The 122,755-nt window shown below is 46.3% G+C and overlaps 3 protein-coding genes and 3 long non-coding RNA genes across 8 annotated transcripts; 2 read left to right on the top strand and 4 right to left on the bottom strand.

Moving 5' to 3' along the window:
- Nucleotides 1–16,200: 16,200 nt before the first annotated feature.
- LOC125964263 (uncharacterized) lies at nucleotides 16,201–32,429 on the bottom strand. 2 transcript variants are annotated; one of them, XR_007477116.1, is made up of 3 exons: nucleotides 31,799–32,429; nucleotides 30,700–30,809; nucleotides 16,201–18,407 (listed from the first exon to the last, which is right to left on the bottom strand). It is a non-coding gene; the product is annotated as an uncharacterized LOC125964263 (long non-coding RNA). The 2 variants fall into 2 exon arrangements; XR_007477115.1 differs by lacking the exons at nucleotides 30,700–30,809; nucleotides 31,799–32,429 and adding an exon at nucleotides 19,748–20,648.
- LOC117199567 (uncharacterized) lies at nucleotides 22,123–27,183 on the top strand. Its single transcript, XR_007477113.1, has 2 exons — nucleotides 22,123–22,970; nucleotides 25,883–27,183. It is a non-coding gene; the product is annotated as an uncharacterized LOC117199567 (long non-coding RNA).
- A 9,462-nt stretch (nucleotides 32,430–41,891) lies between the features above and the next one.
- BLOC1S4 (biogenesis of lysosomal organelles complex 1 subunit 4) lies at nucleotides 41,892–44,307 on the bottom strand. The gene has a single exon (XM_033419461.2). It carries the CDS (start codon nucleotides 43,817–43,819, stop codon nucleotides 43,016–43,018), a length of 804 nt encoding a protein of 267 aa, XP_033275352.1. The 5' UTR covers nucleotides 43,820–44,307; the 3' UTR covers nucleotides 41,892–43,015.
- A 32,173-nt stretch (nucleotides 44,308–76,480) lies between these two features.
- LOC101285146 (MORF4 family-associated protein 1) lies at nucleotides 76,481–78,637 on the bottom strand. 2 transcript variants are annotated; one of them, XM_012531347.3, is made up of 3 exons: nucleotides 78,527–78,637; nucleotides 77,974–78,408; nucleotides 76,481–77,481 (listed from the first exon to the last, which is right to left on the bottom strand). In XM_012531347.3, the coding sequence occupies exon 2, from the start codon at nucleotides 78,368–78,370 to the stop codon at nucleotides 77,987–77,989; it is 384 nt and encodes a 127-aa protein (XP_012386801.1). In that variant the 5' UTR covers nucleotides 78,371–78,408; nucleotides 78,527–78,637; the 3' UTR covers nucleotides 76,481–77,481; nucleotides 77,974–77,986. The 2 variants fall into 2 exon arrangements, with proteins under 2 accessions (XP_012386801.1, XP_033275351.1); XM_033419460.2 differs by having other exon boundaries at nucleotides 77,974–78,546.
- Nucleotides 78,638–90,815: 12,178 nt separating this feature from the next.
- Nucleotides 90,816–109,324, bottom strand: RAB33B (RAB33B, member RAS oncogene family). Its single transcript, XM_004265145.3, has 3 exons — nucleotides 109,101–109,324; nucleotides 108,586–108,883; nucleotides 90,816–93,618 (listed from the first exon to the last, which is right to left on the bottom strand). The coding sequence occupies exons 2-3, from the start codon at nucleotides 108,832–108,834 to the stop codon at nucleotides 93,178–93,180; spliced, it is 690 nt and encodes a 229-aa protein (XP_004265193.1). The 5' UTR covers nucleotides 108,835–108,883; nucleotides 109,101–109,324; the 3' UTR covers nucleotides 90,816–93,177.
- Nucleotides 109,325–109,456: 132 nt separating this feature from the next.
- LOC117199565 (uncharacterized) lies at nucleotides 109,457–111,588 on the top strand. The gene is made up of 2 exons (XR_004480817.2): nucleotides 109,457–111,188; nucleotides 111,517–111,588. It is a non-coding gene; the product is annotated as an uncharacterized LOC117199565 (long non-coding RNA).
- The last annotated feature ends 11,167 nt before the right edge of the window (nucleotides 111,589–122,755 follow it).

The raw sequence follows: 122,755 nt of genomic DNA, 5'->3' as shown, positions 1-122,755 counted from the left end.
TGTATGTTCGATTGTCAAAGAGCTTGTTCACAAGTTTTTAAGTGGAGGGTAAGTGGGGGTCAAATTTCTACAGAATTTAGATTACATTGATTATATTTATTTTTATTTATACAAATTTATTTGTTTATTTTTGGCTGTGTTGTGTCTTCGTTAATGCGTGCAGGTTTTCTCTAGTTGTGGCGAGCATGGGCTACTCTTCGTTGTGGTGCACGGGCTTCTCATTGCGGTGGTTTCTCTTGTTGCAGAGCACGGGCTCTAGGTGCTCGGGCTTCAGTACTTGTGGCACACGGACTCAGTAGCTGTGGCGCAAGGGCTTAGTTGCTCCACAGCATGTGGGATCTTCCCGGACCAGGGCTCGAACCTGTGTCCCCTGCATTGGCAGGCGGATTCTTAACCACTGCGCCACCAGGGAAGTCCCCACTGATTATATTTAAAAGAGGGAAGTAACAATTTTATTTTAAAATGTGAATATTTTCAATACTTTGGAAGTTACGTTATTTGCAACTGTGTAAATTTAGGGTAAAAAACTGAGAACCAACTTATACAAAGTTGAGAGAGTCAAAATACACAAGGGAGTACAACGGGGGTCCCTCTCCCAAATTTTTTAAAGCTTAGATGAGCAAAAAAGTTTTGAGATCACGACTTGAAGGATAGCTCTTCAACAGCGGACCACACTCCCATCTCCTCTCAAATGTTGGTGTGTTTTTTTCTCCTGAGCCATTTATTACCCAACCTGAGCTTTTTGAAAGGAGCCTGCACATGACATGCTGTGGAGGAGGGTCTGATCTTTTCAGGTAGAAAGTTGCAGAGTTGATCTTAACATGTTTCAGAGGATTTGTCTCTTTCCCAACCCTATTCCCTTGAAGAACAGAAAACCTCTGGGGTAATCTTATTTGAATCCCCAGGACCAACATCAAGTCTCCTGGGACAGGGAGATCAAAGAGAGGCTGGCATCTCTGTGCAGGGAGCCTGCAGTGAGCTTCAGGGGATGCTGTGCTCCCAGGATTGGTGTGTTGGAGACGACAAGTGTCTTGTCTTGGCCTCCTGAGCCCTCCCTCTTGGAGTCTTCTCTGGGTCTTCGTGCAGACCAGTGGTCGGTATAATAGTTGGGCTGGACCTGAGGCCAGCTCTTCAGTGTTCCTGGCAGGGTTGCTACGATGGCCACTCAAGAGAGACCCTAGGGAGCCACTGTTACTGGCTTCTTTTTTTTTTTTTTATAAATGTATTTATTTTATTTGTTTATTTTTGGCTGTGTTGGGTCTTCGTTGCTGCGCACGGGCTTTCTCTAGTTGCGGAAAGCGGGGGCTACTCTTCATTGCGGTGCGCAGGCTTCTCATTGTGGTGGCTTCTCTTGTTGCGGAGCACGGGCTCTAGGCGCACAGGCTTCAGTAGTTGTGGCGCATGGGCTCAGTAGTTGTGGCTCGCAGGCTCTAGAGCACAGGCTCAGTAGTTGTGGTGCACGGGCTTAGTTGCTCCGCGGCACGTGGGATCTTCCCAGACCAGGGCTCGAACCTGTGTCCCCTGCATTGGCAGGCGGATTCTTAACCCCTGCACCACCAGGGAAGCCCTTTTAATGATTTTTTAATATACACTAATATATATAGACTAAGATGTATAGCTAATATGTATAGCTAATGGATAGCTAATAAGAACCTGCTGTATAAAAATAAAATTAAATTAAAAAAATTTTTTAAATAGTTTTTTTTTTTAATTAATTAATTAATTTATTTTTGGCTGCGTTGGGTCTTCGTTGCTGTGCACGGGCTTTCTCTAGTTGCGGAAAGCGGGGGCTACTCTTCATTGCGGTGCGCGGGCTTCTCATTGTGGTGGCTTCTTTTGTTGCGGAGCACCGGCTCTAGGTGCGCGGGCTTCAGCAGTTGTGACTTGCAGGCTCTAGAGCGCAGGCTCAGTAGTTGTGGCGCACGGGCTTAGTTGCTCCACGGCATGTGGGATCTTCCCGGACCAGGGCTCGAACCCATGTCCCCTGCATTGGCAGGCGGATTCTTAACCACTGCGCTACCAGGGAAGTCCAGTACTGTTGTTTTTAAGACCATTCTCTTAGTAGTTTTTAAAAACTTAAGTCAGCATTGTCTTCCAGTGTTAAAGGCATCCCTCACCTCTGCATTGAACTTAAGGTGTCAATCAATACAAAGGAGTGGAACATACATCCTGAGACAATTCCATTGTGTGTAAATTCATACTATTTTAATTTTTAATGCAATCTGATGAGGAGATGAGCTCAGATTTAAAATTCTTCAAAGCACATTTACTGTAACAAGAACTGTTATATATTAATACTGCAGTTTTCAATAAAGATTGACTTATGTTACAAGAAAAAAAAAGCAAAAAAAAAGCAGACCACAGAAGGATGAGCTCGTTTTCCTGAAGTCCGTTCAGTCAGGACTGTGATTTGTGCTTCACGCTTCTTTGTTTTAAAGCACGCAGGTGACGCTTGCCAATGGGATCGTCAGCTGAGAATGCATCTGCTAAGCGCAGGGAGGTTGGAGTCAGCCTGTTCTGGACAGGCCTGGCTCTCCTGCAGCGCTGGTGGGCCACAGGCTGGCTGTTGGCCTTTGGACAGGCAGGCTGGTCAGCCAGCAGGGAGAAGGGCCACAGCCAGGCCAGGTGCTGCTCCTGAGACAGGCAGAGCTCCTGGAAGCCTCCTGATCTTCTAGGCAGGATTGGAGTCTAGTCCCTACTCGTGTTGTGATGGAGGGTGAGATGTTGATTTTCCCAAAGGGCAGCTGGGCAGATGTTGGGAAGATCACCCGTAAAGGACATACGGACCCCAAACTTCTGCCTCTGCAAGAGCCACTGGCTTCCTCTGTGCCAGGGACTGACCTAAGCGCTTGTACCTAACCCTCAAACAGCCTGTGACGGCAGAGTGATCGGAAACCCAGGCAGCCTGATTCTGCGCCGCATCGTGTATGAGGCGCCACCGTGAACACAGACACGTTCTAGCCTCCGAAGGGGCGATTTAACTCTTACCTCTTCTACTTAAAACTCTGTGATCTGGAGTGAGGCATTAACCCTCTCCGATCCTCAGTTTTCTCATCAGCAAAATGGTCCAGGCAGTGGCAGCTGCTCTGCCTGGGAAGGACTCTGCCCTATCAGAAAAGTTGGTGCCTAAAATTAGAAGGCTGAAATCTCAATTTTGGCGTGTCGGATAAGATAACAGCGGAGGACAAACCACACTTACTTTTGTGGCTTTCGTAGTTGGCTTTGCTCGGAACACTGTCTGGCATTTTCTATGCCTGGGGCATCCCCAGCTGCCTCTTGGGGCCTGAGAACCTTCCCTCCCCAATCCCAAATACCGTAGCAGCTGCACCAGGGCTGCCAGCCATTGGGATGATTCCCAGGTGGCCTCTTTTGGAAATTTATGGTGACTGGGCAGGAACTGCGTTCCTGCAATGGAGAGGAGGAGGCCTGTCCTAGAGAGGCAGGGGCATGGTGAGGGCCGTGGAATCCAAGTGCAGAGACCTGGGTCTCGCCCTACAAAACCACGTACTGTGTCATCTCAGGTGGGTCGCTTCACCTTTCCGAGGCTTATTCCTTCACTCAGCTGTACTCAAGGCTGAGCCCTGGGGACTCAGGAATGAGTCAAACAGGCCCTTCCCTACAGGCCCTACCAGTTTCATGGGAGAGGCAGCCAAGGAAGCAGTGACAGGCAGTGGGATCCTTCTGCAGCTGAGAGGCAGTGTGCCTAGACATCAGGAGGACTTCTTGGAGGAAGTGGGGTCGGGGCACCATTTTCCTCTTCTGTTAATTGAGAGGGCTAAAATAACTAACATTTTTTTTACTTTGGAGTAGAATTGTGTTTTAAACTATTTTATCATAAATGTAATACATGCTCCTGATGAAAAATTTCAAGAGAACAGAAAGGTATTAGGTGAAATGTCTCTTTCCCTGCTCATCTCTGGAAGGAACTAAGTGGCGTCCACAGTCTCTTGTGTAGCCTTCCAGAAATGTTCTATGTGCGTGGAAACCTATGTGGGCAAAACATGAAAAGCCCAAATAAATAATAATGGCGGCTCCTAGCTGTTGAGTGTTTCCTAGGTACCAGCCTCAACGATGATGCTTGCTCTCTTCAATTAATATCTCTCTGACATATTTCTTCATCCATAATCAGCGTTTCAAGATGCTGCAAAAGTAGCCTGGGAGGCAAGTGAATAAACATTTCCCAAATTCTGCCTTTGTCAGAATTGCCTGGATCCCACTGAAACCTCCCTATGGTTGAGTTACTGTTAGCTCAATTTTCAGATGGGGAAACTGAGGCCCAGAAAAGCACAGTGGGGTTCTGAGTCCACACGGCAACCAGAGGCAATTCCATGCCCTGATTAACCAAGTGGGGCTCTGGGGCCAGAGGGAAGCCACAGTGTCCTCAAGTCCTGGTTTCTGGAAGAGAGCAGGACAACAGATAGCAGGACAACAGATAACCCAGGCAGGCGGGAGGTGAGTGTCAAAAGCCCCAGCTTCGCTAGAAAGTGCAGGCCGGAGGGCAGGCCGTCCTCCACCCGCAGGGGTCTGGGATCAATGCACAGGCCAGGCTCTCTGGATTCAGGCCAGTGTCCCTGTTCCCGCCCACCCAGGTGCCCACACATCCCCAAATTCGTCATTGTGGCTGCTTTGATTGTCACTGGCTGGGTGACCCTGAGCTGGGCAAGTCACTGGCCTTTCTTTTTCCTTTCGTTTTTTTTTTTCCCTTTGTTTTTAAAAATTGAGGTGAGATTCATATAACACCAAATTAACTCTTTCAACGTGTCCATTTCAGTGGCCTTTAGTGCATTCATGTGCAGCTGCCCCCTCTATCCCCTTCCAGAACAGTTTCATCACCACCAAGGAAGACTTGAAGTAGTCACTCCCCAACACCCTCCCCGCCAGCCCCTGGCGGCCACCTGTCTGCTTCCTGTGTCTATGGATTTGGCTCTCCTGGACGTTTCATATAAATGGAAGCGTACAATATGTGGTCTTTTATGACTGGTTTCTTTCACTGAGCGTCATGTTCTCAAAGTTCATCCATGTTACAGCGTGTATGTCAGGGTTTCATTCCTTGAAACAGATAAATAACATGCCACCGTATGAATAGAACACGCATTTTGTTTATCCATCGTTGTCTGCAGACATTAGGGCTGTTTCCACCTTTTGGCTACTGTGAATAGTGCTGCTATGACATTGCCCTTTCTCAGCCTCTGTTCTCACATCCGGAAAATTCAGATACTAAAAGTACCCCCCCTTCCCTTTCCCCGCTGGGGGCAGGGAGGGGCAGTATAGGGGTAGGGGATTAAGAGGTACAAACTATTAGGTATGAAATAAGCTACAAGGATATATTGCACAACATGGGGAATATAGCCAATATTTTATAATAACTATAAATGGAGTTTAACATTTAAAAATTGTGAATCACTACATTGTACACCTGAAACTTATAGAATATTGTACAGCAACTATACTTCAATTTTTGAAAAGTTTTTAAAAAAGTACCTACTTTGTGGGGTTCTGGGGAGGATGAAATTACTTATGGATGTAAAGCCATTACCTGGCACACCACGACACTCCACTACAGCTTCGGTTGGGTGTTCACTAAACAACCTAACATTGATTGAGCACCTGCTGTGTACTGTTCTCAGCGCTTACCTGTTTTCAGTCATTTATGGAAATGTCTTCCATTCATTAATTCCTCCGGCAACTTTATGAGGTAGGTCTCAGTGATCAATTCCACGTTATAAAAAACTAGGCCCAGGGGAATTCCCTGGCCGTCCAGTGGTTAGGGCTCGGCACTCTCACTGCCGAGGGCCCGGGTTCAATCCCTGGTCAGGGAGCTAAGATCTCACAAGTTGCGCGGTGCGGCCAAAAATAAAATAAAAAATAAAAACAAACTTTAAAAAACAAAACAAAAACTAGGCCCAGAGAGGTTAGTGAATGAGCTGCCTGTGGAGGCAGGATCTGAACCCAGACCACGTGATCCTGATGCCTCTGCTGGTGTACACTCGCGGGGGGCTGACACAGCTATCCTTAGGGACATCGCCTCCCGGCTGGGGACTGTGAAACTTTCCCTTTCCTTTTTCTCTTGGGCTTTCTCTGTTCCACATCTCTGTAAGTGCTCGATTTTTTTTTGTTTTGTTTTAAATTTTATTTATTTATTTTTTGGCTGTGTTGGGTCTTTTGTTGCTGCGCGTGGGCTTTCTCTAGTTGCGGCAAGCGAGGGCTACTCTTCGTTGCGGTGCGTGGGCTTCTCATTGCGGTGGCTTCTCTTGTTGCGGAGCACGAGCTCTAGGTGCGTGGGCTTCAGTAGTTGTGGCACGTGGACTCAGTAGTTGTGGCTCTAAGGCTCTAGAGCACAGGCTCAGTAGTTGTGGCACACGGGCTTCGTTGTTCCGCGGCATGTGGGATCTTCCCGAACCAGGGCTCGAACCCGTGTCCCCTGCATTGGCAGGTGGATTCTTAACCACTGCGCCACCAGGGAAGTCCCACTTGATTTGTTTTTGCAATGAGAAGATCATAATTTTGTAATTGGAAAGAATCAGGAATGATTTTAGATGCTGACGTGTTATATGTTATATGAGAAGAGCTGAACCCAAAATTCCAGGTACAGCTTGATTTCAACTGTCTTGAAAAGTGTACAGGAGACACCCGGTGTGGGGTGGGGAGGGCCTGTTTGCCAACATATTAATAAGGTTTGTCTCTGGGGGTCTGGATGGGGTGATCACGTGATTTTTCATATGAGTTTGGCCTCCTTCTAGCTTTTCCAACTTTATTTTGACGACAAACAATTATTGCTTTTATATTCAGAGAGAAAGTGATTCTGAAAACAAAAGACAGATTTTCTCAGCTGGGACCCATGGGTGTTTCTGCTTTGGGCCCGGCCAGGCAGGTGGGTTTGATCTGCTGGGAACAGTCCAGGGAACACATGGGGAAGCTATCAGACGGGGGTTCCAGCACCGAGGGACATGCCCAGGGACTGCCAGCCTGACGCTGCCATTTGTCACCTCACCCCCAACCCAGGGATGCAGAGAGGACACTGCAACCCCAGGGCCTCACGTTCAGTACCTAGAGCAGGGGCACCTCACCCTGGGCTGCCCACCCATCCCGGCCACCTTGCCTTTACTTATGCACTGCTCCCACCTGGCATCCCCTCCCCCCTGCATCTTCCAAATCCTCACTCTCCTCAGGCACAATCAGCAAGACCCGGTGGAGCGTTAAACAGAGCCGCCCACCTCTGAAGGTGTTTGTCCTGGCTGCGGTGGACGAGGTATGGCCACAGCTCTGTCCTTCCTACCTCCTGGGGAGACAGTATTGCCTGTCCTGATCACGCCTGTGTTCCTGGGTTCTGGAACTGGGTCCGGCACACAGGAGGTGCTCACTGCATGCTGAATGGATGGTATTGTCCTATCCTTATTCTAGAATGGAGACATCTGAGGCCCAGAGAGGTTAAGCAACTTGCTTAAAGCCACACAGGCAGAAGGATGCTTGCCGATGGAGGCTGGACTGTCACATTTGACACCAGTACTCCTGGCCCCCACGCCTGCCCTCCCTGCCCTGGGTTCTGATTGCCAGGGGGAGCTGGTCCTCGGTGATGAACAAAGGGCTTTCGTGAAGGAGACGGGCAGCAGCACCACAGGGCCAGAGCTTCAATCCCAGTTCTGCCACATACTAGCAATGTGACCTCGAGCAAGCTTCCTGACGTCTCTGTGCCCCCAGTTTCCGCATCTGTAAAATGGGTACAATGGTGCTACCCACCTTGCATGACTGCCAAGGGGAGCAAGTGAACCATGCGTGGTCCAGAGTATGTCTGATGTCTGCTTATTCAAGGAAATTGAGCTTCTTAAGGGGTCAGCTGAGCTGCCGGGCAGAGCAGGGCACCCTGACCCATCGCAGCAGAGGCTGTTGGATTTTGGGCCGTGTGGTGGCAGCCAGGCCTCCTCCCATCGTGAAGTGGCCGTTGAGCCTCTCAATCTGACTGGACATCTCCGTAGCTCTCTCTCTCTGCGTGACCCACACTTGAGTCTGGAACCCCCATACCCTCACATGCCCTGATTTAAAGTGACCCCCCCCCCAGGAAAAACAGTGAGTCAAGCCGCCCGACAGGGTTGGGGACCTCTGCTGTAACCACGACGGCCAGAGAGATGGCTAAACCTGAAATGGCAATAACAGCAGGGACAGAGCTGCCAGGATAATTCCACCTGGGGGAGTCCAGAAGCTTCCTGGAGACGGTGTCATTCCGGCAGTGTTGCGACAGCTGCGTCAGAGTTTGACAAGAGAGCTGAGAGGAGAAAGACTTCTCGGCCGTGGACGGGATGGGGTGTGCAACGGCAGGGAGGGCAGAGGACGCTGCACCTGACACCACGGCCACCTCTGCTTTGGCAGGACACCCAGAGCTGGCCTGACCTAACCCCGACAGCAGCTGACAGGAAAACAGGTCAGAGTGGGATGGACCCTGGCGGCTTTGCACGCGAGCTTGGCTGGGACACGCAGCCCGAGCGGAGGAGGGGGTGTGCTGGGCAGGAGTGTGTGACCGGGCTGCTCCCCCGCCTCCCAGGGGCTGCTACTCCCACCCTGATGTCCAGGCCTCCCAGTGAGTTTGCAGGCAGTCGTGGCCGGCTGGCCTCTGAGGGGAGCCGGAGGGCTGCTCCCCCTTCCTTGCCCAGCGGTCCTGACGCAGCTCCGCCCAGGAACCAGGCCGGCCTCACGTGCTCTGGATCTGCCGCTTCCTGCCAAGGGAATGGGCCAAGAGTGCGGCCGCTCTGAGGCTGTTTCCCTACAGCTCTGCAGTGAGCTTCCAGGGAGATAAAGTTTGAGAAGGCGCCTGTGTTTATTTCTCTTTTTAAACTTTAACTTCTTGCCCACACCATGCGGCGTGCAGGAGCTTAGTTCCCCGACCAGGGATCGAACCGGGGCCCCCTTCAGTGGGAGAGCGGAGTCCTAACCACTGGACGGCCGGGAAGTCCCGGAGAAAGTGCGTTTAAACACGGGAAGCTCATCTGCAGAGGACCGTTGTTGCTGTTGCTCCTATTATTCTTACTTTGTTAGGCCTGACCCACGGGAGGCTGTTTCGTTCAGTGGGAGAAGTCAGACACATCTGGATTTGAATTCCAGTTCTGCTTCTGGGCAGCTGTGCATCTGGACGGATCACGTCTTTGAACCTCAGCTTCCCCGTCTGCGAACATCTAGCACGAGTGCATCCCTAGGCTCTGGAGTGTGGGGTGGCCGGCCTCCGGGAAAGGCCAAGGTCAGCCCAGGAGGGCAGGACCCGTCTGGGGCGGCTCCAGGTCAGAAGCAGCGTCCTCGCGGTCCAAGGCCAGGCCACTGCCCTGGCCTCTGACGCCACCCCTGCCCCTGCTTCCCCGCCCTCCCCCCACCAGTCTGAAGCGCTCTCATAACCTCTCACCAGTGCATGAACCCTCGCATTTCACCTAGAAAATGCTGTCAGCACCCCTTATACAAACAGCACAGTTGAGCTGCTGCCATGGGCAGGCCCCATGCTGGGCCCACGAGGCCACAGGCCAGGGGACACAGATGGACAGCCGCAGCCAGCGCCTTCCACCGAAAGGCAGGTGGGAGGGCCGGGGCTTGGGGAGGGGTCAGGCAAGGCTTTCCTGAGGCAGCGGCCTTAGGCCGGGCCTTGGAGGGCCCCATGGCCCCCCCATCACCACTTCTCAAGTCCAGGTTCATTGTGGGTCCCCAGGGCCCAACGCACGCCTGGGGTTTGGGAGGGCCCAGTGCGTGTTCATGGAATAAATGAATGAGTGAGTGAATGAGACAGGGTGGAGAACTTTTCAGTATCTTTATATCCGACTCAGAATTCTTCCCAGGGAGAGAACTCAGCTCTGGGAGGTTACTTAGTCAGGCCTCTTAGGTGGTGATGGAAGCGTCAGGGGACGTTTGGTGACTGAAGGGTGGACAGTCCCCCTTGGCTACCAGGCCTTCCTCTCACTCAGGAGGTGAGTGGGGCTCTCCCCAGTCTCAACGGCCCTCACTGTGCTGTGTGGCCTCAGTCTTCCCACCCATGAGATGGGGTTGTGACCGCAGTGTGCCCGGGGGCGCGCACAGGGCTCTGTGGCTGGGTGAGCAGACACAAGGCTGCCCTCCTGCAGCTTCTCGGTCTGGGCTCTCTGGAGCCCCCAGGCTCCGTGGGCGGGCTTGTGGGGCATCCGGAGCAGACAGCTCCCTTTCATTCGCTCTCCCGGGCACCCCGGTGCCAGCTGTGCTGGCTGCCGGCACCGTCTTTAATGATCGTGTCTGTCCCCACATCCAGAGTGGCCCATCCGCCTGAATGCAGTCATTGGGGCCCCCTAAAACCTGCGAACAGCCGGATTGTTGCCGCCAGAGAGCCTGGCAGGGCCTGGGTCAGCCCTTCCTTCCAGGGGAGGTGAATGAGAGAGACAGACAGACACAGAGAGGCAGACGGAGGGGGAGAGAGATGGAGGTCTGAAGGCCCACAGACAGGGCGGGAGACAGAGAGAGAGACTACGGGGGCGCCCGGGGGTGGAGGTGGGGTGTAGGCGGGGAAGGGAAGAGGGAGGGGCGGCCTGGAGAGAACAGCCCCACCAGAGCACACAGAAGCCTAGGCGGCTGCCGGAGGTGGGGAGACCCCCTGCAGCCCCCCAGCAGCCCCCTCCTCCCTGTTCCCAGCCCTGTCCCCAGCCGTGGAAAACCCTCACACTCTCTCTTGCTCCCCAGCAAACACACACGTGCTCACCAACACCCTTCATGCACACGCGGCATTCACACACTCACACACGCTCACCATCACTCACAACTGCACGTGTGCCCGTGCTCCACTCAGCCCCGCGTACACGTGGCTGGCATGACCTGGGGCTCCCGTCTGCCGGGGAGGCGAGACCAGACCAGGCAGGCGCATGCCTGGGACTCCGTCCCCTGAGGCTGCTGGTGCCATGGCCCACAAGTACCCGTGAATCGCCCGGAGGGGTCCTGGGACCTCCTAGAGCTTCAGCAGGGTGGATGCTTGCCTGCAGGGGCTGCACAACCTCTGCTTCAGAGCTGATTCTGCCTCCCCCCACCACCACCCCCGCATTCATTCCGCAACCCAGACGGGCAGCCAGGGCCCCAGCCTTCAGAAAGCCTCCACCCAGGGTTTCTGCGAGGTGGGCCCACTGCCTTGTGCGACCCTGCTGCTCCCTGTTGGTCCCCGTGTGACATGCAGCTCCCGGTTTACGCTGGACACCAAAAATCCACTCCCAACAGGATCGTGGACGGAGGATCCGTGGACAGCCTCAGGGGATCCGGGGAGGGGTGGGCAGAAGGGGCCACAGGAGCAGGGCCCACCACCCACGCTGAAGACGTCCAGACGTAGACGTCCGAGTACACCGCTGCCGTGGTCTGTACCTGGCCACCCCTCTCTGCCCTCTGCCAAGTTCAGGGCGGACCAGAATTGCCGGGTTGACCCCACGCCACCAGCCCGCGACCACTGACAGCTCAGAATATTCTGCCTTGAGTGGACAAGTGAGCTCTCTCACTTCTATTCCGATGAATCATATCTGTGAAAGTGGATCTGTAACAGTTACAAAATCCGTGCAGCAGAACAACTCAAGATGAACAGTCAGTGAAGAGGGTTCCCAGTGCCCTGTGCCTCGAGGATCACAGGATAACTCGAGACCGTCGTTTTGGTACATTCACAACTGTTTTCCTACATTTACTGTTTTAAACCGTACTTTTAATTTAGGGATAATTCACAAAACATAAACTTTGTCATTTTACAGTACTGTACACAGTTCGGTGGGTTTTGACATATTCACAAGGCTGTGCCGCCATCACCACTGTCTAATTCTAGAACATTCTCATCACCCCCAAAAGAAACCTGGTACCCACGAACAGTCACTCGCCATTCCTCCCTGCCCCAGGCCCTGGCAACCACCAATCTCCTCCCTGTTTCTATCGATGTGCCTATGTTGGACATTTCTGATGAATGAATGGGATCATACAGTGATGAATGGGAGCACACAGTGATGAATGGGATCATACAGTGACGAATGGGATCATACAGTGACGAATGGGATCATACGGTGACGGATGGGATCATACGGTGATGGATGGGATCACACGGTGATGGATGGGATCACACAGTGATGGATGGGAGCACACAGTGATGGATGGGAGCACACAGTGATGGATGGGGGCACACAGTGATGGATGGGAGCACACAGTGATGGATGGGGTCACACAGTGATGGATGGGGTCACACAGTGATGGATGGGAGCACACAGTGATGGATGGGATCACACAGTGATGGATAGGAGCACACAGTGATGGATGGGGTCACACAGTGATGGATGGGAGCACACAGTGATGGATGGGAGCACACAGTGATGGATGGGGGCACACAGTGATGGATGGGGTCACACAGTGATGGATGGGAGCACACAGTGATGGATGGGAGCACACAGTGATGGATGGGGGCACACAGTGATGGATGGGAGCACACAGTGATGGATGGGGTCACACAGTGATGGATGGGAGCACACAGTGATGGATGGGAGCACACAGTGATGGATGGGAGCACACAGTGATGGATGGGAGCACACAGTGATGGATGGGAGCACACAGTGATGGATGGGAGCACACAGTGATGGATGGGGGCACACAGTGATGGATGGGAGCACACAGTGATGGATGGGAGCACACAGTGATGGATGGGAGCACACAGTGATGGATGGGGTCACACAGTGATGGATGGGGTCACACAGTGATGGATGGGGGCACACAGTGATGGATGGGGGCACACAGTGATGGATGGGAGCACACAGTGATGGATGGGGTCACACAGTGATGGATGGGGTCACACAGTGATGGATGGGGGCACACAGTGATGGATGGGAGCACACAGTGATGGATGGGGGCACACAGTGATGGATGGGGGCACACAGTGATGGATGGGGGCACACAGTGATGGATGGGAGCACACAGTGATGGATGGGGGCACACAGTGATGGATGGGGGCACACAGTGATGGATGGGAGCACACAGTGATGGATGGGGTCACACAGTGATGGATGGGGTCACACAGTGATGGATGGGAGCACACAGTGATGGATGGGAGCACACAGTGATGGATGGGAGCACACAGTGATGGATGGGGGCACACAGTGATGGATGGGGTCACACAGTGATGGATGGGAGCACACAGTGATGGATGGGGTCACACAGTGATGGATGGGGTCACACAGTGATGGATGGGGTCACACAGTGATGGATGGGGGCACACAGTGATGGATGGGGTCACACAGTGATGGATGGGGTCACACAGTGATGGATGGGAGTACACAGTGATGGATGGGAGCACACAGTGATGGATGGGGTCACACAGTGATGGATGGGAGCACACAGTGATGGATGGGAGCACACAGTGATGGATGGGAGCACACAGTGATGGATGGGGTCACACAGTACGTGGCCCTTTGTGTCTAGCTTCGTTCACTGAGCACCAGGTGTCTGAGGTTCACGCGCACCTTCGTACGTATCAGGACCCTGAGGGAATCATATTCCATTGTATGGCTGTCCCACATTTTGTTTACCTATTCATCTGGCAATGACTACTTGGGTTGTTTCAAACAAACTCTTTGTTTTTTGCGGTACGCGGGCCTCTCACTGCTGTGGCCTCTCCCGTTGCGGAGCACAGGCTCCGGACGCGCAGGCCCAGCGGCCATGGCTCACGGGCCCAGCCGCTCTGCGGCATGTGGGATCCTCCCGGGGCACGAACCCGTGTCCCCTGCATCGACAGGCGGACTCTCAACCCCCGCGCCACCAGGGAAGCCCCCAAACAAACTTTTAAGATACATTGTTCCAAAATTATTTTGGAAACAGTGTGCAGTTGACAACTCTCCTTTCTTATTTTCCCTCTTCTGAGGTTAAGTCCTTCCTATGTTTAAATGTTTTTTCTTTTAGGAAATAATGGTGACTCTAGAGGAAAGTCTTTATGTATTTATTTATTTTTTGGCCTCGCCGCATGGCAAGGCGGCAGGTGGGATCTTAGCTCCCCGGCCAGGGATCGAACCTGTGCCCCCTGCCATGGAAGTGCGGAGTCTTAACCACTGGACCGTCAGGGAAGCCACTAGATGAAAGTCTTAAACAGAATGTCCTTGGTGGGGAGGAAAAGAGTCAGCAGCCCTAAATGGACTCCCAAACCTTTTCTCCTCCTGTGATCGGGAAGCCACGGGGCTGATGAGCCTGCAGATCTTGTTCTGTGGTGGCATCACTGATAGCTGACACAGGGTGCCTTCCCGTTTCATTAGAGCTTCCGTGCCACGGCGTTTTCAGGAATCCTGATCTGGGTGGAGAAGGCCGTTCCCGGCCTGTGGGGAAACAGACATTCTTTGTGCTCATCCTCTCCAGCCTGGAGGCTGATCTGTGCAGGGCAGGGGCTGGGAGGAGGAGAGACGCTTACAGCCACTGAGTCACCAAGATGTGGGGAGGTCAGGCCTGCGCTTTCACCTGGGTGCCTTGTTCCCTGCCTGAATCTTGCTGACTCAGAATAACAAGAAAGGACAGTTGTCAACTGCATACCGTGCTCCCCGGATAAGCTCAGGTCCCGGGTATCCGGGGTCGGGCTGGAAGGGTGGGAAGGTGATAAGGAAAGTACCTCCATTGGATGTGTTGACAATTACATGTACATAGAGTTGATCATAAAAGCAATACAATAAAGCACATCGACATTTTTTAAATAGGAAAAGAAAGGGAATTCCCTGGCAGTCCAGTGGTTAGGACTGCGCACTTCCACGGCACGGGGCACAGGTTCAATCCCCGGTCGGGGAACTAAGACCCCACAAGCCAGGTGGCACGTCCAAAAAATAAAAAATAAAAAATAAAATAAAATAGGGAAGGAAAGAAAAAATTCACCTCTAATCTCATCCCAGCAGAGCACACTTATTTGCATTTTGATGAACTTTTAATTTGCCTAAGAGAAAAACAAGAGTTAAAAAAAAAAATTAAAAAATTATAATAGCCTGATGTTGTGTAACCATCACCATTATTTGTTTCCGCAACTGTTTTCATCATCCCAAACAAAAACTCTGACACACTGAGTAATAACTCCCCACTCCTCCCTGCCCTCCACCCCACATAACCTCTATTCTACTTTCTGCCTCTGTGAATTTGTCTACTCTAGGTATCTCACATAAGTAGAATCATACAGTATTTGCTCTTTTGTGTCTGGTTTATTTCACTTAGCATGGTGTTTTCAAGGTACATCCATTGTGTAGCATGTGTCAGCACTTCATTCCTTTTTATGGCCGAATAATATTCCATCATATGGATTGACCATGTTTTGTTTATTCATCCGCTGATGGACGCTTTGGCTGCTTCCATCTTTTTGGCTGCTGTGCATAATGCTGAACACTGGTGTATAGTATCTGTTGGATTCCTGCTTTCAGCTCTTTTGGGTACATACCTAGGAGTGGAATTGCTGGGTCATCTGGTAATTCTGTTTCACTTTCTGGGGAACTGTCAAACTGTTTTCCACAGCAGCTGCATGACTAAAGGCCTTTTAAGAAAATTTATCTTTAATATTGTTAAGACATCAATACTACCCAAAGTGATCTACAGAGTCAGTGCAATTCCCACAAAAATCCCGATAACATTTATTATAGAAATAGAAAAATCCATCCTAAAATTCATATAGAATCTCACAGACCCTGAATAGTGAAAACAATCTTGAAAAAGAATAATGTTAGGAGTCTCACACTTCCTGACTTCAAAACTTATTATAAAACTCCAGTTATCAAAACAGCGTGGTAATGGCTTAAAGACAGACATGTAGACCAATGGAATAGAATAGAGAGCCGAGAAATAAAACCTCGAATACATGGGCAAATGATTTTCAATAAGAGTGTCAAGAGCATCCAATGGGGAAAGGACAGTCTTTTTAACAAACGGTGCTGGGAAAACTGAATATCCACATACAAACAAAAAAGTCGGACCCTTATTTAACACCATTGCCGGTACAATGCCGGTACAAAGCATCGCCGGTACAAAGTTATCACTTTAAAGCTATAGAGAAGATTATTTTTCAAACGGAAGCCTGACTGCAACACGGCACAGCTTGCAAAATGGATCTAAACATAGGCCTATAAGTATAAAACGCTTAGACGAGAACATTGGGGAAAAGCTTTATGACATTGGATTTGGCAATGATTTCTTGGATATGACACCAAAAGCACAGACAACAAAAGAAAAAATAGGTACATTGGACTTTATCAAGATTAAAAACTTTTATGCATCAAAGGATACCATCAACAGAGTGAAAAGACAACGCATGGAAGAAAATATTTGCAGATCATACATCTGATAAGAAATTAAAATCCAGACTATATAAAGAACTATTACAACTCAACAACCAAAAGTTCCCGAACAACTTGATGTAAAAATAGGGAAAGGCCTTGGTAGGTTTGATCTCCCACCGGGCTCTGAGCACCCTGGCTTTTCCAGTCACGGAGGCTTCTCCAAGAAGGAGGCAGCTGGCAAGAAGGAAGCCTGGACTTTTCCAGCAGGCTGAGTGCACCTTGCCCCCCCACCCCGCCACCCCGGGCAATGGGCTGGAGGCTTTGAAAGAAAAGTGAGAACCCAGAGAGAGCTAGTGGGCTCCTTTGCCTGCCTCTCCTTGACTGGCCTGGTTCCAGCTTCCCCTGGAGGACTCTGCCCACCCCCAGCTGCGGGAATGGCTCTGTCACCCTGGCAGGGGAACCAGCCCTGGGATCTGAGCAGGGCTCATCAGAGCCGGGTGGCTGCCTCAGCCTCTCTCCAATATGGGGTGCCAGCTCCCTGGGAAGCCATCTCTTCAACAGCAGGGACACCAGATGGGGCCCTCGGTCCCCAGGTCGGGGCAAACGAGGAGCTCATTGGAGGTGAGAGAGACGAGCGGTCCTTTCTGAGGTCCCTTCTGGTCACTAGTACTTCAGGTTTAAGCCAAGAGGAGGGCTTGTTTCTTGGATTTGATGTCAAGAAAGTAGCAGGTGGTTTGGAGAGGCGCTTGGGGTGGTCGATCCTAGGAGTGGCCGGACGGAAGCTGCAGCGGCAGGAAGAGGGGGCGTGTCTAGAAATAACAGCACGGATGCTGGCCGGCGGTGAGCACCGCGCCCTCATCGCTGTTTCTTGTCTCCACCCACAGACTTCTGCAGAGTGCCCCTCTGCAGAGAGGCCTCCCTGGCCACGTGGCTACATTCCCCTCCTCCCTGTGGGTCCTTGGCTAGAATGATAGGTCCGGAGCAGTACTCTGTCCCCTGTTCTTTCCTTAGTGCCTACAGCAGCGCCTGGCGCATAGCAGGTGCACGAGAAATACACACCTGAGGAATGAATGCATCCTGTGAAGGGCGTTTACTTTCAACAGTTTTTTCAGACAGGCTGTATAACTCCTCTGAGAGCACACAGCCAGAAAGAGGCAGGGCTGCGATTAGAACCAGGTCTCTTTCCAGGAGTCAGAACCTGGGAGCCCACTGCTGGGGTGGGTGGTGTCTGCACATGCTTCTCTCTGTGCAACGTGACAGGACATCCTGTCACGTGCTAGCACATGCACACGCTCCCGGGAGCCGAGCCCTGGGATTGGCAGGAGGTTCTGTGCTGTCCTGGAGGATGCTGGCCTCCTCCTCTCTCCTGCTGAGGGTTTATTCCTCCAAGCCTGGCTTAAGTGACACCTCTTTTAGGAAGGCTTCCCTGGGTGTCCCCAAGTCCCCTTCCTCCTCTAGACAGTTCTAGAATCTTGTACAAAGTCCTGCCAGGGCGTCCGTCATGGCGAATCCCAAGTACAGCAGAAAGACTTGGGGCAGGTCTGCCTGGACTAAAATCTGGACGTGCCAGTAGCTGTGGGACCCTGGGCGTATCACTTCGCCCTCCCCCTGCCCCACCAGCATGGCTCTCTCACCCGGACAGTGGAGACACTAGTACCCTCTCTGCCAGGGCCGCCATAACACAGGACCACAGAGACAGGGCTTAAACAACAGAAACTCATGTTCTCACAGTTTTGGAGGCTGGAAGTCCAAGATCAAGGTGAAGCCTCTCTTCTCCCTGTGTCTCCATATCACCTTCTCTGTGTGTGTGTCTGGGTCCTAATCTCTTCTTATGAGGACACTAGTCCTATTGGCTTAAGGCCCACCCTAGTGACCTCATTTTAACTTGATCACCTCTTTAAAGGTCCATCTCCAGAGTCACATTCTGTGGTACAGGGGGTTAGGGCTGCAGCATCTGGATTTGGAGGAAACACAATTCAGCCCTTGGCACGGCCCCTAACCTGACCCTCGAATTCCCTATATAATGTCCCTGACAAGGGGTTTCCCCACCTCGGCTTGCACACCTCCAGTGATAGGGAGCTCTGTACCTTCCCAGATGGTAAGTGGTGATGGTGACTTCCAGCGGGTGACCGCCATCCTTCTGAGCGCCCTGCGTGGAAGCTAATCCCTCTGGCCCTGGAGAAATGGAGAGGGCCATCTCACAGTCTTGAACAATTCAAAACAGGTTGGTTTCTCCCCAAACAGTGAGAGAGCTTGCTTGTTTTGGAAGACAAATTCGAAGGCAGAGACCTGTTAGTGGAGTTATCTGTGTTTTGTTATCTGCCTTGAGCAGAAGTGCTTTGGAATACCCAAACAGCATGGATGCCTTGTTTGCACAGATAAATGTCAAGTCTGCACCCAAAGGAGGTTATAAAAAAGCCACCTTGGGGGCTTCCCTGGTGGCGCAGTGGTTGAGAGTCCGCCTGCCGATGCAGGGGACGCGGGTTCGTGCCCCGGTCTGGGAAGATCCCACATGCCACGGAGTGGCTGGGCCCGTGAGCCATGGCCACTGAGCCTGCGCTGTGCTCCGCGATGGGAGAGGCCACAACAGTGAGAGGCCCGCGTACCGCAAAAAAAAAAAAAAAGCCACCTTGGGAGGAGGGCATGGTTTTAGGGGCGGCCACTGCGAAACTGCAAATTATTTTCTTCCCCACCCAGATGAGTTGGATTGTTCTCGTGTTATCCTAGCCAGATGGCAAAAGGCTGCCACCAGGGACGCTCTGATAGTCTTACGCGATTCAGTTTGGCTTTAAAAATCTATTCTCAGAGCTCAGCAAATGAAGCAATTTTTTTTACCCTGATGTCATTCTATTTTTACTTAAAGTTTTTTCACATTATAAACATAATACATGTTTTTTGTAGATAGTACAACAAAGCATAAAACAAAATTTAATTCCATCTCCCAGGAACAATCGCTGTTAACATTTTGATGCACTTCTTGCATTTCTCTCTCCCACTCTCCCTTTCCCTCCCTCTCATCAAAGAATACAAAACTTAAAAAAAAAAAGATTGCATTGTATCTCGTATACCCACTAGATATGACAGATAGAGCAGTGAATGAGACAGACAAGGGCCCACCCTCTTGGAGCTCAATCTAGAGGGAGACAGAAAATGAACATATAAATGAACTTTCAGGCTGTCTCCAATTTTTCCTCTGTTGCAAACAATACTGCATTGAGGATTCTTACAGCCAAAGGCCTGAATACACACATGCTGATTGCATAAAGATAACTTTCAAAAGGTGGAATTTAGGAGACAGGATGTTTTCCATTATTAAAAAAGTAAAAAAAACTGTAATGATCATCTGTATGCATATTTATATTAGTAGTGTACGGTTATTACCTGATAAATACCTCCTCTGCCTGTACTAGACAGGTTTCTATTATAGATCTGTAGATTCTCTGGATTACAACAGATTTTGCAGCTTTTCTGCCTAGGCTAACCCCTCCCTCCTCTCCTTATGTAGCTTTACATACCTCCAGGGACAGAGAGCTCATTCCTTTCTCTGACAGTTCATTCCATCTTTGCATGGCTCTGTCCTGGGACAAGTCCCCCTGTGTTGAAATGAAATGGGTCCTCCTGGGCTTCCTCCACTGACCCTGGTTTTCTTGAGACCGTGCAGAGCAAATCCAGGCCTCATTCTTGCACCAACCCTGCTGAGCCCAAGGCTAGAGCCACACAGCTCCCACCCCCTGCTGAACGGCAGTATCTCTCTTGGGATTCCTCCCAGGGATTATCTCACCTCCCCCAGGGAGCCTTCCCTGACCAGCCCTCCCTTAAGAGCCCCATTCCCAGTCCCCGCGCCTCCAGGGAAGCACCGGCCTCTTTTCCTGCCTGTCTCCTTCTCTCATGGCTTTAGCTCCATCTGTGCCATCCCCTGGCCCCTCCACTGCCCTGGAAGGGCTTAGAGATGAAGTGGGGAAGATCAGACGATTAAAGACAGACGTATCAGGCAAGGATTCCTGCCTGTGTGCCCTGATCTCATTAACGCAGTAATTGATCCATTGAATCCTGGCCTCACTGACTCATAGGTTGATTTCTCAATAGGGTGGTTGGTTTATTCATTCGTTCATCTAGTAAATCTTGACTGTGGCCTTTTTTTTTTTTAATTTTAGTGAAGTATAGTTGATGTACAATGTGTGAATTTCTGCTATACAACAAAGTGATTCAGTTATACAAATATATATATTCTTTTTCATATTCTTTTCCAGTATGGTTTATCCCAGGATATTAAACATAGCTCCCTGGGCTCTACAGTAGGACCTTGTTGTTGACCCATTCTCTATACAATAGTTTGCATCTGCTCATCCCAAACTCCCACTCCATCCCTCCCCGAACCCCCTCCCCCTTGGCAACCACAAGACTCTTCCCTACGTTTCGTAGATAGGTTCATCTGTGTCATAGTTTAGATTCGACTGTGGCCTTCTTGAGCCAGGCACTGTGCTGCACTTTGGGGACGCACATGAACAAGACAGCTCTGTGATCCGCGAAGCTCACCCTCTCGAGGGACAAGAGAGATGCTAAATATATGGGGAAAATCCAACAGGGCCGCGAGACAGACAGCGGTCAATGGCGGCAGATCCCAACCCAAGGAGGAACCGCTTAAGCTCAGGCTTGCAGGCGACCGAGAGGCAGCCCCGCGAAGATCAGAGGAACAGCCCATGCCGAGGCCCAGTGTCCGAGTGGGCTCAGCACGTGCCGGGCTCAGCAGAGGCAAGCCTGCCCTTGAGCGAGCTGACCGGCGGCCCTGCCTGAGGAACACGTGTTTTGCCCTTAACAAATCAGCCCCTAATTCCAAGGGGCTGCCAACGGGGAGGTGCCCTGTCTCCAGCCACACACAGCGCGCGCGCGCGTGTCTTCCTGGAAACCGGTAACGGCAGCCTCCCCCAGCGTGCACAGCCTCCTCCCAGAGAGCCCGGAGGGGCGGCGGCTGAGCGGAGGGGAGAACAGGGCCGCATTGTGAGCGTCCCACAGGCCGCTGTGGGCAAACAGAAGGCCCGAGTGTGTCCGGGGCGGGCAGGCGGGAGCTCAGAATTGCTCAGTGAACCCTCAGTCTCCAGGCCAAGTGCGCGGCCAGGAAGAAACAGGTCTTTATTACAGGGAGGCCCGGCACGGCCTGAAACGGAGGACACGCCGGGCTGTCCATCTGCAACCTTCCCGAGGCTTCACAGGGGTGGGGACTGGACACAGAGCCACAGGCGAGTATAGACACAGCGAGTCCACATTTATGATCCACAGGGGGGTTCACACACACACACACACACACACACACACACACACGCGCGCGCGCGCGCGCGCGCGCCTGGCTCCCTTCCCTCTGTTGCAGCAAAAAGAGAAGTGAAGTCTTCCCTTCCCTGAGAACAAGGAAGATAAAGGGAACAATGCACAGGCTAGAGAAGAAACATAACCTGGCCTGAAAGAGTTAATCATGTTGCAATGTAAATAGAAGTGAGACTTTTCTTCCTTCTCTCGAGAGCAACTAAAGCAAAGGGAACAGCGAACAGGCGAGAGAAGAAACATAACCTAGCCTGAAAGAGTTAATCACCCCTCGGTTTACTTTAACTGTTGCTAATTTGTAGTAACTAGATTTGTACTTTAGGAAGCTAACCTCACTCCCTGACCCTATGTAATTTACATTCGGTACCCATCACCCCTAACTCTGTGTGAGTTACATCCCGTGCCTCTCACCCCCTAACCTTATTATGTCCGGGCACTTACATTCTACATGCCCCTCGTAAGAAATCACCCCCTGGGGTGGGATAGGGAGGGTGGGAGGGAGGGAGACGCAAGAGGGAAGAGATATGGGAACATATGTATATATATAACTGATTCACTTTGTTATAAAGCAGAAACTAACACACCATAGTAAAGCAATTATACTCCAATAAAGATGTAAAAAGAATAAATAAATTCCATTGTTATTTATAAAAAAAAAAGAAAAGAAATCACCCCCTATAGTTTTTGCATTTCAGAAACAAGGTCACTGGCCAATAAACCAGAGGCAAACGGACACAATTATCAGACTGCCGGACCCCAATTACCGGGATGGCCTGACGCCAGCTATGACTGTTTTGAAATAATGCAAAGGAAAGGAAGAATGCAAGACCTTCACTACTTTGATCCTTATCATAGACCCCGGACTGCGAGCCTCACATATAAAATCTTCCCTGATTCCCAAGGAGGGGGGGCACAGCTCTGGAGGCGCTAGCCTGCTGTGTCTTCCCTTCTGCCTGGCAGAAAAATAAAGCCATCTCTCTCTTCCTCCAAAATCCCTGTCTCTGTATTTCGGTTCGGCCTCGGTGCACAGGGAAGCTGATGCTTCGGCAACAAAATGGGGGCTCGTCCGGGGTCTGCTCGCGTACAGGCAGCCCCGCAGGGCCCCTCGGCTTGATCGGAAGCTCGGGGATCTCTCTGCACGCCAGGCTCCTTCGGGAGAGCGGAGGGTTGGAGGATTTCTCTGAGGCCAGATCGCCAGGGACTCCCTGCTGCAGGGCTGCGCCCCATCACACCCGGCCTGTCGGCTGCGGCGGAGAACGGGGGAGAGGCTGACCTAGCAGCTGCCGAGGCTCATTTTGCCTTGAGGACACCTTCTCTTCTCTTGGCCGCGCCGGCCTGGACTTCCACTCCGAGAAAACACTGAATATTGGAGGATCAGAAAGAGGACGTAGGGAAGTCGCGACGCACCCGTCAGCACCTATGGTGAGTCTCCCGGACTGCGCTCCGTGACCTTCGACGGTCCCCTTAAGGGGAACTAAGGTACCAATTTGAGGATTTCGTGCAAAGGGAAATCCTGATGTGGAATGCTCCCTGCAAAGGGAGATTTGATGTAAGACGCCGCCTTGGGGCAACGGTCCAGGTCGAGTGGGACTCGGAAATCACGTTTGGGCGGGTCTCCGCCATATGTTTCTCTTTTTCTTGTTTGAGCATCCCTTTGCTGTTTCCTTTTATGGTTTATGTTTTATGTGTGACTTCCAGCTGATGAGGTGAAGGTTTGTTTTGATTTGAGCGTGCTAATATCAAATGTCTGTTACCAACTGCTCGAGCCAAAATGGGAAGCGCTTCCTCTAAGGTTCCACCCACCTGGGAACACTTAGGGAAAATTTTAAATGACTGGTCCACCTATAGCTATGATCCAATGACAAAGGAAATGGCCTGAAAATGGGTCTCCTACAATTAGATCTTTATGGCCACGGGATGGGAAAAATGGACTGAGGTTCCCTTATGTTCAGGACTTTATGCCCCTTTTATTATAATCCTGCTCTAGGTGACCCCATAATCAAAAGCCTGAGGAGTCAGAAAAGAAAAGAAAAGAAACGAAACTCTCCTGACATTCTAAAGGATCCTCTTCTAACTTCTCCCAACTCTCAGGGGAGTGGGAAGGTTTCCCCAGTCCTGCAAGTTCCCTCACCCCCAGATTCTTCTGATCAAACTAAGACCGCACCTCCCCAGAAGGACAATCCCTGCTGGGGCAACAGTTTATCAGCCAGTCTGCTCCTGTTATCAGAGCCAATTTGAGCACTTTCTGGTTTAAATTTTAGCTGTGCAACCGTGACCACAGAAAGAGAAAGATGATTTTTGACAGTATGGCCACAATATTCTTCAGACTCTGGAGAAAACTGGTTAAAATAAAGCTTTTCTTAAAATTGCAAAACCAGTCCTTTTTGCATGTGCAGTTAGAAAAAGCTAGCTTGTTAAAATACTTTTCTCCAAAATTCTGACCCTGAGAGAACAAAAATATGCCTAGGACAAAGCTTGAAGTTAACTGTTATCATGTCCTTGAGCTACAAACAAAGCCCACTTTGCCTGAGACTTCAGCCTGGGGTTAATTAGTAGAACTTCAAGCCAAGAAAAAAAAAAAGAGGCAAAGAGACATTTTAAATCTCAAGTGGAAACTACGAGATCTCTGTCTGTCTGGATACCTGTGTATGTCTCAGTATATGTTTCTGTCTTTGGATAATATTGCTGGGGATAATTTGTAAATGAGCTCTATTTAATTGGCTTAAAAGAAAAGCACTTACAAATCAAACAATTCTAAATACAAGAAAAATTAAATAAATTTCAGGTTCACGTGACCTGGGAATTATTCAATATTAATTATTAATGTTTGTTAATCTAATTAATATAGACATGTCTTTAGAGCCATCAACATTAAGGATAATACTTTTATTGTGCCTAGGTTTAATATAAACTAAATAAGATCTTATTATATCTGTTACAAATTTGTCAGCAATGAAAATAACTCGATGTGAAGAAACTTTTAAGAAAAAAAATTGCAAATGAGATAAGAGCTTTGGATGAACTTTTTAGGAATACTTACGTTTTAGGAATATTTACTTAAAAATGACCTCTCCAGATATCTGACAACTTGAAAATTTAGAGTTGTGCTAAATTAAGTTAAAGGATGCAAGTTATTAAATAACTAGGCCATTTCCAAATAAAATAAGATACTGAAACATGAATTACTGAACCTCGGCTTCCTTGTACAGAGAAACAAAAGGTTTAGAACTATTAAAAAATGTGTTTGGTGCCACACTGAGATATTTTCTATAAGAAAGCACATTCTTTAAATATTATTTGGATGTACGTTTACCGGTCTACAGAGTGCTGATATAAAGGACAGTTCATGGTTGCTTAAGGAAAGTAGGATGTGTGTTTTTAGTAAAGAAGGTATGAGCAATGGAATTGCATTTTATTAAGGGAAAAGGAAGCAGGTCTGATTTACAGGTGGCTGTTTCTGAATGGGAAAATAAAGTGATGGATACAGAAAGTGATAAAAAATGTTTGTGGAAAGTGGACCCTGGGAAAAGAGTTTTATGCATGGTACAAGTTTTCTTAAGGTGTTGAACTGCCTTGGATGACAGATTTTAAGCTTCTTTACCTTTTAAGTGATCAGTTCGATATTTGCCTTTAAATCTTTTATTGTCCTTTGGGTAAGTGAAAAGCAATCGTTTCACAGCGATGTGTGATCTTCTCTGACTGAGTGTTCTAAACCCTTTTGTGTTTTTGATAAAACTTCCCAAATCAAATTGTAATGAAGTTTCTTTGACCTCTAGCTAACTTTGGGGTGCTTCAAACGGCCTCTGAAACATCCCAAAGAGAGATGTTACACTAATTAGGTTCATTTGGTATGTTAAAATTACACGGGAAGTGTTGTCAAATGTGTAATAAATCTTCTTAGGTTATATTGTATGGTAATTGTTACTAATATAGATACTCTAGAAATCATATGGAGTTTCAAAAGTATTCTGATGTCCTGGTAAAATGTTATCAGTCATAATTCTAGTTATTATCTTAAGCATCATATGTCACAACAGTAACCAAGTTACCTTGTAAATTACATTGTAGTCAGAGTTTTAAACTTGCCATAAGTCTTTTGTCATTAGAGACACAGTTTCACTCTGAAGCTTTTGCAAAGATGCTGCTTCTTCAAGAAGATTTATAAAAAGAACTTTTGGATAAATACAAGTTTCTGACTTTCAGACCATAATGCTAAACTGGATATAAAGAAGCTCTTCTCCTCAAGCTACTTATGGTTTACAACAATTTGGTAATTTACACCTACGGGTAAAATTAAAACATTTATCTTTTCTCTCTATTTGCTCCCTCCACAGATTGGAAACTCTTAGGTCCCCAGCACCTTTATCAGATAAATTAGGAAGGCTACCTCACTAACAGGTACAGAAATCTCAAGGTATTTTCGGGACCTTGAAAAGGGAGGAATTCACCTATATCTGGTAAGCGAAATCTGTGACAAGCCTTTGGTGGGACTTTCCTGAGAGGTCTTTTAAAAGTTCAGTCTGAGACTCCTTATAAAAGTTTCAGGAAGCAAAAAGCCTATATGATACAATACAGTTGTATAAATCATCAGGCCAAGTTTATTGACACCAGACTGAAATTTGGTTCTCTCTCTCTGTTAGAGAACAAAGTTTTCTTGGGATGCTGCTTTAATAACAGACTATGTAAATTTCTTTGCCTTTAAGTGACTTACATTTGCTTTTAAAATCTTTTGTTACTTAGGTAAAGTAAATAAGTACTATCTCTCGATGATCTATGAAGATCGCGGCCCGCATAGATAAAGTTCATTCTGCTTCTACAAAAATTAACCTCTCATTGTCAGACTTTTGCCATCCTGACTGTCCTTAAACATGACAACAGTCCACTCCTAAATCAGGGAATTTAAAATGGGTAAACAATAGCTGTCAATCAAACAGTCAGGGCTATGCAAAATCCAAAAGGGCTGCCTGGCTTTTTCCGGCTCCCTGATAAACCTCATTTTTTATTTGATGGGATAAAGCCTTCCCTGGTTGCGGGGTTAATGCCCTCACAATGAAGAAAATCAATTATGTTTTACTGAATATTAAATTCTAGGTTTGTTCATTAAGGTCTGTGTTTACCAAGACTCACTTCCCAGATAGTTCCTTGCAGTTATGTTCTATTGCTAAAAAGTTTAATTGAATTATTGAAGGGCACTCTAAGTTTGTTTCTAAAGCTTATCTCCGTCATTTTTCTTTGGATGAAGATCAGATGGCCCACGACCTACAACCAGGGGATTATACATACTGGAAAAGACATGATTTAAAGGACTATCTCCAGACTGGATGGAAGGACCCTTATCAGGTACTCTTAACTAGCTCGTACACAGTAAAACTAAAGGGAATTAACTCTTGGATTAACTTCCACTCACAAAGGGCCCCTGCACTGGACTGGCCTATAGAGAGGATGGCTGACCTCAAAATCACCTTAAAACAACGCTCAAACAGAGGCGAAACTGCACTCACACGAGGATGAGAAAAAGACAACATCAGAAGTAGACGGCTTCCCCAAGATCCTGGACCTGACTCATACGCTCATTTATAATGTTTTCTTGACTTCTTGGACCTTTGCATATGAATCAAATGTTTTTCTATCATAGGCAGGATGCTATGACAGTTTTTTTGGTTGTTGTTTTTTTTTTTTTGCTGTGCGCGGGCCTCTCACCGCTGTGGCCCCTCCCGTCGCGGAGCACAGGCTCCGGACGCACAGTCTCCGGATGCGCAGGCCCAGCAGCTATGGCGCACGGGCCCAGCCGCTCCGCGGCATGTGGGATCTTCCCGGACCGGGGCACGAACCCGCGTCCCCTGCATCGGCAGGCGGACTCTCAACCACTGCGCCACCAGGGAAGCCCCTATGCTAGTTTTAAAAATCAATCCAGTTGTTGGGTTTGTGGCCAATTACCTATGTCTAGTACCTCTGGGTTACCTGAGTGGACTTCTCCACTCCAAGGCTCTAATTGGCTGCCTCTTAGGAAATCTATCCTAAAAGGAAAATTATAGTCATGTTCAGGCCACTACTGATATGACTGGATGAGATCCCCTCACCTGACCAATTAATAACACCTGCTCTGACCCTGACCATACATACGAAGTTTCCTCTATTACTCAAAGTTCAATCACAGCAACAAGCAAAATTTCAGCCGAGGAATAAAACCTCCCACAATTGTGGGCTGCATTTGTGTAATTAACACCAGGCTATGGTAATTTAAGGTTAAAGGCTCCTCTAAAGGCTGGGAGCAATTCAATCATACTAAGGATAATCAGTCTAGTAACACTAAAAGACTGGGCTGAGTACCTTGTGGACAATGCCAATATATAACTTCCCTGAAGAATAGGGATTGGTGCAGAACAGACTAAGTCAGGCGACCTGGGATATACTGGGCTGCCCCTAATGTTAGTTCTTGGCTGACTTCTTCCTTATGACTTTATTAATACTGCCAGCTATGTTATTTGTATTCTGCCTATTTCAAAAAAAAATGATTGTTTCTTATGTTACCAAAGCCTCTGATAAAATGATGATATAGAGTTCCATATGAGATCAGTGATTGCAATAGTCTAACTCTAGATATGAGAAGAAGCAACAAGAGGGAGTATTGTCCTGGACCATAAGAGACTAGGAAGACAGGTGGTCCAGAGACTTCTGGATACTAGGAAGGGCCTAGGCCAGTAATAGCCCATGGAGTGGCTTATCAGCAAAATCTTCACCAGACCTGGGAAGGAGCATTCCTAACACCATGGGACAAAATGGTCAGGAAATGCCCCAAACCATGGTTGAAATTACGACCATAAAGGGGCCCTGCTGACTGAAAACTGGCACTTGCCATCTACTTCTACAAGGATTACATCATGAGCTGTTGTAGCTGGTGACCTTCAACACCCTCTACAAGGACTTCAGGGTGGAGAGCTGAAACGAGGGACTCTGTGCTCTGGGAAAAACTGACAGGACAGGCCTTGAGATAGTTAAATAATTTCAGGAGAAGATTTTACGAGCCCCAGTTCTTGCATCTTCTCATACCCAGAGAAACACTGACACCATTAACGGTGACACTATGGTGTGATTTTAGGCAAGTCCTTTTATTGCTAAGAACTTGAGTTTTCTGAGCTGTTTTAGATATGGGATGCCACCGGCCAATTTCAAAACAATGTCTGCTGACAGCTGGTAACTGCAACCTTACTTCTTAAAGGTCTCCTCTTGTAGCTATTACACTTTTAGACGATAAAATTGCTTTAGATCATATGTTAACAAAAAGAGAAAACACATATGTAGTGACCAATAGCTCCTGTTATCTATATGTTAATACCACAACAAAGGTTAAAACCTACTTTGATGAAACTAGATAACCGGCTACCTGGCTACAAGTCTCCCCAAAGCACCAGGCCTAGACTGGGTTTCAGGCTTATTCTCCTAAAAAGAAATGAGATCTATTTTGTCTATTAACGTTTAGGTTGTCACGCCTCCAAATACTTCTAACAGGGTCTGTTAACACCTACATCAATCACAATGGGCTAATAGAAGAGGACACAGAATTATATATATGTCACCAAATGGCTCCATTCCTTTAGACAGGGTAACACAAGCGCCGTCTCTATCTAGATCAGGATCAAAATTACTACCAAACGTTCCATGGCTCTTCATCCTGCTTGGGCCCCCAGCTACAATGATTCTTTTATTAATCTTTGGCCTCTGTCTTTTTAAACTACTTGCTAAGTTCTGTCTCTTCCAGATTACAATAGGTTCACATCAAGATAATGATGACGCAAAGATTCCAGCCATTTCTCAGAACAGATCCTGCCAAAACAACAACAGAAGTCACCCTGGGGCCCTTAATAAGACAGGGCGAGAGCTCTGTGACCCCAACTAGGTAGGGTCTACGAACCCCTTGCCAGCCTGAGGAAGCTACAGAAGACAGACCGTCGTCCCTCATCCTCCCAGTAAAGATTTCTTGGGGTTCACGTCTCTCAGGGGGGGATTTGAAATAGGAGATAGGTGGGCCCCTGGGCCGGACAGCTGGTGTTTGTCAAGTGGAGCAGAACTGAAGTTTTGTCCTCAGCCAGACAAGAACGACGCCCGCTTCCCTTCCTCCATTGATATGGAGGCAATGAACCAGCAGTGGGGAATTTGTTGCAGCAAAAATAGAAATGAAGTTTTCCCTCCCCTGAGAACAAGGAAAATAAAGGGAACAGTGAATAGGCTAGAGAAGAAACATAACCTGGCCTGAAAGAGTTAATCACGCCTTGGTTTACTTTAACTGTCACTAATTTGTAGTAACTAGATTTGTACTTTAGAAAGCTAACCTCACTCCCTGACACTGTGTAATTCACATTCGGTACCCATCACCCCTAACTCTGTGTGAGTTACATCCCGCGCCTCTCACCCCCTAACCTTATTATGTCCGGGCACTTACATTCTACATGCCCCTCGTAAGAAATCACCCCCTATAGTTTTTGCATTTCAGAAACAAGGTCACCGGCCAATAAACGAGAGGCAAGCGGACGCAATTACCAGACTGTCAGACCCCAATTACCGCGGAGCGGCTGGGCCCGTGAGCCATGGCCTCTGAGCCTGCGCGTCCGGAGCCTGTGCTCCGCAACGGAAGAGGCCACAGCGGTGAGAGGCCCGCGTACCGCAAAAAAAAAAAAAAAAAAAAAAAAAATTACATGGGAAGTGTTGTCAAATGTGTAATAAATCTTCTTAGGTTATACTGTATGGTAATTGTTACCACCCTATATTGTATGGTAATCCCCTCACCCTAAGGCAGACCCGCCTACCTGGGAAGGGGGATCCAGTGTTAATGGGGCTGTGACGCCAGCTATGACTCTTTTGAAATAATGCAAAGGAAAGGAAGAATGCAAGACCTTCACTACTTTGATCCTTATCACAGACCCCCGGACTGCGAGCCTCACATGTAATTGATTCCCAAGGAGGGGGGGCACAGCTCTGGAGGCGCTAGCCTGCTGTGTCTTCCCTTCTGCCTGGCAGAAAAATAAAGCCATCTCTCTCTTCCTCCAAAATCCTTGTCTCTATTTCTGTTCGGCCCGGTGCCCAGGGGAGCTGATACTTCGGCAACACCTCCTCCTCCCTCCGCTAGCTCAGAGAGAATTTCTAAAACCCTTACTTGAAAGGTGCTGGCTGGTGAATAATGCCGACCACGTGAGGGCCTCTGTGCCCCGGGGCTCAGGTGCTCTTCAACAATCCCATGAAACAGTTGCCTTTAGAAACCCCACTCTGCAGACGAGGAAACTGAGGGTCAGAGAGGGTCTGGGACTTGGCCGGGTTCACAGCTGGTAAATGATGGACAGGGATGGAACCCAGGCCTGTCTGAGCCCTGTACCCATGTATTTCACCACCATGGGGTGCGTGTGTGTGTGCGCGCGCGCGCGCGCGCGCGCGTGTGTGTGTCTGCTTGTTCCAGGGGGCATTCAGAAATCCGACTTGGTCAGGACGACGCGCGGGGTGGGCTTACTCCCTGCAACTGTCGGGGAAAAGTACCCTCTAAGTGCCCCCTGTCAGTGACCAGAACAGAGCGCCTGCTTCAGTCTGGGGCATTTCCTTCATGGGGTCAAGGGTCTGGGGAGCTGGGTCAGCCCCTGGAAGGCTGCTGGGCAGGAAACGGAACGGAGCCTGGGGGGCGGGGGGAAGGGAGAGAGGGGGGAGGGGAGAGGGGGGAGGGGAGGGGGAAGCCTGCAGAATCTCCCCACCCTAAGGCGGACCCACCTACCTGGGAAGGGGGATCCAGTGTTTATGGGGCTGTAACCTCACAGTTCACTGGCCTCTGACCGGGACCCTCCCCCACTCCCCCCACTCCCTCTCCCGTCCTCAGAGAGTCTCTCAATCAAATCCACCCCAGTCCGCCCCGCCCTTCGCCTTGTTTAGAGCTTCCTGGGGACAAATTCCAAGGCCGCTGGGCCCGCCCCTTCTCTCCCTCACCTCCCGCCTCCCCCGACTTTGGACTTGGCACTCTCAGGAATCTCTCCCTGCCTGTGCCCCTGCGGACTCTCTGCCGGCATCCTTGCCGCGGCTGCTCCACCGGGAGGGGGGAGGGGGAGGGGGAGGGGGAGGGTTCCGTCCCCTCCGCCCGGCCCCCAGGCCCTTGCGCTTCTCCTGCCCAGTGCTGGTCACAGTGGGGATGGGTGACTCTGCTGTCCCACTCCTGGGCTGCTCCCCTCCCAAGGGTAGGATGGGGGTCCCATTACTCTGGCTGTGGAACAAATTACCCCAAGACTTCGTGGCCTGAAACCACCACTTCTTAAATTCACAGATTCCGTGGGCTGGGAGTTTGGGCTTGTCTGGGGCCTCAGCTGGAGTCACCTGGAGGTTTGTTCAGGTCGCGCGGTCGATGCTGGCTGTCCAGTGGGCCCTCCACGTGGGCTAGCAGGGGGGGCAGCAACCACTTCAAGATGTAGGCGGTCTGGGACTTCCTTGGCGGTCCAGTGGTTAGGATTCTGCACTTCCACTAAAGGGGGTGCGGGTTCCATCCCTGGTGGGGGAACGAAGATCCCACATGCCATCAGCCAAAAAACAGGTGGAGGGGCGCTCCAAGGGGTGGGGGGCATGGACCCCCCCCCGACTGCTTGGTGGGAACTGTGTAGGGAGAGTCATTTAGGAAGACACAGGGCCAGCCCCCAGCAGGTTCTCAGGACGTTTCTGCTGCTCTGTTGAGCCCACATAGCCCCGCTGCAGCTTCCAGAAGAGGAAACTGAGGCCCAGGGTACTCGCTCAAGGCCCTCACGTGTGGGACGCCAGTTCCACTGCAGGATACTGCCCCCTAGTGGCCAGAGGCGGCATGTCCAGGAGCCGAGGCCTGAGAGCCGGTGTGGACGGCGGTGGGGGGGATGGGGGGGGAGCGGGGGCGGGGCTGACCCTGCCTCTCCTGGACCAGCGGGCAAACTCTTGAACCTCGGCAGGTTCCGCAGAGTGGGGTCAGCGCACATTTATGTCGTCAGTCTCGGTCATCCTGGTGACCCTCCCATCAGTGACATCCTTAGAGATCTCCACTAGAGGCAGTGTGGTACTGACTGGACCTGCTGAGTGGCCGTGGGGTGACCGGATGGTCACAGGGTTAAAGTCCACTCTGACTTATTTGAGGAAGCCATCAGTGACTCCCGTGGTCTCCAGGATAAAGGCCACAGTCTTTGAAGTGGCTTGGGAGGCCCCACCCACCCCCATCCTCCCCCTCAACCTCAAATTGTCAAGAGCCCAGAGGTTCCCACCACTTTAAGTCCAGCATCAGCAGAACAAGAGGCCCAGGTTCTGCAGCCCTGTGGGAGCCAGACCAACAGCCCAGCTGCAGGCTCCTTGCTCCCATCTCGTGCTTAGCCTACTTCTTTTTCTTTTAAGAATGTAAAATGCAGTTTGCCAAACTGAATTATCATAAGTTGATTGCACAATTATGACCCCACTGTATTACATGCTCTCTCTGTCTCTGTCTCTGTGTGTTTGCACTTGCTGTTCCCTCTGCCAGGACTGCCCTTCCCCTCAAATCTCTCTCTTCTACTCATCTGGCAAGGTTCAGCTCAGTCATCACCTCCTCCAGGGAGCCTTCCCTGACTGCCCACCCCAACCCCGGACCTCATATAGAAGGCCAAGTTTTTTCTTGTGACAACCTAGATGACTCTTTAGCTGTCTCTCTCCTCACTGTCCCTTGAGGTCAGGGACTGGGTCTTATTCACATCTGTGTCCTCCATGCCCAGACCAGCACCCAGCACGTGTTATGAACTCAAAACAGTGTTTGTTGAGTGAATGAATAAAGAATTGCCTGTAGAAATGAGACCATCCAGGGGCGTGGCTAAGAGCTCAGATGCTGGAACCAGCCTGCCTGGGTCCAACTTCCATTTTTGCCACTAATGAATAGGCTGTGTGACCTTAGATACTTTCCTTGACTTCTCTGGGCCTCAATCATCTCAAAGGCTAGGAGAGTCTGAAAGGAGTGGGCCAGCTCTTATCCATGCATTTTCATCCAGCAGTGAGTACTTTTTTTTATCCCAGCTGATTCTAAGACTGGGAGGAAACATAAAAAAGTATAAAATACAATGGGAACACTGAGATGCAGAAAGCACCCTGGAGTCGGAGCCTTGACGTAGCTGGGTGTGGCCGAGAGCAGGTCCCCTCCCTGCTCCCTTCCAGGAAATGTAAGTCCTGCCCTCCTGAAGTGCTAACTACGGGCCAGAAAATCGATTAGCTCATTGAATCCTCACGTGATCCTTTATGAGTATGATCATTGACATTTTATAGATGGGGAAACTGTTTCCCAGGGGAAGACAGCTGCAAAGTGGTGGAGCTGGGATTTGAACCCACGCAGTCTGGCCCTTGAACCAGTCACTCAGACGCTTCACTGTACGACCCGTTGTTTGCCATTCCCTGCCTTCTCGAGATTCAGCCTCTCGCTCCCCGTGGCTGGGTCTCCCACAGCCCTCACAGTCCTCTATACTTCAGTATGCAGGGGACTGCGTCTCAACACACACATGCACATGCGCAGACACACACACGTGCGTGTATCTCCACCTGAAAGAGTGTGGCCTTCTGTCCTCTCTCTCTGTGCAAGGGTCCTGGGTGAGCTCCACTGTCACTGTCCCAGGTTTATCCAGCGAAAGTCAGGACAAATGGCCAGGAAGTGGAATCCCCACACGCAGGGGAGAAACACCCGACACCAGGGCCTTCGTCTCCGTCCTCACTCGAAACCTCACCGAGGCACTGGTGCCACCCCTTGTTGTTCCCTGTTCCCTGCTCTGCTCCCCATCACGCTCGGGCTGTCTCCCTCTCCTGGTTCAGGTCTCAGCATGGATGGTATCACCTGCCAGAGGCCTTCTCCATCCTGGGCCATCCCGGGAGTGGGGGGACGGGGGCGTGGCTGGAGTGCTTTTCCAGTATGCAGGGCACCTCCGCTCACAGCCAGATCAGAAGCGAATGACATCTTCTCTGTGCTTCTGCTCCCCATCTGAAAAGTGGGGATCACCTCTGGGTCCTCAGCTGGTAGAGTCTATGCTGGCTGTGGAATGTGGAGAGAGGCAGAAGGGAATCGCTGGCCAGGGCCCCTGGGAGTTGAGGCCACAGAGCCCAGGGTTCTGGTGCCTGGAGCAGAGCATCCAGCCAGCACAGAGCCTGGAACCTGGGGGAGAGGAAAGGGGTCAAGGCCTCTTCCCTAGAAGGGAAGACAGACTCATGAGACCAAAAGGAATGAACTCTGGACACAGCCTGGGTGGAGCTCAGGGGCTTGTGCGGTGTGGACAAAGCCACCGTCAAAAGAGCACATGCTGTGATTCCATTTACATAACACTCTCAAAATTAACAACTATGTGTGTGTGTGTGTGTGTGTGTGTGTGTGTGTGTGTGTGTATATATGGTACTCTGGAGAGCAGATCAGTGGTTGCAGGGGTTGGGATGGGGGGGCATGGCCATAGGGAATAGCATAAGGGGATTTTTTTGGAATGATGGAGCAGTTCTGTGTCCTGATTGGGGTGGTGGTTACACAAATCTATGTGCAATAAAATTCATAGAACTATATACAAAGAGAAAAGTAAGTGCATGGAAAAACAGGAGAAATCCAAGTAAGGTCTGTGGTTTAGTTAGTAGTATCATGCCAGTGTCAATTTCCAGGTCTTGGCCATCGCATTATGGTTTTGTAAGATGCTGTCACTGGGGGAGCTGGGTGAAGGGCACAGGAGAGTTCTCTGAATTATTTTCGCAACTTCTCTGCAAGTCTAAAACTACTTCAAAATAAAAATGCTAGGAGTACTTCATCCAACAACAGCAGAATATACACTCTTCTCAAGTTCACATGGAACTTTCACCAAGATAGACCACAAAATACACCTTAAATTTAAAATACAGATTGGGAATTCCCTGGCGGTCCAGCGGTTAGGACTCTATGCTTCCACTGCAGGGGGGAATGGGTTCGATCCCTGGTCGGGGAATTAAGATCCTGCAAGCTGTGCGGTGTGGCTAGAAAAATAAATAAATAAAAATTTAAAGATTAAAAAAATAAGAGAATACAGATCATATAATGTATACTCTCAGATCTCAATGGAATTAAACTAGAAATCAGTAACAGAAAGATAGTAGGAAAAGCCCAAGATACTTGGAGATTAAACAACACTCTTCTAAATAACACGTGAGTCAAAGAAGAAATCTCAAGAGACATATTAAAAGATTTTGAACTAAATGAGAGTGAAAATGCAACTTACTAGAGTTTGTGGGATGCAATGAAAGCAGTTCTCAGAGGGAAATTTATAGAATTGAATGTATCTATTAGAAGACATCTAAAATCAATCATTTCAGCTTTTAGAAAAAGAAGAGAAAATCCAGAGTAAAGCACAGATGGCCAACAGGGACACGAAAAGATGCTCAGTATCACTAGTCACCAGGGAAATGCAAATCAAAATCACAGTGAGGAAAAAAAAAAAAAAAAAATCACAGTGAGCGGGGCTTCCCTGGTGGCGCAGTGGTTGAGAGTCCGCCTGCCGATGCAGGGGACGTGGGTTTGTGCCCCAGTCCGGGAAGATCCCACATGCCGCGGAGTGGCTGGGCCCGTGAGCCATGGCCGCTGAGCCTGCGCGTCCGGAGCCTGTGCTCCGCAACGGGAGAGGCCACAGCAGTAAGAGGCCCGCGTACGGCAAAAAAAAAAAAAAAAAAAAAAAATCACAGTGAGATATCACCTCACTCCGGTCAGAATGGCTGTAATTCCGTAACTCCACCCAGCTGAGAAATGAACCAGGGGTGCCCAAGGCTCGCACACAGTACCCTGATAAATCACTCCTCCTCCTGGGTGGTGGGGGAGAAGGTGAACAGGAAGACAGGCGCACGGAGCGCCCGCTACGGTGGTTGTTATCCCTGGTGGCGCTTCCCCATCATCACCATCACCATCTACCCTGAGAAACCTTTACCTCCTCACCACCGCACGCCATCAGGATGGCCACTGTCAGAACAAGTGTCGGTGAGGATGTGCAGGAACTGGAACCCTCGTGCACTGATGGTGGGGATGTCAATAGAACAGCTGGGTGGGAAACAGTATGGTGGTTCCTCAAAAAAACTGAAAATAGAACCACCATGTGATCCAGCAGTTCTACTTCCAGGTACATACCCTGCAAGATCGAAAACACGATCTCAAAGAGATATTTATACCCCCATGTTCATAGCAGTGTTATTCACGATGGCCAAAAGGTGGAAGCCGCCCAAGTGCCCATCGACAGGTGGATGGCTATCAGGAATTCCCCGGAGGCCCAGTGGTTAGGACTTGGTGTTCTTGTAACAGGAAAGAGCCAATCCTGGCTCCATGCTGGATCTGCTTCTTTACTTTCACCTTTGCTTCCCGTTGCTTTTGTTCGCTAAAAGGATACAGCCTCTACATAATGGCCTGCTTCGGGGAACCCTGCCACTCTGTCTGAATGTTAAACCAAAGTGCCTTTGGTCAGGGAAGCGTCCTGACCCTGTCCACCTGTGAATGGCTGCAAGAAAGATGAAATTAACACACCCCTCCCCGAAGCTGGCCCTTCTAGGAGGTATTTGCGAGACTTACGGTCTTTTTACTTTACTTCCCCACCTCCTCTCCCTGTCTGTTCTCTAAAAGAAACTGGCATCCAAACCCTGAGAAGATGGTGTTTTGGAGACATCAGTCTGCCATCTTCTCAGCCTGCCGGCTTTCCAAATAAAGTCGTATTCCTTTTGCCTCATCACCTCATCTCCCGATTTATTGGCCTGTTGGACTCGGTAACACTTTCACTGCTGTGAGCCCGGGTTCGATCCCTGGTTGGGGAACTAAGATCCCGCAAGTCACACGGCATGGCCAAAAACAAAAAAACAGATGGATAAGCAAAGTGTGGTCTGCCCATACAATGGAATGATTTAGCCTTAGAAAGGAAGGAAATCCTGTCACACACTACAACAGGAATGAAACTTGAAGACATTATGCTCAGTGAGACAAGCCAGTCGCAAAAAGACAAATACTTATGTGAATGCGCTCGTATGAGGTCCTTCCTTAGAGCAGTCAAGTCCACAGAGACAGAAACTGTAATGGTGGCCACCAGGGGCCGGGGGAGGGGAGGGAGTGCAGAGGTGTTTCATGGGGACGGAGTTTCTGTTTTGCAAAATGAAGAGCTGTGGAGATGCATGGTGGTGACGGCTGCACAGCAGTGTGAAAGTACTTAATGCCACTGAACTGGACACTGAAAAGTGGTTACGATGGTAGATTTATATTATGTGTATTTCACCACAATTTTTTTTTGGAAAAAAGAATAAAAACAATGATTGAACTAAAAAATCAGTTAACAAAAATAAAAGAACACTTACATTCACAACTCAGATGCCTTCCTGAACAATCTTATAAAGCAATAGTGCAGGCACCTGAAACTCAGGTGTCCCAAACTACTGAGAATTGTGACATCACTAATAGCACATCACCCCCCCAAACCTCCCATCCTGCTGGTTCCTGTCTCAATTAATAGTGCCACAGGGAACAATGTGCTATTAAGAAAGTCTATGGGTAAGCATTTTCACAATCTAGAAAGTGACAGATATTTGGGGGTGAGGGGGAAGGAAGGTAACGTGTGTGTGTGTGGGGGGGGGTCTGCTTTTTTTTTTTTCCGAGAAAAGACTGAAATCGTTTTTCTGGTTTTGCCAGGACAAGGAGCTGAATTAACATCGGAGGAGCCTGAAGGATGTGGCCCTCGCCATTTCCGCCCTCCTGGTTCTCTGCGTCTTGCTCATCCTCCTGTCTGTCCCCTTTCATTCATCCAGCAGACGCGTTTGGAGTGCCTACCCTGCACCCAGCATGGCGGCCACTGATCCAGGGCTGCACAAAACGGACAAAGGTTGCCCTAGCAGGGGAGACAGAAAAAACAGGCAAACAAATAAATGAGCATGCTCATTCCGGTAGAGAGAAGAGCTGCAAGGACAGCAAGCAGGGTGAGGGGCATTGCCCTCAGCTACCACGTCCACCCTCCCATGCCCCGGGCAAGAAGAGCAGCCAGCAGTGCCTTGGAGTACAGCTGTGGTCCTCACACTGTGAGCCCCTTGGGCAGACAGGGCCTGGTGGCTCTGACTGCCCGGTGCTGCTGTGTTTATTTCCCGAAGGCTGGGCTGGACCAGCTGCTTTCAGGCGGCTGTTCCTGTTCCCACAGCTCCCTCTGCTGGAAAGGAGCTGCTCCTGCAGCCGAGGGCAATCCCGTAGTTACAGGGGCGACAGTTCCCGGTTACTCCCTTCCTCTGGCTCCAGGGTCTCATGTGACCACAGACTGACCCCTCCCCTTTGAGGATGAAAATCGTAACGAAAAATCTCTCATTCTAAAAGAAATGCATTTCCTTTTCTATTACTGGGACTAAGGATTTAGGTCACTTTGTAAAATATTTTTTTTAACAAATAGTTTTTAAGTTTTTGACTTTTTCAGAGTCTCTTTAGATAGTTCTGCAAGTTCTATATCAATATCCCTGAGGCACGGGAGCCCACAGGATTGCTTGTACGGGTTTAGCAAGTTCCGTCCATGAAATTTGGATTGGATTAGGTTGGTGTCTGACCTTGTCTCCCACTGGCCTGCCAAGCTCTTGGGAGAAGAACCACGTCTTATTTCCCTTGGGGTCCTCCGCCCACCTGTGGTGATTGACTTCCCAGCAAACATGTGATTGAGTTACCGTATCTGCTTTGCCTCCTATTCCTTTTGTGGTGCCTGGCTCTCGTCTAGCTGTTCATCCTCTCCGCCAGTGTGAGTCATTCATTCAACAGGTATCTGAGTGTGCCAGGCACAGTGAGAATACAGCCGAGGAGAAGTGGGACTGCCAGAGCCCATGCCCGCCTGGAGGTGGGCCGACAGCCATCTAATAACGACCCAGACACAGTGGTGGTGAGTGCTATGAGGGGAACACGCTGGGCATCTCCCAGGATCCAGGTGAAGCTGGAGAGATGTGAATGAGTGAGAGGAGAGAGGCCCAGGACCAGCGAGGGCGTAGGGGCCAGATCCTGCAGGCCTGGCAGGCCATAGGACAGACTTTGGATTTTATTCAAACATAACAAGAGAAACTGATGGGCGTTTCAGGCAAAACTCAATATATTTGATTTCTGGAAAGACCCCTTGCGCCGCTGTGTGCTATATGAAAAGTGGCTTGGAGAGGGGATGGGGGAAGCAGGAAACCACTTAAGAGAGGGCTGAGTGGCCCAGGTGAGACGGGGCGGCGGTGGGGACAGACACAGGATGCACTGAGGATGTTTTCGGGGGTGCTGGGAGGCACACTGATGAATTGGATGTGCGCTCTTACTATTCACAGCACATCACTCCTAGTCAAAGTCTTCAGAAGATACTGCCATGAGTTCACGAGGCAAAGTTCCTGGTAAAGAAAGCAGGGGTGACGAGGCAGACAGGACAGATGTTGGCCCAAGGTCATTTTTCTGTCTCCAGAATGGAGGTTGGGGGGGCCAGGCACACCCCGCTCTAGCTGGCACTGCCCCCTTCACCTTCTCCTGGTTCCCTCCTCTCCCACCCCTGACCAGCTGGAGAGTTAAGAGGGCCCTTCTGGATCTCAGAAAACTGTCCTTCCACCTCTTCCTAAGTCAGTAACAAGTTGAGAATTGCAGCTGCGCCGCACTTGCTTGTTACTGGTGTCACAGCCAAGGACGGCTGGTGACGTGGATCCCATCTGCCACCCTGAGCCCACCTTTCTCCTTAGTCACTTTCAGCAGCTGGAAGAAATCCTTACGAAATAACGCTTCACCTCTTCCTATGCTGTCCCTTCTGACAGCTGTTTACCTAAGCTAGTTTAAAACTTTAAGTTCAGACCATTATTAGTTTTTTCCTCTATGTCCTTCGTATGTCCCGAGCTGTGTGACTCCAGGACCCCTACTCTCAGGTTCATGATGGACACACCTCCTCACATATGGTCCAAGGCTCATATTCCTGAAAGTTCTGGCTTGGAGGATAAAAAGCCACAAAGTACTTAACCACCTTATTTCACGTGTGAATTTTATTTATTTCTTTATTTGGTTGTTCTGGGTCTTAGTTGCTGCATGTGGGCTCCTTAGTTGTGGCATGCGAACTGTTAGTTGCAGCATGCATGTGGGATCTAGTTCCCTGACCAGGGATCGAACCCGGACCCCCTGCATTGGGAGCGTGGAGTCTTTGCCACTGCGCCACCAAGGAAGTCCCACATGTGTGAATTTTATGTGTGAATAAATAGCACCCAATTTTATGTGTGCTTCCAGGGCGACTCCTGTACGCCCGAGGCTGCCTTTGGACGCACGAGGGGATGTCCTAGGTACTCCTGAAATCTCTAAGTGGCTACTGTGCTCTTGGGTGTAGGAATGAAGAGCAAGCTAATTGCACAGGGCACTCTACTCAATACTCTGTAATGACCTATACGGGAAAAGAATCTAAAAAATACAGTAGTTGTATGTATACGTATAGCTGATTCACTGTGCTGTACAGCAGAAACACAACATTGTACATCAACGAGACTCCAATTAAAATTAAAAAAAAAAGCTAATCGTCTCTAGGGTGACAGGTGGTGTGCTCCTCTCAGCCTTTATGCGACCCCATGCCCATCCCTGCTTATTCTTCTAGAAGGTGGAGGAACTCTAGACCCCGGCAGCAGACACAGTCTGCAGGAGTCACCAGAATGACAACACACCCTGCTCTGCCCCAGCCTCAGCACTGGGGGCCTCCCTCCCAACTTTGCTACTGACTTCATAAGAGGTGGAAGGACAGTTTTCTGAGATCCAGAAGGGCCCTCTTAACTCTCCAGCTGGTCAGGGGTGGGAGAGGAGGGAACCAGGAGAAGGTGAAGGGGGCAGTGCCAGCTAGAGCGGGGTGTGCCTGGCTCCCCCAACCTCCATTCTGGAGACAGAAAAATGACCTGGGTCTAACATCTGTCTTGTACTATGCAAACCAGCTTCCAGTCCCCATTCCCAATGAGGCCCTGCACTAATCTCTAGTAGAAACCTCAGAAACAACACCGAACGACTAAGAGAATTTCAGAACCCAAGGTCCCTTAGATATAAGGTGCACAGATAATGATGTAAATTATCTTCCAGGGCTTCCCTGGTGGCGCAGTGGTTAAGAATCCGCCTGCCAATGCAGGGGACACGGGTTCAAGCCCTGGTCTGCAAAGATCTCACATGCCGCGGAGCAACCAAGCCCGTGCGCCACAACTACTGAGCCTGCGCTCTAGAGCCCGTGAGCCACAGCTACTGAGCTCACGCACCTAGAGCCCGTGCTCTGCAAAAAGAGAAGCCACTACAATGAGAAGCCCGCGCACCACAATGAAGAGTAGCCTCCGCTCGCCGAAACTAGAGAAAGCTTGCGCGAAGCAAAGACCCAACGCAGCCAAAAATAAAATAAATTTAAAAATATATATATATACACATATATATAAATGTGTGACACAGAAGGTCCATGAAAGCTAAGTTCGGAGATTACACAATCAGATTTTTCACAATGCACAGCTGAGAATACACCTACTTTACAAACCTCAAAGATCTATGATAAATGACACAAGAGCAACCTAAGCTCTATGCTTGAGTTCTACTACCTAGGAGGACCACCTTATAAAACAGATTAAAATCAAGATCAAAGCCTGCTGTACTGCAAGGGATCTTTAAGATTCCACGTGGTCAGGGTGAAAGAACAAAATCCTAATACCAGTTATATTACCACATGAATAATTTAACTGTTCACTTTGAGGAAAAATAAATATTTAATGCTGTGAACTTTCTTTATCCCACTCCTTAAATCAGATACTCAACGTGTCTATTTTCAAACAAGCAAAAAGGAAAATACGTACAGTCCTTTTCAGATGGAAACCCTTTCCAATAAAATTTAAATTTTTTATTAATATTTAATTATAAACCAAACGTTGGGAATCATATATAGACACGTTTGCTATGGACAAACTTAGACTGTGAGGTCATACTTTCAAAAAAACTTCAGAATGAGTTGCAATAAATCAATACGTTTTCTCAGAAATTGTATAATTTCCTTCGGTTTGCAATCCATTATATGGAGAGTTTAATATAATTTTAAATAACTTACCACCTATCCTAGAAGTAAGCTATTGAAAACTGAATCACTATTAGGATCGAATTAACACGGCTTTAAAGGCTCAGTTTTCCTAAGGGTATACAAATATACAAATCTTGAAAAGGTAATACTGTTAGTTGAGCTGTAAAATCCATAAAAATAACGGTTCTGCCACAGTGCCCAGGTAAGTTCATTCATTTTGCTTTCCCGATGCCCCCCACCAAGCAGCTTTGAAGCTTCAAGTTTGAACTGGAAGGCGTAGAAAATCACACATCCTTCGTGAAATGATGAAGATACTGAGAAATCAAGTGTGCAAAAAATAAACTCTACAATTCCATACTCCAACATCATGTATGTCTAGTTACAGGATTTTCAACTGGTTTGATTACTACTCGAGAGAATTTCAGACCCGTCCTCTGGCAGCGCTGTCCCGCGGACTCAGACCTGAGATCTTTCGCTGCAACAAGGAAAGTGGTCTTCGGTTCGAAACACGACGGGGGGTTCGTAGCTGGTCCCCTGGGACCTGCTGGAGGGCGCCTTGTTGAAGAAGGAGGGCACATTAATTGTGCGCAGGAGTTTCCTGACCGTACTGGGGAACGTCCCCAGCTCGGCCTCCGCCCTGGAGACCTGCTCCTCCAGCCTGGCTACACTGGCGCCGATCATCCCGACGAAGGCCTCCAGCCGGTCGATCTTGCTGTACACTCTCCGCATCTCGGTGGCCTTGGCGTAAATGCAAGGCACGCCCTCGCCGACCACGTGGGAGGAGTCGCCGCGCAGCATGTCCAGCATGCCCACAAACTCGTCCACCCTGGTGAGCAGGTCCTCCAGGCTCGCGTCCAGCTCCTCGACCTCGGGCCGCGCCCCCGCGCCAGGCAGCAGGCAGGCGGCGTAGCCCGAGGCGGCGCGGCGCAGCAGCGGCAGGTCCCGGCTGGGCGCGCCCGACTCCGGGCCCTCATCCTCCCACGGCACCGACGCGCTGCTGTGGCTCTGGGACACGTTACCGCTGTCCCCGCTCCAGGCCGCCACCTGGGGCTCGGCCTCCTCGGCCGGCCCCTCGCACGGCAGCCTGCTGCCCTCCGCGAAACCTTCCATGTCTCGCAACTGACCCGGAACGCCAGCCCCGCTTCCAGCCTCTGCGCGCGCATGCGCACGCAGAGCACGCAGCACTACTTCCAGCCTCTGCGCGAGCACGTACACGCACGCACACCCGCCCTTGCTACTGGCCTCCTCTGCCCCGCGCATGTGCACGCGCACCCATCTCTGCTTCCAGCCTCGGAACGCTCATGCACGCGCGCGGCGCTCTCCGCGCACAGGTGCTCACGCTCAGAGCGTGTCGGAAAAAAACATGAACGTGTTGGGGGGAAAAAAAAACCCCAACGTGTTGGGACTTGCCTGGTGGCGCAGTGGTTAAGAATCCGCCTGCCAATCCAGGGGACACGGGATTGAGCCCTGGTCCGGGAAGATCCAACATGATGCGGAGCAACTAAGCCCGTGCGCCACAACTACTGAGTCTGCGCTCTAGAGCCCGCGAGCCACAACTGCTGATCACACATACCACAACTACCGAAGCCCGCGCGCCTAGAGCCCGTGTTCTGCAACAAGAGAAGCCACCGCAATGAGAAGCCTGTGCACCGCAACAAAGAGCAGTCCCTGCTCGCTGCAACTAGAGAAAGCCCACGCGCAGCAACGAAGACCCAATGCAGCCAAAAATAAATAAATAACAACGTGTAACGGGAATACAATAAAGTTTGTGTATCTTAAGTGTACACATTGATTATTTTTTACATATCCATTCAACCACATAACCTCCAACCAGGTCAAGATATAGAACATGTCCAGGAACCATGACGGTCTCCCGGCTGCTGTCCCTAGTTTCTTCTTGCTGTTTATAGTTAAATGAAAGAGAAGTGAGATAAGCAAAAGGAAGGTCTGTTAAACCTTGATTTTTTTTTTTTTTCTTTTTTGGCCGCGCGACTCGTGGGATCTTAGTTCCCCGACCAGGGATCGAACCTGTGCCCCCTGCAATGGAAGGACAGAGTCCTAACCACTGGACCGCCAGGGAATTCCCAAACCTTGATATTCTTGATGACTTTGAAAGTTCTCAGCCTCTCCAGATGGCTAAAATAAAGAAACAAAATTAGGGACTTCCCTGGCGGTCCAGTGGTTAAGACTTCACCTTCCAATGAAGGGGGTGCGGGTTCGATCCCTGGTTGGGGAGCTGGGATCCCGCATGCCTTGTGGCCAAAAAAAAAAAAAAAGCCAAGGCGTGGAACAGAGGCAATATTGTGACAGGACTTTAAAAATGGGCCACATCAAAAAAACTTTTTAAAAAAGAAACAAAATTAAGAAATAGCTTTATAGTAAAGATCAAATCCAGGGTACTGCCAGAAAAAAACAAGGAGTTGTGACTGTAAAATACCTCTTAATCAACAGTCAATCAAAGAAAGAAATGGAAAATTTTATTTGAGCCAACCTGAGGATTATAACCTGGGAGACAGTCTTTCAGAAAGCTCTGAGAACTGTTCCACCTTTTAAAAGTCAAAGCACAATTATAGGGTTTTGAGACAAAGGATTATACATCAAAGTAACATATTGACGGTTTACATAGCCCAGATCTGCACGTGCAAGGCAAGCAGTGGGTCATCACGACCCCTAACGGCAGCGGTCTGCAACATTTTGGGCACCAGGGACCGGTTTCATGGGAGACGGACGGGGGCGTGGGATGGTTCAGGTGGTAACGCGAGCGACGGGGAGCGGCGGGAGCGGCAGGCGAAGCTTCGCTCACTGGCCTGCCGCTCATCTCCTGCTGTGCAGCCCGGTTCCTAGCAGGCCAAGGACCGGTGGGGTTGGGGACCCCTGCCTTACAGGATTGAAGAGGAATGTTTTCTCCTAAGGAGTTACCTCGCTAGTGCCAGGAGAAAATTGCTTTTTTATTTTTTTGGCAAGCAGGCACTCCTGCATCTTCTAAGGGAATCTTGTTACTGTAAAATGCAGATGCACAATGCATACTAAAGAGGGATGGTGGCCCACATAGGCAGAGAGAGAACTGTATTTAAAAATTTTTTCTTGTCCTGCCCTAAAAGTAATTGTAATTCATCAAACCCCCCTCCCCTTTGATTGCCCAATTTATTGTTAAATAAGAAAACATCATCTTTGTCTAAAAAATTTCCTCCCATTTTCCAGTTGATCAATCATTATGGGTTGAATGGGGAAAACTTAGAAAACAGAGAGGCAAATGTTGTAAAATCTTTTTAAAAAAACTCAGAAAAATCAAAGATGGCAGCTCAAAGTACCATTCAGTCAGAACAACTCTTTTTTTTAAACTTTATTTTATTTATTTTTGGCTGTGTTGGGTCTTCATTGCTGCACGCAGGCTTTCTCTAGTTGCAGTGAGCGGGGGCTGCTCTTAGTTGCGGTGAGCAGCTTACTGTGGTGGCTTCTCTTGTTGTGGAGCACGGGCTTTAGGCGCACGGGCTTCAGTAGCTGCAGCACGCAGGCTCAGTAGTTGTGGCTCGCGGGCTTAGTTGCTCCACGGCATGTGGGATCTTCGTGGACCAGGGATCGAACCTGTGTCCCCTGCATTGGCAGGCGGATTCTCAACCACTGCGCCACCAGGGAAGCCCCAGAATAGCAACTCTTTAAAGAGATTGAAGATGTGCCTCTCAGAGACTCTCAAACAATAGGGTCTTTGGGACTTTGGTCCAATAGAGTGAACCCCAATGAGATTCAAAGGAAACCTATGAAGTATTTTAAGACCATCATATTAGAAGAAACACCGCAGCTAGAAGGGACAGAGATGGTACAAAATGAAACGCCTCTGGACACCCCAAATTTCTAGAAGCATGAAGCATGCTGAGGAAATTACTCATCTGTAAATACATACTACCTATCATGAAAAAGGAAGTATGATTCAAAGGGCGGAACCAAGAGCCCAGATGATAGAGTTGAGAGCCATTCGTAGACTCTGAGACTGAACTGCAGAATTACTGTGCCCCAGTGACTCCTTTGTGCCTCCCATTTCACCCCTTATTTGAATAGCAATGTTTGTAATGGTTATCCTATGCCTGTCCCACAATTGTATACTGGATGTGTCAGGGGCATATAACTTGTCTCTTTAAAGTTCTACAGATCGAGTAGCACTGCAGTCTAGGTGCTGGAGCTAAGAAACTACGATAATCCACATCTGACCTACAGAGCAAAATTCTGGACTTGGAGATGTGGCTACAATAGGATGTAACTTTGGGGGCCTTTGGGTGGGGGTGCGGCTTGCATGTTGGGAGGGACATGAATCGTTAGTGGCCAGAGAGCAGACTGTGGTAGCCAGCCTTCAAGATGAGCCCCAATGATCTCCATCTCTTGTTGTTCACACTCTTGAGTATTCCTTCCTGTTGAGTGTGTACTGGACATAGTGACTTGTTCATAATAAATAGAAAAACGCAGAAGTGGTGGTGTGTGACTTAGGGATTAGGTCGTAAGAGGAGTTGTGTTATTGTTACTCACCAGGGTTCTTGGCCTCCTTGATCTATAGACATTGATAAGAGGCCAGATAAGAAATTCAGGCAAGGCTTTATTGAGGTTTCTGCTGCAGCAGTAGGGAGAACAAGTAACAAGTTCCCTTGCTCGCTCCCCGGGGTGGGGCAGGGGGCGAGCTGCTTCCTTATATGGGGTGAGGGTAGAGGTGTGTCCTGGGGTCAGCTGGAAGGGTGGCTTAGGAGGTTTGCCCACCCCTTAGGTGGGGTTGAGTGCAGGGGGCGTGCTCGGTACCCTGCTTTTGCTCCCGGCTCTTCAGAATTGGCAGCTGGGTTTTCGGTCTTTTTGTATCTTGTTGTCCATAATTTGTCCCAACTGCACATGCATGCAGTTTTCTTTTTTTTTTTAATTAATTAATTATTTTTGGCTGCATTGGGTCTTCGTTTCTGCGCGCGGGCTTCCTCTAGTTGCGGCGAGCGGGGGCTACTCTTCACTGCAGTGCTTGGGTTTCTCACTGCGGTGGCTTCTCTTGTTGCAGAGCACGGGCTCTAGGCGCGTGGGCTTCAGTAGTTGTGGCGCACAGGCTTAGTTGCTCCACAGCATGTGGGATCTTCCCGGACCAGGGCTCAAACCCATGTCCCCTGCATTGGCAGGACATGCAGTTACTTTTTCTTTGTATTTTGTTGCTGGAGGAGATGTCTGCCCAGGTGTGCACACAGCAGCAAAGGGTCCCAGGTCCCAGCCTGTCTCATCTCTTTCTCTCAAATCACTTGCTCTGACTTCCTGTGGACATCTATTGAGAAACTACATAGCAAGGAATTGAGGTCTTTAACCAACAGCCAGCAAAAAACAGCCTCCTTCCAGTAACAACAGGAAGTGGATCCTTCAACCCCATTCAAGCCCAGCGATGACTGCAGCCTAATTAAATGTCCTAAGCTGAAACTATGTGAGATAATAGATATCTGTTGTTTTCAGCTGCTAAATTTGGGGGTAACCTGTTATGCAGCAATAGACAATTAATCTACCATTGAAGGAATATACTATAATTTATTTGTTTTACTTATTCTCTGGCTGATAAACATTTATGTTGTTTTAGCTTTAGGGCTATTATAAAAAGCTCCTATGAATATTCTTCTATACATCTTTTTTAAAATAAATAAATTTATTTATTTATTTATATTTTTGGCTGCACTGGATCTTCGGTGCTGCATGAGGGCTTTCTCTAGTTGCGGCGAGAGGGGGCCACTTTTTGTTGTGGTGCGTAGGCTTCTCATTGCAGTGGCTTCTCTTGTTGCGGAGCACGGGCTCTAGGGGCATGGGCTTCGGTAGTTGTGGCACATGGGCTCAGTAGTTTTGGCTCAAGAGCGCAGGCTCCGTAGTTGTGAGCCACCAAGAAAGTCCCATCTTCAATATATCTTTTTGTGGATAAATGTGCTCACAACTACGGAGCCTGCACTCTAGAGCCCGCGAGCCACAACTACTGAGCCCGTGCGGCCACAACTACTGAAGCCCATGCACCTAGAGCCTTGCTCTGCAACAAGAGAAGCCACTGCAATGAGAAACTCGCGCACAGCAACGAAAAGTAGACCCCGCTCGCCGCAACTAGAGAAAGCCCGTGCGCAGCAACGAAAACCCAAGGCAGCCAAAAATAAATTTTTTAAAAAAAAGGTCTTTAAAAACAAACAAACAAAAACCGGACAGACCTTGCACTTCTCTGATGGCACAGTGGTTAAGAATCCGCCTGCCAGTGCAGGGGACACGGGTTCGAGCCCTGGTCCAGAAAGATCCCACATGCCGTGCAGCAACTAAGCCCGTGCACCACAACTACTGAGCCTGAACTCTAGAGCCTGTGCGCCACAACTACTGAAGCCTGTGCGCCACAACTACTGAAGCCCGCGCGCCTAGACCCTATGCTCTGCAACGAGAAGCCACCGCAATGAGTAGCTCCAGCTCACCGCAACTAGAGAAAGCCTGCGCGCAGCAATGAAGACCCAATGCAGCCAAAAAAATAAATATAAAAACTAAAAAAAAAACCCAAAAAACATTGACCGACCTACAATGAGAGATGGACAAATCCACCACTAGAGTAGGTGACCACCACAAAGCCTCTCCCTGCGTGACTGACTGCTCAGGCAGGTAAGAAGACTTGGGACATCAGACAGGGATGATTTAAGGGGCCACATTAAGGAACTCTCATCCATTCTTCTCTGAGTATTTATGCAACTATGGCTGTGGGAGGTAAGGAATGTGGGTGAAATGGGTGTGACGTACAGGACACTGAATAAATGGTAAGAATGACTGTGCAGCCCGCCCCAAGTTCAGGATGCCTTTAACTAACCAAGAATGAAGTCATGCGTATTACCAGATGACCGTGGGGCGGCATTTGTCCAGTAGCCTTTTTCCAGTTGGAAAGAATGTCTCAGGGTCTCCCTGGAACCCAGGCATCTTCTGCCACCTAACGAAACTCTAAGTCCAAATACAGAACCTATTTGGAAGTCCCAGTGTAGCTGGACCATAAAAATAAATTCCCGAGAGACTACGAAAGGGCCTGAGACACCTGTTCTCCAAGCTCCGCCTCAAGGGGCAGGGCTAACATTGTCCACGAGGTGGCTGGTTACTTTACAGGAATCTCGAACAAATGGAATGCCAACTCCCCAAGAAAGCTCAAAGACAAGACAGTGCAAAACCATCATTTTTTTTGGCTCAGAAAGAGACGGTCACTGGTCCAAGGTGACACATTAATAAGCAAGGGGCAGAGCCGAGAGTGGAACTGGCCCTCCGACCCCAACCCATGCCGTCTGCGCCACCCACTGTCTGCTGTACCGTCAGCTGAGTCAGGAGCTCTTCCCCTGAGCATCTTCCCTCCTGCTGGGCTCAGACAGCAGATACTGCCCTTGGGTCCCAAGGTGCAAATTTCATGCACCTAGTTGTCGCCAGTTCACCATCATGGTGCCCAAGACCCAAAATGCCTTTGTCCAAGGGACTAGCTTAGCTGAGGAAACACCCAGATGCAGAGCCTCAGCAGTTCTGTACTAAGAGGATGGGGGCCAGGCAGATTGGAACCTTCCACACCTTCTCCTCTCCCCTGCCCACCTCTCCATACAGTTTGCATCACCTAGAGCCTTCCCCACGCCCTGGCTGGGTTAAATGCTGCCTTCCTGTTTCCCACCCCTTCCACTTCCTCAGGCTCAGCACTTCTCACTCACTGTGGCAGGGTCTGTTAAACTGGCCATCTCACCCACTATGGTACAAGCCCTTTGAAGGCGGCAGCTGTGGAAGAGTTGGGGCTACAATGTCTAGCACATATTAGCTCTCCCATGTATATTCCAGTGTGCGAATGAACAGGTCAGTGACTCTCACTAGGGAACCAACTGCTTGGCGGTGTCCCGGGGACCTAGTACATCGCCAGCAAAATATTTGCTGAATGAATAACTGAACAAATACATAAGCGAACGCACTCTATGAAATGAGCTGGTCAGTGTCTGCTGGAGACTCAGCAGACACCTGGAACGTGGGGCCTCAGTAGAAGGAGGGACGCCTGCATTTGGGCTCCCTAATCCCACCGAGCCCCAGGGATTCCTCACACTTCTCCTCAGCCTAGACGGGGTCCATCACAGCCTATTCCCAACATCCTCGAGGCCAACCCGTGCTCACTGCTGCATCCCTCTATAGAGCGCTCAGCATCGTGGACTGCTGTTTAGAAAACTGCTGAAGACCAGGTTGCTGAGACAAGAGGCAGAGGTGCGCCAGGTGCCAGCTGATGTTATGGAAATAGCTCTGGCGTCAGTCAGTTCAATGCTCCTGGGCAAGTTCCTGAGAGTTTTTTCAGCCCAAGTTTCCCCACCCAAACAATGATAATAAAATGACACCTGAAATGTGTGAAAATGAGGTAAGGTATGTTAAGTGCCTGATCCCAAGTAGATCCTTGTTAATACAGACTTTTGCTTCTCATTTCACACACCCAATATCCTGTTATTGGCCAGCAGGTATAGGAACTCAGCTCGGGGGGTAACAGCAGAAACAGGATCAATGCTGTTTTCACTTTTGGCCCCTTGAGTGATCTTCGAATTTGACCTATCCCATGCCACTCATATCCTAAGACTGATTTCCCCCTTCATGAGTTTGCTGAAAGCAAAGGTAACAATCCCAATTACCACTTATTAAAGAAAGGAAATGGGGCTTCCCTGGTGGCGCAGTGGTTGAGAGTCCACCTGCCGATGCAGGGGACACGGGTTCGTGCCCCGGTCCGGGAAGATCCCACATGCCACGGAGCGGCTGGGCCCGTGAGCCATGGCCGCTGAGCCTGTGTGTCCGGAGCCTGTGCTCTGCAACAGGAGAGGCCACAACAGTGAGAGGCCCGCGTACCGCCAAAAAAAAAAAAAGAAAGAAAAGAAAAGAAAAGATATGTATTTCTTTGAATTAAAAGCATGTTTGCCTCAACAGACACCATATCAAATATAGGGACTCACAAAGAATTCCCCGTATTTCCACCAGCTGCCCTTTTCCACTTGACACTGCTGCACTGTCATCCACTGTCTGGCCAGGACAGGGACCATGGAGGGTAGGGTCCCCCCCTAGAGAGGGCACGTGCAGACCATCAGTCCTCAACTCTAGCAACCCCCGCCCTGTTGGGCTGCGTTCACAATGGTCCCGGGTATTATTCACCGGCTAACCCATGGCACCAGACACAATCACCCTTTCACTAAGCAAGAATGACAGACTTGGGGGGCGGGATGGATCTGAAACTGGTGGCTGCAGTTCCAATTCTGACAGACATCACAAGTAGGCACAGGAAGTTAGGGCAGGGAGGTGGGTCAGGCCCTCATTCCCCTTCTGTGCAATTACCGCAGTGACACCTCCACCTTCACTGCACACCCCTGCCCTGTCCATTTTCTGCGACCATATTTGCATTTTCTAAACCACAAACAGGAAAGTGTTGTTGACCTACTCAAACCTTTCCATGGGTCTCCATTACTCTGCTTCTCAAAAGTTTTCAGCAAACCACCCTTAACTTCAGAAGGCCTTGCTACCCGAAGCATGGTACCTGAACCAGCAGCAATGCCATTACTTGGGAGCTTGTGAGAAATGCCTAAGTCAGGTCCTTAACCATAGGATTAGAATCTGCATTTTAACAAGGCCCCAGGCGTTCAGATGCACTTTAAGTTTGAATATCAGCATTGCTCCAGAGGCTCAGGACAGGGCAAGAAGCAGCTCCGAGTAGGAAATGTCTTTAGCCAGTGGTGTGTCATTTTAAAAATTAAAAAAATACTTTTTCTGTCAAACATTCAAGTAAGTTGACTATTCAGAATGCATCAATACATTCCTTGGCAACAGGTACCCTACAGCGCATCCAGGTACAGCGCAGAACACAAGACCCCAGGTGGAGAAGCATGGACACACACAGAATCAAGTTTAAACTCTTCAAAGCCGTATGAAGGCCTCCACAGCCACGCTTCCTATGTCCCTCATTGCCTCCCTGTTCTCTCACAACACCCCAAAGCCCTCCCCACCATGCCACGCTTCTACCTGCCTATGGACCCCAGGGTCAGTACTGTACCCTTAGTCCCTGGGCCTGGGCAGTTGTGCCTATGCTTCCAGGCCCAGACCAAGAGTCCTTGGGTCTGAAAGCTTTTTCCCTCAGACTCCCCGATGCTCAGGTGACTCTCTCCTCAGTGCTCCCACCGCAGCATAAACACGGGGTATCCAAACCTCTTCGATGCCTTCAGCTGTCCTGGTTTACACTTATGATCCCACACTAATTACTACTAGGGCCACCCTTCACTCTCTTTTGTTTTCTTTTCTTTTTTCCCCATTTTTCACCGTGCCTCACGGCCTGTGGGGTCTTAGTTCCCCAACCCGTGCTTGCTGCAGTGAAAGTTCGGAGCCCTAACCACTGGCCTGCCAGGGAGTTCCCAACACCTTTCACTTTCAAAACTGCCTCAGTTTGACAAATGACATGACCGCCCTAAACAGGCGCTCAGGCCATGAGGCCCAGAACCATGGTCGAATCCTCGCACATCCACACCCAGGCCCTCAGCGTATCCCATCTGCACCGCCTTCGGGATGCAGTCCACACACGTGCCCGCGCCACAGCGACCACTCGGCCCCCAAGTGCCCCAGCTCTCCGCGGGCTGCTTCCCTCACTCTCATCCTTGCTCTACTCACAGTGATCAATTTTCAACACGGCAGCCGGACAGCCTCTGCGCATGTGGTCAGATCCTGTCACTCCTCTGGTTAAACCCTCAAACTGCTTCCCAGAGTGCTCCTTCTGCCCACTGTCTACTGCCTTGTCCCACAGCACTCGGGGCTCAGGCTGTTCCTCGCCTCTCTGCCCTGCTTGTCCGCCTGCCTGGAGTGTCCTTTCCCTAGATAGCCCTGTGTATATTCCACACACCCATCTTTGCCCAGATGTCACTATATCAGAGATGTCACCTGACCATCCTCTATAAGACAGCAGTGCGGCCCCAGCACCCTAACTTCCAGAGCCCCCTTCTTGCTTTTTCTGCAGAACTTACCACTATCGGTGTTATCTCTCCCCCTGCCTTACTACAGGCAGGCACTGTTCTGCGTTTCTTATGAATGTGAGATCCAAGGGTACAAGCATGTTGTTCCCTGATGTTCCCCAGTACCTGGGGACACTCAATTTGAACACATTTCCCAAATCAGAAGTATCTGACCTCCTTTTGACAATGACAACAATCAAGGAGCCACTTTCATTCTGAAAAAAGTTTATATATCTCAACTTTTCTTGACCAACTCAGTGGCTTTGGTCATTTGCACAAAGACTCTAAAAACTGGCTTTCAGCATTTGTTTTTCCGAGCCAATGAACTTCATCATGACAAGCTAGAGCTCTGACCTCAATCCCTGTGACGTCTGCTCTGATGACCTAGCCTGGACATCACCTAAACCTGGAAGATGCCTCCTACTATCAGTTTGCGGCCTACCGTGGCCAGCTCCATGCTTTCCTCCCCAACCCTGCCAGGCTTCTGCAGAGGAGCCCCTCAAACCATAATTATACTATATGAAATAATTTTAGCCCCAAGTCAGCAAACACATGTAGTACCTAGAACTCATCCCCCATTTCAGGTTACTCACCAGACAGGTTACAAGATGTACACCAGTTAACATGCCACAGAAAAATTATAATTCTGAAAAACCAAACAAACAAAACCGAAACAACACAGCTCCCCTCCGCTGATGTGCTGGACTGCAAAATCCCAAAATTCACACGCCACCACTCGACATGCCCAACAGCCCTCTGGGCCTTCTCAATCTTATCCGAAGTAGCGGCATCCACACCCTTGATTGGGGTTTGGGTTCTTGCTTTGGCAGCTGCAGCCAAGTAGTGTCTTCCTTCCTTTTTCTTTTTTTTTTTTTGCGGTACGCGGGCCTCTCACTGTTGTGGCCTCTCCCGTTGCGGAGCACAGGCTCCGGATGCGCAGGCTCAGCGGCCATGGCTCACGGGCCCAGACGCTCCGCGGCATGTGGGATCTTCCCGGACTGGGGCACGAACCCATGTCCCCTACATCGGCAGGCGGACTCTCAACCACTGCACCACCAGGGAAGCCCCATTCTTTCTTGCAGAACTCTGACTTCAAGTCTCTTTCTTGGCTCCCAAATTCCAGGAAGCATTAAAAAATAGCAAAGCACAACAGTACACTTTCAAACTTTAAAAATACAATAAAATCACAGTAACAAAAATAGGACCACACAGCAGTTTACAATCTAGGCCCTGTTCCTGTTCCTTTACGTAACGGCATTTACTTAAAAGCTGTCTTTTCCAAGCTGAATGCACCTAACAGTCAAAATCCACATATGACAATATAATACTGAAACCATCTACCATACTGGTACTGGAGATTTAGTGTCCAACAGGGCGAAAACGCAGAAAGAAACGTAGGGAGAGAAAACGAAAGACTCTTGGTTTCGGCCTCTCCAAGCAGTCATCCTTCTTACCAGCTGAACGGAGTCGATCAGCTGATAATCGAGAGTACGAGCGGGGGAAGTTCATCAACACGACGTAAATTCTAAGACTCTCATACCGAGGAGGCAAACAAGCAACCGCGACCACCCGTGCAAAATGCGACCACTTGCCCTAAGGTCATCTGAGACGGTGCAGGCGCATCGCAGCCGGTCTCTAAGGCGCCCCCTCTTCTTTTTTTGGCCCTACGGCCGGGGTTTTCACCCCAGCGACTGAGCTGGTCCACATTCTGCAAATATTTTACTAGAAGGGATCTTTACGGTTCACAACAACATATCAAATCATTTTCTTCTAATTGCCAACGTTAAAAAAATGAAACGATATCTAAGCGAGAAGCTGAGCGGGGTATTATCCTCGTTCTGCCCCCGCCGCCCAGCGCGGAGGCTGCGATGCCGGGCTAGCCGGGCTCCCCTCCCCCCGCGGGCCGGGGCCCACCCGCTCCCGTGCATCTGCCGGTGCAGTCCGCGGCCCTCCTCGCAGTCAGCGCGGCCTCCGCCGCCTCCGCCTCCCCCACCTCCTCGCACAGGCTTATCACCCTCTCTTCCGCCGTGGCGCCGCACTGCGGGCGGGGTCCCGGGGGCGGGCCTCCGAGACCCCCACCTCCCTCTCCTGCAGCCGGCGCGCCTTCAGATGCGCGCGCACGTGCTCGCGCTCGCGAACGGCGACGCCCCGGCGGGCAGGCGGGAGGCGTGGAGCGCGGGGCCTGGGAACCTCTCCCAGGCGTCGTCGGGCGCACGTTCCAGCTTCGCGTCTACGGGCCGCCTCGCGCCGCCACCGCCCCGCGGCCTCGGGGCCCGCTCACCGCCCCCGGGAAGGCGGCCGGCCGACAGCGAGCGCTGGGCGCTGGGTTGACCTCCGCGAAGCGCCGCTGTAGCGGGCAACAGGTTTTTGAGTTTTGTTTGTTTTTGATAAAGCTTTGCTTTTCGCCTGAAAGCCGCGAAAGCCACACCCAAAATGGCCCCCCGTGTACCGACGCTCTGTTGCTTTGCAGCCCCTTTCACGACACGCCGGGACCCCTTTACGGCCACGCCCCGGGTGGAAACACTGAGCTGGCGCGTGCCCGCGGGAGGGCGCGCTTGTGCCGTTGTCGCAGCCCTTCCCGTTTCCTGGTCACGGCCTTTCCCTTGGGTCTTGAGGGCATGGGTTTTAACTCTTGAGTTGTGATAGTGATTTTTCCACGCCAGAAGTACTGAGTTACACCAGACACTGTGACCAGGGGCTGCGAAGCCCCCGGCTACCTGCCTTCCCCACCTCCCTGAACTCCCCAAAGCAAACGTTGATTTGGCGCCTCAGCCCTAGCCACCTGGCACGGAGCGGGTCCTCAGGGAGAGTTTATTAAAACGAAATCGTTACCAAACTAATGTCTACGAGGAGATCTCTAACCACCCTGTGTGTCAGGGATGAATGATAAGTTCGTGTTCTCGCCCCGTGGCCCCTAGACACGGTAACACTAAAGATCGTGTGCCCACGCATTCCCTGTCGGGGACACAGGACGCCTGGGGGCCGGCGGGGCCGCACGAGCAGCTTTCTCCCAGGGCTCGGGCCGTCTTCCTAGTGACGTGGCGACAGGCTGCTGCACGTGCTCGTTTGGGAACCAAGCTGAATGCCTGCCGAGCAACCACAGATCTGGGTGGAGGCCGTCTCTCCCACTCAGCCCTGGGGCACCTGTCCCAGGCCGTACCCCTCCCTCCCTAGCCTGCCCTCCAGGGGCCACTTCCCAGTGTGGCTCAGACACCCGGGGAGAGGCGTCCATTCCTGGGTCCGGGTGCCTGTCTGGGTGTGTGGGTGGGAGGCTTTGCTCCCTCGGCTCGCCTCGCCTTGCCTTGGGGAGTCCCTTGCGCCAAGTGCCCAGGACCCTGAGGGGTGGAGGCGTCACTGTCCTGAGCAGCTGGGGGTTGTCGGGCGCGGGCCGCTGTGGCTCCCGGGGGGCCGGGGATGGCTGTGTGCGTGGGCTGGGTGCACGCGGGGTCTCGGCCGCCCCAGGACTCTGCACAAAGGACCCCTCCTCCTCTCAAAGTCATCGATGGAGCTTCTCTGGAATTCTTTGCCGAAATCCCAAGGTAGAATCCAAGGGTCCAAGACCATTTGCATCCAGCACACGTTTTCCTTTTCTGTAGGAACTTTTTTGTCGTCGTTGTTTTTTAACCAGCACCACACCATACTTCAGAAAGCCATGTTTCGTCTATCCTGGATCGCTACAGTGAAGTATTACAGTTGTACAATTCCCAGTCTGGCCTTGGCTTGCTCGGATAAAACTTTGTATGTATTTTGTAAGGCATAGATTCTAAATTGTAATGATGTCCTGTGCAAAAAGGAAAAATATTAACTAAATTGTAAATTTTATTGTTTTAACGTATATGCGTGTTTAGCGACGTTTACATTTTGAAATAAAATTTATGATCCATTAAAAAAAAAAAAGACTGTGTGTGTGTGGGGGGGGGCCTGCTTGCACAAGTGCTGTGGACTTGGGCCTCAGTTTTCCAGTGGATCAGGTAAACAAAAAAAATGTTGTCTGCCATTCCAGTTCTGTTAATACAAGGATCAAGTCATTAGCCACTGTGGTTGCCCCCTCACCTCACTGTGGTGTGCCCTGAGAGGAATTCGGGATGGAACAATAGAAAGGATTTTGTGCTTTGGACATACCAGCCCCGAGATAGTTCAGATACGTATCTAAGGAAAAATTTCATTCACCTCAGGTTCTTGCATCTTCCCATGCACAGAAAAGCACTGAAGTCATTAACTTGAGATGTCTCTTTCTTTGTGATTAGTGGTAATGTTTTGATATTTGAAACATGTTTTTTTCCCAGCAAAAAAAATTCGTATATAGCCTGGCTCCTCTGTTGCCTCTTTGGAGCAGATCCTTAAGAGCCATCTGAGAGACTGTTTCCCAGGCTATAGTCCTCAGTAAGGTCCCCAAATAAAACTGAACTCACAACTCTTTATTTTTTTTTTTCATTTTTTAGTTTTATTTAATTAATTTTTTTATACAGCAGGTTCTTACTAGTTATCCATTTTATACATATTAGTGTATACATGTCAATCCCAATCTCCCAATTCATCCCACCACCACCACCACCCCCTGCCACTTCCCCCTTTGGTGTCCATACGTTTGTTCTCTACATCTGTATCTCTATTTCTGCCCTGGAAACCGGTTCATCTGTACCATTTTTCTAGGTTCCACATATATGCGTTAATATACGATATTTGTTTTTCTCTTCCTGACTTAACTTTACTCGGCATGACAGTCTATAGATCCATCCACGTGTCTAAAAATGACCCAATTTCGTTCCTTTTTATAGCTGAGTAATATTCCATTGTATATATGTACCACATCTTCTTTATCCATTTGTCTGCCAAAGGGCATTTAGGTTGCCTCCATGACCTGGCTATTGTAAATAGTGCTGCAGTGAACATTGGGGTGCATGTGTCTTTTTGTTTTTTTGGTTTTTTTGGCTGTGTTGGGTCTTTGCTGCTGTGCACGGGCTCTCTCTAGTTGTGGTAAGCGGGGGCTACTGTTCATTGTGGTGCGTGGGCTTCTCATTGCGGTGGCTTCTCTTGTGGAGCACCGGCTCTAGGCGCGCAGGCTTCAGTAGTTGTGGCACGTGGGCCCAGTAGTTGTGGCTCTCGGGCTCTAGAGCACAGGCTCAGTAGTTGCGGCGCACAGGCTTAATTGCTCTGTGGCATGTGGGATCTTCCAGGACTAGGGATCGAACCCGTGTCCCCTGCATTTGCAGGCAGATTCTTAACCACTTGGCCAGCAGGGAAGTCCCAAAATGCCCATTACTGAAAATCTGAGAGTTTAAAAAGGACAAGAGAGAGGCCTCTAGGAACTGAGGGTGACCCCCAGCCGACAGCCAGCAAAGACATGGGGACCTTAGTCCTACATCCCCTAGGAACTAGATTCTGCCAACACCCGGAATGAGCCTGGAAGCAGAATCTTCCCAGAGCCTCCTGATAAGATGCCGGTCAGCTAACACTTTGCTTTTGACCTCGTCAGACCCAAAGCAGAAAAACCTGCTAAGCTGACTGGGACTCCTGGCTTTCAGAACTGTGATAATAAACTTTGTTGTTTTGAACTGCTAAAATTGTGGTAGTTTGTTACAGTAGCAATAGAAAACTAGTGCAGGAGGGGTCTGGTTGGAAGTGGGGCTTGAAGTCTAGTCTGCAGAACATTTATAGAAAGTTAGAAGAAAGTTGATCATGAGCCTAAGGGTGGGGGAAAGTGAGTAAAGACCCATCCCCTTGCCTTATTCTCCTCTGACCTCTCTCTCTTTTTTCTTTCTTCTTCTTTTTTTTTTTTGGCTGCACTGAGCGGCTTGTGGGATCATAGTTCCCCAACCAGAGATTGAACTCAGGCCCACAGCAATGGAAGTGCTGAGTCCTAACCACTGGACCACCAGGGAATTCCCCTCTGACCTCTCTTTTCATTCATTTTGGACTCTCTCTGTGTCTCTCTTTGTCTGCGTGTGTCTCTCTCTTTTTATTTATTTAGTTAGTTAGCTGCACCAGGTCCTCGTTGTGGCAGGCAGGCTCCTTAGTTGTGGCGTGTGAACTCTCAGTTGAGGCTTGCATGTGGGATCTAGTTCCCTGACCAGGTATTAAACCTGGACCCCTGCATTGGGAGTGTGGGATTTTATCCACTGCATCACCAGGGAAGTCCCTCTCTCTTTTTTTGCTAAGATGTGTGTTGCAAGTATCTTCTCCCAATTGAGACTTGACTATTTTTTCAAAATAGACTTTATTTTTTAGAACACTTTGTTTTACAGAAAAGTTGAGAAGATAGTAGAGAGTATGTGGTTCAACTTTTCACTTTGATGAAGGTTTCTTTGATAAACACAAGATTGTAGTTTAACATTAGAAAACAATTACGGTAAAGTATGGATACCATAAAATCTACCATTTTAACCATTTAAAAGTGTGCAGTTCAGTGGCATTAAGTATATTCACATTGTTGTGCAACCATTACTACCATCAATCTCCAGAACTTTTCATCTTTCCAAATTGAAACTCTACCTATCAACCAATAACGCCCCATTCCCCTCCCCCAATCACTGGCAGCCACCATTCTGCTTTCTGTGTCTGTGAATTTTTTTTAATTAATTAATTAATTTTTGGCTGCGTTGGGTCTTCGTTGCTGCACGCGGGCTTTCTCTAGTTGCCGCGAGCGGAGGCTACTCTTCGTTGCGGTGTGCGGGCCTCTCATTGCAGCGGCTTCTCTTGTTGCAGAGCATGGGCTCTAGGCGCGCGGGCTCAGTAGTTGTGGCTCGCGGGCTTAGTTTCTCTGCGGCATGTGGGATCTTCCCGGACCAGGGCTCGAACCCGTGTCCCCTGCATTGGCAGGCGGATCCTTAACCACTGCGCCACCAGTAAAGTCTGTGAATTTTAATGCTTTAGCTTTAAAAAAAATTGAGGTGAAATTCATGTAGCATGCAATTAATCACTTTAAAGTGTAGAATTCAGTGACGTTTAGTGTATCCACAATGTTGTGTGCCCAACAGCTCTCTAGTTTTAAAGCTTTTTCATCACCCCAGAAAAACACCCATTACCCATTAAGTAATCACTCCACACTGCCCTTCCCCTCATCCCCTGGAAGTCACTAATTTATTTTCTGTCACTATCGATTTACCTATTCTGGATATATTGTATGTATTAGTCTGCTGGGGCTGCCACGATGGAATAGTACAGAAGGGATGGTTTAAATGGCAGAAATTTATGTTCTCACAGTTCTGGCAGCTGGCAGTCCAAGATCAAGGTGAGGACAGGTTGGTTTCTCTGGGTCCTCTCTCCTCGGCTTGTAGATGGCTGTCTTCTCCCTGTGTCCTCACATGGCCTTTCTCTGTGCATGACCATCCTTGGTATCTCTTCTTCTTCTTATGAGGACACCAGTCATGTTTGATTAGGATCCCACCCTTACAACCTCATTTAACCTCAGTTACCTCTTTAAAGGCTACTATGGTCTGAATGTTTGTGTCTTCCTCAAAATTCATATGTTGAAATCTTAACTTCCAACGTGATGGTGTTAGGAGGTGGGCCTTTGGGAGGTAATGAGGGTTGTGGAATTAATTAAAGAACCCTCAGCTGAAATTGGAGTCAGGACAGGCCATGCATTGTCAACAACTCCAAACAGGAAGAGACCAATGCCTACATCTCAGACAGGAAGGTGTTGCCTACTTTACTATCCAGCAGGAAGAAAACTTCTCTCCACCAGATGACAGCCCAGCCAACCAGAGACTATAGCAGCCCAACCAATGAGAAGCCTCCATACTTTGGATTGGACTCCCAACTCCTCCACTGGACTCTCTAGTTATTATAGCCCCTCCCAAATATCCCTCTTTCCCTATAAAAGCAAGTTCCTCTTCCTTGTTCTCTGGATTTGCCTGTGGTACACCAAATGCAATTCCTCTGGTTATTCCTCAATAAACTCAGTTTTGCTCATAAAATAACTGGCTGTTATATTGTTAAAGTTGGCAGGGTAGAGTCCCCATAAATGGGATTAATGCTATTATCAATGAGACCCCTCAGAACTCTCTAGCCCTTTCCACCATGTGAGGACTCAGTGAGAAGACATTGGCTATACACTAGGAAGAGAGCTCTCAGCAGAACTTGACCATGCTAGCACCTTGATCTTGGACTTTGATCCAATTTTATTTCTAGAACCCTAGATAAACTCTGCTACTGATGCTGAAGATTTAGCTTTAGATTCTTTCAAATCTATGAACTGTGAGAAATAAACTTCTGCTGTTTATAAGCTACCCAGTCTGTGGTATTTTGTTATAACAGCCCAAATGTTAGACAAAGTCTTAGTCACATTTGGGATTACAGTTTCAACATATGAATTTTATTTATTTATTTATTTTTCAGATTCTTTTCCATTATAGTTTATTACAAGATATTGCATATATTTCCCTGTGCTATACAGTAGGACCTTGTTGTTTTTCTATTTTATATAAAACAGTTTGTACTTGTTAATCCCAAACTCCTAATTTATCCCTCCCCCCTTTCCCCCTCAGGTAACCATAAATTGGTTTTCTATGTCTGTGAGTTTGTTTCTGGTTTTTTTTTGGCCATGCCACGTGGCATGTGGGATCTTAGTTCCCCCTCTAGGGATCGAAACTGTGCCCCTTGAGGTGGAAGCACGGAGTCTTAACCACTGGACCACCAGGGAAGTCCCTGTTTCTGTTTTGTAAATATGTTCATTTGTATCATTTTTTTAGATTCCACATATAAATGATATCACATGATATTTGTCTTTCTCTGTCTGACTTACTTCACTCAGTATGATAATCTCTAGGTCCATCCATGTTGCTGCAAATGACATTATTTCATTCTTTTTTATGGCTGAGTAATATTCCATTGTATATATGTACCACAACTTCTTTATCCATTCATCTGTCAATGGACATTTAGGTTGTTTCCATGTCTTGGCTATTGTAAATAGTGCTGCTATGAACATTGGGGTGAATGTTTTTTTTTTTTTTTTTTTTTTGCGGTATGCGGGCCTCTCACTGTTGTGGCCTTTTCCGTCGCGGAGCACAGGCTCGGGACGCGCAGGCTCAGCGGCCATGGCTCACGGGTCCAGCTGCTCCACGGCATGTGGGATCCTCCTGGACCGGGGCACGAACCCGTGTCCCCTGCATCGGCAGGCAGACTCTCAACCACTGTGCCACCAGGGAAGCCCTGAATGTATTTTTTGAATTAGAGTTTTCTCTGGATATATGCCTAGGAGTGGGATTGCTGGATCATATGGTAGCTCTATTTTTTGTGTTTTTAAGAAACCTCCATACCATTTTCCATAGTGGCTGAACCAATTTACATTCCCACTAACAGTGTAGGAAGGTCCCTTTTTCTCCACAGCCTCTTCAGCATTTTTTATTTGTAGACTTTTTATGATGCCATTCTGACCAGTGTGAGGTGATAACCTCATTGTAGTTTTGAATTGCTTTTCTCTAATAATTAGCGATGTTAAGCATTTTTTCATGTGCCTGTTGGCCATCTGTATGTCTTCTTTGGAGAAATGTCTATTTAGGTCTTCTGTCCATTTTTCATTTGGGTTTTTTTTTTTGATATTGAGTTGTATAAGCTGTTTGTATATTTTGGAAATTAGCCCCTTGTCAGTTACAGTGTTTGCAAATATTTTCTCCCAGTCTGTACGTTGTTTTTGTTTTGTGTATGGTTTCCTCTGCTGTGCATAAGCTTTTAAGTTTCATAAGGTCCCATTTGTTTATTTTTACTTTTATTTCTATTGCCTTGGGAGACTGACCTAAGAAAACATTGCTATGATTTATGTCAGAGAATGTTTTCCCTATGTTGTCTTCTAGGATTTTTATGGTGTCATGTCTCATATTTAAGCCTTTAAGCCATTTTGAGTTTATTTTTGTGTATGGTGTGAGGGAGTGTTCTAACTTCATTGATTTACATGTAGCTGTTCAGCTTTCTCAACACCACTTGCTGAAGAGACTGTCTTTTCTCCATTGTATATTCTTGCCACCTTTGTCTAAGATTAATTGACTGTAGGTGTGTGGGTTTATTTCTGGTCTCTCTATTCTGTTCCATTGATCCACATGTCTGTTCTGGTGCCAATGCCATGCTGTTTTGATTACTGTAGCTTTGTAGTATTGTCTGAAGTCTGGGAGGGTTATACCTCCAGCTTTGTTCTTTTTCCTCACTATTGCTGGGTCTTCTGTGGTTCCATATAAATTTTAGGATTATTTGTTCTAGTTCTGTGAAATATGTCATGGGTAATTTGATAGGGATCACATTAAATCTGTAAATTGTTTTGGGTAGTATGGCTATTTTAATAATATTAAATCTTGCAATCCAAGAGCATGGGATATCTTTCCATTTCTTTCAATCATCTTCAATTTCCTTTATCAATGTTGATCAATCCTTTATCAAGTTCTCAGCATCTTTCCCCTCTTTGGTTAGGTTTATTCCTAAGTATTTTACTTTTTTGATGCAATTTTAAGAGGGATTTTTTTTTACTTTCCCTTTCTGATATTTCATTGTTAGTGTAAAGAAGTGCAACAGATTTATGTATAAACATATGAATTTTAAGGGACACAATTCAGTCTACTTTGGTCATTTCATATAAAAGGAATCATACAATATGTGGCCTTTTGTGGCTGTCTTCTTTCAGTTAAGATAATATTTTCGAGTTTCATCCAAGTTATCGCATGTATCAGTACTTCATTCCTTCTTATGGCTGAATAATATTTCATGGATATACCACAATTTGTTTATCCATTCCCCCATTGATGGCCATTTGGGTTGTTTCCATCTTTTGGCTATTATGAATAATGCTGCCCTAAACATTCTTGTAGAAGTTAATATTTTAATTTTGATGAAGACAAAATATAAAGCTTTCCTTTTATGCTTTCTTTGGGTCTTATTTTAAGAAATCCTTCTCTACCCTGAAGTCATAAAAATGTTCCTTTATATTTTCTTCTAAAATATTTAGTGTTTGGTTTTTCTTATTTATGGATAATCCATCTGGAAATGAGGTTTGAGGCAGGAATCTAATTGCAATTTTCTCCACATGTATAGCTAGTTAGCCTAGCCCTGTTTACTGAATACTTTATCCATTCCCTCTGGTCTGCATTGTAACATCTGTCATGTATCAAGTCTCCATTTTTCCTTGTGTCTGTATTTGTTCCATTGGTCTTTATCTCTGGGCTATGATCACACTGACAATTACTAAATTAGCTTTATAGTAAGTATTGACATCTGGTTAAATATGGCAGATTCCCTTCCTGGATCTTCTTCAGAAATGTCCTGACTTTTTTGCTTGTTGTTCATCTAAAATTTGAATCAATTTTTAAATTTTGACCCAAATGATCAAACAGACTCACCTGATGAGATTTTTGGGGGATTGAATTGATTCATTGGACCAATTTCGAGAAGAAGTACAATACTAATTCAGTCTACTTAGTTGTTCCTCATTGTGTTTTAATAGAATTTTATAATTTTATGCATAAAGATTTTACATCCATTTTGTTAAAATTTCATACTTACCATTTGTATTGGATTGAATAGTGATCTTTCCCCAAATACATGTCCACTCTGACCCTCAGAATGTGACCTTATTGAAAATAGGTCTTTGCAGATGTAATTAGTTAAGATGAGCTCATACTGGATTAGGGTGGGCTCTAAATGCATGATGGGTGTCCTTACGTGAAGGCCAAGCAAAGATGCAGAAACACAGGGAAGATGGTCGTGTGACAACAGAGACAAAGATTGGACTGATGTAGCCACAAGTCAAGGAAGGCCAAGGACTGCCAACAATCACCAGAAGCTGGAAGAGGCAAGAAAAGATTCTCTCCTAGAGGCTTCAGAGGGAACAGGGTCCTGCCAACACCTTTATTTCTGACTAGTACCTTGCAGGACTGTGAGAGAATAAATTTCTATTATTCTAAGCCACCCAGTTTGTGGCAATTATGGTATCCATAGGAAAATCATCCACCATTAAAAATTTTTTTTTGAATAAACAAATGGGACCTTATCAAACTTAGAAGCTTTTGCACAACAAAGGAAACCATAAGCAAAACTAAAAGACGACCTACAGAATGGGAGAAAATATTTGCAAATGAAGCAACCGTCAAGATATTAATTTCCAAAATATACAAACAGCTCATACAACTCAACATCAAAAAACCAAACAACCCAATCAAAAAATGGGTAGAAGACATAGATAGACATTTCTCCGAAGAAGGCATACAGATGGCCAACACTCACATGAAAAGATGGTCAACATTGCTAATTATTAGAGAAATGCAAATCAAAACTACAATGAGGTATCACTTCACACCAGTCAGAATGGCCATCATCAAGAAGTCTACAAATAACAAACGCTGGAGAGGGTGTGGAGAAGAAGGACCCCTCCTACACTGTTAGTGGGAATGTAAATTAGTATAGCCACTATGGAGAACAGTATGGAGGTTCCTTAAAAAACTAAAAGTAGAGTTACCATATGACCCAGCAATCCCATTCCTGGGCATATATAAGGAGAAAAACTCTAATACGAAAAAGGTACATGCACCCCAATGTTCATAGCAGCACTATTTACAATAGCCAAGACGAGGAAGCAACCTAAATGTCCATCGACGGAAGAATGGATACAGAAGATGTGGTACATATACACAATGGAATACTGCTCAGCCAGACTTACTCAGAAGTAAGTCAGACAGAGAAAGACAAATACCAAATGATATCACTTATATGTGGAATGTAAAAAATAATATAAGTGAATTTATTTACAAAACAGAAATAGACCCACAGACATAGAAAACCAACTTATGGTTACCAAAGGGGAAAAGTGGGGTTGGGGGATAAATTAGGAGTATGGGATTAACAGATACACACCACTATATATTATATAAAATAGATAAGCAACAAGGATTTACTGTATAGCACAGGGAACTCTATTTAATATGTTTTAATAACCTATAATGAAAAAGAATCTGAAAAATATATATGTAACCGAATCACTTTGCTATACACCTGAAACGAACACAGTATTATACATCAACTCTACCTCAGTGAAAAAATAAAAAAATCTTTTTGGGTATTACAAGTGATAGCTTTTAGAAAATATATTTCTTTGGGGAATTCCCTGGCAGTCCAGTGGTTAGAACTCCAAGGCTTCACTGCCGAGGGCCCGGGTTAAATCCCTGGTAGGGGAACTACGATCCCTGCGCGGCGCAGCCAAAAAAAAAAGAAAAAAGAAAAAGAAAAAAAAAGAAAATATATTTCCTCTGGTGAATAGAAACACTACTGACTTTTAGGTATTGATTTTGTTTCTAGAAAACTTGCTAACCTCTACTAGTAATGCTGATAATTTATCTTTAGATTCTTTCAAATCTATGATGTTTCAAAAACATTTCATTGGAATGTAATGATAATATCAGTGGTGGTTTTAAAAATATGTCCGCAAATTCTTTGCTACTTCCCTTGTCCAGAGGTGGAACTTTTTTTTTTTTGGCCATGCAGCATGCGGGATCTTAGTTCCCTGACCAGGGATGGAAACCACACCCCCTGCAGTGGAAGCGTCCAGTCCTAACCAATGGACTGCCAGGGAAGTCCCAGGTGGGGGAACTTGATTCCCCTTCCTTGGAGCGTGGGCCCGACGTGCTGAAGGAATACAGAAGAAGTGATGGTACATTTCACTTGTAATATCCAGTTGTCAAAAGACTGCAGCTTTTCAGGAATTCCCTGGCGGTCCAGTGGTTAGACTCTGCGCTCTCACTGCCCAGGGCACGGGTTCAATCCCTGGTCGTGGAACTAAAATCCCACAAGCCCCCTGGTGCAATTAAAAAAAAAAAAAGACTGCAGCTTTCACCTGTGCTTTCTCTGTCTCTCTTGGATCGCTCCCTTTAGGGGAAACCACCTGCCTAGGAGTTGGTACAAGACATCTGTATACAACTTGAATTCAGAAAACGGAAGAATGGGAGGCACATAGCACGTCTAGCTGACAGGAGCCCTTAAAGTCCACAGGCGGGAGGGCAAAGCCCCAGCTCAGGCCGTGCAGCACCTCCTGCTTTTGCTGTCTAAGGGGAACTACTCAGGGAGGCTCTTCCTTTTTTTTTTTTTTTTTTCATTCTCCAAATATTTATTGAGCATCTAATATAAACCAGACAATGTGCTTGAAATACACTGTTAACAAGACAAAGAAGCTCCTTAACCCAAGGAACTCACAGTCTAGCATAAAGGCAAATATTAATCAAATAATCCCACAAATAAATCATCACAGACCATGATAAATGCTGTTTATCGTAAAAAGTCATGACAATCCGTGAGAGGATATCCCCTGGGGGCTTGATGTTCTCAGACAGTAGGAGGTGACGTTTCTCCATGAAGAGACATTTACGTTCTGAAGCATGAACAGGAGTCGCCTAGGACAGGGGTAGGGGTAGGGGAAGGACAGCGTGGAGCCGTCCAAGCAGAGGCACAGCGTGTGCAAAGACCCCAGGGCGGGAGAGGGCACAGAGCACCTGAGGGCCTGAACTAGACCGGAGTGGCTGACAGCAGAGAAGAAACAGGAGAGTGGCCCGAGATGAGAAGGGAGCAGGGTAAGGACCTCGGCCTTTATCCCAAGAGAAATGGGGGCCACTGAGGTTTTTAAGCAGGGGACTGACATGCTAAGATGTGTACTTCATGATCACTCAGCCGCTCTGTGGAGAATGAACTGGAGAGGGCCAGAGGGGAAGTGCAGAGGCCAACGTGGGAGATAAACAGAAGGAAAAGAGAAAATGAGAGGGTGTGAGCAAGCCCATGTCGGTTGGGAGGCAAACCGGTAGAGATTAAGGACTTGGGCTCGGACTCGAGTTGCCCAGTTGTGTCCTGGCTTTGTCACTTACTCTGTGATCGTGAGCAAATTACCTGAGCTCATCTCTAAAACAGGGATACTATCTGTCTACCTCCTAGATTGTGTGAGGATTAAATGACCAATACATCTCAAGAACTTGTGGTATCTGGCACACAGGAACGTGCTGTGGCCCCAGGCCACACAGCTACTACCTAGAAACAGATAAATACTGGACTGCTCCGATTAAAGCTGGGGGTGGGCGGACCGGGCCCCGAGCCTCGTCCACGTGTCCACCCCTAACCACCACCTTGTCCCAGTCTCACCCACGCAGCCCTAAATGCCTGGGACTTCACAGACTCCCTGTCTGCCAAAGAAGTTTGGCTTCAGAGTGGCCTGTTGGAAGCCTGTCTCCTGGGCACTGTGTGAAAACATGGGGTGACGGCAGCTGACCTGTTTAAGCGTTCCAGCACACAGGGCCACTCTCAACTTTATAACATAACTAGACTAAGAACCTCAGAAGGCTTTTGCTTCCCATACTTCATCTAAGGGAGTCTCTTCCCTGTCTCTCATCTTCCCAGGCCATGTATGAAATATGCCCTGGGAAGTGCACCCTTTTGGGGGTAATACAGCTTTTTTTTTTTTAGAAGACTTATTTATTCATTTTATTTATTTAATTTTGGGGGCTGCGTTGGGTCTTTGTTGCTGCGCGTGGGCTTTCTCTAGTTGCAGCCAGCGGGAGGTTACTCTTCATTGCGGTGCGCGGGTTTCTCATTGTGTGGCTTCTCTTGTTGCGGAGCGCGGGCTCTAGGTGTGCAGGCTTCAGTAGTTGCAGCACGTGGGCTCAGTAGTTGTGGCGCACGGGCTTAGTTGCTCCGTGGCACGTGGGACCTTCCTGAACCAGGGGCTGAACCCGTGTCCTCTGCACTGGCAGGTGGATTCCTAACCACTGCGCCACCAAGGAAGTCCCGGTAATGCAGCTCTGGAAGCCTGCTTCATGCTGCTGCAAGCGCCAGACTCAGGAGTTCCTCCAGACGCTGGACAACTGCAGGATTTGCCACACCTGGCCTGGAATTCCTTTGGCAATGTCATTTCTTCAATACCCTACGATGCTTCCTGTTTACTTTCAGTCAGCTCCAATGTGCGGTAATCACAGACAAAAATCTCATGAAGACTCTGGTTTTCTGTTCAGTGGTCTCTGTGCCCTGTCCTTCCTGGTTCTTTCAGCTCAGTGGTGTCCATGTGAACAAGTGGCTTTGATAGGAAGGTGACAGTTATCATCTGGTCTTTGCTGCTTGGCTGGCATTCACTGTCTGGGAAAGAACCTTTAAAGGAGATGCTTGAAAAAGATCTTGGGGCCTCGGTCTCATCTCATCTGGAAGACAGTTTCTTCTGGAGCCGTCTCTTATAACTGTTTCAGGTTGGGGTGCAGACATCCTTGCCATTTTCAATTCCAAATGACCAGTAGTGGCGGCCTCTTTGGCCTCCTTCAAAGAAGCTACTCAGGAAGCACAGTTGAGTGACGACCTTCAGCTGCTGCTTCTTTGGCTCAATCATGGTGTTCATGCCAAGGCCATGCCCATCCTCCTTCAGAGACTAGGTTCAGGACTAAACTTACAGTGCCTGTCACTCCTGTTTCTCCCGTGGATGAAGCAAGTAAGAGCCTAGGGTGCTAAATCTCACGACAAGTTTCCATAACGCTCTCCACCCCCAAGCCCTCTCCTGGGCCTGTAGGAGCTAGTGAGCCATTGCTAGCTTGTGCCCGGCTTCCCGCCCTCCACCCCACCTTGCTGCTTGCTGGACTGTCCACGGAGAATTAGGCCAACTTTGTACTCAGGCCTGTGGAGGGAAAGCTGCTCATTTCCCTGCGTTCCTCGCGTATGCTCAGGAGTTGGGGCCAGCCTCCTCCCCTGGCAGGGGCTACACTACCTTGTCCTCCCTCTTGTCTAACGTGACATGCCTTTGGAGCCTTGCTGCTCATCTGAACGCCCTCTTCCTTTGTTATCCTCCAACACCCCTCCCCCAACCCACTGGATTCTCCTTGTTCATTGCAGGCTTTCCCAGCTGGCTCCTGGCTCTCCTCCCGCCCCATATCCTGCCGCCATCATCCTAGGTGAGTTCCACGCTCACACGGTCACCATTCCACACCTGGGCCCCCAGGTCCTTGGCCTCTTCATATCCAATAAGCAACTCCATGCCCCTTGGCCACTCATTCCCAAGGGTGAGTTAGGGCTTGTTACTGCCCCCAACCTGCTCGGTACCTGCTCGGCCCTCCTCTTTTCTGACCCCATCCTTCCATCGCTTTCATTACAGTCGCAACCATCCTTTTTATTTTTTAAATAAGTATATTTATTTATAAATTTATTTATTTTTGGCTGTGCTGGCTCTTCGTTGCCGCGCGCAGGCTTTCTCTAGTTGCGGCGAGCAGCAGCTACTCTTCGTTGTGGTGCACGTGCTTCTCAGCGCAGTGGCTTCTCTTGTTGCGGAGCACGGGCTTTAGGTGCGCGGGCTTCAGTAGTTGTGGCACGTGGGCTCGGTAGTTGTGGCTCGCGGGCTTTAGAGCGCAGGTTCAGTAGTTGTGGTGCACAGACTTAGTTGCTCCGCGGCATGTGGGATCTTCCCGGTCCAGGGCTCGAACCCGTGTCCCCTGCATTGGCAGGTGGATTCTTAACCACTGCACCACCAGGGCAGCCCCTGGCACCCTTTGTAAATTTATTTATTTATTTTTGGCTGTGTTGGGTCTTTGTTTCTGTGCGTGGGCTTTCTCCAGTCGTGGCGAGCGGGGCCACGCTTCATCGCGGTGTGCGGGCCTCTCACTGTCACGGCCTCTCCCGTTGCGGAGCACGGGCTCCAGACGCGCAGACTCAGTAGTTGTGGCTCCCGGGCCTAGCCGCTCCGCGGCATGTGGGATCCTCCCGGACTGGGGCACGAATCCGTGTCCCTTGCACTGGCAGGCGGACTCTTAACCACTGCGCCACCAGGGAAGCCCGGCACCCTTTTTAAAACCTCACTGGGCCCTCAGCTCCCTTGAACGGCTTTCTCCTGCAGCTCCCCTGCTCTGCACTTCCCCAGCATCCACTTACTGTGCACGGTCATGGCTGCAATAACGCCCTCAACACAACCCCAACCTCTTACTCCTGTTTCCTTTTATTTCCCCTCCACTCCTCTCTGTCAAAAATGCAGCCCTTACAAAAATAAACAAATGGGACCTAATGAAATTTAAAAGCTTTTGCACAGCAAAGGAGGCCATAAACAAGATGAAAAGACAACCCTCAGAATAGGAGAAAATATTTGCAAACAAATCAACTGACAAAGGATTAATCTCCAAAATATACAAGCAGCTCATGCAACTCAATATCAAAAAAACAAACAACCCAATCCAAATATGGGCAGAACACCTAAGTAGACATTTCTCCAAAGAAGATATACAGACTGCCAACAAACACATGAAAGGATGCTCAACATCACTAATCATTAGAGAAATGCAAATCAAAACTACAGTAAGAGGGCTTCCCTGGTGGCGCAGTGGTTGAGAGTCCACCTGCCGATGCAGGGGACATGGGTTCGTGCCCCGGTCTGGGAAGACCCCACATGCCGCGGAGCGGCTGGGCCCGTGAGCCATGGCGGCTGAGCCATGTGCGTCCAGAGCCAGTGCTCCGCAACGGGAGAGGCCACAACAGTGAGAGGCCCGCGTACCGCAGAAAAAAACAAAAAACAAAAAACTACAATAAGGTATCACCTCACACCTGTCAGAATGGCCATCATCAAAAAATCTACAAACAATAAATGCTGGAGAGGGTGTGGAGAAAAGGGAACCCTCTTGCACCATTGGTGGGAATGTAAATTGATACAGCCACTATGGAGAACAGTATGGAGCTTCCTTAAAAAACTACAAATAGAACTACCATACGACCCAGCAATCCCACTACTGGGCATATACCCTGAGAAAACTATAATTCAAAAAGAGTCATGTACCACAATGTTCACTGCAGCTCTATTTACAATAGCCAGGAGATGGAAGCGACCTATGTGTCCATCGACAGACGAATGGATAAAGAAGATGTGGCACATATATACAATGGAATATTACTCAGCCATAAAATGAAACGAAATTGAGTTATTTTTAGTGAGGTGGATGGACCTAGAGTCTGTCATACAGAGTGAAGTAAGAAAGAGAAAAACAAATATCGTATGCTAACACATATATATGGAATCTAAAAAAAAAACCAACAAGTAGTTCTGAAGAACCTAGGGGCAGGACAGGAATAAAGACAAAGACGTAGAGAATGGACTTGAGGACACGGGGAGGGAGAAGGGTAAGCTGGGACGAAGTGAGAGAGTGGCATGGACATATATACACTACCCAATGTAAAATAGATAGCTAGTGGGAAGCAGCCACATAGCACAGGGAGATCAGCTCGGTGCTTTGTGACCACCTAGAGGGGCCGGATAGGAAGGGTGGGGGGGAGGGAGACGCAACAGGGAGGAGATATGGGGATACATGTATATGTTTAGCTGATTCACTTTGTCATACAGCAGAAACTAACACACCATTGTAAAGCAATTATACTCCAATAAAGATGTTAAAAGAAAATGCAGCCCTTGATCATTTGGGTGTTGCTAGGGACCATCACCAGTGAGGCTGCAGGAAAGTCCAAGGCTTGGGGGAGTCCAGTCTCAACTGTTATAGGTGGTAAAGAAACGTTCTTTGAAGAGGCAAAAAATACAGGTGAGTTTGGGAATAACAGAATGGGAGGATTTGTGAATCACAGAGAGTTTGAAGGAAGGAGGAATAGGGATATAAATGAGGAGAAAGGAACTACAGAGCATTACGGGGATCAGAGAAGGGGAAAATAGAAGTGACCAAGGGAGGGTCTTACTTTGGGCAGCGACTGAAGCAAGCCCTGTTTGCATTTATAGTTATCTGGCTACAGTGTTAAGCAGATAACAAATCCCCCCTTATCTCTGGAAGGTGGTGGAATCTCCTGTTTATCTGCTGCCTGGAAGGGGGAGGGTGAGTTTGGGCTTTCTTTTGCCTTGGAGTCATTAGAGGGCAGAGGAGGGGCTTCCCTGGGGGTCCTCCGTACTTCCAATGCAAGGGGCTCGGGTTTGATCCCTGGTCGGGGAACTAAGATCCCACTTGCCATGCGGCACGGCCACAAAAAAAAAAAAAAAAAAAAGAGGGCAGAGGAGAGCAAACAGCTACGAATGAATGAGTAAGAAAGATCATTTTTCAGACAATGCCCTGAGCTAGTGGGACATGTGATGAAAAGTGAGGATATAGGCCTCAGAGAGAAGGACAAGCCTTTCATCCAAACACAGGATAGGAAAAGGATGAAAGTATCAGTCATCTCAGTCTCGGTTGTGTCATCCTAACAAAAAATACCCAGATCTCAGGGACTTAAAACAACGCAGGTTCTTCCTTGTTGGTGCTGCCTGTTCAGCATTGGTTGGCAAGGAGCACCACCATCTTGAAGGTTGTTGGTCCCTGTGTCAGAAGAGAACCTTGGAGGGTCTCATGTTGGAGGCTGTGGCTTGGATGTAACTGTATGTTACTTTCCCTCACAATTCACGGCTAGAATGACTGACACACACACACACACCCACCACCACCACCACCACCACCACCACCACCACCACCACCACCACCACCACCACCACCACCACCACTGGGGCGCAAGGGAGTACAGTCTGACTAGACGTGTGAAAGATGAGGAATTGGAATTTATTTGGTGAACAGCACTCACGATACCTACGGCATTTTTACCGCAGATGAGCTTTATCTAGAAGTCATACAGAATGCCAGGGTTGGAAATGAACCTCAGAGACAAGCCAGTACCTGCCCAAGATCACACAGAGAGCAGGCTGCCTGGGGGCCAGGTCTCCTGCTTCCCAGCCCCCTGGACTCCCGAGGTTTTATCTCTGGCAAGGTTAAAAACACTTTAGACTCACCTCCCTTCACCTGGAGTCAGACTTTCACTAATGCTCCCCACGCCCCCGGCCCCAGACGTGAATGTGTCCGTGGCTGTTGCCAGTCCTACTGTAGTGTCCACTAGAGTTAAATCGGCTTTCTTCCCAGGGGTCATCTCAGCTGATGAAACCAGACGCAGAAGCCTCCTTAGCACTACTTTGTGATCTCCCGGGCCTGATTCTGATCAAGGGGGGGGGGACCGGCAGATTTTGAGCATTCCGCACACTTTGCCTCCATCCATATCTCTGCGGAGGTTGTTACATAATACCTGGTTTCTCTCTTCCTGAATGCCTCCCCAGACCTCCACGCTCCCACAGCCCCCGTGTTTCTTTCTGTAATAGCGCTTTGATACAAGAGGACACTTGTCACATCGGAGCAAAGATAGACCTCAGCTTCATGGGGCCTCTGCTGTGTCAGGAACCTGTCCAAGAACCGCAACAGGCCTTTCTGCACAGCTTTCCATGACCTACCTCTGAACAGCCAGGACACGGAGAGAGCCTGGGGCCCATGAGGGACATATGGGTCTGTAATAAAAATGCTGGCAACTCTAGCTAGACTCAATTTAATATACAGCCCGGTAAGACTGCCTCTCAGAATGGATCCTTACCACATTCTTTGCTTAGAAAACACAAGATTCAGTCGCTCCTCCAACTGCTAGCAAGCCGAGACTGATTTCAGGAGCTGGGGAAATTGGGCATTGTTGGCTGCATTGCAATTGTTACTGAAATCACAAGGAAGAGGAATTAAGGAGTGAAAATCTAGGACGATAGTTCTCAAAAACTTCTGGGTGTGTAAGAATCACCTCTGAATACTTATAGCACAATGAAGGACATGCAGCCAGTAAAAAAAGAATGCGGGTCTGGATGTTCGGCTAGGGTTAACTTGCAAACTATAGTTTTAAGTGGGGGAAAAAAAAACATTCACAGGTGTGTTTCTACTTACGTACAAAAAAGATTGGAGAGTTATATATGTACATGTGCAAACACACAGTATTTGCAAGGATATACAAGACACTGGTGAATGGCTGTCTTCCTAGGATGCTAGGGAGAAGAGGGGATCACTTTTTTTTTTAAGAAGATGTTGGGGGGTAGTTTATTAATTTTTGCTGTGTTGGGTCTTCGTTTCTGTGCGAGGGCTTTCTCTAGTTGCGGCGAGCGGGGGCCACTCTTCATCGCACGCGGGCCTCTCCCTGTCGCGGCCTCTCTTGTTGCAGAGCACAGGCTCCAGACACGCAGGCTCAGTACTTGTGGCTCACAGGCCTAGTTGCTCCGCGGCATGTGGGATCCTCCCAGACCAGGGCTCAAACCCGTGTGCCCTACATGAGCAGGCGGATTCTCAACCACTGCGCCATCAGGGAAGCCCGGGATCACTTTTTTTTCTTTTGAATTCTGTGCCATTTGTATTACATCTTTTAAAAATAAATTACCAAATGAAATGTGGTATCCTGAGACAGAAAAAAAGAATTACTGGAAAACTAGTGAAATAAGAACGAAGTGTAGTCTACTTAGCACAGGTCCTACTTTTGGCAAATGTAGCTTTTGGTGGTTGTTTTTCCTGGTTCTTCATTCATCATATCCACTCCTCCCCACTGCTGGCTTTTTCTCCTACTGTTCCCTATGTGTGGGATGTCCCCCATTCTCTCCTCCTTTTTGGAAGCTGTACCCATCCTTCAAGGCCAAGGTCACCAGTTACTTGCTCTGAAATACTTTCCTTGCCTTCCCCCACTCAGTGCTCTAAGACATGGTATCCAGCTTGGGACAGACACATGGTTACTATTGTTTCACACTTGCTAGCAGCTGGATTCCCAGGAAGCAGACTTTACGGTGAAAATTAGCATACAGGTGAAGTTCTGAGGGATGCTCAACTGTAGACACAGAGGACTGGAGGGCCGACTGTACTATGTCATCTGACATAACGAACTTGAACAGCCCTGGATTTTGGTATCTGTGGGAAGCGGGGGGGGTCCTGGAACCAACCCACTGCTGATAGGAGGGACAACTGCATGCTCTTTCCTCAGCCAGTTTCCACAGCAGCACGAGAGATGAACCTTCCCTATGATCAAGGCTTACTGAGAGCCTCCAAAACCATAAGAAATTCACCCCCCATTTAACGAAGATAACATTCAAGGAGAAAAATTTCATTTTTAAAGAAACAATATTTCTCAGTCAATAACCTTTTAAGCCTTGTCTTTTCAAGCAAATGAATACTTTTATTAACATGGTAAAATTTTTTTTTAAACACACGGTAGGGTTTTGACCTCAAATACTTGTCAGGTCTGCTACTGAAATGAACTTACAGCTAGACAACTTATGAATCTTGAAGACACCTAGTCCCTGTGCAGTTTAGGGTCCAAAACAGACAGCCCTTGCTTTTCTTCCCCAGACCCTCAAGGGCCTTTGCAAATATCGCTTTCATTTTATGTCCAGAATCCCCTGAAATGCATCAGGATATTACATCGATTACACAGAATACCAAGACCTATCTCGTCTCCTAGTCTAGGTTCCATGTCACATAAAGCTGAGTTACGTTGTCCAAACAATCTGACCAGACAAGTTACATCAGTGTGCCGCATAAAACCTAAAATTTGAACAAAATACATCTCTCCTCCTTTGGTCTCACATAGAAATTAAAGTCCCCAAACACAACACCATCCCGCAGCCCTTCTTTTGGTTCATCAGTCCCAGCCAGATCAGCCCCCTCCTCATTCCCAATTGAAGTCTGGTCCGTTCTTCAGCTTCGTTGGCAATCGCTGCATGGAGTCGTCTTCCAGAAATAATGCATTTCCTTCAACACCTTCAGAGCCGGAGAACTCCAACTGAGTCTCATCTGTTACACACAGACCCAAAGTTCCAGGGAGCTATCAGGTCACACAAGAAAGAGCAAAGCACCTCAAAAATTTAGAAATAACGAAAGCCCAGAAACAAATGTGACTGCTGCGACAGCTTACAATCTAGGCCCTAATTCTTGTGAGAGCATTTTCCAAATCAAAGGTACCTCCCCAAACAAAAACAATTAACAGTCAAAACTCATACTGAGGTCATTAACCACAGACCATAGCAGAAACGTAGTGTGAGAACAGAGTGTAGACAGAGAAAAAAAGAGAAAACAAAAGGCTCTCTGGTTTCAGCTTCTCCAGGGTGTCAGCCAATCTCCATCAGTTGACCAGAATCCACTGGCTGTAAACCTGAAGTGCAATTGGGAGAAACTCATCATTAGGAAGTGAGAAAACCCTCACAAACTCAGCCTCGCAGGACACCACCTCTTCTGCATGCCACCTGACCCCTTCCAGTCTTCCAGCAAAATCTGGAAGCGTCCAATAATGGCCTTCCCTCTGACAATTCTGTATTTCTACCCCCCTTTGCTCAATGGCCTGTACCGTGATTTTGTTATTACCCTACAGTTATCCTACTGATCGTGACCTTTGGTTTCAACCAAACACGTACAAGTCAAAACCAACCAACCAACCAATGTGCTCCCCCAAATTACCAGAGACGTAACAAAAATAAATAAACGGTACCTACCAACACCTCCTAAAATGAAAATTGAGCACGCTTTTATTCTCTTCTCCCAACTCCCATCCCCCGCGGATCATTAGTAAATAAATGTCCCCGAAGCTGACCCAAGCGTCGGGCGACGCCTGGGACCTCCGTGCGGCTCCCGCCGGTCCCCGCCTTACCGCCGACCCTCCTTCAGGACGACTCGCTCTTCTCTATCCGCCGGACCAGCTCCACCAGCATCTCTGCCATCTTCGCGATCTCCTTGGCCTTCTCCTCCGCCTTCTCGCACCGTTTGGTCCCTCTGCCCTCGACTCCGTCGTCCGCGTTCTGCAGATGGTTGAGCGCGCTCTCCTCCGAGGCCTCCACCTGCGTCTTGATCTGGATGAGCATACTATCCATCTCCCACAGCTTGCTCCGGTTCCGCAGGTAGGCTCTCCCGTGCTCGCGGCTCAGCGCCGCGATGTCCTCGCGCATCTCGTTGATGACCGGGAGCAGGAACTGCTCGAAGTCCTCCTCGGGCTCCAGCACCTCCACCTCCTCCGGCTCTGCCAGCTCCACGATGTCCAAGGGCCGCATCTTCCCCCGCTATTCCGGAACCGCAGGACACAAGTCGGCTGCGGAGAGAAAATGGAGACTCGCTATGCTTACCAACACACTTCCAGAATATTCTTTAAAACTTTTACCCCTTTTAAACTTTTAGCCTCACAGAAGCCACGGAAACAAGCGACTTACGAGCAAAGAACCGGAGGACAAAATGGAGTCGCGGCCGTCAACCAGCGCCCTGCGTGTTGCGGCCCCTTTCACGACACGGCCGTGCCTCTTTACGGTCACGCCGCTGGTAGAACTAGGTGCGGGCGCGCGCACGTCAATAGAGGGCGACGCAATCCGCTCTACCACGGCCGCGCGCGCACACACCCACACCCACGCGCGCGCGCACGCTCTCCCTTTTCCTCCCCTCCTCCTACTCCTCCGCGCTGCGCCCCTCCGCTACCCACGCCCGCGCGGACGTGAATGCACGAGCTCTCTTATCCCCCTCCCCCTTCACCCCGTGCTCCTCGCCTCCGCTACCCACGCACGCGCGGACGCGCACGCACGAACTCCCTTATCCCCCTCCCCTTTCACGCTTGTGGTGCGCCTAACGGCTACCGCACGCGCGTACGCGCGCACTCTCATATTGCCTCCCCCGCTTCACCCTCGTGCTGAGCCTGGCCGCTACCCTGGCTTTGGAGGTGAGCCCTTCTGGTGCTCCCTCCTCCTAAAGGGTTTCTCTTAAAGGGTTTCCATCTTTTGAAGATGTCAACGCTGTCTTCCTACAGTAAACGGGGACAGCCCTACGTAATAATGTACTCAAAGTATGTGACATTCCTGGTCCATCGCTGATAGCCCCATCCTGTTTACTACCACGACTGGACCCCTCCCTAATGTCTTACTGGCTTATTTTCTTCTTTTTTTTTTAAAAAAATATATTTTTATTTTATTTTAGGCTGCGTTGGGTTTCCATTGCTGCGTACAGATCTTTCTCTAGTTGAGGCGAGCGGGGTCTATTCTTTGTTGCGGTTGCGCGGGCTTCTCATTGCGGTGGCTTCTCTTGTTGCGGAGAACGGGCTCTAGGCACACGGGCTTCAGTAGTTGTGGCACGCGGGCTCAGTAGTTGTGGCTGGCGGGCTCTAGAGCACAGGCCAGTAGTTGTGGCACACGGGCTTAGTTGCTCCGCGGCGTGTGGGATCCGTCCCGGACCAGGGCTCGAACACGTGTCCTCTGCACTAGGTAGGCGGATTCTTCACCATTGAGCCAGCAGGGAAGCCCCTTACAGGCTTATTTTTGTTCCTTTTCGGATAACGGTCACACGTGTCTGGGTGTCTTTTCACCAGACCAAGCCCCCCCCATCCCCAGGGTAAAAGGCCTGGTCTGTTTTATCCTGAGGTTCCACTGGCCTACTCTTTTTTTTTTTTTTTTTTTTTTTGTGGTACGTGGGCCTCTCACTGTTGTGGCCTCTCCTGTTGCGGAGCACAGGCTCCGGATGCGCAGGCTCAGCGGCCATGGCTCACGGGCCCAGCCGCTCCGCGGCATGTGGGATCTTCCCGGACCGGGGCACGAACCCGTGTCCCCTGCATCGGCAGGCGGACTCTCAACCACTGCGCCACCAGGGAAGCCCTCCACTGGCCTACTCTTTACGCCTTTTTGTCGGGTCGAACGCTCCTTGAGGGACGTATTCAGCTCTATGTCTCTAAAGCCTGGAGCAGAACTTGGCATATGTTAGTAAATTTGCTTTACCCTTCACTTAACACAAAATTTTAAGGAAAGATAAGTTAATTTCATAGCCTATTGACCCAGTCACAAAAGAGCAATAAAAATGTCAGGAGAGCTTGCACCGGTGCATTGGTTTGGCTTCTGTTTTCCAGTCAAAATGGACACAACTCCCAGTTTTGAATATAGCAGAGTTAATAATGAAGAGATACAATAATCATGAAAATGCTTTGTAAAGGGCTTCCCTGGTGGCGCAGTGGTTGAGAGTCCGCCTGCCTATGCAGGGGACACGGGTTCGTGCTCCGGTCCGTGGAAGATCCCACATACCGCGGAGCGGCTGGGCCCGTGAGCCATGGCCGCTGAGCCTGCGCGTCAGAGCCTGTGCTCCGCAACGGGAGAGGCCACAACAGTGAGAGGCCCGCGTACCGCAAAAAAAAACCCCACAAAATAACAAGAAAACAAAATGTTTTGTAAATACCAAGCTTAGACATAGGTAAAGTGCTTATTTTTTGTTGACTTTCCACGGTTCTTTATATCTGGTTGCTCTTGTAAAAATCCAACTTCAGGGCTTTCTTGATATATCAGAGGCAGCTAGGTCATAAATTCTTTGTGTGAAAGTAAGGAAATGGCTCAAATAATGAGATACCACTACACACTTGTTAAAATGGCCAAAACCCAGCCCACTGACAACACCAAAGCTGGTGAGAATGTGGAACAACAGTAACTCTCATTTATTGCTGGTGGGAACGCAAAATGGTGCAGCCACTTTGGAAGACAGTGGCAGTTTCTCATCATGCGAAGCGTACTCTTACCATACCACACGGCAAATGTGCTCTTTGATATTTACTCAAATGTATTGGAAACTTATGTCCACACGAAAACCTGCAATATGGATGTTTCTAGCAGCTTTATTCATACTTGCTAAAATTTGGAAGCAATCAAGATATCCTTCAAAAGGTGAATGGATGGGCTTCCCTGGTGGCGCAGTGGTTGGGAGTCCGCCTGCCGATGCAGGGGACACGGGTTCGTGCCCCGGTCCGGGAGGATCCCACATGCGGCGGAGCGGCTGGGCCCGTGAGCCATGGCTGCTGAGCCTGCGCGTCCGGAGCCTGTGCTCCACAACGGAAGAGGCCTCAGAAAAAAAGATTAAAAGGCAAAAGGGCCTACAGAAGACTGATGTCTTTTCAACCCTATTCCTCTTTCCTCTGTGGTATGTGGGATCTTCCTGGACCAGGGCTCGAACCCGTGTCCCCTGCATTGGCAGGTGGATTCTTAACCACTGCGCCACCAGGGAAGTCCAAATTAAATGATTCTTAATTTTGTTTTATTTTCATATTTTGGGGTCAATCCTTTTTTTTTTTTTTTTAGGTCTCAAAAATTTTCATGGGGCTTCAGAAAGCTCCTTCGTCCTGGGCTCTGTGTAGCAGCCGCCTAAAGGGTAAAGAGAGCTTGCTGGGGGCAGGAGATAGGAGAGGGTGACCCAGAGAAGAGCCTCCAAAGTAGAAACCCACTTAAGCCCGGGCCCTCCCCCTTCCAGAGGAAGCTGCTGTTGCCCAAGTTCCAAAAACTGGGCCGAAGTAAGAAGTCCTGAGACCCCAGGGGAAGCAAGGGTGAGAGTGTCCTGCCTGTGCAACCCAGTGTTAATGGGTCACCTCCGAGGGAAACAGCCTGTAAGACAGTAACGAGATGTAACCTGAGCAAGGCTCTCTGCGCTGGTCAGAAACTCCAAACTGACACAACCAGTTTGGAAGAGTCTGAGGGATTTTTGTTTGTTTTGTTTCTGCAGTGGAGGATATCCGACATCAGGAGTAGCGGATCTGAATTCAATTCATAAGGCCGAAAAAGATTCTGCCTGTGGGAAATGCAGGGATGATGTTTCCGGTATTAGAAACGATTTCGTCAATGGAAAAAGAAAGAAGTCTCACTCTTCTAAGAGAATTTCACTAGCATAAATCAATTTAATAATAACTGTGTTAAGGCATAAAAGGGAGCAGGTATTATTATAGGCCCATTATTGGCCCCATTTTGCAGATGGAGAAACTGAGGCTGGGGGAGATGTAACATGGCTTGTAGGGGTCTTGTCCAGGTTCAGCTGGCGGAACCCAAGCTGGCTTGCCATCAGATACAAGAGAAAAAGATGAGGACTTCGGTATTTTAAGTTCATTGAAATTAAGAAAGGCTGCTTTGGGTTTTTTTTAAGCTTAGCAAAGGAGTTAAAAGCAGAGTGACTTCATGTAACAAAATTCCCAGAAGACACATGTTCTCACCAAAGTCTTAATGCAGTATTGCTCTAGCATCGTGCTGGGCATGAATTGCTCATTTCACCAAGCAGGTGTCAGACATCACATCAGGAATAAGTTTCCTCTTGAAAGCCCTTGGAACCAAATCATTAACGAATCCAGAGGAATCACTTAGGGATATGAGGGATTTTCAAATGGCGAACACTTTGGGAAAAGAGGGTAACTGCGGAAGAAACAAATGACATTCAAAGACTAGATACTGCGAAGATGTGGAGATTATTATACGCACTCAAGACCACCATCAGCGGAATTACTGAAAGTAGTTCCTCCTCCTTCCCCCTGTAATATCCTAGGGAGGGATGAATCGAGGGGAGAATGCCTAGCACGAACCCCCAAGCTCCTGCCTCTGCCTCTTCCCACGTGGCAAAGAGACACGTAGCCACAAAGCCACGAAGCTGAAGAGGACACGCGTGTCATCGGCTCAGGCCACTTCACACACGCTGACGGAAGTGTGTACCTCAGTGGTCTTCAAGCTCTTCAGACCAGATACCCTTATCAGAAAAAGTGTGTGACCAGCACTCCTGTGACCGAGCAGGACCCTATGAGGCCTTCCCCAAAACAGATCCCCGCCCACGTCCTCCACCTGCCTTTTGTTTGTATAAAAACTTTAGTCAAAGAATAAATTTAATCAGAGAAGTGAGAAAATGCAGAAAAAAAGGAAAACACTCAAGCCAGACAAAATAATAATACTTTAGCCATTCAACAAAGTCAAGGACCTTTAGTTCCTCCTCAGGGGCTATAGATAATATTCTGAGCCATGTCCTTTGAGCTGTTTTGCAGATCCCGAAACCTCCACCAGGTGGAAGACGTTAGCTGACCCCAGAAGAAGCACTGTAGACCCCAGACCGGTTGGAACCAGAAGGTTGATGATGTTGACTCCCAATTACCTCACCACCAACCAATCAGAAGAATGTCCACGAGCTGACCACACAGCCCACAACCCCTCTCCCTCACCCTGTCATTAAACACCTTTCCCTGAAAGGCTTCAGGGAGTTCGGGTCTTTTAACCACTAGCTGCCCTGGACTCCTTGCTTGGCGTCTGCAATAAACGCTGCACTTTCCTTCACCACAAGCTGGTGTCAGTAGCTTGGCTTTACTGCACACAGGTGAGTGGACCCAAGTTTGGTGCAGTAACACTTCCAGTACATGTTCATTGGTTCATCTAAAACTATAGTCACAATCTGTACTGGTAACATTAAGTAGATTAACATACACAAGACAGAAATGTAAGGGATGAGATGAAGTAGTTTTAATAGTTTTAAATAATTATTTCTTTTCACATAGTCCTAAAAAGTCTTTTATTCTCTCTCTCACACACACATAGGCCTAGTTAGCTGATAATATTTTTCAGTGAAAGTGGTGGGATTAAGTATGCTTCATTATTTTGAAAACCTTGGTTTAACACCTCATGATAGAGCAAGGCGAAGGTCTACTTATAAATCCAGCTTACGTTGATACCTGCATTTAATGACTACTGAAGTTAAGAAGAAAAAAACAAACCTCACAAAGATCCTTGGGTCCAAATAGAAGAAGAAGGTCATCCACCAGCCTTATTAAGCCCTGATGCTGAGTTCTCAGTTCCACCCACCAGACATGCAAAGGTTTTTTACTGGAAATCATTTGCTAGAAATCCATCTCCCCAATTCGTTCTTGCAAACTAACTGCTGCATTTTAACAAATGGATCCAAAGTCTAGTGTAAGTTTTAATTTGGAAGAATTTTAAACAGAATGAAAAATTCTAACCTTCAACATGCTCAGACAGGAGAATTTTTTTTTTTTTTACTTTTTAAAACTGAGAAACAAAGGGCTTTACAGATAATTTGGGGAACAATACAGATGTCTGTCATTTTAGAAACCTGCGCTAGAAGATAATGGTCTTTTTTTTTTGTCAGAATTATACTTCAGTTTAATTAAAGACATAATTTTTTTCTTATTAGTTATCTATTTTATACATATTAGTGTATATATGTCAATCCCAATCTCCCAATTCATCCCACCACAACCCACACCCCGCCACTTTCCCTCCTTGGTGTCCATACGTTTGTTCTCTACATCTGTGTCTCAATTTCTGCCCTGCAAACTGGTTCATCTGTACCATTTTTCTAGGTTCCACATATATGCGTTAATATATGATATTTGTTTTTCTGTTTCTGACTTACTTCACTCTGTATGACAGTCTCTAGATCCATCCACGTCTCTAAAAATGACCAATTTCGATCCTTTTTATGGCTGAGTAATATTCCATTGTATATATGTACCACAACTTCTTTAACCATTCATCTGTCGATGGGCATTTAGGTTGCTTCCATGACCTGGCTATTGTAAATAGGGCTGCAGTGAACACTGGGGCGCATGTGTCTTTTGAATTGTGGTTTTCTCTGGGTATATGCCCAGTAGTGGGATTGCTGGGTCATATGGTAATTCTATTTTTAGTTTTTTTAGGAACCTCCATACTGTTCTCCATATTGGCTGTATCAATTTATATTCCCACCAACTGTGCAAGAGGGTTCCCTTTTCTCCACACCCTCTCCAGCATTTGTTGTTTGTAGAGTTTCTGATGATGCCCATTCTAACTGGTGTGAGGTGATACCTCATTGTAGTTTTGATTTGCATTTCTCTAATACTTAGTGGTGTTGAGTGCTTTTCATGTGCTTCTTGGCCATCTGTATGTCTTCTTTGGAGAAATGTCTATTTAGGTCTTCTGCCCATTTTTGGATTGGGTTGTTTGTTTTTTTAATATTGAGCTGAATGAGCTGTTTATATATTTTGGAGATTAATCCTTTGTCCGTTGATTCGTTTGCAAATATTTTCTCCCGTTCTGAGGGTTGTCTTCTTGTCTTATGTTTTCCTTTGCTTTGCAAAAGGTTTTAAGTTTCATTAGGTCCCATTTGTTTATTTTTGTTTTTATTTCCATTACTCTAGAAGGTGGATCAAAAGAGATCTTGCTGTGATTTATGTCAAAGAGTGTTCTTCCTATGTTTTCCTCTAAGAGTTTTATAGTGTCCAGTCTTACATTTAGGACTCTAATCCATTTTGAGTTTATTTTTGTGTATGGTGTTAGGGAGTGTCCTAATTTCATTCTTTTACATGTAGCTGTCCAGTTTTCCCAGCACCACTTATTGAAGAGGCTGTCTTTTCTCCATTGTATAGCCTTGCCACCTTTGTCATAGATTAGTTGACCATAGGTGCGTGGGTTTATCTCTGAGCTTCCTATCCTGTTCCATTGATCAATATTTCCGTTTTTGTGCCAGTACCACATTGTCTTGATTACTGTAGCTTTGTAGTATAGTCTGAAGTCAGGGAGTCTAATTCCTCTAGCTCCGTTTTTTTCCCTCAAGACTGCTTTGGCTATTTGGGGTCTTTTGTGTCCCTGCACAAATTTTAAGATACTTTGTTCTAGTTCTGTAAAAAAATGCCACTGGTAATTTGATAGGGATTGCATTGAATCTGTAGATTGCTTTGGGTTGTATAGTCATTTTCACAATATTGATTCTTCCAATCCAAGAACATGGTATATCTCTCCATCTGTGTGTGTCATCTTTGATTTCTTTCATCAGTGTCTTATAGTTTTCTGAGTACAGGTCTTTTACCTCCTTAGTAGGTTTATTCCTAGGTATTTTATTCTTTTTGCTGCAATGGTGAATGGGATTGTTTCCTTTTCTGATCTTTTGTTGTTAGTGTATAGGAATGCAAGAGATTTCTGTGCATTAATTTTGTATCCTGCAACTTTACCAAATTCATTGATTAGCTCTAGTAGTTTTCTGGTGGCATCTTTAGGATTCTCTATGTATAGCATCATGTCATCTGCAAACAGTGACAGTTTTACTTCTTCTATTCCAATTTGTATTTCTTTTTCTTCTCTGATTGCCGTGGCTAGGACTTCCAAAACTATGTTGAATAATAGTGGCAAGAGTGGACATCCTTGTCTTATTCCTGATCTTAGAGGAAATGCTTTCCGTTTTTCACCATTGAGAATGATGTTTGCTGTGGGTTTGTCATATATGGCCTTTATTATTTTGAGGCAGGTTCCCTCTATGCCCACTTGCTGGAGAGTTTTTATCATAAATGGGTGTTGAATTTTGTCAAAAGCTTTTTCTGCATCTATTGAGATGATCATATGGTTTTTATTCTTCAATTTGTTAATATGGTGTATCACATTGATTGATTTGCATATATTGAAGAATCCTTGCATCCCTGGGATAAATCCCACTTGATCATGGTGTATGATCCTTTTAATGTGTTGTTGGATTGTTTGCTAGTATTTTGTTGAGGATTTTTGAATCTATATTCATCAGTGATATTGGTCTGTAATTCTCTTTTCTTGTAGTATCTTTGTCCGGTTTTGGTATCAGGGTGATGGCAGCCTCATAGAATGAGTTTGGAAGTGTTCCGTCCTTTGCAATTTTTTGGAAGAGTTTGAGAAGGATGGGTGTTAGCTCTTCCCTAAATGCTTGATAGAATTCACCTGTGAGGGCATCTGGTCCTGGACTTTTGTTTGTTGGAAGATTTTTAATCACACTTTCAATTTCATTACTTGTGATTAGTCTGTTCATATTTTCTATTTCTTCACACAGGAGAATTCTTATAGGTGACACAGACTTTAGAAAGAAAAGCGTATCAGAGGGAAACATTTCCAACACCCACCAGGAAGAGATAAAGTGTGTTTGTTTTCCTAAAAATAACTATTAAGTTAGCATATTCCTTAGTATGAAATATATTCTAGACACTTGTCATTATAGAAATGGTCAATAATTTGCATCATGTCTTTTTGTGAAAGAAAAATGTGTAGCACATCTTTCAGTTCAAATCTTTTAACGACTCTGCCATGAGATAAGCAGTGAGTCATCTGAATGGTACAAAACATTTTTATGGTCACTCTCTGTGATGGTTTTAAAAAAGGTCCGCAAGTGTTCTGACAGGCCTCCACGCACACCTGGAGTTTATGTCTCCTGCTCTTCAACCCCGGCAGGGTTTTGTGATCACCATTCAAGACCAATAGAGCAGGACTTATAAGCTAAGTGAGAAAAGACCCTGGGGCTTCTGTAGGTGTATCTTGGGCCTCTGCTCTGGGCACCTCCAGCCATCGTAGGAGAAGTCTGGCTACCCTGAGGCCACCATGTTCAGATACCAGACAGAAGGAGATCCGGAGGAGTGCCAGCTGTTCTAACCCCAGCTGTTAGATGACTGCAGCCTCATGAGAGACCCAAGCCAGAACTGCCTTGCTGGACAGCACCTCCACTGCTGACTCACTGCAACAGTGAGAGATAACACAAGTGTGGTTTTATCTACTAAGCTTTGGAGAAATCTGTTACACAACACTAGATATTACACATATATCAACTCATTTAATTCTCACAATAACCCCATGAGTTATCGTCAGCCCCCTTTAAAAATGAGAGGGCAGGGTTTCCCTGGTGGCGCAGTGGTTGAGAGTCAGCCTGCCGATGCAGGGGACACGGTTTCGTGCCCCGGTCCGGGAAGATCCCACATGCCGTGGAGCAGCTGGGCCCGTGAGCCATGGCCGCTGAGCCTGCGCGTCCAGAGCCTGTGCTCCACAACGGCAGAGGCCACAACAGTGAGAGGCCCGCATACCGCCAACAAACAAATAAATAAATAAATAAAAATGAGAGGACATTGAAGGCTTGAGAGGTTTCAACTCTGTTAGAACATCTGGGATTCAGTCCCCACATGGCCGGACCTCAGAGTCTATGTGCAGTGACTGCAGCCTCTCAGAAAGAAGAGCGCAAATGCAACGATCAGAAGCAGTGGAAACAGTAGATCCTGGTGGAAGACGAGATATGGGAGGTGAAGGAAAGGAAGCCTCAAATAGAGCCTGGAGGTTTTGAAGAAACACAGGAAACGAAGTAAGTTTAGGGAGGCCACAACAGTGAGAGGCCCGCGTACCGCAAAAAAACAAAAACAAAAACAAAAAGGCAAGAGACAGCAAATGCTGGCAAGGATGTGGAGAAAAGGGAACCCTTGTACACTCTTGCTGGGAATGTAAACTGGCACAGCTACCATGGAAAACAGTATGGAGACACCTCAAGAAATTAAACATAGAATTACCATATGATCCAACAACCCCACTTCTGGGCGTACAAAGGAAACAAAATCATTATCTCAAAGAGATATCTGTACTACCGTATTCATTGCAGCCTTTATTCACAATAGCCAAGGTATGGAAACAACCTAAGTGCCCACTGACAAATAAATGGATAAACAAAATGTGATACACATGCGTGCGCGCGCGCGCACACACACACACACACACACAGAGGAATATTACTGTTTTTTTATATTCATTCATTTTAAAATATTTATTCATTATTTAGTTGTGGCAGGCGGAATCCTTAATGGTGGCATGCAAACTCTTCGTTGCGGCATGTAATGTGGGATCTAGTTCCCTGACCAGGGATCAAACCCAGGTCCCCCTGCATTGGGAGCTTGGAGTCTTATCCACTGCACCACCAGGGAAGTCCCTATTGTCTTAAAAAGACGGAAATCCTGCCATCTGTGACAACGTGGATGAATCTGGAGGGCATCATGCTAAGTGGAATAAGCCAGACAGAAGAGGAAAAGTGCTGTATGGTATTATTCTTCTGTCAACTTCCCACTGAAAGTTCTTCCTTCTAGGCTATAACAGTAAACTGGCCACCATGGCTCCATTCCCACATAGCCTTCCCCTCACCACTGGAATTTTAGGCATAAATCTGATAGTCTCACTCACTACCTTGCTTAAATGCTTTCATTAGTTACCCACTGTCTAAAGAGTAAAGCTCAAATGTTTTTGTGTGGCTATTCTCATTTTTGTTTCCCTTCCCCCAAATTCCTTCTCCCCACAAATGTGGAAATTCCGTAATTGATCTTTTCTTGGCTATTGACCTTGGGCCGGGCACCTGACTCTGGCCAGGCCACCCTAGACATTTTGACTTGGGACTGACACTCGGTCGATTTCTCTTTGGATGCCTGCAGCGTGCAAAAGCTCAGAAGCGGTTACTGGCCAGGTTTTCTGCCAAGTGAACCAGAAGAGTGGAGAAATCCAATTATAAGAGAGAGAGAGAATGAAGGTGGGCAGCAAAGCTGAGCCCAGAGGTAGGAGACCGAGTCCTCAATCCCAGCTCTTCTTTGGGTCTAGTTGCATCCTTGTCCTGGAGTCTAACGTCAGACAAGTCAGACTCCTGACAATAAAACCCCCCTTGTAGACGGATGTGACCTGAGTTCCTGATACCTGCACCTAAGTCAGTCCTAATTCCACTGCATATGGCGACTTGGCGGTTCAGTCACAACCTGCCTTGCTGGCTTCATCACCCAGTGTTCTGACCACCCCTTCATCTCACTGCACACTCCCTCCTCTGCATCGAAGCCACCCGATCACGCCAGTCTCTGTGCTTATCATCCTTTATATTTGCCTCTTGTTACATTTACCACAGTACACTGTAGAATTCCTATTTGTTTATATATTACGTTGTAAGTTCTTCAAGGACAGTCTTATTCATCTACGTAGCTCACTGCCTAACACAAATGTTTGATAAACCAGGTTATTCCAACAAATGAAGTGAATTAGTATTTGCCACACAGGCTCTAGCAAGTCTGCCCCCCAAAAGATTTGACCAACCTATTGTCTGATTATTTAAAAAGCAGTCTTTCGTGAATAATGTAATTTTGTGTTTGAACAGAAGAGTAACATATATGAAATAAACTGACCAGGGAAAGCAGCACGAACTTCAGAGTCCCTAACCCTAATCCAATGCAGGGAACATGGGTTCAAGCCCTGGTCCGGTAAGATCCCACACGCCACGGAGCAACTAAGCCCGTGCGCCACAACTACTGAGCCTGCGCTCTAGAGCCGCAAGCCACAACTACTGAGCCTGTGTGCTGCAACTACTGAAGCCTACGAGCCTACAGCCCATGCTCCGCAGAGAGAAGTCACCCCAATGAGAAGCCTGGTATCGCAACGAAGAGTAGCCCCCACTCACTGCAACTAGAGAAAGCCCGCGCACAGCAACGAAGACCCAATGCAGCCAAAAAAAAGTCTCTAAAAACAAAACATTCTCCGAAAGAGCCTGACTAAATCAGACATCTGAATGCAGAAGTTGTAATCTTATACTGTCACCTACTCCCTTCTCTTCTCTCTCACTTTGTACCGTTATTCATCCTGCTAAATTCTTCTACCTTTAAATATACAGATGCCAACCGCTCTTGTGATATGTGCCATTTGCACTGAAGTGTTTGTTCTTAAACAAGTTGGATTACTCAGCCTTACAAATAAAAAAGCCACCCTATCAGCTAATTTTAATACTTAGGGTTTTTTCCTGAAAAGTTCTTTAACCTTGAATGTATTTCCAAATGGGTTAGTTTTTGTCCGTTTGATTCTAATGGATTACATACTACCTGGAAGCCAGAGGAAAACCAGAGATTTGTTTGTTTGTTTTATTTTATGCTTAACCTAGTAACCAAATGAAAATAAACCACAATTTCTTTATGCCAAAGCTGGTTTATTGAACTTCATGAGGGCAAAGTTACAGTGATGCTATTCCATAACAAAATTATTTAACTCTAGTTTAGATTTCATGAGGAAATGGACTAGCAATACACCGTCAATAAAGCATTGTCATGAATAGCTAACTTCACTAGAATCTGATTCGTCTCCTTTGGTGTTCTCAAATTATGACTTTTCCAAAACATATCTGAGGTTTTCAACTAAAGGTCACAGTTAAAATAAATTCATACAGGAGTTACAAAATGTGTGATTTGTGCTTTAAAAATTAGTAATTAGTTGTTTGATAGCCACCGTTTTGTAAGTGATTTCTCAATAGTCTGTGTTTTATAAATATTCTGGAAAATATCTAAAAGCTTTACCCCATTCAACTGATCAGTATGTTCTTTTTAAAAGTAAAAACATATGTAGAAAAAATTAAAACAATAAATCACTACAAATGGGATACAAATATTTTAAAATAAATATTAAAGTGAAAAAATAAGTCCTTTTACAGAACTTTAAAGGATACTTACTACTAACTTCTTACAAAAAGAAATAAAGTTAAATTACCTTTTTAAAAACATGAGTAATAACAGCACTGAAAAAAAAAGTGCTTGGAAAGTCTGTAAACTTTCTTCCCCCACTTTAGAAAATGTTTTGATAAGCAATAAACAGATTCCCTTCTTTAAAAAACTGTTCCGCCCATGACAATTATAACAGCTGTCATTGTTTTACTATAAAAATAGTTGCAAATCAACACTAATTTAGACAAAGTCAAACCATTTTTAATTCTACCATAAGAAAAATGGATTAATCTTCTTAAAAGCAAACAAAGCCAATTTGTTTTTCCTTAAGCTCTAATGTTTAAAACAGAATAATTATTTCCTGTAATTATTACTTTCCATTAGTTCATTTAATAGAATTATCTTGTTTTCATAAGTAAATTATCCAGTCAGGACCACCATCATGATTACACAAAAAATCCTAAACTAGATTACATCACATATTTAATTGGTTTCCCACATTCTAAAAATATTTTAAGTATAATCATCTTTTGGCTTAATTTCCTCTAAAATTATTAAGTTCAGCAATCTTTCAGAATTAGTCAATGTGCACACTTCAGATAAAGTTCATGGCTTACATTCCATTCACGTAATAGCTTCACATGCAAGCTTACTATTTCCTATGTGCAAAGTCTTAAATTCAAAATAAAAGTAATTAGGGTAAAAAAACTTTTTGAAATATTCTTTCTACCACCAAGGGATAGATATTTTTCAATATCTAATTTATTTTTTATACTGAGGAGGAGCAGTTTGTTGTGACCATAAAAATTTAAAGATTTAAACAACAGAAGTACTGTAATGTACTATTACAGAAATAAAATATGGACTCATTGCAATTACAGGTATGCCCTCAGAGTTACAATCCAAATGGAAGATGATTTGTTTATTCAGCCTTTAGGCATTAAATTGATTGGGGGCCGGGGGAGAGCAAGAGATACTATGTCTGACACACAGCTTGACCAAAAGCCAGGAATAGGTCTTTTGTGGTAGCCAGGAACCATGTTTAGCTATTTTCCCCCAAATTACATCTCCTCAAATCTTTCAATTAGTTTTTCAATGTTTAAAGGTATCAAAATAAAGTATAAAGCACCTTACTATCTGATTTACTTTTGCATATTGTGTAGAGTTTAGTAAGAAAACAATTCAAATTACTCTTTTAAAAATAACAATGATTTTTTTTTTTGTAGACCTGATTGATAGTGATTTGAAATATTAAGCATCTAGAACTGTTGGAAAGGTCATTCTTTATGGACTGAGAACCAGAAAACATTCTAGGCTCTCTCCTCCCACTGGAACTAAAGTCTTGGCTCTAAAATGTAACAATAATAATGCATTTAAGTACATTAATAATACAAAGAAAGAACTCTAGGGAGAGGCAAATACCAGTTTTTATCCTATTGAGAACACTTCCCATTCAAAGCACATACGAGTAAGTATACTAAACCCTTACTATATTTTTTCAATTGCAGGAACACAGGATTAAACAATCACTGACTCTTAAAATCCCATCATACTCTCATTTGAAGCCTCCTCATGGGGCTCTCAGTGGAAAGATGTTCTGATTCATCCTAACTCTGCTTCACTTCAACCTCTGAAAACTAACTTTTTCCTTGTGTTGTCGCAGTGACAAACTTGATGAAGTAGATACAAAATACAAACATAAGCATGACGATGACAAACAGTAAAGTGTCAGGATGCTCCATTACATCTGAGATTAAATTCTATGACTTATCACTGTCACACTTCAAAAGTATTTCTTTAGTCAAAATCAGATTGTACAATAAAGACTGTGATTTAGCACCAGCACGTCACTGCAGGCTTTGGTTCAGGCTTCAGGGTAATTCCGTTATCAGGGGGTTGACTAAGCATTAACGGTTTATGGCTCTTCAGCTTATGAGCCAAGGTCATAAATATAGCTTCCACATGGTCATTATCATTGGGGTTTTTAGCAGAGGTTTCAAACAAAGGCATGCTGTACGTGTCAGCAAATTTTTGTGCCAAGTCTGTGGGTACCTGAATGGCACTCCTCAAGTCACATTTATTTCCAACAAGAATCCGTGGTATGTCGCTGGCTAGCAAATGCTGTTTGCATTCTTCTATCCAAGATGGCAGGCTATGAAAACTCGCCATGTTGGTCATATCGTACACGAAGACAACAGCATGTACGTTTCTGTAGTAGTGCTGGACCATGCTCTTTCTGAATCGTTCTTGTCCTGCTGTGTCCCATAACTGGATCTGGAAGTGGGGGGAAAAAAAGAGGAAAACTGAAAGTTTCATTCCAATTATACATACAGAAAACTTTAACCACCTTTGCATTGTCTTTCCTACTTCTTCACTTACACTACTTTGCTCCCTTCCATGATGCCTTTTCAGTGTTATTTAAGGGATCCAAATGTCATGATACTAGTCTAGTTACCTCATCATTAATGCAAGTGTCAGAACAAAGACTTCAATCTAGCACTTTAATTTCGGTAAATCAAGTTTGTTTAGAAAAATTATACCTCAAAAATTGATTTTAGGGCTTCCCTGGTAGTGCAGTGGTTGAGAGTCCGCCTGCCGATGCAGGGGACACGGGTTCGTGCCCCGGTCCGGGAAGATCCCACATGCCGCGGAGGGGCTGGGCCCGTGAGCCATGGCCGCTGAGCCTGCGCGTCCGGAGCCTGTGCTCCGCAACGGGAGAGGCCACAACAGTGAGAGGCCCGCGTACCGCAAAAAAAAAAAAAAAAAAAAAAATTGATTTTAAAACGCTAAGAGAAACAGATACCAGGTTTTAACAAACATGTGCAGTGTCTAATTCCTGCAAATTTGGTTACAATATGCCCTTCCCTACATTTCACTCATCTAATTTAAAATAGTAGACTTAGGACAGATGTGAAAAGTCATGAGATCTAGCCCCCAAATCAATCTATATCTATATCTATATCTATATCTATATCTATATATATATATATATATATACACACACACATCCTATAAAATCCAGGCCCCTTTGAAAATTTTAAATGAATAGGAAATCACTTATCTATCCTAAACATCTCTACCAATAAAAATATTCCAATACCTCCTAATGGAAATATGGGGGAGTTGGGGAAAATGATATCTGAAACTAAATACAGGACTTCCCTGGTGGCGCAGTGGTTAAGAATCCACCTACCAATGCGGGGGACACGGGTTCCAGCCCTGGTCCGAGAAGATCCCACGTGCCGTGGAGCAACTAAGTCCGTGTGCCACAACTACTGAGCCTGAACTCTAGAGCCCGGGAGCCACAACTACTGAAGCCCACGTGCCTAGAGCCCGTGCTCTGTAATGAGAGAAGCCACCACAATGAGAAGCCTGTGCACCGCAATGAAGAGTAGCCCGCGCTCGCCGCAACTAGAGAAAGCCCGCGCGCAGCAATGAAGACCCAACGCAGCCAAAAATAAATAAATAAGTAAATTTATTAATTGATAAATAAATAAAGTTAAATACAAGTCATGTGTTATGATTCTCTTAAAACACTGAATTTATCCTGCCTTTGTTTGGTTCCTAAAAAAAGTTAAATGATGAGGGTACTGGTCACAATGGAAAACACTAGAGGCAGATTTGCTTAGATAGCCTAAACTGGTGATTTCTCTAGAGCAATACCGAAGGAGAGGGAAATTGAGGGGAGACTGTAGATGACACCCAGAGTAGGTAGGATGTAAGACAGGAAGCGCTGAGAACACGGTGGTATATGGTAAGTGCTCAATTAAGATGTAATGAATGAATAAATATATTTAAAAATGTGATTAGAGATGGAAATATTGATCACCACTCTCATGCTACCTTAGTTTTTAGCAGTTCTGATTTTTTTCATCTTTTTTTGGTGGTAGCTCTTTTTAGTCCAAATTTCTCCATCTTTGAAATATTCTCCGTTTCTTCCAAATTAACATAAATCTAACTTTGTTCCAGGTGGAAATATAAAATACTATCCAGGCGTATCCTGGAGATATTGCAGGTTTGGTTCCAGACCACTGCAATAAAGCAAATATCACAATAAATCGAGTCACACGAATTTTCTGGTTTCCCACTGCATATAAAAGTTATGTTTACACTAGATGGTAGTTAATTAAGTGTGCGATGGTATTTACCTAAAAAAACAGAGTACATACCTTAATTTAAAAATGATTGGGAGACGCAAGAGGGAAGAGATATGGGAACATATGTATATGTATAACTGATTCACTGTGTTATAAAGCAGAAACTCACACACCATTGTAAAGCAATTATACCCCAATAAAGATGTTAAAAATAAAATGATTTATTGCTAAAGAATGCTCACCATCATCTGACAAGTCAGGGTTGCCACAAAACTTCAATTTGTAAAAACTGCACCATCTGCAAGTGTAGTTAAACAAGATATGCCCGTAGAAACTTGATTTCTCAGGCTCTCTTGGAACTAGGGGGACAAGTGACACAGTTCTGGCTAATAATTTGTAAATAGTTTTTTCAGTGGGGGTTTCTAGAAAAATAAACTGATTTGTGATTTTTTTAAAAAAAGACAGAGCAGGGCTTCCCTGGTGGCGCAGAGGTTGAGAGTCCACCTGCCGATGCAGGGGACACGGGTTCGTGCCCCGGTCCGGGAGGATCCCACATGCCGCGGAGCGGCTGGACCCGTGAGCCATGGCCGCTGAGCCTGCGCGTCCGGAGCCTGTGCTCCGCAACGGGAGAGGCCACAACAGTGAGAGGCCCGCGTACCGCAAATAAAATAAATAAATAAATAAAAATACATAGGAATTTCTTGGCATTAAAAAAAATCTTAAAAAAAAAAAAAAAGACAGAGCATTTGGCACGTGCCTTTTGCACTTCTCTCACCACACCCGTTCTGCCTGGAATGGAATATCATGCTGGGAGGCTCAGCAGCCACTTTGTAAGCATGAAGAAGAAAGCCACACACAAGAACGACAGAGCAGAAGTCTAGCATAGATAGAATACTGCTGACGGCGTACCACCATACAGGCTGCTGCCCCTGGTCTCCTTATTACACGAGAAAAATAAAACCTTACATGGTTAAATCACCATAGCTGAATTTCTCTTACATGTAGCTCAGTGCTATCCTAAAATTATTTGCTATGTACACTGTTTAAAACCTTTACCGCTTACAGTCGCATTTATTCAGGAAAGTACAGGTTCTGCCTTGATGCACTCCTAGAGACCACTTCACCAAGTACTTTGTTTAAAAATACCCACTTTGTGATGTAAGCAACACAGTTGACAGATGGGCCATAAAGACTCAGTATCAAATAAATCAGAGGTAGAAGCAAACAGTTGTCAGCAAATTAAGAACTAATAACATCTAAGACTATTTAAATCAACAAAAATTTATTAAATACCTACTGTGTATCCACCCGTACGTTACTTACACCACTAGGCCTTTGCCTCCTCAACAGTAAAAGTAAAATTTAGTTTCAGACCCTATAAAATAAGCATTCATAGACTAGCTACACTAACTACGCAAAGAACTAATAAAGTAAATTATAATTTTTTAAAAATACAACTTTCCTTTTTAAGAAAAATACTTTTTTTTAATCCCAATTAACATGTTGAGAATAAAAACACTCAGCATACAACTAAAACTGTTTCAAGCTATAGATGTCAGAATTTATTGCAAAGCTACACTGTGTACTATCAGCATACGATTAGAAATACAGATCAGTGGAACAGAACTTAGAGTCCAGAAATAAATCCATATCATCTATGGCCAATTGATTTTCTACAAGAGTGCCAGGACAATTCAGTGAGGGAAAGCACAGACATTTCAATGAATGGGGCTGGGCCAACATGCAAAAAATGAAGTTGGACCCCTACCTCACACCATATACAAAAATTTATTCAAAATGGATGAAAGATCTAAATTTAAGTTAAAACCATAAAAATCTTAGAAGAAAACATAGGGGTAAATATTTGTGACCTTAGATTAGGCAATGGTTTCTCAGCTATGACACCTAAAGCAGAACCAACAAAAGAAAAAAATAGATAAACTGGACTTCATCAAAATTAAAAATGTGCTTCAAAGGGCATTATCATGAAAGTGAAAAGACAGCTCAAAGAATGGGAGAAAAATATCTGTAAATAATACATGTGTTAGGGGTCTAGTATTCAAAATATTTAAGACCTCTTACAACTCAATAATAAAAAGACACATAACCCAATTAAAAACATCGGCAAAGGATGTGAACAGATGTTTCTCCAAAGAAAATATACAAATGTTCAATATACACGAAAAGCTGCTCGACATCATTAGCCATCACACAAATGCAAACCGATAACAAGTGTTTGCAGAAATGTGGAAAAGTGGAACTCTCATGCATTGCCGGTGGGGATGTAAGTGCAGCCACTTTAGAAAAGTTTGGCAGTTCCTCAGCAAGTTAAACAGAATTTTACTTAGCCATAACAAGGAATGAAGGGACTTCCCTGGCGGTCCAGTGGTTGAGACTTCGCCTTCCAATGCAAGGGGTGCGGGTTTGATCCCTGGTTGGGGAGCTAAGATCCCACATGCCTCGTGGCCAAAACACCAAAAAACATAAAACAGAAGCAATATTGTAACAAACTCAATAAAGACCTTAAAAAAAAAACAAAAGGAATGAAGTACTGACACCTGCTACAACAGGGATGAGCCTCCAAAGTACGCTGAGAAGAAACCAGACACAAAAGGTCACATTTCTATGCTTCCGCTTGTATGAAACATCCGACACAGACAAACCCATAAAGACAGAATACAGACTGGTCGTTGCCAGAGGCTGGGGAATGGGGAGAAACGTTAATGGGTGAGGGCTCTTACTTGGAGTGATGGCAATATTTTGAAACTAGATAAAGGTGGTGGTTGTGCAACATTATGAATGCACTGAATGGCTCACTTTAAAATAGTTACTTTGATGTTATTTGAGTTTCACTTCAACAAATTAGGGGAAAAAGAGAGAGAGAGAGAGACAGTTGCCCTAGGACCCAGCAATTCCACTCCTAGGTGTATATCCAAGAGAACCGAAAAGATATGTTCACACAAAAGCTTGTACACAAATGTTCATAGCAGCATTGTTCATAATAGCTAAAAGGTGGAACCAACCCAAATGTCCACCTACTTATGAATGGATCAATAAAATGTATGTCCATATAATGCAACATTATTCAGCCATAGTAAGGAATGAAGTACTGACGCATGCTACAACATGGATGAATCTTGAAAACATTATGCTGAGCCAAAGAAGCCAAGACACAAAAGGCCACACACTGTAAGATTCCATGTATATGAAATGTCCGCTATACGGCAAGTCCCTCGAGACAGTAAGTAGACTAGTGGTTGCCAGGGTCTGAGGGAACGGGAGGAATGGGGAGTGACTGATCACGGGTATAGGGTTTCTTTCTGGGGTGATGAAACGTTCTGGAGTTAGACAGTGATGATGTTACACAGGCTTGTGAATATACTAAAAACCACTGAATTGTATATTTTCAAATCTTAAATATCTCAGTTTTTTAGAATGAGAAAACAAAACCCACTTCAAACCGTCTCTTTAACATTCAGAAAGAGATTTGGGGAATAATTTGGATGACCTACATAAAAGCTGTCCAGAGAAATTGGAACAGATCTTTTCCCTTTTAGTAACATTCTTGCAGCTCAGGTATTCAAAAATCATTTCATCGATGGATACAAATGAACCTAAATACAAAACAGAAATAAGAGTCACAGATGACAGATGTATAATAGAAAACAAACTTTGGTTACTAAGGAGGAAAGTGGGGGGCGGGGGGGAGGGATAAATTGGGAGATTTGGACTGAAACAGACACACTACTATATATAAAAAGATAACTAATAAGAACCTACTGTATAGCACAGGGAACGCTACTCAATGCTCTGGAATGACCTATATGGGAATAGAATCTAAAAAAGAGTGGATACACGTATAATAGATTCACTTTGCTGTACAGCAGAAACTAACACATTATAAATCAACCATACGCCAATAAAAATTAATTTTAAAAAATCATTTCACCGATGAAGAATGATTTATAATGTTTTAAGCAGAGTATATTTTTAAGTTAAAAGAATAATAAAAAACATACAAAAAGGAAATATACCAAAACATTAACAATGGTTGTCTTTAAGGCAATTTCCCCCTTTATTTCTACTTTTCTCTGTTTTCCACAACAAACATACATTTTTTCTATTTGTTTTAACAAACTAAAGTTTAAAAAAAAATTATGCTGAAATTTAGACCTGCCTCAAAGAACCGTAGAAGTCCTCAATAAATGCAAGTGGTGACGATTAGGATGTTTATCCCTAAGAAAACCACTTGCTTGTTTTAGGCTAGGATTGACTCAACGTAACCCTCTTCCCATCAGTCCTGCTGAAAACATTCTAACCATATCAAGACTCCCAGGAAACAAGAAGTCGTAAATAATAACTCTGCGCACTTTATTGGAGAACCGTAAAAGTAAATACTATGTTAAGTGAGGCACTCACAAAGAAGTACAGCTGTCTCTCAGTATCCATGGGGGATTGGGTCCAGCACCCCCCAAATACCAAAATCCACGGCTGCTCAAGTCCTTTATATAAAATGGCGTAGTGCTGGCATTTAACCTACACACATCCAAATACTCTAAGTCACCTCTAAATTACTTATAATACCTAATGCAAAGTAAATGCTATGTAAATACTTGCCAGCAGTGGGCAAATTCAAGGTTTGCTTTCTGGAACTTTCCGGAATTTTTTTTCCTCAACTATTTCCCCATGGATATATTTGCCCCTGGAGGGCCGAGTGTATCTAAAAGGAAGCTTCAAAATTTCACTCACCGAATTGCTAGAACCAGTGAAGGCATAGGACACAGACACACTGTCATGCTGCCTGCCGCCTTTCAGGTCTGCACAGGACACTGAGGTGAGGGCAAGCGGGCTGCGGAAGGAGCAGTGAGAGACCCGGCAAAGAAAGGACAGGACAACTAATAAAAACTGTCAGCCACAGAAGGCTAGAGAAAGCTTTGACTGAAAGAGAGAGACACATATAGATACCCAGTGGGGAACAAATCTCACGATAACCTAGAAAAATCTTGAGCGTTAGCTATGAGTGGAGTGGTTCACAACGCTTAAAAAAAAAGAGAAAATGACACTCTGGAACCTAAGGAAGTGACATGCTTTTGTCCTGGGAAATATTAAGTTAGGAAGTATTTTCAAAGCAATTTTCCCCAGTTTAATACTTAATATCTTAAGAAAGAAAATGGCTCATAGGTGGTTCTACAAGATATTACTCCCATTTTAAACATTATAAAGGTAACATAAAATATACATTAATAATATTTCATGAATCTCTACTTTAAATTCCAATATCAAGCTCCAACAAAAATGACAACCTAATTGCTAAATACTAAGGGCAGAGCCTTTTTTTTTTAAATGTCTATTCAATGCTTTGCCCAGTTTTAATTATTTCTTTTTATTATTGATAAAGTGTGTGTGTGTGCCTGTGCATGTACACATATAGATTCTGGACACTAGACCCTTGTCAGGTATATGATTTGTAAATATTTGCTCCCATTCTGTAGGTTGTCCTCTTATTTTCTTTCTTTTTTTTTTTTTTTAAATAAATTTATTTATTTTTGGCTGCATTGGGTCTTCGTTGCTGCGCGCAAGCTTTTTCTAGTTGCGGTGAGTGGGGGCTACTCTTCGTTGCCGTGTGCAGGCTTCTCACTGCGGTGACTTCTCTCATTGCGAAGCACAGGCTCTAGGCATGCGGGCTTCAGTAGTTGTGGCACGCAGTCTCAGTAGTTGTGGCTCGCAGGCTTAGTTGCTCCGCGGCATGTGGGATCGTCCTGGATCAGGGCTCGAACCTGTGTCCCCTGCATTGGCAGGCAGATTCTTAACCACTGCGCCACCAGGGAAGTCCCAAAGAGCAGATTCTTACTGTTCATGAAAGCTCTTTTTAGTAGCTTTATGACCAAAATGAGAAATGACCTGGCTAAACTGATTTAATGCTTTTTTGCTTGACTGAAAAGGATGAAGGTATTAGCCCAGATGACCTTTCTTTGTTTGATCAGCTATCAAATTTCCTCTTCCCCTGTTCTTTCAAAGAACACGTTTTTATTATTTTTGCTTCTAAGCAGCCTATATAAAAGATCATCTGGTAATTGCATAAAAGCTTCTATTAACAACTTGATGATGTAAATCAACATCATAAGGAGTGTAAGTGACATTTCAAGAGAACTCTTTTTGCTTTGGGTATACAGAGTAGAAATATGTATATCTGATGTACAGATCCAAATGGCAAATTTTAAAATTTATTTTAAATTTTAGGGGTTTTTAGCTTCCCTAACAAGGAGAAGTAACAAATTTTGTGTGACTATTTGAAAGGAATACTTCAAGGGAAGAACTGAATTATAGCCTAATGAAAGGAATAGGAAGAGAGTAAGCAGGGAGAGAAAGGAAGCAAGAGCTGGGAGCCCTGGGTTGTAAATTCCAGCACTGCCGTCTCCACATCACCACCACAGTTTAGGGATGGGCATGTGTCACAATCCCCAATCAGAACCACGGAGTCTCCATTGCAGAACTGGTGTTGGAACTGGCAGAAAGAGAACTTTACTTCCGGGATTCCAGTTATGTGAAACAATAAATTTTCATTTTGCTTTGTTACTTTGAGTACAGAGTTCTGACACATCTCACCACCTGAGTACACACACCAACGCTGCCACCTTCAAAGACGAGGTACAAGAACCACAGGCTTTTGCAATCAGGCTGGAAGGAGAATGGGCCTCCGGCCTGGTTCCAGGGACACTTCAGATAGTAGAACGGCTTGGGTCTGTGAAAATGAGTATTGCTTGTACCATACAGGCCTCACCAAACCACTGCCATACAGAATCTCTGTCAGACTAGACCCAAACCTCCTAAAGTTTTCTGAGCTAAGGAGTCACAAATTAAGATTCTTTTTAGGGTACCCCAACAGTTAATACTCTCATTCTCCGAATTCCAATGCAAAGCAAATCAAGAGGACCAATTTGGTGTCTCCCTAACCACCATCACCACGTTTTTTGTTTTTGTTTTTTTTTTACGCGGGCCTCTCACTGTTGTGGCTTCTCCTGTTGCGGAGCACAGGCTCCGGACGCACAGCCTCAGCGGCCATGGCTCACGGGCCCAGCCGCTCCGCGGCATGTGGGATCTTCCCAGACCGGGGCACGAACCCGCGTCCCCTGCATCGGCAGGCGGACTCTCAACCACTGCGCCACCAGGGAAGCCCCATCACCACGCTTGAAGATGAATTATCAATTTAATTCTAGTAAGGTAAGGTATGAGATGATGTCTTATACAATATGCTTTGACTTATAAACATTAGATTACTTCTAATAAAGATCACGACAGAACAATGGAGAAGCGGAAATAATCTGATGTACCTTTGGCTTCAGCATTCACTGCATATCATCTTCATCGCGCCGTGACATAAAGCTCTACTCCGCTCCCTGTGCGTGTTAACCAAATCGGGCATTTCGTTCTCATCTATCTATGCTCTCCAGCTTCAACTTCATATTCATGATTATCTCCTCCAATTCCACACTTCTAGCTGCGAATGTGACATTTCCATTTGAGTACACCACCATCTCAACAAAGAAATGACTAGGAGAAAACTTTTTACGGAGCCTCTCAAAATTCCATCTTCCACATTGCATATCTCGTCTCTACTGAAGGCATACCTACCTCCAGTCAACCAGACCCACACCCTCAGCCACGTGAGTCCTTTCATCACCAAAAGCCAGTTACTGAAGCCCTTGGCTTTATCATCAAAATGCCTCTCTTACCGCCTCTTTCTTTCACTAGCTTCCCTTGTACACGCCGAGTCGGATTTCCAGGGCAGTCTACCAACTGATCTGCTGCCACCAAGAGGCAGCACTTATCCAAGTCCTGCATAGTTTAGAAACTGAGCCACACACTGGAAGACGTCTACGGGGTTATCAGACACACGCCCTGTCCTGAGCAAGACGGAGTAGACCTAATAGAAGAGGCGGAGGGCTTCTCTGGTGGCTCAGTGGTTAAGAGTCCGTCTGCCGATGCAGGGGACACGGGTTCGTGTCCCGGTCCGGGAAGATCCCACATGCTGCGGAGTGGCTGGGCCCATGAGCCATGGCCGCTGAGCCTGCGCGTCTGGAGCCTGTGCTCCACAACGGGAGAGGCCACAACGGTGAGAGGCCCGCGTACCGCAAAAAAAAAAAAAAAAAGAGGTGGATGCATATATAGAACAATGAGGAAAGAGAGAGAGTTTAAAGGCGCAGGTAAGGTGCTAAAGGAAGCTGATAGAAGGAAGAAATAGAATTGAGAATGAGAGGCAGGGAGATTCCTAATACAGACACACTGAGTTGAATAAGGAAGAATTACATGTGGTGAAATATGGGAAGGGGGGATATTCCAGGCAAATAGTGGGAAATGTAAGAGGAAAACATAGGGATCAGGAAATAATTGGCTGGACTATAGGGTACTTGAAGGAAATTAATGGGGAAAAAATGTTAAGTTAGAAAAGAAGTCTGGAGCAAGAGAAGGAAGGCCTTATGTTCATTTTAAAAGTTGGAACTTTACGAAATAATGGAGAAACTCAGAGCATCTGAGGCAGGGGAGATTACTCTCCCCAAAGTGCTACACTCAGCTGGCATTTGGCAACAATGTTCCAAACAGATTAATTGAGGACTGGGGTTGGGTGAAGTTGAGCGGCTGCAACAGAGCAGAGGGTAGAAAAGATGAACTAGGATTCCGAAGGAAGGGTGAATGAGAGAAATCATCCAGGTAGAAAACTAAGTGGATTTAGGGAGCAAAGGAGAGAGGCGAGGCCTCCGGGATGAGGGTAACACCAGGACCACCTAGGTCACGTCGAGGAGAAACAGGAGAGGCAGATTTGACAGGGACGAGGAACTCACTTCAGAACTTTGAGGGGAGGGAGCGATTATCCAAATAGCCACGTCTACAAAACAACAGGAAACGCAGAATGACAGATGAGGAGAGAGGTCTGGGCCAAACAAAGATTTGGAAGTTATCCCCATAGAAGTGACAGGCGGAGTCAAGAGACTTCCAAAGGAGAGGATGTAGATAGAAAAACAGGTCACGGGGCAGAGCGAGTCTCTCTCAGGATTCATCCTCAATCGCTGCCACATTTATCTTCCTGGAACACTTGGACGTTTTTGCCACACACACAAAATCAAGCTACATCCTAGCTGTTTTCCAAACTCTTCAGAAACGTTGCTACCAAAACCTTCACAGTCTTCTCACTTGCCACTTTCCCACGGGAACCTTTAACCCTGCTGGAGCATCCTGCTGGCGTTCCCCATCAAAATCTCCCTCCAAGTGAGAACGATTCTTCCACCGACAACCAAACCAATAACTTGGCACTCACCTACTGCCTGATTTTGCTAGTCATCTTTTTTTTTTTTTTTTTTGCGGTACGCGGGCCTCTCGCTGTTGTGGCCTCTCCCGTTGCGGAGCACAGGCTCCAGACGCGCAGGCTCAGCGGCCATGGCTCACGGGCCCAGCCGCTCCGCGGCACGTGGGATCCTCCCGGACCGGGGCACGAACCCGAGTCCCCTGCATCGGCAGGTGGACTCTCAACCACTGCGCCGCCAGGGAAGCCCTGCTAGTCATCTTTTTAGGTATATAAATCTTACCCCCATCTAGGACAGCAAATCATCTACGGAGTATATCAGGGTCAGCAAACTTTTCCTGTGTGTCTTAGGCTTTGCAGGCCTAACAGTCTCTACCACAACCACTGCTCAACCCTGCCACTGTTGTGCAAAAGCAAGCACGATATGCAGACAAATGAGCCGAGCTGTGTTTCCATACAACTTTATTTAGGGGCACTGAAATGTAAATTTCATAACATTTTCACTTGTCATGAAATCTTAGTCCTTCGATTTTCCCCCCCCCAACCATTTAAAAATGTAAAAATCGGGACTTCCTTGGTGGTCCAGTGGCTAAGACTCCGTGCTCCCAATGCAGGGGGCCTGGTCAGGGAACTAGATCCCGCATGCCGCAACTAAGAGTTCTCAGGCCGTAACTAAAAGCTCCTCCCGCAGGCCGCAACTAGAAGATCCCGCGTGCTGCAACTAAGACCTGGCGCAGCCAAATAAATCAATTTATTTTTTTAAATGTAAAAATCATTCTTAGCTTGCAGGCCATATAAAAACAGGCAGCAGTGCACAGATGGTTACTGGACTTATTGTGGTGATCATTTCATAAAGTATGCAAATATCAAATCACTGTGTAGTACACCTGAAACTAACATAATATTGTACATCAACCATATTCCAACTTCAAAAAAACTAACAGAAAAACAAATTAAAAAAACAGGCAGCAGACCGTAGTTAGCCCTCAAGCATGGTTTGCTGATTCCTGCACTGAATCATAATTCTTTGTGCCTAACAAAATGTCTTCTTTCCAACAATTACTCATTAAATGTTTGACCAATGGGGCAGAAAGTCCTGGTTGCTTTCCTTTAGTTAATATTAACGTGGGAAAATTGCATATCACTACAAATAACAAGTAAGCTATCTCAAAGTTCAAATAGGAACTGAAGATCCCTAGTTGAGAAAGAGATTAAATCCAACACTAGGCTTTAATGGTTCTGTTGGTGTCTGCCGTCGTCACACGCTGATACGAAAGGGGTACGGCTATGAGGATACACACACAAGGAAGGAGCATAAGGATTAGAGCCTCGATTTGAAAATCAAATGTATTTTTATTGAAGGAATTAATTTTATAATTTTATTTAACTTCCAAAATTCTGCAAACAAGATCTTACTCTTTCAATTATACATATATAGGACAGACTAACACATATAGACTTAATTACATTTCGTAAAACATTTTAAGTGATTCTGAAATAGCACTGCTGGAAGACATGCTCTCTGAAAAATTTCCAGGCCACAAAACATTTAACACAGTATCTCACTTAGCTAATCCCAGTAGCTAAGCCTTCGATGTTACGCACTGGACATATTTTAAATACTTTTAATATGCTGTAAGTATCTCTTAAATTTGCACCTGATTCATCTGTGATCTTAAAGTATAAATGGCAACCCGGAGGCAGGTGAAGGGCCACTGAACCCCAACTCCTCCCTTGCCTCCATCCCCTCTATTTTGTTATTATCCTGCTTCCATGTGAGGGAAATTTCTCTTCCCTTCAGCTGTGAGCCTATGCCCTACTCTATCCCTGTTTCACTCTCTGGTTGTGCAGCTGCAGAACTGATGGTGCCAAAGAGAAAAAGTGATGTTAAACCACCAGGGAAGAAGAATCTTCTTAAGATTACCAACTATGGAGCCAGGTGCCTTATATACGTTCTCATCTATCCCTCATATTAGCCTGATGTGGTACTATTATCCCAATTTTTCAGATGAGAAAACAGTCTCCGAAAGATTAAGGAAACTGCCTAGCGACTAGAGTAACCAACCACCCCGGTTTGCCCGAGACTGAGGGAGCTCCTGGGAATGTGGGACTTCAGTTTTAAAATTGGGACAGTTTGGGGCAAAGCTGATCATCTACTAAGGACACACAGCCCTTTCATAGGTTCAGATTTGAGCCAGGTCAGTTGGGCACCAAAGCCCATGCACTTTTTCCCAGAACTCCTTCTTCTCCCAAACAAACTCCCTCTCAAACCTCAGAAAGAAGTCCCACTACTTTCCTCCCCCAAAGGTTCCTGGGCCCAACTTAATTCTGATGTTAAAGAGCCTCTTATTCTACTTTTCCTTTGCAATGTATACAAATCTTTCTTAACTCACTAATACGGTGCACCCAAAGGACCACCACTCACAGCTTGAATGGGACAATGAAAAATGAAAGTGAAGATTAAAAGGCAGGGGCTTCCCTGGTGGTGCAGTGGTTGAGTGCCTGCCGATGCAGGGGACACGGGTTCGTGCCCCGGTCTGGGAAGATCCCACATGCCGCGGAGCGGCTGGGCCCGTGAGCCATGGCCGCTGAGCCTGCGCGTCCGGAGCCTGTGCTCCGCAACGGGAGAGGCCACAACAGTGAGACGCCCGCGTACCGCAAAAAAAAAAAAAAAAAAAAAAAAGATTAAGAGGCAAAAGGGCCTACAGAAGACTGATGTCTTTTCAACCCTATTTCTCCTTTACTATCATTAGCAGTAAAACCCCTTTGGGGGTGGGAAGGTGAGGCAGTGGTTAGGCAACTAAAAAATAAATTGTTTGTGCCTCAAGGATGTGAGGATGGGAATGAAGTGAGCCTATTTTTTCCCCATGGGGGACTGAGGTAAAGATGAACATCCTAATTTACAGTGAAAAAATAAATGCAGTATAAGGAAGGCAGAGCAGTTCCTCGGGTCCACGTGTTTTAAGGGATGGTATCAGCAGGTAGCTGAGGGGCTAGTGGTGGCTCAGACTCAAGAAGTGTGTCTAAGGATTACATCATCAGGAGGCCTCAGCCCTGTCACTGATCCTTATTCTCCAACGTCCCCATTGCAACCCCTCAGAACCCCAGGCTTGGCCTTGGGCTTACTACCTTCTCCATTGTTACTGTGTCTCCAGTCTCGGGAACCACCAATAAGACTTAAAGAAGACTTGAAAGCGGGTGGCACTGAGAATGTGCTCTGGCAACCCAAGTAGAAACCAAGTACAAATTACAGAATGTTTCTGCAGGAAAACAGGTTCTTCTCAACCACTCAGTGTCATACCAAAACTACTGTAACAAAACTGTATGCAAAAGAAGATCTAAGTACTTCCTCAAAGGCAAAGGGGCATTACTTCCACAGTACCTAGGGCAGTGCTAAAATGAATGTTTAACGAATAGTATTTCCTAAATGAACTTCCCATGCTTGAGAAATTTCACTGTTTTTCCTTCGGTTTTACTTCACTAACTCCCAGCATGTGAGACACAGCCCATGAGTCAGTGGATACGCCCTACACTCTGGCTACTCAACGTGTCGTCCACAGACTAGCTGCATCTGCAACACCTGAGACATGACCGAATTAGAATTTGTATTTACTTAAAAAAAAAAAAATCCCCAGGCAAATCTCATGCACATCAAAGTCGGAGAAGCACTGCCTTAGAAGTTTGCTATATACAAATCCTTCCAATCCCCAACTCCCATCTCCACACCAGCGTCTGAAAAGATGGAGCGCACGCCCCGCACCGGGCCAGCAATTAACCCACGCAGCGGTTGGGACCCTTGTCATCCCCGGGACAACCTTCCTCCTTGACAGTCTGTCATCCGCTCACCTTGATACGCTCCCCATCAATCTCCACCGCTCGTTCTCGGAAATCCACCCCGATAGTAGCCTCGGTGCGGTCGGGAAAGCGGCCGGCGCAGAAGCGGTAGGTCAGGCACGTCTTGCCCACATTGGAGTCGCCAATCACGATGATCTTGAAGATGCGGGAGCGAGCCGGAGGCAGAAACCCTGAGGCCCCTGACATCGCACCGCTGGATGAGAAGCTCGCCTCGAGCGACGACTCCATCTCCGAAGCCATTCTCCTGCCCCGCCCCAAACCGAGGCGGAGGAAAGGGGACGCAGAGAGGCTGGGAGATTACGCCACCGTCGGCGAGCTCGCCCAGTCCGCGGGCTCCGTCGCTCAACGTTCCGGGAGCCACCGCCCTCCGGGCCGCCAGCGCGCGTGCGCACCTTCCCGCCCCACCCCGCCCCGCGCAGGTGTGGCGTCCCCCCAGACCAGCCTCGCCGACCCTCCCGCCCGGCCCGCGGCTCCACCCCGGCGTCACTCAGGCCTGCGCCGTCTACCTGGGAAGGGACGGGGCCTGTCGGGGGCTTGAAGGTGGCGCGGAGGGCCAGCTGCCGAGAGGCCGAGCAGAGCGCCCCAGGCCCGGCACCCTGGCTGGCCGGGCCCCGCCACCTCCAAGGCTCCCGCCCCCCGGAGGAAGCCGCGCGAGCACTCTGGGGGCGGGGAGAGAAAGACTGCTGAAGGGAAGGAGGTGCCACCAGGCACTCTCTCGCGAGAGGGCCGAAGAGCCGTTTCGGCGGGGGCGTGTGCCTGCTGAGGACGTGTAAGGTCTCCGGAAGCTTCGGGCGTCGCGTTCGGCGCTCTCACCGACGTATCGGTGGGGCTTCCCCGGACCTGGAGGTGGAGGCGGGTTCCCTTGGCTTGCAGCTGGGGGCCGACTGCTCTCCCTGCCTCTTCCGGGCTCTCGGGACCGCGGGCGTTGGGACAGTGACAGGGGCTGGGGAGGTGGAGGGCTGGGGGGTGTGAGGCTCCGCCGGAGGCCCGCCGGGCGCGGGAAGCCGTTAGAAGCGAGCGTCGGGCCGCGCGGAGCTTGAGTCTTGGCAGGAGCATGGCTGTCAGTGAGCGGGCGGGAGTTGGAGGCCGCCCGCCGCTTCCGCGCGGAGGCTTTCGTTAGGCGCGGGGCACCGGCCCAAGAGGTAGAGCAGGTGGACCCTTTGGCGGCATTGAACCCGGGAGCTGGTACTAGACGGCCTCTCTGGTGAGAGTAAAATCCACTGTGCCTTGGGCTTTCCTGGTGGCACAGTGGTTGAGAGTCCGCCTGCCGATGCAGGGGACGCGGGTTCGTGCCCCGGTCCGGGAGGATCCCACATGCCGCGGAGCGGCTGGGCCCATGAGCCATGGCTGCTGAGCCTGCGCGTCCGGAGCCTGTGCTCCACAGCGGGAGAGGCCACAACAGTGAGAGGCCCGCATACCGTAAAAACAAAACAAACAAACAAAAAATCCACTGTGCCCTAGTTGTGCCTTCGTGCCTGGGTGACGGTAGCGGAGCCATTAAATATTACTGAGCGCACACAGAAGTTCTCTAGATACATATATCCGAGGAAAATGGTAATCGGCGCGACCACCCAGCATTAAAGAAGAGTCTCTGGATCACTGAGACTCTTCTGAGGAAACCTACATTAAGTCATAGAAAAGGTCCAAAATGTGCAACCGTATCGCTTTTTGTGAGAAGTTTTGTTTTGCAGTGCCACGACTGGGGTTTGGGGGTGTTTTGTTTTTTCTGTTTGAGCACATAGTTATGCCGTTTGGAAATTCAGGGACTGTGGAGAGGAGGACAGGCATGCCTTAAATAGAATGAGGGCAACAGTAGAGCACTGAAAGCCCTAGGGAAGGAGACAGACTGCTTATTTCTTAAATTTATTTATTTATTTTTGGCTGCATTGAGTCTTCGTTGTTGGGTCTTTGTTGCGGTGCGCGGGCTTCTCGTTGCAGTGACTTCTCCTGTTGCAGAGCACGGGCTCTAGGCACGTGGGCTTCAGTAGTTGTGGCACGTGGGCTTAGTAGTTGTGGCTCCCGGGCTCTAGAGCGCAGGCTCAGTAGCTGTGGCGCATGGGCTTAGTTGCTCCGCGGCATGTGGGATCTTCCCGGACCAGGGCTCGAACCCGTGTCCCCTGCATTGGCAGGCGTATTCTTAACCACTGTGCCCCCAGGGAAGCCCCTAAAGTGCTTATTTTAATAGATAAAATGAAAATGTGGTCAGAGAGAATTTGTGGTAGAACCTGAGCATGCCAAGTTGCCAGGAATTTGCAAAAGCCTTTAATATACAATAATTTCCGTTGCAATAGAAAAACTTTATACAGTTACTGATGTACCAACTTATGTTAGCCAGGGGGAAAAAGTTTACACACCTGGTTGAATGTGTTTGCCAATTATATTTATTCAGTTTCCTGTTACAAAACCAGAACATGGCCTGGAAAATCCTCTTTGTTTACCTGTGACATTATTTCCATGAAGAGTAATCATCCCAGAAACTATTAGAGGCCCTTGGAATATATTCATCTGACCTATTCTACCTACCCCATTTAAAGGATAGCATCTGAAGATTTAATAGCAAAAAGCAGCTGAAGCATTCCAAGCTGGATAATCAGGTAATTTCTAAGGATGGTGAATAAAAGCATCAATGTCTCTGCATCCCAAGACCCGTGCTCTCTCTTTGTTGTATTCTGGCTTTTTTGGTTTAGCTCGTGCTAAACTGCATTAGAAATTATTTTTCTTGTCTATTTATCCGATCCTTTTCATATTTCACATCCTAGCTCAAAAGTCTCATCTCTGTGAAGCTTTTCCCGCTTACTTCAGCTCAGAACGTTCTTGATTTATTCTAAATCTAATACGCTTTTTGGGGTATTGCTCATTGGGCTTTGGAATACTGTCTTTGCTGTTTAAGTTTCATGGTTATGTGCTGTGCCTTCCAACTAGATTGTCAACTCTTGACTACTGACTGAGAGCTCATTGTTACTCAGCAAACGATGAATAAATGAGTGAGAAATTTCTTGTGTAAGCCTTGTCAATTTGAACCCTTTGCCAGTTATACACAGGTCAGCACCACTGAGTTGGAAAAATCACTGTAGACACTTGACATTGTTATGAAGAGTTTTATGTTTTCAATCTGCAGTTTGAGAGGCTACATGTGTGACTGAAGTGTATGTCACTCCTCTTAATTGAATAACCCCAGAACCACCAGGTTTGATGCTTGAAGGAGAGTCTGCTGTTGGGAAGAGTAGATGGATTATACAGCCCTGTTTTCTGAGAATTCACTTTGTTCTTGGAGTTTCTCACTACTTGCTGCCACTACCGCTTGGCCTCAAAGTATAAGCATGTTAACCCTTCTTTCCTTAATACTTCAAAGCTGAGGAGAGACTGAATTTGGATCCTTTAGCAGTACCACTGGAATATTATACATAGTTTAGGGTAAGATGGGTATTTAAAAGTACTTTCCTAATAGAAAAAACTGAATGGATATTAAAAACATAAAATAAGGGTAATCTTATGTACAAAATATAACTACTCACGTTCAACTTTTGTTTACTACAGAGATGCCACCTCCCTGTGGCAAAGGCCATTTTTTAACTGGTCTTCCCAAGGAATAGCTCCTAGACAGCTTCACTCTTTAAGTTCTGGCCTGAGCACAGAGGACAGGAGAGTTCATTTGCTTGCCTATATAAGGGTTTCTCAACCTTAGCACTACTAACATTTTGAGCCAGATAATTCTTTTTTTTTTTTTAATTGAAGTATAGTTGATTTACATTATTATGTTAGTTTCAGGTGTATAGCATAGTGATTCAGTATTTTTGCAGATTGAACTCCATTATAGGTTATTGCAAGGTAATAGCTATAATTTCCTGTGCTATACAGTCTATCCCTCTTGCTTATCTATTTTATACATAGTAGTTTGTTAATCCATACCTCTAATTTCTCCCTCTCCCTTTTGGTATCCACAGGTTTGTTTTCTGTATCTGTGAGTCTCTTTCTGTTTTGGATATACAGTCATTTGTATTAATTTTTAGATTCCACATATAAGTGATATCATATAGTATTTGTCTTTTTCTGTAAGCCAGACACGTAATTCTTTGTTGTGGGCAGCTGTGCTGTGCATTGTAAGATGTTTAGTAGCATACTTGGCTTCTACCCACTACCTGCCAGCAGTACTCCACCCCTAGTTGTAACAACCCAAACCATCTCTAAACATTGCCAAATGCCCCTGGGGGGGTAAAATTATGTCCCCTCCCCCCTTTCATTGAGAATCACTGGCCTATATAAGGGCTCTTCTGACAATTCTGGTTTCCTGTCCATCCCATTTGACAGCAGGAATCATCTCTCCCTTAAAGACAGAACTCCAGTTCCCCAGAGAAGAACAGCTTTGGTCTTGTTGGCCTCCACCAGGTTACCGTATCACTGGTTAATGGTAACCCCAAATATCTTACGAGAGATACTACATTATAAATAACAAGGACTTTAATTTTAGTACCTAAACAGCAAATTACCATCAACATTTTATAGGTAAGTTTACTGAGTTTCAGAATTCTTCAAGTCATATCTTCATAAGTAGGGTCATTGAGGATTTATGAAAGTTAACTATGTATTATGTATATAGCACTGTGCTAGTGATTGGGGCAGGGGAGAAGACTTCAAAAATTCTAGATGTGTTCAAGTGTGGAGGCAGACTAGGAGCTAGGATGGAAGGCCTTCTTGTAGTGGACAGTAAAGATGAGTGTGCCTCTGGTAGTGGCATTCTAGATAATAAACTCAAATTATGAGTAAGCAAGACTTACAAATATTTGATATATGTGCAAAGTGCAGTCGCAGTGGCCTCTGTTGTTTGCTTTCTCATTCTCTTTCTCCCTCCTCACCTTTAGAATGTTTGATTATATAGCATTCCCAGTATTTGACATATCAAAGGCAAGCTACAGACAGTAATTTTTAAGAGGATCTAAAGTAGGAGATTTAAATATTAAACTTTCTAACTTACAGGTAGAGAAGGTACTTTTTTAATGTGCATGTTTATAAAAATTTATTTTTAAAATAAATCACAGAAGAATCTCAATTTTAAGTTATACTCTCTGATACCAGAGCAATGAAAACATAAGGTTTTTTTTTTTTTAATTTTAAGTAAAAGGATGAAAAAATCCATCTACTGTACTTGGAAGCTAAGAGGAAAATCTCTTATATAATTCTCGTTCAAGGAGAAAATCACAGTTGCTGATTTACAAAGTATTTAGAAATTAATGACAATGAGAACAATAAAATTGAAACATAAAGATTCAGCTGAAGTAGTATATAAAGGAAAATCACAGATCAATATTTTAATATTAACCAATATAGAATGAATTAAAATATACCAAATGGTCTACCTATCACTTATACAGTACTTAATGTGTCAGACAATGTTGTGTTCTGAAAAAATTTACTCATTTAATCTTCACAATATACCTATGAAGCAAGTAATAGTTTCCCTCTTTTACATATAAAGAACCAAAGCTCAGAGAGGTTAAGTGTCTTTCTGAAGTTTATTCAGCTAATAAGTGGTAAAGTCAATAATCAAACCCAATCTTTGAACCACTACACTATACTGCCTCTTACCTTAAATGAGAAAAACACATAAAGTTTTAAGGAAAAGCAGGTAAAATAATTAATAAAGCAATGAATTAGAATCCAGAAATACAGATCAAAAAAGGAAAGAGCTGGTTGTTTGAAATGATCAATAAAATAAATATGGCAAAATAAAAATAGCAAAGATTTTTAAACAGGAGAGATGATGTTAGAAATTAAAAAGATATATTCAGATACAAAGGGAATTTTAAATATGAGCGAATACTATGTGTAAGTCCACATATTCATAGAAATATTTTATTGCGCACCTACCACATAACAGGCAGGCCCTGTACATGTCACTAAGGATACGGTGGTTAGCAAAAAGATGCAATTTGTGGAATTTGCTTGACAGGATACCAGAGAAGAAGGAATTTACTCCAAGAAGATTTACAGAAGTCTTGAGTCTTTGGCTGACTGCTAATCTGAGCATGTGTAGAGTAATACTCCACAAGGCCAAGCAAAGATCAACTACCGAGGAAAGAACAATTACCCGGGAGCTGTAAATTGAAAAATTCCCAGAGCTCATAAAGGACCGAACAACTTCAGAGTTACCAGCTGGAGTAAAGACCTCATTGAACATCTGAGGAATTCAGTAGAGACACCTGAAGGCTTATGCCTTTAGTAATAGGGCTACCCTAGCCCTAGATTAAAAGCTACTCTCGGTTTAACCTAACAACGTTTAAAAACAAGCCTTGAAAGGATAAAGCTGATCCACAATAACTTAACTTCCTGCCAAAACAAGACTCAATACTTAAATACACACACACAAAATTAAGACAGTCAGCAATATAATGTTCACAACGACCAATATACAATAAAAAATTACTAGATATGTGAAACTTCAGCAAAATTTGATCCATAACTGGGAGAAAAATCAGTTAACAGACCAAAGATGACAGAGATCAAAGAATTAGCAATAGGACCTTTAAAAAGGGCTGACAAGTAAATGTGAACATTATGATAAAAATGGAAGATATGTAAATGAATGAAATGCAACTTCTGGAGATGAAAAATACAGTATCTGAAAATTTAAAAAATCAATGTAGAAGCTTAACAGCAAATCGGACACTGTAGAAGACTGGTGGGAGAGTGAGTCAAGATGGCGCTGTGGGAAGACGTGGAGTTAGCATCTCCCCACAACTAGGGCGCCTGCCAGCCGCTGTTGGGGGACTCTGATGCCCAAGGAGATGGGAGGAACCCCAGAGTGAACTGATAGGACGTAGTGGGGCTGAGGGGAGAGGAGAAGTGGAAACCAGACAAGATCAGCGCCCCTGAGGCTGGGGAGATCAGGAGAGAGAAAACTACTAGAACTAATCAATGAATTTGGCAAGGTTTCAGGATACATAATTAATGCACAGAAATCTCTGGCATTCCTATACACTAACAACAAAAAATCAGAAAGAGAAATTAAGGAAACACTCGCATTTACCATAGCAACAAAAAGAGTAAAATACCTAGGAATAACCAGCCTAAGGAGGCAAAAGACTTGTACTCAGAAAACTATAAAACACTGATGAAAGAAATCAAAGATGACATAAACAAATGGAGAAATATACCATGTTCTTGGATTGGAAGAATCAATATTGTGGAAATGACTGTACTACCCAAAGCAATCTACAGATTCAGTGCAATCCCTATCAAACTACTAATGGTATTCTTCACAGAATTAGAGCAAAAGATTTTACAATTTGTATGGAAACACAAAAGATCCCGAATAGCCAAAGCAATCTTGAGAAGGAAAAACCGAGTTGGGGTAATCAGGCTCCCTGACTTCAAACTATACCACAAAGCTACAGTAATCAAGACAGTGTGGTACTGACACAAAAACAGACATATAGATCAGTGGTATAGGATAGAATGCCCAGAGATAAACCCACGAACATATGGGCACCTAATTTAAGACAAAGGAGGCAAGAACATACAATGTAGAAAAGTCAGCCTCTTCAATAAGTGGTGCTGGGAAAACTAGACAGCTACATGTAAAAGAATGAAATAACACTCCCTAACACCATACACAAAAATAAACTCCAAATGGATTAAAGACTTAAATGTAAGACCAGACACTATAAAACTTTTAGAGGAAAACATAGGAAAATCACTCCTTGACATAAACCACAGCAAGATATTTTTTGACCCAGCTTCTAGAGTAACAGAAATAAAAAAAATAAACAAATGGGACTTAATTAAACTTAAAAGCTTTTGCACAGCAAAAGAAACCATAAACAAGACAAAAAGACAACCCTCAGAATGGGGGAAAATATTTGCAAATGAAACAACAGACAAAGGATTAATCTCCAAAATATACAAACAGGTCATGGAGCTCAATATCAAAGAAACAAACAATCCAGCTAAAAAATGGGTGGAAGACCTAAATAGACATTTCACCAAGGAAGACATACAGATGGCCAAGAGGCACACGAAAAGATGCTCAACATCACTAATTATTAGAAATGCATATCAAAACTACAATGAGGTATCACCTCACTCTGGTTAGAATGGCCATTATCAAAAAAGCTAGAAACAGTAAATGCTGGAAAGCATGTGGTGAAAAGGGAACCCTCCTACACTGTTGGTGGGAATGTAAATTGATACAACCACTATGGAAAACAGTATGGAGGTTCCTTAAAAAACTAAAAATAGAACTACCATATGACCCAGCAATCCCACTACTGGGCGTATACCCTGAGAAAACCATAATTCAAAAAGAGACATGTAGGGGCTTCCCTGGTGGCGCAGTGGTTAAGAATCCGCCTGCCAGTGCAGGGGACATGGGTTCGAGCCCTGGTCCGGGAAGATCCCACATGCTGCAGAGCAGCTAAGCCCATGCGCCACAACTACTGAGCCTGTGCTCTAGAGCCCGTTAGCCACAACTACTGAGCCCGCATGGCACAACTACTGAAGCCTGCGTGCCTAGAACCCATGCTCCGCAACAAGAGAAGCCACTGCAATGAGAAGCCCACGCACCGCAACGAAGAGTAGCCCCTGCTCACTGCAACTAGAGAAAGCCCACGCACAGCAACGAAGAGCCAATGCAGCCAAAAATAAATAAAACAAATTTTAAAAAATAATAAAAGAGTCATGTACCACAATGTTCATTGCAGCTCTATTTACAATAGCCAGGACATGGAAGCAACCTAAGTGTCCATCGACAGATGAATGGATAAAGAAGATGTGGCACATATATACAATGGAATATTACTCAGCCATAAAAAGAAATGAAACTGAGTTATTTGTGGTGAGGTGGATGGACCTAGAGTCTGTCATACCGAGCGAAGTTAAGTCAGAAAGAGAAAAACAGATACTGTATGCTAACACATATATATGGAATCTAAGAAAAAAAAAAAAGGTACTAATGAACCTAGTTGCAGGGCAGGAATAAAGAAGTAGACATAGAGAGTGGACTTGATGACATGAGGTGAAAGGGCGAAGCTGGGGCAAAGTGAGAGTAGCATCAGCATACATACACTACCGAATGTAAAATAGCTGGCTGGTGGGAAGCAGCAGCATAGCACAGGGAGATCAGCTCTGTGCTCTGCGATGACCTAGAGGGAAGGGATATGGGGATATGTGTATGCATATGGCTGATTCGCTTTGCTGTGCAACAGAAACTAACATGGTATGGTGAAGCAATTATACTCCAGTAAAGACCTATTTTTAAAATAATTGCTGGACTTGAAAGCAGCAACAGAAGCTATTCAAATTATAGCACACAGAAAAAAAGAGTTTCAGTTTCCTGGGGAACAATAAATATGAAGTGCTCTGGGCTTCCCGGGTGGCGCAGTGGTTGAGAGTCCACCTGCCGATGCAGGGGACGTGCGTTCGTGCCCAAGTCCGGGAAGATCCCACGTGCCGCGGAATGGCTGGGCCCGTGAGCCATGGCCGCTGGGCCTGCGCATCCGGAGCCTGTGCTCTGCAACGGGAGAGGGCACAACAGTGAGAGGCCCGCATACGGCAAAAAAAAAAAAAAAAAAAATCAGCAACGATATAGAGGACTCGAACAATTTTATCAACCAACTTGACCTACTTGATATTCACAGAGCACTACATCAAACAGTGGCAGAGTACACATTTATTTCAAAATGCATATGGAACATTCACCAACATAGACCAAAAACTGGGAGATAGTTCTGAAAATTCTCAGTAAATTTAGAAATGACTGAAAGTATCAGCCAAGGTCAATCAGAAAATAGAAACCACAGTGATCCGACCATGCAACGTTTAATATAGAGAATTATTAACTGTGATGGGATTGGGGCAACAAGGGGTTAGCTAGTAGAAAGCGAAGAGAACTGTAAATATAGGAATATCAGATATAAGAAGCAATTACTACCCCTAGGGCTGAGATAGATTCCCCAAGGTACCCCGGGCCCTGCCCCCAGCTGCAGCCTGAGATCTAGACCTCGTTAGAGAGGGCAAGGCCATGGCTTACTGACTGGCAGGGAATTTGCTTCGGTTGTGTGCCAGTGAAGCATGCTAGAAATCCACCTTCTGGAATTTACTGAAAATTTACCCTCCAGGGTACCAGAGAAAGCTGTTCATGGGTCGGTGTCTTGTGGGAGCCACTCTGCTCCAGAAGTCTGAAGGTGGATCTGGGGAAGCTGCTGGGTGCTGGGAAATTGCCCAGAATGCAGGAGCCTGGTGCTGGGGAAGCCCCTTCACTGTAGGAGCCAGGCACTGAGAAGCTATCTGTAGTGCAGCAGCCAGGGAAAGGCAAAGCACTGCAGGACAGGGGGTGCGAGAGAAGCTATGTGTGTGTCAAGTGTCAGGCAAGAAAGCAAGCAAGAACTAAGAAGGAAAAGTCTTTCCAGCACCTTCTACTGACATAACATCGTGCCATCTGGCAAAGGAAAAATATTCAAAGAGCACAGTTCCCGTTTTAGAGCAGGCAATGGATCTAGGAGAGAAAAGAATTCTTAATAAATTGCTTAAAGGAGAAAAATCTTATCTGTCATCATCTCTACAGATACTGAAAAGGCATTTGATACAAAATTTAACATCCATTTTTAATTTAAAAATCTTTGGTAAATTAGGAATAGGATACTTCCTTTACAAATAAAGAATATCGAATATCTTCTTCCAGAAGCATGGCTGGTAAGGCTCTTTGAGGGGTCCTGCTCTGGCAGAATGGGTATAATCTACACGTGATATGCTCTATAAGGCACACACCCTTAGCCCAGGCTGATCAGCAAGCAGATAGGAGGACATATCAGGATAAGTCCTGTCCACAGCTGCAATCTTGATACACAGCCCTGGACCAGCTGCCAAGTGGAAAGCCGTGCATGGGACTCCCTCCCTGAAACAAGACTCCCTATGGGAGCTGAATTAATTTTAAGTCTGTGTTGAGCCTATGAGCAGAAACAGAAGCAAAACTTCTCTGGAAGGAAACATCCCCAATTTAGGTCACGAGGACTCCCAAGATTAAGGTCAGGCAATGAGCTCACAGTCAAAGAACTTACAAGCACCAAGAAGCCAAACTTCTGTGAGTATCTGCAGAAATAATATTCAACAGATACAGAACTCCAAGGACCATAGTAGTGGAGCTGATAGCGTATAGAACAACTGTACTCCAAATGTTAAAAATAAAGTAAAGGATGTAATGACAAAAGATGAGCAAGGCCTAATGAATAGGCAGAGGGGGAGGCAGGTGGGAGAGGGTAGACTTTCTACACATGAGAAGTGTAATTGTTGTAATGACAAAACTCAGTGCAAAGATTAAAGAAAAAATGAGATGCAAATGAAAAGAAAGTTAATAAATGAGAAGATTTATCTGAAGAAATTATCTAGGGTATACTACAGAGAGGCAAGGAACTAAAAATATGAAAGAGATAATTAAGAGATGGACACTCGGATGAGAGAGCCTGTCATATAACTAATCGTAATCTCAGAAGGACAGAATAGAATAAAGGAGAAGCAATATTCTCCCCCAACATTTTATAAAACATTTTAAACATACAGAAAAGTTGAAAGAATTGTGGAGTGAACACTCATCCCCAACTAAATTCTAGAATTAACATTTTGTTACATTTGCTATATCACTTATCTGTCCATTCTTTTACCCATCCATCAATGCATTCTCTTTTTTTGATGCATTTTAGAGTAAGTTGTAGACCTCACCTCTAAAGATTTCAAGGCGTTTCCATTAACTAGTGTTCAATACTGTTTTATAGTTCTTTTTTCCCACCTAGGTAAAATTTACATACAGTAAAATGCACAAATCTTAAATGCATCATTCAGTGAGTTTTTACAAGTGCATATATGGGTATAACACAAACTCCTATTAAAAAATAGAACATATCCATCACCCCAGAAAGTTCCCTCATGCCTCTTGTCAGTCAGTCAGTCCCTGCCCCTTACCTCCCACTGGTTACAAATGTTCTAAATGAGATGCAATATTTAAAGAAATAGTACTATGACTTTTGCAGAAAGGATGAAAAACAGGTACCTGCAGTTTTAAGAATCACAACATAACCGGACTTCCCTGGCGGCGCAGTCATTAAGAATCCACCTGCCAATGCAGAGGACACGGGTTCGATCTCTGGTCCGGGAAGATCCCACATGCCGCTGAGCAACTAAGCCCATGCGCCACAAATACTGAGCCCACGAGTCGCAACTACTGAAGGCCACACGCCTAGAGCCTGTGCTCCACAACGAAGTGCCGCAACTAGAGAAAGCCGCCGTGCAGCAATGAAGACCCAATGCAGCCAAAAATAAATAAAATAAATAAATTTTTTAAAAAAGAACTAGAAAAAGTATCTTTTTTTTAAAAAAAAAGAATCACAACATAACCAAAGCAGGGTAAATAAAAAGAAATGCATAATGACACATAGTAAAGAAACCTAAGAACTCACAGCAAAAGATCATAAAAGCAGCCAAAGAGAAAGGACAGATCAGAACAATTAAAATGACAACGGATTTCTCATCAGCATCAATAGAAGCCAAAAGTTAATGGAATAATATCTTTCAAGTGCTGAAAGTGAGCTAGAATTGTGTACTCACCCAAACTATTGTTCAAGAACAAGAGTAAAAAAGAAACATTTAAGTTAAATGAGAACTGAGAGTTTACCTCAGAGACCTGCATTAAAGGAACTCCTAAATGATATATGAGAAGCAGTATTTCAAACAGGTTAAGAATATTTAAAGTCTGCTTGGTTTGAATCCCTGTTCTGCCATTTGCTAGTTGTGGGATATTAGGCAAGTGAGTTAACATCTCTGTGCTTCAGTTTTCTCGTTTGTAAAATGTTGACAATAATATGTATAGCTGATTCACTTTGTTGTAAAGCAGAAACTAACACACCATTGTAAAGCAATTATACTCCAATAAAGATGTTAAAAATAAATAAATAAATAAAATAAAATGTTGACAATAATAGTATATACCTCATGGAATTGTTATGAGGATTAGATGAATTAGTAGAAAGTAGAAGTTAGGGACTTCCCTGGTGGCCCAGTGGATAAGACACCACGCTCCCAATGCAGGGGGCCCGGGTTTGATCCCTGGTCAGGGAACTAGATCTCACATGCATGCTGCAACTAAGAGTTCCCGTGCCACAATTAAGGAGCCCGTCTGCCGCAAGTAAGACACAGTGCAACCAAATAAATATTTTTTAAAAACCCATAATAATACCATAATCCAAATTAAAAAAAGAAAATAGAACTTAAAACCTGGCATAAAGTAAGTGCTTTGTAAGTGAGAGCTTTTTAAAAAAATTTACAAAGAAATTATCCTAGAAGAATGGTCTGAGGTGCAAGATAGAATGGTGAGTGAATCAAAAGGTAAACAAACTTGTCAACTAAACATTGTCTAAAAAAATGTCTGATTTGTGAGGTTTAAAAAAATGTACAGAACTAATACCTTGAATAACACTAGCATGTAGGCATTGAGAGGAGGAGTAGTCATTTTGTTTAGAAGACGGGTTAATATACTGTTTACATTTTGTTAAGTTAGAGGTACAAGAAAACTTCTAGAAAGTACAAATATAGTATATGAATTCCAAATAAAGGGAGAAATGGAATTTTAAAACTCTGAACAAAAGTTAATTTTTAAAAAAATACCTCCAAAAGGGTGAAAAAGTGGCTCCGAAAAAGCAAGGTAAACATAAACAAAAACGATGTTGAAATAAGTTCAAATACATCGAAAATCAAAATAAATATATATGTATTAAAACTACCAGTTAAAACATAGAAATTGAAATAAAAAGAAAAACCTAGCTAGATGCCATGTATAAAACACTCAGTTCCTCTGGGAATTTGTTCCAGGACCCCTGAGGATACCAAAATCCATAAATGATCAGAGACCTTATATAAAATGGGGTAGTATTTGCATATAACTTACACACATCCTCCCATATACTTTAAATCATCTCCAGATTATGTATAATACCTAATACAATGTAAATCCTATGTAAATAGTTGTTAGCACATGACAAATTCAAGTTTTGCTTTTTGGAACTTTCTGGAATTTTTTTCCAAATATTTTCCATCTGAGATTGGTTGACTCCATGGATGCAGAACCCTCAGATAGGGAGGGCTGACAGTATATATGGGGAAATGGTTTTTCAGGCAAAGG

Source organism: Orcinus orca, chromosome 4 (assembly GCF_937001465.1).
Source record: "Orcinus orca chromosome 4, mOrcOrc1.1, whole genome shotgun sequence".
Classification (NCBI taxonomy): Eukaryota; Metazoa; Chordata; class Mammalia; order Artiodactyla; family Delphinidae; genus Orcinus; species Orcinus orca.
The sequence above is the reverse complement of the archived record's forward strand: the minus strand, read 5'-3'. Positions and strand labels throughout refer to the sequence as shown.

What these genes read in the sequence shown, in the direction of transcription:
- BLOC1S4 (XM_033419461.2), bottom strand. Translation starts at nt 43,819, where the DNA reads ATGCGCGGGGCAGAGGAGGCCAGTAGCAAGGGCGGGTGTGCGTGCGTG.
- LOC101285146 (XM_012531347.3), bottom strand. Translation starts at nt 78,370, where the DNA reads ATGCGGCCCTTGGACATCGTGGAGCTGGCAGAGCCGGAGGAGGTGGAG.
- RAB33B (XM_004265145.3), bottom strand. Translation starts at nt 108,834, where the DNA reads ATGGCTTCGGAGATGGAGTCGTCGCTCGAGGCGAGCTTCTCATCCAGC. An exon ending in TTGATGGGGAGCGTATCAAG is followed by an intron (nt 93,619 to 108,585) that starts GTGAGCGGATGA and finishes CCCCACTTCCAG; the next exon opens with ATCCAGTTATGGGACACAGC.